Raw genomic sequence first — 144,179 nt, 5'->3', positions numbered from 1 at the left:
TTGGGAGTTTGCGGAACATGGCCTCGCTGATGAAGCTCTTACCGTTATTCAAACACACTTGGGCGAGAACAGAGTCCTTCCCTTCATTTAACTGAGTAGGGATGAACAACTGCTCTTCAATTTTCTGAATATCAGGCAGGCTTTGAGCTGATTTCTCATCTTTCTGGACTATAGGAGTGGGATTTTCTGATTCTGAATTTGTAAAGAATTTCAGAGCGTTTCCTTCCAGTGTGGAATGCCACCTTAGAGTGGAAGGAAGGTTGATTTTCAGAAATAGAGAGGACTCACCATCACCAATGTGTTGTCCTACTGCAATTTCTGTCACGTATGGGATTTGATTATTCTGAAAGTGAAATTCTATTTGGTCAGGTTTTTGTTCAACCATGTGGCATGTGCCGTTTAAACTAACATGGTTGACACCCTGTTTCAATTTTATTGGTCGGTTAGTCTGGGTCCAGAGGACCTTGTTTACACAATCTATTAGGGTGACAACCTACGCAGGATGTCATTCCCTAGTAAACAAGGGGTGCCCTCTGGAGTCACAACTATGACCGGGTGCTTCACCTTGTGTTGCCCAATTTTATTGTCCAAATCCGCAGTCCCCTCGACAGAAATGTCCTTTCCGTCGAAGTTCTGAAGTTGTCCAGGAAGAGGGGTGAGAGGAATTTGGTATTTCTCCCCCCTTCTTGAATTCAGTTGGTCAAAGGACCTTTTTGACAGAAGGGTAGCTTGGGATCCAGTGTCCACCAGTGCCAAAATTGTACATTGTCCCTGTATTTGGACTGTGGCATAAAATCTTCCCTCCTTTTCCTCAAAAGGTCAAAGATAATTTACATTTTTGGACAACTGGTGGGTTAGTTTCTCAGTTTTGGACACTGAAAGGAAGGTGATTTGGGCAGGATTCCACTTGGAGTCTTGGGAATCTGGAAGAAAAAGGTGACAGCTAGATATGGGGGATGTTTTGGGTTCCCCTGGTTCTGATTCTGGGCTGCCTCCCCCCCTCTTTTTGGAGGCAGCCACCAGGATGGGTTTGAACCAGGGGATTTTCTTACTGATGATTCTGGGGTTTGATGATGGGCAGTGCTAACTCAGTCCCCATATCTACCCAGTCTAGATTTGGATCCTTTGGGACCCATTTTTCTTTGGGAGGAGTTCCCCAATCTCTGAAGTAGAATATCCTTTTCCCAGGATCCTCTGAGGACCCCTCTCCTTCAAACTGGAAGACTTGTACCTCCTCCACAAAATGGGTCTTTTTGGGCTCTTTATATCTCATACCCTCCCTCTGCTCATTGGGTTGCAGACTTTCGTGGGCAGGAGATTTTGGTTCTGGATCCTGGGTTTCCAGGGGCTTTTTACAAGTGGGGAAGGAATCTTCTTCCAAGGCTTTACACCCCACTGCCCCTTGTGCCTCCTCCTTGGGAACCTGTGGGTTGTCGGGGTTCTTCCCCGTCATTGCTCTGGAGCACCAGGTCCTGGATTTGAGGCATTCTGTGCCGCTATGCTCATCTGAGGGATCTGTTGAGCCCTCAGAATGCGACCCAGATCCTGCACCATGTTTTGGACCTGGTGTTCTAGTTGGGACACCCGCTCTGGCGGGTACAGGGTCCTCATGTCTCCCCTGCGCTGATCCCAGGAAGGGTAGCTATCCCTTCTCCCAAAATACCCCAGGTTAGGAAAGTTGAGGTACCCCTCCACCCTTGGCCTCCCCTCTCCCGGATTGGGCTGTCTGGGCTCAGGAAAGTGAGGAAAGAAGGATGGATTGTTTTGGGGGTTCAATTTTATCGGGTACCTTGGGAAGAAATTCTGTCTGGTATTTGGGGAAATAATGCCCTCCTGGGGGAAGTGCAGAGGGAAGTTCCTTGGGTTAGCTGCTGTCTGGTTGGATCCCACCCTTGGGCTGGAGGAGTCCACACATAACCCAGGATGGGTCTATTCCCCTTGTATCATGGGATGATGTAGTCAGTGGAGTTAGGGGTCCCATTAGTGGGGTTGCCTCCCTGGCTTCCTGTTTGTGATTGGCCCAAGGGCCTTCTGGGCTTGGGTTTGTTTTCATTCTGTGCAGGCAGGTTTTTAGACCCCCCAATATCTAAATCTAAAATAGGGGCAACCTTCACCTCTGCCACTTTGGCAGCAGCAGGGGTGTTGATTGTTTTGGGGCTTTTGGGATTATTTTTATTTTCCACTGGCTTTTGCACCTCATAAATTCATGTAGCTTGTTCGATGACCCAGTCTAGTGATCTTTTCTTGTGAAAGTCCCTCACTAGCTGGGTCATGATGTACTTAGGGAGAGCGTGGAAAAAAGTATTTACAAACTCTTTGCTGTAAGTGCGCACCCTTCTAGTGGTCTGGGCAAAGGCACGCTTCAACTCTTGAACAAATTCTTGTGGGGCCTGATCTTCCCCACATTGCAAGTTATAGGCTCCCTTGCGAGCCTCCTGAGGATTCCTGTGCACAGAAAAATGTTTCAAGATGGCCGCCCTATAGGTGGACCATCTGGAATGATTCTGATCCTCCAGTCCCGTAAAGAAGCTGGAGACTCGGGAGAGTAGGTCCACTTTACATACTGAATACAGCTTTGGCCGTCCTTCAAATGGAAAGCCTCCATCATTTATTCAAAGAGCTCAAGGTGCTACCAAACCGAATATTTTGCATTCTTATGATAGGGCGTGATGACTCTCCTAGTGGCCTTTATTTGTTTTAGGGGATCCTTGAGCAAGGCCCTTTTGACCTTGTTGGCTTTCTTGGTTCGGGTGACCCTGGTCCACTCATCCTCTGACTCAGAGGCACTGCTGCCAGAGGGCCCTGTCTGGTGTTCTAGGCTCTGCCGGATTCTGCGAGCTTGAGAATGGCTGGCAGAATGTGGGGCCCTAGTTTCTTGAGTCCTGGGCGCTCAGAGGAGTCTTCTGATTCCTCCTTGCTCCTAGGATTGGCTGAGTACCCCCTCCCCCCCACACTGTCCTAGCTGGGCAGAGGTTTTCAGGATGCCCTTAGTGGGCCTACTCTCATGGAGTTCCCCACTAAATTTTACCATCTGGTCTCTGGGTAAATTGTATTTTTGAGGATCCATTTCTCTGACCCTCCCCTCATTGGAGTCTCCCTGATCAGAGAATATGAACCTAACACTTGCGAACCCATACCCAGATGCCTGCCCATCCATTCCTGGAGGTGCTGATCTATGAGCCCCATATTCCTCATTGGATTGAAGTCTGCCATCCCCTTGGCCCTGGGCCCATGTGCCCCAGTGGACATCGGGGTGGCAGAGTCAATGGAGTTGGAGAGATGAAATCCTCTGGTACTAGGGTTCCTGAGGTTATGCTCAGGTGTCTCCCTTTCCCAGCGGACCTCATCTCTCTCAGCCCCTGCTCCCAAGGAAACTTCCAGCGAGATGCTTGCCTTCTTCAGATGCAATATATCAGCGCAAAGATGACTTTAACAATATTATTTCAGAAGGACTATAGGATAGAGAGAGAGTTCAGGCAAGACAAAAAGGATTTCTAGCAATACAGTTCTGGATATAACATAGATTTGATTTGGATAGGATGACTATGGACAGTACATAGGCTAGTGACAATTCAATACTATGGATACTCACTACCAATGTTTTGAATGGAACCGTCAGGGATCTGGTTCTGGTCAGGGATTCAGACAGACTGCTGGGCACAACAGACTGGTCTGGTTCAGTGATCAGCAAGGCGCTCTGGTCTACACTGCACAGCACGACTGGACTGGATCTGCAATGCTCCTCTGGTCTGCATAGCACAGCATGGCACCAGATGGGGTTTAATCTGTCCTTCTGGTTCTGAAGATAATTCTTTGGCAGGCAAGCAGTTACAGCACAGCCTGGCTGCTTCTTTGGTTTACCCTTTAAGTTGAGGGATGGATTCTGGAAGTTAGGCCCAGCTGAAAGTGGTTCAGCTATGCTCTGAGCCTTTCTGCTTGCAAAGTTTCTGTAGTCTGGAACAAGGAGTATGAATGGATCTTCTTCAGAGTGCTTCGCCAAATTCGAGATGGTGTGTGGATCAGTGTCTTTTCTGAGTCCTCAGCTGTCTCTATGTGTTTGATAAAGGGGTAGGTAAGCTGAATTATCCTAGGCACACCCCCTAGGTAATCTATTGGCTAGAGTCTGCTCTCTCCCTTGATTGGAGGAGAAAACAGAGTGTCATCATGATGATGTAGTTTATGAGGCAAATATCCTCCCCTTCGCCTTTTGCACAGAAAATCTATTTTTGATATAATACATCTTTACATGTGTGCAATCTTTATACCAATAACATACATAGATCCCATTTTTTGTGGAGCAAATATTATTCCAAGCCCCGTAGCTGCGAGGTCTTGAGTCTGGATTTGACAAAGTTTCGCACTTTTTGTCTGGACCACAATATCTAATTTGTCCAAAGTTTTGTACATATGTGCGCGTAGTATATGGACATAATCGTATGAAGATTCATGGTTCTGATATAAATACAATTGCTACAAAACTCGAATTTTCACTGTGCCTTCTCAGAACATCGCACAGAGTTCTGGCTCCTTTTAAAATGTGCACAAAAAGATCACATTAACAATGCTAATTCCATATTTTTTACAAACTCGCACAGTCATTTATCAGTCTTTTAAAAAAAATATTCTTTCTGTGCTTTGTGAATCAAAAAAAGTATCTGTCCCCGCCTCCATCTCCATCTTGCAGCTCAAGAGCAATCTCCGCCCTCTGCCTCCTGGTATAGGCCACTTTGACACTTTACAATCTGCATATCCTTTCAGCCCAGAAAGGTACATTGTGCTCTTCCATCAACAGCCTAAAATCTCCTCCCCTGATTTAATCAACACAAAGGTGTAAGTTCCTGGCATTGGTGGGAAGCAGGAGAGATGCCTTTTGTTGAGCGATGCTGGGGGGAACTGGTTTTGGGGACTTTGAGTTCAGCTTAAATTCACTGTCAATTTCTTACATTTTTCTTGGTTTAAAATAAAACTTACAATTTTTAAACAAGCAGCTAGAACACTAATTTCAGCCTCTAAACCATGAAGATTAAATAGTTGCAACCTATATTACTTTTGATAACAGGTCACTTAATTCTCAGACATTTGATTTCAATTGCACAAGTTTAAGCTTAGGATACAACTATTGAAAGCTGTCATACAGGTGGCCCACTGGTACTGCGCCCATATTTTGACAGATTTTCAAAGGCAAGCACACTTTTTACTGTGGATATTTTGATAATAGATTCCGCTTTTCCTGACATTGTGTGTTCATATTGATTCCTTAATTGAAGTGGCGGGTAATACCCAGCAAAGATATTGCATGTTGTGTGGTGTTTTGGACCGGTATTTTGTATTTTCAGCAACCAAGAAAAGGGGATTTAAGAGCAATTTCTGGGTTTCTTTCAAGAAAGCACTGCCGTTAATGCAGTTTCCATTTTCCCTTGGTAGGCAGCCTAGTGACAGGTTTCAGCAGTGAGGTCTCCTTTTCACTACTAACAACAGGCAAAGTAGATTTGGCAGCCAACTTTTCTGGTTTCAAAGTGCAATTTTCATAGGTTTTGGCGTGCATAGGGCTTTTTCAGCCATTTTGATGATTGTTGCACCATCAACACACAGGGATGTGGCAGGGCAGAGCCTGGTGGGCTAAAACATCCCACAGCCTGCCCTAACGGATGTCATACATAACACAAGCATGTGTAGGAAGTTGTTGTCAGTGGTTGTTTGCTGTTGTTGATTAAATGCAGGCATATGATATGAAACACACGATTGTAACTATGCAAATGCCAATAAAAATATTTTTTTAAAAAAATGTTTCCTAAACACTCGATGTGGTATTGGGATGATACCTGGTGTCTCACATAGGTCTCTTCTCCTGCTGTTCGCATATGATTGAGGTGAGAGGGTGGGACCTAGGGATGTTGTTTCTACCTGCTCATCTACATTCGCCCCTCTGGCCTTGTCCTCGATCGTCTTCTCCTCTTCCATCTTCTTCATACTGTGGTTTCTTAGGGATCCATACCTTTGCCACCCCCCTCAGGTGACCTACATTCTTTATATGTTCATCCACACTCCAGGTCTATGGCAGCACTCCCCAGATGGTGGACATAAAATCCAATGTCCTACATATTTCTTGTGATCCTTAGATTAGTTGAACTTTGATACTGGGGGTGCCAGGGGACTTTTGCTTATATTCTCAGGGGCACTGTCCTTATGCTGTATGTGTTTACAGGCTTCAGCATCTATATCAATGATTATCTTCATCTCATTAGCTCTCTTGGCTTTCTTCTGGCTGCCCCCCTCTCTTTCTTTCAGCACTTATCATACATACTCAGTCTGCCGCCTTAAACCCAGCACTTGCCACTTGCTGGCTGCACTACCATTGTGTGTTGCCTTATTATTTATCAATTTATCATTATTTATCTGTGTCTCCTTGCTCTGCACTCTCTTCTTTTCTCCCCCACACCTTGCACGTTTCCCCTTCCCCCTCTCCCATGCACTTGCACGTTCTCAATGTCACTGGGCCTAGTAAGATCGTAATTTTGTTCTCCCATGTTTCCCCTCCCTTGTCACGCTCTGAACCTCCTGTGTATGAGTGCGATATAAATGAAATATCATATCATATCATATAATTGTCCCAAAATGATCCTTATCAGACAGAAACCTTGCAATACCAGCATTAGTTTTGTTCCAGGAATTATGAAGGCACTTGCCAGCCAAGTTGGAATCCATGAAAACATGGATGAAAAACAGTCATCTCCCGCTGTCTCATCAAATTCATCCTGGATCTTTGTATGCAGGGTTGTCGGCATAGCTATTGCTTCTGTCACGGTTCCATTTTCTTTGTCATGGGAAGGTATGAAGGTACAGCAAGAAAGCCCGACCTTGGCACACATGCCTCCTTCCCTTGGTGTAATTAAGTCTATGACATACCTGTTCTGGAGGGTGATACGCCTAATGGCCCTCAATTCTTCTCTAATTGCATAAAATCATTTTATTGTGGCGTTAATCATTTGCAGCAGCTCCCATCTGATAATCTGCAGCCACTTATCATTGAAGTCCTGGCATAAATATAGATGTCATTATCATTGCTGTCTTGCTGAATAATGTATGCTCATCTGATATATCGTTATTGGCTTCTATTGATTTTAATGAGTAATAGTTCTCCCTCTTCAATCGGAGGATACCAAGCAAACTCTTCTTCCTCAGTTGTTCATTGCTTTTTGGAAATTCCTCAATATGAATGTCACTTTGAAGAATCACTAAAGCAGGAATCTGTATGGCCACAACAGAGCATTTTTCTAGGCAGCTGCATGTAAGCTCTGGATCTACAGGCCCAATATCGATCCATCAGCACAGCAGTTCCTGCATTCATTCCTGGTACTTCGAGCACCTGATCACATTCTTTATTTTCTCCAACTAGAACCCGCATTCATTCCTGAAGCATATTGTAACATTTTTAGCGGTATTATAGATATTGGTCCTGCTTCATTGTCAACCCATGTCAGTAGCTTACATTACTTGGCCCATGACTCTAAACACATGTAATTTACTATTTGCATTACACTTACTGTTTCATTCTTCAATAAGTGTGCAGGGCAAGATAACATTTGTTCTTTCCATCCTGTACTGGTGACAACTCGTCCATACACCAAAAGTTGAGGCATCTACCAGCATCCTGGTACTCCTGATCTTTCCACTATGTCTGAACATTCCATCCTCCTAATTCCACAACCTTTATTTGTTCTCCAATCTGGGATGAATACATACGATGTTTGCTTGTCCAACCCATCCCTTTTTCCATCCTTTGTGTTTTTTCATGAGTATCTTCATATAGAAATGTTCTCCTTGATCGACATCGTAGGGTTGCCCATTTTCCTTCGAATTGCCCTCTGGTTGTGCACGCTGCTAGATGACTAAATAACTTTGCATCATGTGCAGGCATTTCTTTTGCAATTAATGTTCTGTCATAGGGGATAAGAGAACATGCATAGTAGCTTTCATCTGACATTCTCTCTCCCACATCCTTCATGTGCTGATACCATACGTTATTTTTTAAATGAGACAAATTGTCAAGATATGTATTTATATCTTCATGATCCTCTCCAGCATCTCTTTTAAGTCAAACAATGTGTTTAGTAAAGTCAGGACAGATGTTGCTCGTGCTTTTGTTAGGGATCACACACATGTTTCATTATCCCCCACTGTATTTGCATTTTTAATCAATTATGTGTCTAAATGCCATAATAATGAGAAAGAACAGACAAATCATAATACAAAATGACATCACAAATACTATTCCAGAAAAACTCATCGATTTTCATGATGGCAGTGCATTTCTTATATATCTTGAAACCTTCACTTTTTTAATACAGTATGTAATTTTGTTATTTTTTTTTATAAATCACACTTTTAGGTCAAAATCAGTAAAATAATTGTCACTATGATTCTGAAAATTATATGATTATTTTGGGGATTGCTGAGAAATGTTACAATGTTCACATGTCGTCTTATCAAAGGTGGCTAAAACTGTAATAAGTAGCTTAAAACAGCATGCATTAATGTGTGAAATGATATTATGATGGATTGCATAGGAGATGCTGTGTGCTCCTTGTCTTTCAGCTCTGCAACATTAACACATTGTTCCTTGATCCAACCTAAACATTTTCCAGGATAGCTGCACGTCTATTAATTCCTTATCAGATTTAAGAAATGTCAGGCTTTATTTCAAATGGTGTTTTATTATTCCATAGACTCTTTTTCTTTGCTCTCTATTGCTGATCTTGTCTGCATGCATTGAACTTCTTCTCTTGCTTCACTGTCAGTAGATGCAGGGAGGGAGTGAAATTTCTCCCTTAATTGGTTTGATGCAATGCAGATGCTGCCATGTTCGCCTTCCTTGTAGCTTAACCGCTGTGGGAGTAACTGTGTCAGCCTGTTCGCAAAGTGTGCTCTGCTGTACATTTCTAGCACATGATGCAATTTACAATAAACTGTGCCCAATGGTCTAATACATTTTGTGAAAACCAATCTTCTGCAATTGTAGCAGCAAGACTCTCTTAAGTTGTATGTGCAGGGTAGTGAAGCTTCTCCAGCGCTACCCTCAATTATGCTAGAGGCATAACTGGCTTTCCAGTGCTATGCTGTCTCCAAATTGCCTCAGTAGGGGTTAAAGAACACCTCTGTTTTCTCCATAGGTCTTGCTCTTCCTGTGGGGCTCGTTCTTGCAATTCAATTAACTGAACAATAGACAACATATTAAAGGTCTCTTTGACCATCATGCACCGTCCTGTCATTTGTTTCACACTTCTTAGTTCAAAATCAGAAATTTTGGGAAATATGCTGCCTTTCTGGCTTCTAAATTGATAATGAGACAATCAATGGGAGCCTTAACGCCTCAATAAGCTTATCTAATAGGGCTGCACATTGTACTGTAGTTCCTTCTGCATGGAGGAAGCCTCTCCTTTTTCACCGTGACAAACCTGCGTGTACAGTTGTCATCACATAGGTGGAGTCAGAGTACATTGTCACTTCCTCATCCTGGTATCTTTGGAGTGTGGCAATAAGCACCACTAATTCTGCAGTCTGTTCTGAGCAATGCAAAGGCAATCTTGTGCATGTTACTACTTCACAATCACCTTCTGGGTTCAGCTTTACTACTGCTGATCCAGTATGCCTTTTGCCATGTGTTTGATACATTTTTGATGAACCATCATTAAAGAGAATACCCCCAGTCTGAGAGTATTTTCTCTAACACAGGGAATGTCATTATAAAATTCAGTATATGTTGCTCAGTTGTGTACATAATCATCCTCACCTATTGGTTCTGCTATTAATATTCCTGGGTTCACTATTCTGCATCTAACAATTTTGATTGCAGTGTTCGAGATAATTTGATGCTCCTTGTGTGGTCAATGTACTTTCGGAATTTTTCTAAAATAGAAAATAATGCATGTTCAACAAATAGTGTTACTGAACATCCCACTGTACTACTTGAAGCTTTTTCAAGGAAAATGCAGCAGCAGCTAGAGCTTGTATGCAATACCCTTTCATAACTGGATCTAAAATCTCACTCTAGTAAGTCAATGGTTTATGCCCATGACCTAAAGTCAGTTTCTGTGTAAGGACTGCTGTCAACCGATCTCCATTTGAATGGGAAAATAAATACAATTCTTCATGGTAATCTGGAATTCCTAACTCAGAAGTACTGATTGCCTATTTTTTAATTCCTCAAATCCTTCAGTCATTTCATCTGTCCATATTATTTTACTTTTAAAGTCCTTTTAAGAGTGGTTGAATATATGTGCTGTAATCGAAAACTCAGGGCCTGCAATAGTTACATAGGCCTAAAAATTCTTGCATTTCCCTCAATGTTTTAGGTTGTGAAGTCTTCACAATTGTCTCTGCTCTTTCAGGGGCCACGTTTCTCCCTTCTTGAGAAATTAAATGTCCTGTATACAGGACCTCTTCATGACAATGTTATAGCATTTCCTTGTCTATTTTGTATATTTCCTCTGCTAGTATGGTCATGAGTCACAGTGAGTCTTCTCTGCATCTTTCTTCGGTCTCACTGCACATTAAACTGTCATCCACATACTGAATTATTGTACTTTCGAGCTGAAAATTACCCAAATCAATCTAAAGGACCCTGTTAAAGATTGAAGGGGACTCACGGTTAGCTTGGGGCAAACAAGTATGTTTCAGGCACATATTTCTATACGAAAATGCAGTCAAATCTTGTGAGTCCTCATGGAGGGGAATTGCGAAGAATGCATTTTTTAAATCTACAATTGTAAATATTTAGGGTCCTCATTATGAGTATGGAGGTAGCCATGCCGTTTTTAGCGGCATGGCTTCTGCCACATCGATTACCGGGTCCGGCTTCCTTGAATGGGGAAATACTGGGCCATTCCGTCCTTGGATAGCATGGTATTTCCCCATTCAAGGAACCCGGACATGGTACATCCCCATTCCCATTGAGCCCCCATAGGGCTCAATGGGAATGGGGAGGATGCTAACAATGGGCCCGTCATTAACGGGCCGTTGTTAGCATCCTGGTCTGCTTGCTGGAACTGCTAAGGACGCCTGGTTTAGCAGACGTACTGAACGGGTCCCACGAGTAGACCTCGTAATGGGGCGGTAGAGGGTTAACGGGGCTGGCAGCTCTACCGGTACCGTTAACCCTCTATCACCTAACGTGTAATGAGGCCCTTGGTCTTTGATGGGATATTACATAATATTGTAGCGGGATTGGGAACTAAAGGAAACTCTGCTTCAACAATATTTTTCAGAGGGCAGAGATCCAGAATAAATCTCCATGATCCCACAGTTGATATCTTCACTGTGTACACAGTCGTGTTGCATGGGAACTCAGAGAGCACCAATATTCCTTGTTTCATTAAAGCGGAAATATACCTAAATCTGCTTCTCTTGACATGGGATATTATTTTGATCGTGGCAAAATTGCTCTTGATTTAAGCTTGATTTTACCTGCTCCTGCTCCTTTCAATAGGCCCACATCATGTGGACTGGTAGTCCATAAAATATTTCACACTTTCTCTTCCTGGAAAAATGACGGTTTCATTTTTACCATTGCCATTCCCTGCAGTATTTCTCTATTCTCCACTTTAATCCAATAAGCGAGACTTATGAAAAATACAAATTCATCATCTGAATAATCATCCCTAAAAAGCTGTTCATCTGTCAAGTCTGCCTACCTGTATCCTTCACCGAGGGCTTTTACTGCTGTCCATCCTCTCCCCCATCATCTGTTCCACTGACAACCACCCTTTTCTCTCTAACCACTGCTTCTTTTAGCTCTAAGGGGATCACCTGTCCTTCTTCATCATCCATAGGTATCTCTGGTCTAAACAAAAACTCTTCAGGTATTCTCTACCTACCAACTTGGGTAACCATAATAATAAAAGAGTCAATCCATACAAAAATGCTTCTGTATCTAAAGCAACTTCTTGTGATGCCTTCTGGTCTGTAAAAGCTAATATGAATTCCTTCCATTCATGTAATTTATCCCTGGAGTAGAGCACACTATTCCTTCATCAGTAAAGATATTGGAGGTGATTCCGAGTATGGATGTAGCCATGCCACTTTTAGCGGCATGGCTATCCCCATACCAGGTACCGGGTCTGGTTTCCCTGGTTTTAACAGGCATCCTTAGTGGGTCCCGCGAGCAGACCTCATAATGAGGTGGTAGGGAGTTAACGGGCCGGCAGCTCTACCAGGCCCGTTAACCACCTACTGCCAGGGTTGTGATGACCCCCATTGTCATGGATGGCCACCAGGGGGCACAGAGATGTGCTGATCTCTCTGTGCTCCTCCATCAACGTAGGGTCTAGAGGGTCCTGAGCCCACCCATTTAGTCCCCGTATGGACGAACAGAAGACCCCACCTGGTGCCTCATCATATAGCGCACAATCAGGGGAAGTCTTGGGCTGGCACTTCAAGGAGCACCAAAGCGTTTCCCCTCAGACTGCAGTTTGGGAGACACCAGCCTCGCACAGCCGTCACTCAGTCCCAGTGTGAATTGGAGCAAGACCACGGTGCAGCAGCCCATGAAGGATGATGAGTCACCACCCATCACCCCTCCTAATGTGGCCCTTTGGAAGGCTGCAGGTCCAGGTCCCGGGGAGCCCACCCTCCAGAGGACACCACAGACGGGAATCGTGAGGCAGTGCACCAGGAGGGAGAAACCCCCGAGAATGCAGCCCCTGTGACACTTCTCATGCAACCCCAGAAGACTCTGAGGGGATCCCGCGACCCCCACTCCAACCCGACCTAGAGTGGAGGAAGCCCTTAGACCTCCCCCGACCCAGAGCACAGGGAGAACAATTGAAATTAAAACAGCAGAGAGGGTTGTCCGCAGAGACACCCCAGGAGAACCCACACAGCTGTGGACTTGCTTTCTAACCCCGGCAAACCACCAGATTGGAGATATGATTGAGCGGGTTGGACTCACAAGGGGCACCCCTCCATTAGGTGGAAGAGAGGTTATGATCCCTCTGTGGAGAGAAGTAGGGCCCTACACTGTGGTCTATAGGGGGAAAGAATTGGGCCTGGGAGTCAAGAAAGGAAATATAAGCAGTGACCAACCACCGATACTGAGAGTAAGAAGGGGGCTGCCCAACTCCATTGCTGCCCACGCACCGGACCCTGGGATGGACCCCAGGACCCCAGCCAGATACCTTCAACATTGGCGCCCCACCAGCGACTGAACAAGCACACCCCGAGGCCACAACAGGTAGAGCAAACACTCCAAAGGTACTGCTGCGCTACCCAGAATAGTAACACCAACAGAATACAAACCTACACCGCTACGTCAGACATCCACAATTCTTTGACAATCTCAGTGCCCAGGAGGCCCAACACACTGTACACCCCACCGGGCATTGCCTCCCACCACACACCTGGCTGGCCTGGACGAGCTGGAGGGTGGCACTACAGGAACTTCGCTATCAGGAAGGCCCGGCACAACCAGTAAATATGACAGTCAGGGAGATGTGGTTTCTGGCAGATGGCACCATATCTACGAAAAAAGACATTGCAGTGTTGATGCAAGAAATTAGAGAAATGCAGGCCGACATAGGGCACCGACTGGAAAAGATGGACCAATGAGTGGACTAGATAGACAAGAGAGTGGACAAGATGAAATACAAAATCCAGGGTCTGGAGTCTAATCAATCCTTAGTGGATATTCTGGAAGCACAAACAGACACCACTGTAGTCCCTAGAGAGGAGGGATGAGGAGAACAGGAAGCAGAGGAACAATCTTAGGATTTTTTGGTCTTCCAGGGGTGGAGGCAGAGAGAGACATTTGCCGGGCCGTCAAAGAAATAGTCCACTTACTGTTTTGTGATGGAGCAACGAACGAGCCCACCATAGACAGAGAACACAGAGCCGGTGGTAGAGCCAGAGGTCTGCGATCCAACATGGTTTGCTTCCATTATTACGAAGAAAAAGTGATGATCTTAGCGGAAGCCAGGTAGCCCTCCTCCATTGCATACAACAATGGAGCAATCTCAATCTTCCAAGACCTCTCCTCATTCATCCTTGCCAGAAGGCGGATTTGTGCCCAGCTGACACAATGGCTAAGAGAAAATGGGATACGCTACTGGTGGGGCTACCCCTTTTCACTGACTTTTGAATACATGGGTTAGCAGGCCAAGCTGATCTCTGAAGAAGATATTAAATGAGGAATCCAGGAATATATTGAAAGACCAAGTGGACAAAGACAACCCTCCGGGGAAGCTGCCGAAGGAGGAGCAGAGAGAGGGTCCTCGAGAGAAAAGGGAAGAGTCCATGGCTCAAGGAAATTCAAGAAACTGAACACCCGCCGCCCCATGGTGGCACTTGATTTAGACACAGGAAAAACAGATTTTATAACTGTACAGGGGTGCCCAGCCTCACGGTGAATCAAAGAATGGGGGAGGTGGGATCCTTCTGCCATGGGGGGACACAACTTGAATGAGGGGTGGGGGAAGGTGGGTAATCTCTCAGAGTGACTGGGGGGGCTCAACACATGGAGCATATATGTGGGTTGGCCCAGGGTGACTGGGTGCCCCTCTGGTGGTTCGGTCAGGTACCAGAAATGGGAGAGGGACATGACTGGACGCCAGGGGAGTGGGGCACGGGGAAATCATTGGGGGAGTTGTGGATGGGTGTTGGAAAAGTTGGGGGAGATGGAGGAGCGAGGTGGCCGGGGCTCCAACGGGTCATGGGGGGTGGGGGAAATGGGGTAGGTCCTTGGGGAATGGCAGGTAGAATACAGTTAGTGTGTTTAAGGGTGTTGGTGTTTAAAGGTCTGGTGGTTTTATGCTTTTGACAAGGTTTATACTCAGGCCTGCAAGTAATAATGGACATGCCAAGGGTTGAGAGTGGAACTCTACACAACAGAATCTTGTTTCCTAAGCCTTAATGGCTAACACAATACCGGCCCTAGGGGTGGCCACTTTAAATGTGAGAGGAGTCAACTCTCTGACGAAAAAATCACTTCTTGACTGTGAATTCTCCCGAGCTAAGGTTGACCTGCTCTTTCTTCTGGAAATGCTTTGGGTGATGGGGAAGGAACCAGCCCTCCACGGGAGTAGGATAGGGGAAGTCTACCAGCCTCGTTCATGTAAACAAAGGAAGAGGTAGCCATTATCATGTCAAATAGTCTGGGTTTTAAGGTGGAATCTACACTGAGGGACCTGGAAGGCCGTTACCTGTTCCTTAAAGGAGGTATAGGGGGAACCCTCTGACACTGGGAGTGATCTACTGCCTGAATGAGGGCCAGAAAGCCTTTTGGGAAAAGGTTAGAGACAAGCTGCAACTATTCATGGGAGGCCCCATGGTGGTAGGGTGAGACTTTATCATGGTACTGGACCCTGCTAGAGACAGGAATTGAATGGGCACATGGAGACCAACCCAGCTAGATGAGATTATCTCTCAGAATTCTCATAAAACCAACACAGACTTTGGGTTAGTGGACTCTCTGACCCGCCCAGCCTCAGGGGATGCTCTCTATATGTTTTTCTCACTGGAACATGAATCCTTTTCAAGGATCGACTACATCTTGGTAGATAGCTCCTTGTTTAGTTACATTGGGGGCTCTCGGGTGGATCCAGTGCCATGGTCAGATCACAACCTAGTGAGCATAGTGGTGGGAAACGGCTGGGAGTGCCCACGTCCAGGAAGGTGGAAATGTAATGACTCTCTCCTGAAAGACAGGGAAATAGCCAGCGCATTGCTCACAGACATTGCAGAATATTTTTAACTCAACGATAACGGGGAGGTGGGTCCACATACTTTCTGGGATGCATTCAAAGCCACAATTTTCAGGGTTAGGTTAGGTTCCCAAAAGAGAAGGGTGGTCAAGAGACAGGAAGACCTTTTGGAGACAAAATTGCAGAGCTCCAACTGGGACGTGCCCCCAGAGGTTCTATATCCCTGGATCAAATGAAATCACTAGAGGCCCTAAAGTGCAAAACTGAGAGGAAACTGCTCTTTATCAAACAAAAATACCACGACAAGTGTGACAAGATGGTGAGGGCTGTGAAGGCCGTTGGGGAGACCACACACTTTGACACCACTAGCACAGGGGTGGCTTTCAGACAATACAACAAACTCTTATATAAGTCAGAATTTGATGGTGGCAAATCACTCATAGAGGAATTCCTTCCACAACTACCCATTCCAGGTCTACCCAGCGAAACCACCCTAGACTTAGCTGCTCCAATAACAGAGGAAGAGGTCATCGATGCGATCAAGTCACTGAAAGAGGGCACAACACCAGGTGAAGATGTGTTCACAGTTAAATTCTTCAAGCTATATTGTTCCACCCTAGCCCCGCACCTGATGAGAACCTTCAACACAGTACTGGAGGGGGGATATTGCCCGAGTCAATGATGGAAGCCTTCATTGCGGTGATCCCAAAAGAGGGTAAAGACCCAATGCAGTGCTCGTCCTACCAACCAACCTCCCGACTCAACACAGATGTGAACATTCTGGTGAAGGTTCTAGGAAAAAGACTAGAGGGAGTGATGCCATCTCTGGTACAGAGAGGCCAGGTTGGCTTCATCAGAGGGCTCCATGGCTCTGACAATATTAGGAAGACACTCAATCTAATGCATTACGCCCGAGAGGTCGATCTCGATGCATGCCTCCTCTCTCTAGACTCAGAGAAGGCCTTTGATAGGGTGGAGTGGAAATATATGACAATCCGCCTGGGAAAAATGGGAATAGGGGAAAACATTTGGAAATGGTTTGGAGCACTATACAGGACACTGAGTGCCCAAGCCCAGGTGAATGGGGAACTATCAGCATCCTTCCAGTTAACCAGAGGCACGAGACAGGGAGGCCCCTTATCCCGCGTGCTATATGCACTCACGATGGAGCCACTGGCTATAGCCATAAGACATCACCAGGGGATACAGGGCATTCGAAGAGGAGAGGTTGGGTTCAAGTTCTTCCTATTCACTGATGATATATTGGGGCATTGGTGGACGCCCCTCCTCACTCTCCACGCTGTTCATGCTTATTGAAACATGTGGGGCCTTCTTGGGCCTACGAATTAGTACATCCAAATTCGTTATAATGCCAATACGAGCCACAGACCCAGGCCTAGACCATAGGCACCATAAACTGGGGCTAAGAGTAGAGCAATCAGGGTGTCTCATACCTCGGGGTTTGGCTGACTAGAGATTTGGTGACACTCGCGTCAGCTAACTTTGATGCCCCTTGGCAGCCATAAAAACTGACCAGAACCATTGGGACTCCCAAATACTCTCTTGGTACGGGTGAATGACAGCAGTAAAATTGAATATTCTTCCACGCCCCCTATACCTATTCCAACGTAGTATACAAAGGTTTGCTTGGCAGAATAAGACGCAGAGGATTGAAAGATTCACCCCCTCTCTCCCAAGGGAAGAGGAGAACTTCGGCCTCCTGGACATTGTCCTTTACTACAAAGCAGCTACGAGTGATCCTGGCACACATGAGGGATGACCTGGGGACATATTGGGCTTATCTAGAAGACATGGACACTCACCCCGCCAAAGTGGGCACCTTATATGGAGATACCGAACTGGCGAGGAACCATCCGTGTCTCAGGGTATTATGGTCTCTGTGGGGGGAGCGGAGAAGCACAGCAAGTTTGTCCTCCTGGCCCTCTCCAATGACCTTGGTGTGGGGTCCAGTCATTAGGATGGGGAGCAAGAGATTCCGCAACATGCAAGCATGGTCTGAGGCGGGGGCCTGGAGAGGGTAGGACTACTTTTTAAGGAAGAGGTATTCTCCATATTCAAATACCTTAGACTGAAGGGGATGCTCACCAATCACAGCTAGGGAGACAAATTAAAACACCCACTCACAACATTAGTAAAAGCACTGGACACCTCTGAGTCGAGGAGGGGAATTGTCAGGAATAAGGGCTGGGGCAGACGTGGGGTGTTACAGTTTGCTCAGTGAAGTGACCTTGGAGCTACGGGATGTAAAGACTACACTTCCCAGCAGACTTAGAGTATTATGTAGTTCCTTGGTTACGCGCATGTTGCCAGATGTCCATAATTAGGAACAGCTTATCAGCCGGCAACGGCACAGTGCAGGTGTGGCTTATTTTGTGTACGAGGCGTTTAAAGAAGGAGGCTTGCTGCTCGCTACCCGACATGGCATTTTGACAGACTGCAGATCAGGGCCACGCAGGTCGGATGCAGACACTCTGCTGGTGCTGGGTCTATTTTTCTGCAGCGCATTCTTCATCCGGGTTGTCCCGCAGGGCTCGCAGACTAAAGATAAGTACAAGGCGGGGACGGACATGAGGTTATGTGTGCTATATGCTTTTGATAATCCTCGATAAGAACCGGGGAGTGATTTATAATGCGGGCACGGGTCATGGGTTTGCTTTATGGTTATATGTGCCTTGCTGGAACTTTTGGCAATTAAGGAAGTGCAGAAAGCAAAGGGGCTTACCACGAGGAAAAACAAGTAATCCTCGTATCACAGAATCATGTATGCTGAGAATACACGTGTCAGTTTTGGGAAGCCACTCTAGTGCTGCAAACTAGTGCTGGCTACAGAGTGCTATTTTATGTTTCTTCATGTGTTGCTTATGCCTACCTAAGGGGCTATACGTTTTCTCATATCATGTTGAGATGTCTCCCATTTGTTTGTTTCATTCTGCTTAAGGCAAATTGTTCGCTATGTGTTCATGTTTATTTGGTACATGTATTAAGGTGTGCTTGACTAGGTAGGATCAGGAGACATGTATATTGTGGTGTGTATGTGTGTGTGTAGTCACGCAAGTCTTGAGTTATATGAATACATACAAATAGGTTCAGATAGGTTAGGGTTTACCCTGTGCTTCCCCATTCCTATCCAATCTAGGTGTTTCCTTACCCTCTTACCACTGCTCCTATTTTCCCACCCTATACACAACCTCTCCGTAATCCCTCTTCCCCCAATTGGCTTTCACGTGGTGACCTGTATATATCTATCAGGTGCCTTTGCCAACCACGGTGGGAGGGTCGAATTCATTCGGCTTCTGTGGTTCGGGAGAGAGTGTCGAACTCTCTTTGCCTACAAAATGTGATTGTGACAGGAATAGTGTCTAAACTTTATAAGGTCCTGAACACAGTTGACAAGGAAGGTAGGCAAACCATTCAAAAATACTGGCACAACTTAGAGGGAGAGGTCCTTTCAGAAGAGGAAGTAAGATATATAAGATTATATTTCATGGGAATCTCTTCACATCAGCCATGGAACCCAACTTCAAGGTCCTGGTTCAAGGTTGAATGTTTGCAGGGCCATCGCCATTATGCCCTATGGGCTGTGGCTTAATAGGCTCTCAAGCAGACAGGTGGTGGCATTGCCCGCTAGTTCAGTCATACTGGTGAGACCTATTGGGCAGGATGTCAGAGTTTATAGATGAGGTTCTTCCACTAGACTGTCTCCAGATGCTACTTGGGCTCCCTCCTAGAGATTCTGATATCCATAGATACCCGAGAATGTGGGAAGCAATGTTCAGGGTGGCTAGGATGGCATTGGCACAGAAATGGAAGAGCAGATCACGCCCCAGTAGAAATGAGAGGCTAAGAGACATGTATTTGATGGACAAACTGACCGCAATGGTGAATGATCAAAGAGGCACATTCATGGCGGATTTGGACCCAGTAGTAAGCATGTGCGGATGGCACGTCCACTAGTGGGTTTTGTGAAACTCTTGGCCACCTAGGGTTGGAGGGAGGGGAGTGATGGGGGGAGATCTTTGGTGATTACCAGAGAATCCAACAGTGGGGAAAGAGCACAGTGGGCGTCTACTACAAGTAAAGATGGGGGAAAGCATACGGTTCACCACCAGAAGGGCATATTGACACAAATCTAATTCCATAATGGACCCTGTTCAGGACTTAAGTCTCCAGTGGTCGAACATAAGCACTGCATAGAACCAACTGTTTTCTTTTCTGATGTTGGGGTTGGGGGGCAGGTGGAGTGTGAGGGGGTTAAATTCAAAGACCCACTAATGCTTTGTTGTGACATGTACAATTGATGCCTACAATAAATTGCAAGTTAAAAAAAAATAAGATATCGTCATGTTAAGTGTTTCAAGCCACGTCCTAATATGTTAGCTCCTGTCTCCAGAGAATATAATAATGGCATGGACATATTGTGTTCTCCTATAGAGATTGGTAATTCATCTGTATATGGAACTGAGCTCTTCACCTCAGAAAATCCCTGGCATTCATGGTAATGCCTGAAATTGGGTATTTTCCCTCACAGACACAGGTACAAGTTGCTCCAGTGTCAACAAGGAACATAAATGTCTTGCCTCCTATTGTTAGCTTGACCCATTGATCTCTTTGGGGACCGGTGTCAGTGATAGTACTGAACACTTCAGGTCACTCTTTGGGCTGTACTATTGTGGCTATAAATTCATGCCTGTACTTGTGAAAGGATTTGCTCCGGCCACAGTCACCCTCCCTATTTAAGGTGTGGTATGTGCAGACTCCTGCATTTGCATTCCATTGTGGTACCATGGCCTGGTGTGCATGCGCTTGCTGAGTTTGCATCTGTTGTATTTGCATAGGCACTTTCTGTTGTTGCCCTTGTGGCGATTGCATTAGTAATGGAGCTTGCTGTGTTTGCTGTGGTTGCAGCGCACAGGTCTGATTCTGTGTGTGAGCTTGGGCATAATACTCCTGTGGTCCGGTATTACATTGTGGAACATAGCCCATCCCCCCTCTTGGAACTTGTCAATTTTGATGCATGCCCCCTTAACTTCTACATGTTCTGGCTCTTTGTCCTATCCTTCCACAATTCCAACATTGTTACAGCTGTTTGCCATTAAATCCTCCTCCTCCCAGAGGGTTTTGAAATCCACCTTGTCCTACTGCCCTCAGTCCATTCCCTCTTCCTCCTGGCAAAAAAGGTGCCCACGCTACATTACCTTGCTGTGCTGGTAGCATCTCTTGTGCCACCACACCTTCATTACTTGTCAACACTTCTCCCTCTATGGCCAGTTTTTACAATTGTTTCTGAACTAACTTCGCTTTGTCCTGCTTACTACTCTCAGCTTTCTTCTTGTTCTTCTCCTGTAACAATCAACTACTCTCAGCTTTCTTCTTGTTCTTCTCCTGTAACAATCAGCAATGATGCACAATAGTCAATTGTATTTATGGACATGGTTTCGCCTCCATCCCTACTTGTTTATTCATCTGCCTTTGCACTGGCTCAGACAGTCCCTGGCATAGAATGTGGCAAAATAAGGCCACAGTTGTGTCCCATGGCTCTCTCATCTCAAGATGCCATCTCCCTTGAATATCTTCAATGAAGAGAAAAGGATCTTCATTTTCCTAGTCATAATTTCACCCATATCTGATCTATCGGGATATTGTACTCTGAGCGCCCGCCATACTTCGACTTTGCAATTAATAAATGGTGCTCCATCACGTGTTGTGTTTTGTGCATTCACACCCACATACCCTGCTGTATCCAAATGTCATCAGCCCTCTCTCCTAAAATAGCTGGTAGCAGGCCTTTTATATCAGCTATGGCCAACGTCATTCCTGATGTTATTCTCTCTAACTCATAAATCTATTTTCTCCCACACCTGAAGTCCAAATTAGGTCATTTACATTTCAAAGTACCTTATCCATTTGATGCCACAGAATATATTGTGGTTGTTTTCCCCCTTTCTCTAATAAAGGGAATTGTGAAAACCCTGGTCCATAAACACGCCCACGTGCGCTTTGTGATTTCCAGGTGGGGCTAGTCTTGATCATTTGTCTCCGTCCTGGCAGTGACCTTAATCTGCTTACATAAGGCAGGGTTATATCCCCACACTACACAATCGTGCTTGTGGTCGCTCAGTGTATGGTGTTGGTTCTGGTGTTTTTTCTTTAGGGTCCTCTAAGTCTGACCATTTTACCCCTTTTTCCACACTCGCATCTTTCCCCTTCACCCTCTCTTTGAGCTTTCTTGTTTTCTTCCCTTTGTTCACCTGACATCATTATGCACCAGCTCGTATGACTTTCGCCCTGTTCCACATCATCAAGATCTTGGCTATTTAAAGATGGCATTCTGTGTTCGTCTATGACATCATCTAACCTACCTCCTGTTTCCCTCGATCCTTCGACATTCTCCTTGCTCTTATATCCATCTTTATCCCTCATTTGCCTATATAAATCCCCAATACTCTTCCATATGTCTTTTACTTCATACTCATCAGCCCACGTTTGTATTCTCGGTATTCCTTGAAGCTCCTTACAGGGCTGTTGTGGCCGCCTCTCTTGCTCAGATAATTTTCATTCTTCGATCAGCACTATACTTCTATTAAATAGATCATCTATCTCATCATCCTTTAGTCCCTTACTTCTGTTCATCTCTTCTTCCCTCCCCCTCCTCATCTCTCTCATCTCTTCCTTCTCTTGCCTTCTTTGTAACCTACATACTTTCAATCTTTGTATTTCTCCTTTTTGTTCCTTCTCTTCTAAAGTCTCCTTCTCTTTCTTTGCTTTGTTCTTTCTTTTGCTACCTCTCTTTTTCCTTCTCTTCTTTGTATGCTCTCTCGTGTTCTCTTTCTTTTTTGTCCCGCTCTTCTCTTTCTTATACACAACCAATGCACTTACAATCTAGCTTAAGTAATATCTGTCCTTCCATTCATTCATTGTGTACTATTGTTACTCCCTTAGCTTTGTCTTTCACTTCCCTTTGTCTCCTTGCTTCTTCCTCCATCTCCATCTGTCTGTCCTGTCTGTCCTTTCTCTCATCATGAAGTTTACATTAGTTGCAAGTCGATATATATTTGCGTTAACTACTTTTTCTCTCTTCTGCATTATCTTAACTGTTATAAGAGGGGGGCTCATATGTCGGATTTACATACCCCACCCCTGCTTTAATTTCCTTTAAAGGATAAAATCCCTGGCCCTCAGTATCTGCACACTTGTTTTCAGAAGGGGAAAAGGAGTTTTTCAGAAGTACAAAGAGGAGCCAAATGTGATATATCCTCCTCTTTATGCTGATTAAGCATCCACTCCTTCTCATTGGATCTTCTGTTTTGCTCTGATGCATCTTCTACAAAAAAAGATGGTCAAAAAAGATGGCCAATCTTTTTTGTAACTTCTTCCCCTTATATATAGCATGCAAAGATGTTTTCATATGTCACAATGTGGTTTTTGACAAGAACCCTCTTGAGTCCACAGCACTCTATGTGATACTGCCTTATCTTGGGTGTATATCTTGGCAATGCACTGCATAAATATAAAAGCGGAGTGTCTCCCATGATGACAAGTTGATCTCTACTGTCAATACTTATCAGGTATTTTATTCTTTCATTTATTTAATTTGAGCAGGCGCCATCAATTGCTGCTTATTACCAAAAGAACAATTGTTTAACCACTTAGAAATCTATGCAATGATGTTCTTTTTGTTCCTTTGTTTGCACTTTATATCAATTTTAACCATCTTGTGGTTTTATTATTGATGTTTTCCGAATCTCTTATTTATTTATTTATTTATTATTCTCCTTTGGTTTTTTCCTCCTTATTGACATCAATCTCTTGATTAAAAATAAAGGCTTTATACTGACATATTTATAACCCCATACACATGTGCATTTGTAAATGTTCTGCGTAAGCCTTCCTTTACTATCTCTATAAAATGTATCTCCTCTCACTTTTTACCATTTTGGAGTTTGATACGCACTCTTCTTTCTGGCCTTGTCTCAGGAATCCTTAATCCTTGGAGTTTTTTAGTGTGTACCCTTCCGCCAGTGTGTACCCTTGGAACCAGGAAAACAAGATATCTATTTCTCTTCTTTTTAAATCCCCAAAAATCCTGCTACTTCTATACATATATTTACAATACTGTCCATGCCCCTATTTTGCCACCTTTGATGTTCTATTTACATCTGTGGCTCAGCTCCAGTGCCTCGGCATTGACTCTTCCCCAATCGACCAGTCCACGGTGCACCTGTGGAGACCGGACAGGAATTTCGTCAAAGGGGCACCTGCTGACAATTCATCTCACACGTGTGTTTTTGCGTGCCAGAGAAACGATTATGGCAGAGAAATGGCAGCGGGTTGGTCTTTGCAACATTGTATAGCATGTTGCTTCATAGACCCTCTTATTGGTTAGCATGCTTTGACGACCTTGGACTTCTGGCTAATTAGCAGTACATAGGAAAAACTAACCCCAGGTGCCGAGAGTAATGTAAAACTACACCTCACTTACCAAATTAGTCCATCATCTCTCATCAGTCTGGCCCTAAGCCAAGGCTTCTCCTTTGTAGTTGACCTTGTAGCCTGTTCTCTGTTATGGAACATTTTAGGGAGTGTAGGCACACCATTATCTTCATCTACAGCTTAATGAATAGCCCTTGGTGTCAACTTCTGAATCAAGTGTGAAGAGACCACAAATTCCTCCATCTCAACCTTCTATTTATTGCTATTTAATTTAATTGTACTGGGTGTCATTACTCCTCTCAGCCTCTAAAGACTTTCTCACTCCACTTTGTGTAGGCTTTTCACATCTTTTAATTTTCCAATACTTGGCTCTTGCAGATGTTTTCCTCTTTGCTTAATCTAAGAGAAATATTTTTTTATGTACATGGATTATCCTTTTGACTCCCCTTGTGCCTTGCAATTATTCCTTGTAGTATCATCCTTGATCCCAGACCAATAGACTATTCTTTATTTCTCACACAAAGCTGTTTTTCCAGCATCTCCTGACTCTGCAGCCCTTGTCTGTCTCTGAGGTACACAGACTCCGAGTCCGGAGTCCATCTTTCCAGCATGGACGCTCTAGCCACGTCATCTTTTCCACTGCAGCAAGCTTCTATGTGTTTTGTCTGCCTTGTGTTTCTGCATGTATAAACGTATTAGTTATTGTTGTTATTTTGCATTTATATAGCGCCTTATATACCATTGGTATGGTCTGAAGGCGCTGGTAGGTTGAACGCCCTTGGGAACCGAAGTTCAGGTCAGTATAGACAGTAGAGGGAGTCCAAAAGTGCGTGTGCGCACTAGGTATGTGTGCAGCTGGTACGGAAATCGAGTGGTAGCTGCTTTTTAGTTGTACGTGTGGTGGTTGAGAGGTCAGGAGTATGTGTTTGCTCTGGTCGGTTTTACCCAGAACGAGTGTGGCTGCGTTAGGCCTGAGGAGAACGCCTGGCTGGGGGGTGTGAATCCAGCAATGATTACTTAGAGTGATGTGGAGTAAGAGGGAGATGTGGATATGAGAACAGTTATACCGAATGGTGTCATAGTATCTCTGTGTTCTAGATGAGTGGTGGTGTAAGAGGGAGAGTAAGCGTGGGGTGTGGTATGATGTATGTTTTCAAGTGTTTCCTTCATTCCAAAGCATATTAAGCATCGTCTGTTGTACAAATTCGTCCGTTCCTCATATTCGTCCGCTCCACACATTCGTTCAGTCATTATCATCGTCTAGTTCACACCCTCGTACACTTCTAAACGCTGCTGGGAACAGTTCTGAATTCAACTTTCACAGAGAGGCTATTGGGTGCAACTTTCAAGTGTAACTGGGTACATTTCTAAAATGCTATTGGGTACACTTCTAAATTAAGGTGGGAACCGTTTTACAATCAGCTATCAGATAGGCTATTGGGTGCAGCTTCTAAATGCAATTGGGTATATTTCTAAAATGCTGTTGGATACACTTCTAATTGCAAGAGGGTACAATTCTAATTCAACTTTCTCTGAGGAGGTGCGGGGTACAGTTCTAGTTGCGAGTGGGAACAGTTCTTTATTCAACTTTCACAGAGAGGCTATTGGGTGCAAACTTTCAGGTCAGCAGGTTACTTTATGTTCTTTGTGAATATGATTCCTTTGTATTTGTTTCTCTTGTTACTTCAGTTACATCTTTATTCTTAAGTATTTGTATATCATTTCAGCACGTCTCAGTCTCTTTCCGTATGATGTCACTCTGCCCTTGTCAGATTTTACTTATAGCTCTATGATGTTCAATGGTGTGTGCTGGCATCCCTCCACCCTTTCAGTGCAAGGGTACATTCGGTACAGTTGTCTGAGTGCATATCGTCTCTCACACACTCAATGTGGTATTGGGGTGATACCTGGTGTCCCGCAAAGGGCTGTGCTCATGCTGTTACAGTATGATGGAGGTGAGGGCGCAAGAGCTAGGGATGGCATATCTATCTGCTCCTCTACAAAATAACAGGTCAAAATGGACAAATGGTCAAAATGGACAAATTCGGGGTCCACTGACAAGTGATGCAAGACTCAAAAATAACATATATTAATTAAGCCTCAGACGAGTATAGTGGTGTACCCTGACTCCCTTAAAAGTTCCAGAGAAAAAAAACAAGGTCAACTACAAAGGTGAAGCTTGGATGGTCTAACGGATGAGAGATGGTATGCTAATTGACCAATGTGTGCAGTGGTCTGACGTTGTTCTCCGTACCTAGGTTTCACTTTGCTTACGTGCTGCTAGCAAGCTGAATGTCCAAAGCTGAAAACGTATGCCAACCAATCGTGAGTGGTTATGTTGCAGCAGCCCATACAATGTTGCACATGCCAAACCGCTGCTGTTACTCTGCTATAATCTGTGTTATATATATTAAGAGGTGGTTCAAGGGGTGCCTAATAAAGAAGGGGCATCCAGTGATATTACTAATACTTTTGTGATATACAGATACATATAATCCCTTAACCAATCACTCCTTTCAATAGGTTGTATAGTTTGCCACGTAGGATGACGTCATAGATGACGCATGTTGAGGTATAAAGTCTTTGTGTAATCATAACTTAAGTGTGACTGCGTGGACTACATTTCATTGTTCACCAGATTGCCCTACTTTATTCAAGCTAATAATAAAGTAGTACTTGGTCAATATTCTTTGGGCATGTCTGGTTGATTTGGGTCTGAGATCATTATTGGTAATTACATCGAGTACATGAGACACTCCAAGGTGCTAGTGCACACTACCGCTCTGCCATGAACTCTCTCAAGTCCTCTTTTGATAGACCAAAATGGATTTCTACCTCAACCTAATTGACTCTCACTCAAACCAAACATATGACAATCAACTCCACTAATGATCCAGCTGAATACTTCACTGCAAACATTTCCAAAATTAGAGTCTCTCTCTTTACCTTCCTCACACTCTGTCCTCCTACATCCTCTGCCCACTCTACCATCATCCTCTGCCTCTATTTCCTACTTTAGTCACACTAATACTGAAGAAGTCATATCTCTACTGTTGAAGGCTAACCCATTTTGTGTCCCATTAGACCCACTTCCTCATCACAAAGTCAAACCCAATGCCCGTTTAGTGGCCTCTCACCTCGCTGAACTCTTTAACCTGTCCTTCGATTCGACTTGCTTTCCCGTTATTTTCCATGGTAATTCCTCTCCTATAAAGCAAAGTGCTGAACGTAACATACTAGCTATCTTTTGCCCTGTGCCTCTTCTTCCGTACTACTCTTAAGTATTTGGAAAGCTTGTGTTCAACCATCTTACACATTTCTTAAACATCCACAACCTTTGTGCCCAATACAAGTAGGTTTCTTCACCTGTCACTCAACGACAACTGCCTTCATGAATGTTCCCAACTTCACCACCTATGCTAAGCATTCCAATCTATCCTTTATCCTAATTCTGCCTGCCCTGTGCCCTGCCTTTGACACTGTTGATCACTTTAAGCTCCTTAAGACTCTCTTTTCTTGGGAATCGTTATCAAGCCCTTGCCTGGATTGAATCATACCTGACACCCTGAGAAATCCTAACAGTTTCTGCGGCCCGGGGCACAGACAGACTTGGGGCCCTCTCGCTAAAACCCATGCCCTCCTCCCACCCCTGAAACTCATGTGATCCTCCAAAACCCATGGCTTTCCCAATCCGCAAAATTAAGGCATTACATACTTCAAGTCAAATTCAGCAGAAACTTGTCTAGGCTTTACATTGATTATCTAGTTGTTAATAAGATATACACATTACACATCTCTGTGGCTTGTTTCCCCAAGTGGATGCTATACTGAAGAAATGTTCAGTTTTGTTTTTTGAACAATATACATTTTGAAAGAAAATAAAGGACAATTATTTAAAGCAAGTATATATTTAAACCTAACAGTTCAACCTGACCATTTGTGTCCACAGTACATGCCCTTGGGAAAACATGACATGACTAGGCAGCAGAGAAAACAAAAAGGCATGTGACAAACATCAAAATGCACTTAGCATTTCGTTCATGCACACACAGCAGACAAACAAATTCAAGTAATCATAAAAAGAATGACATGAGAAGCACCCAGTGAATATATGTTTTTTTTACTGCCCAAGGCAGATGTACTTGACACACTGCCATGATTAAACTATATATTTCCTTCTAGATTTGAAGATTGCTAAATCATTAATTATGGCAGCAAATTCATTCTCTTGAAACATTACAGGCTCAATACTTAACAGAGCCAAATCATTGAATCTGGCTTCAATCATAAAGATAAAACAGGGACAGTTAAGAGATATACCTCCTTCACCTTTTGTGGTAACATGGGCTGAAGGAAGGCTATGCTCTGAAGTGGGCTGTGAAGGTGAACCAGTAGTGACCCAAACAACACAGGATCACAGTCCAAAAAAAGGGAATGTCCCATCAAGGTTCTATAAATATATATATATACTTTAATTAAACACACCGCCTGCAATAGAACAAATAGAAACTACTGTACAAATGCCCATCCCGAAGGAAGAACAGAGAAGATGTCAAAAGAAACTAGCATTCTGATTGTGGTTCCAGGGGTGGTAGTCAAATTAATAGCCACAAAAGGGATAAAATGATGTTTGAAAACAAGTGCAATCATGACCTAACTAGTCTCTAGGGCCTATGTGACTGAGGGAGCAGTTCAGGGTCGACAGTACCTGGATTCAGATCTTGGTGGATGCAGATTAGGGGCAAATGTGGTCACTCTGTGTGGCATATGGGGTGCTCTCAATGATGTAGGTCAGGGCGGTCCCAGGATTGCTTCACAGTTGTGCCAGGCCGAGTAAGGCTTAAGCCACTGGGAGGGATTGATGAGTAATTCTCCAATGGTTTGAGTTGGCGGCCAACAGTCAGCAAAGTGGTGACTTTGGGGGCGTCGATGTGCAGGTCAATGAGGCAGTTGTTTGAGGGCTAGCTGAGCCAAGGTTGTAACCTCAGGTCAGAGTACGCGTGTGACTCACCAGTGATTCAGATTGGTTCCCGGGTCTAGCAGGTGATGGGCTTAGCTAGGGCATGAGGCAGTGTCAAGCAGGTTTGAAGTGCAAGCAATAGTTTGACTTAGTGGAGGAGCGCAAAATCCAGCGCCAGCGCCTTTTCTCTCATTCACGATATGATGAACACAGAGTGACTGGTTCGGTAGAACAGAGAGCTTTGACTGCTTTGGCAATCTGGCTGCTGCGAAGCCCTCTCAGGGGCATTCGAGGACAGAATGGTTTTGTTCAGGGGATTCTCTCCAAGCTTCAGGATATTCTGGCACAGAGTGGTAGGTCCTGGTCATAGCAAAAATCACTCCCGATGGGCCCTGGGAATGGGTATGGGACAGATGTTCCTTCCTCCATGGACGACTCATTCTTCACCTCAGACTGAGGGTTTTGGAAAGCACAGCTTTCCCAAAAAAAGTTCAGTGAGTTCTTTTCAGGTAAATCTCTGTGTCTTGAGAGGATCTGAGAGATCTCAGAGAATCTAACAAAGTAGTGGGAGATCCCTTTTTATAAAGGCTAAAGTCCCCAGGCAATTGTAAGCCTGACTTAGGGGACCAAACCCTGTTCTTGAATGGAGTGAACTTTGCTCTTCTTATGTCACACAAAAAGTGCTTTGCTCCAGAGGAGGTGGAGGGCACGAAAAAGAGAAAGATAGACAGAGAAACAAGACGGTGGAAGTCTCCTTCCATTGACCAATGCCTCCTGCCTACTATAACCCTGCCCCCTTCGTCTCCCACTAAGAACATGGGCCCTTAGAGCTGCAGCACCATGGTGTGAGGCTACGCCTTTTGAATGGGTGTTCTCCTTTGTTGCCCAGGACAGCTGCCTCTGGCAGAGTGTGTTACCTGCCCTTCCACAGCAAAGCTGACTCACAAGAGATGACATGCGCGATATCAATTGGGATGTGGCAGCCAATATCATAATAACTACCTTGCACCATGCCTAAACTCAGGCATAGTTTTATTTAGAGCTTATCTTGCAACCAGCATGGGTTACACATGATCATAGTAGTTTTGGTACATGGTGGCATAACTTGGTACTGGGGGGCATATCTTAAATACTGCCCCTGCATGGCATAAACGTGGCTGTCGCTGCAGCTGTCGAGTTGGCATCTTGTTACATTTGAATCTCTCTACACCATGAGCAGAGCAGGTGTTGTGGATCAGGCAACTGATGCAGCATGGCACAAGTACACTATGCTTTAGGCATGGAGTTGACGTAAAGGGGAATCTGGTTGGCATATTAACCTTTTAGAGATGGATTTACCCACATCATTTTATGTATTAATACAAATCTAAAATGCCAGGGTGATGCACCCTTTGCAAGATGGCAATTCTTCACACTGTGTGCATTCTAAAATGTGACATATAAGTACATCATGCTCAGGAATTGATTTAAAAAAAGGACTTTTATCAGAGGAGACACTTAATATGAAAAATATGTCTCCAAGAAAGCACAACACAGTCAAGTAAACAAGAGATGAAGGGGCAATTATAAGTGGGCTTTGAGAAACACTAAAATCACTTCCCATTGCACATTTTGCCTAAACCAGTAGATGGGTGACACTGAGAAATGTAGCAGCTATCATTGATCTTGCAATGCTGTTCTTTCTATTAAAAATATTGGTTGGAGCAAAGACACACACCACCACTAACTAGACCACTACCATTTTGATGCTATTTTAGTTTACATAACTATTTCTTTTAATTGCAGTTATTTTGTTTAGTAGCACAGTAAGTGCTCCTATCAACAACATGTATATAAACAAATAATAACCCTCGCACACAAACACAGATCTCAGCAACAAGTGCTTAACTCAATGAGCTATTTTCATCACCATGGTAGAACTTAACCTTGTCAATATTAATTTCAAGTGATTATTGCATATTATTGATATATTCCCCAAAGAAAGATGGAATTGCCTTTAACGTTGTGCTCTAGTGAATGCAAAAACTCACCATTTAGTGGTTCATTGATCTGAGCTGAACTCACTTGCAATACCTCAATAGCTCACTCTGTATTATCAAAAGTATAACATCTTCTTTGCCGGGTAGCCAGATGGGTGCATCCATCAGAGTGCAACATCTCCGTGTATGCAAATAAATCACACATGTCCTGCGTGTTATCACTCTCGTTCTTTTATCAGCCATCACCTTAGCTAAGCGCTGATTGAGATTTAGGAGTTGCTAATGGCTCTAGGGTGTGGATGCCAGCCCTGCACTAAAGATGAACTGTAATAGGCATGCTGCAAAGTGCACACTTGCAGAGAAGTAAGCATGTCTCTGAATCTTGACTCTAACACTCCATGTGTTCTCATTTTGCTTGATCTCTCTTTTGCCTTTGACACCGTCAACCATACCATCCTGCTCAACCGTCTCTGTGATAACCTGGGTATCACTGGTCAGGCTCTGGCGTGGCTGTCCTCTTTCCTCTCCAATCGACCCTCCCAGGTCCAACTGGGGTCTTTCCTCTCTGACATCTTTTTCTCTATTGGTGGTGTCCCCCAGGGATCTAACCACTCTCCTTGGCAGTTTAACCAGTATCTGGCACTCCTCTCCCACCGCATCGCTGCTCTCTGCCCCTACTTTCAGTGCTATGCGGATGATACCGAGCTCATTTTCAGGCTACCCTCGGCCTCCTCTTCTCCTTCCCTCATCTCTGACTGTCTTTCTGCTATCCAGGAATGGTGTGCCGCCAACAACTTCTGCCTTAATGCCAGTAAGACTGAGATTCTACTCATCGACAAACCCACTCCCTCCTTCCCTGCAGCTCTCTGGCCGGCCTCTCTTGGCCCTCTTCCTGCTCCTACCTGCAAGGCAAAAAACCTCAGGGTCATCTTCGACTCCACACTCTCCTTCTCTCCTCACATATCCGACGTCTCAAAGAAGTCACACTACCAGCTCCACCTCCTCCGAGGTATCCTTCCTTTCCTCTCCTTCCCCCAGAAGCTCACTGTCTCTAGAGCCCTGGTTCTCTCTAAGCTGGACTACTGTAACAGCCTCTATCTAAATCTGCCCGCCTCTACTCTCCGCCCTTTGCAACTCATCCAGAACAGGACTGCGAGACTTGTCCTTGGCCTCAAGCCCAGGGTCCGTATCTCTCCAGGACTGAAATCACTACACTGGCTCCCAGTGACTGCGAGGATCAAGTTCAAAACCCTCTGCATTGTCCACAAGGCCTTTTGGGGCCTTGGGCTTCAATACCTTCAACTCTCTCTTCCTAAATATCTTCCTTCTCGACCTCTTCCCTCATCCGCCTCCAACTCCCTCAGGGTCAGCTGCTTCTCCAAACAACGTGTTGGGGGCAGATCTTGCTCTGCTGCAGGGGCCTCCCTCTGGAACAGCCTCCTGCCTCCCTGAAACTCGAGGAGAACCATCTCCGGTTCCGGAAGCACCTCAAAACCTTCCTCTTTGCCTCCGCCTTCTCTCCCCCTCTCCCCTGCTAAACTTACTGAAACTGCACTAAATCTGCAACTGGGCCACTTACCGCTCTTGGTCCTTGGCCCAGCCACTCTCCCCTGCACTGCCTCCCTGGCAACCCCCTGCACCGCGGGACTGTGTCTGTATCCCTACAGCCCCCCTTCCCAGCACTTTCTGCACTTATCTCGCGCTGCGGGACTGTGTCTGCATCCCTACAGCCCCCCTTCCCAGCACTTTTCTGCACTTATCTCACATTTGCCACCAGCTGGCCCGTGTTATTTATCCTTATGCTCTTAACCCTGTACTGCACTCTCCCCTTTCCACCTTCCCTTTGCACTTTTCCCCTCCCCTCTACCCTTGCACTTGCGCGATCTGAACGACACCTGGACTAGTAGGATCGTTGTCTGTCTCCCCTTGTTCCCCCCCAGCTCGTCGCACCTTGAAACACTTGTGTATAGGCGCGTTACAAATGCCATATCATATCATATCATGTCAGTGTTTTTTGTTTTTCAAAATGCTTATTCTAATTTGTACAGTTCCTCCTACAACACTTTGACAAACCTTGACCTCGGAAGACGAAGTTACACCCGAGAAAAAATACCACTATAAAAAATATATTTTTTCTTTTTTTGTTTGTACTCTTTACTCAGACTCTAACTGGGAGTAACAAGGGGACACTCCCTAACCTAAGCAGCAGAAATTGTGTTTATCCTATTGATTTGTTCTTGGCTTTCTGTTAGGACAGGTACGACTATGTCCCACCTTTGCTGCTATCAACACTTTATATTCTCCTTTACCTTTGCTCATCATTCTACTTTGTCCTCTGTATGCTTCCCCTTGTACCCCACACCACCACCCGGATTCAAACCTACATCTCTTGTGATCAAAGAACAGAAATGTACAAGGTGTGTGCTGTTGTTTTTATTTTCGCTTATATGTTTTCAATGACACATAACTGTTTGTTTTTTTCTGTTTTGATTCATACCACTGTTGTTGGTTGCAAACGTTACAAGTCTGGGGTGGAAACCACCAGCTGAATATCCATTTTCAACTTTTGTTTGTGCAACCGAATACAGAATTGTTTTATTTCAATTGAGAATTTGTTTGTTTCCTTCTTTTTGGTGTCCCATTTGTTCTGTCAATAGGACTAGATGTGATATACATTAAGGCATGTATTGCAAAATACATTGGGTTGGCAAGGGGAGGTTACGGAATAACACTAACCCCCTTTTATGCTTCAAAAACCCATGGCACAGCAATACTCTCTATCCTATGATTTTGAGATTGCAACCTGTGTCTGCTTATTCTACCTTGTACAGTTCCTCCTACAACACTTTGACAGGCACATCATTTCCAGAGAAAATATTCTCAATGAAAGTCTCCACACACCTAAACATACTTATTGTGCATTGGGTCAACATCATTTCCATCACTATTACTTTCTTGTTACATCTGGGGATGCGGCCTGTTTGTCACCTGCTTTTATTTTCTCTTGGAGACACAGGGTCCAGGGAAATTACCCCAGCCAATAATGACTGCAAATCAAATGTGCCATGGCTTAGAAGTGGCCCAGTATCAGGCTGGGATAGTATTTTCCCAGCCTATGTGTGGTACAAGGTTCTATAAAAACAATTAAAAGACAAAGACATGGGGCCTCATTACGAGTCCGGCGGTAGCCGTGCTGGAAAAACCGGCAGGCTGCCCCCAGACCCGAAATACCATTCCGCCTCCGTGATTGCCGGAATCACCGGGGCATTACGATCCTGGTGACCCGGTAATTCCGGAGGCGGAATGCCATAAATCACTATTCCCATGGAGTCCAATAGCACTCCATGGGGATGGAGACAATGGAAACACTGGTTCTGTCTATTTATATTCTGAAACCATACACTTATTTACAGACCCTGTGAATGGAGTCACCCCCTCAATGTGTGCCTAGTGGAATCAAGGGCTCAACGGGAGCTGTCAGGCCAGAAATACTTTCTACTAAAGTGAAGATCTGCCAATGCCCTCCTCAGTCTCCCTCCCTCAAAGTGATGACCATATTTGTTCCTCAGATAAGCATTTAAAAAAAAAAAATCTATGAGTCTTTTATTTTGGTCACTTTAAACTAATCTGCCGCTTAAGTAATCAGTGGTTTCAATGCTCAAATAAATGGTACTCATGTTATCTGCCTCTGAAAGGATGAAAGGCTGAGTCAGCCGTGATGGGATTCAGAAATTGTGTCTGCAGGTTACAGAGCTCAGGGCCACATTTCCTTTTCCTTTAACTTTGTCTGTATTGTCTGTGCTCTGAGCTGGTCATTACAAATCCACATTATATAAAAGGTGAACTGTTACAGCCTGTCTCCTGCATCCTGCTGGGTAAAAGCTGATATTTGAGATTGATGGTGGCAGGGCCCCGTCATACATTTGCTATCACGTGCATTACCATCTGGACTTAGGGAGGTGGAGGCCAAGTTAGAAAATCTTAGAATTGATGGGATGATATTAGCACACAGCAGCACAGCAGCTGGCAACTATAAGTTCACTAATGAGAAAAGAGGTGAGTGAGTCACACCCAACCTCACAGCCGGTCACTAATCTCCTCACCGGAGGTTAACCTTGGTGTAAATAGATTCGTAGTTATATGAAAAAGCCTAAACTTTGCTTGCAAGGATGTATCAATCAGCAATGTGTGTTTTGTTCTGTTGCATTATGCATATACATGCAATGCTTATACTAGAATAACTACAGTTCTCAAGTATCCACATTCATGGCAGAGAGTTTTAATTAATTCAAATGCATTTCGGAGATGCAAGTTTCCTTCATCAGGGTTTTACTCTCTTATCTTAACCAGGTATCATCATGATAAGAAACAAAGAACAGTGTATTCATCAAAGCATAACACATGGGGAAAATGCATAATTTTGACAACAAATGATTCCAGAATAGTGCACATGGTTGCATATTTATGTACATACCAAACGTGGCATTGAGCATGGTGATGAATAGAAAAATGTGCATAAAGCAAGTCGAAATAAAAATACAGAGGAGAAGGTAGAAAAAAGGATAAAAGGAAAAAAGGAAAAAAGAAGAAAGAAGGAAAAAAGTGAAAAAAGAAGGAAAAAACAGTCAGTCAGAATATATGATAGTATCTCACTGAAAAAGTTTCTTTAACACATAAAAACAATTGTGTACCTTTAAACAACGTGGCCCCACAATGGGCTTGAAGTAATTAACTAAATGCAGTTCATGCGAAAATTTCACGAAAAGAAAACAAAGCGTGCTAAATATGCTATAGCAGTTTGCAATATTTGATTGATTGATTGATTGTTTATTTGTATAGCGCCCATACACAATGTGTTTCAAAACGCTTCAAGGAGTGAGGGAACATGGGAAAATACAGTTACATTCTTACAGGTCCTTGAAACAAATCAGAATGTGAGTAAACTATCATATCATAACAGATAGTACAAGTGCATGGAACAATGAGGGAGAGGAGGGGAAGGAAAAAAGGAGACAATACTAGCAGTAGCATTACTATACCTGACAACAATTGTTGCAGTGCAAGAGTGACAAGAGGGGGGTGGAGGCGAGGTGTGGGGGAGGGGCGTGGAGGGAAGAGGAGAGGAACAAAACAAGTGACTATCTTAAGGGTCAACACTTGATCAAGGTAGTGCTGGGAGGGAGAGGGAGGAGAAGACAAGGAAGAAAAAGGAGGGGAACAGACAAGCTCTTATCAAAGGTCAATGGGCAATGATAAGAGTAAGTGCCAAGATAATTGAAAGGTGAAGTGGGAAAGGGGAGAGCAAGATGGCTGACAGAAGAGAAAGTGGCATGGTCTAGAAGAGGCACAAAGACGGATGCAGGAGTGAGAGGGTGCACACAGAGGGACAAGGGGGCCAGTGGGGGCACACAGGGATTCTAGGGGGGCACACAGAAATTCACGGGGGCACACAGACATTCACAGGGTGCATTGGGGGCACACAGCCACTAAGGGGGTGCATTGGGGCACACAGACACTCACAGGGTGCATTGGGTAACACAGACACTCGCAGGGTGCATTGTGGGCACACATACACTCAGGGGGTGCATTGGGGGCACACAGACACACACAAGGTGCATTGGGGACACAAACACTCAAGGGGTGCATTGGCGGGCACACATACACTCTGGGGTGCATTGGGGGGCACACAGACACTCAGGGGGTGCATTGGGGGCACACATACACTCACAGGGTTCATTGGGGGCACACAGACACTCAGGGGGTGCATTGGGGTCACACAGACACTCACAGGTGCATTTGCTGGTGCAATGTTGATGGTACATTGATGTTATTAGTTGTAAAGTTCACTTACTACCTGAATGGCACATGCAATGAGCGGCGCGCTTCTCGAAATTATGTTCATTCAACCGCTTACTACACAATCTGTGAAAGGAAGCGTATGTTATAGAGACTAAAGTTTGCTACCGTCTATACAATGTGTAAGTATATCAGAGATGGTTCTCTTAGCGTGTAAACATATAGTCAACGCCGCGTCGAGGAACAAGAATGAACCGCGCAATAGCTGTAATTATGTAGTTGCTACGGTGACCCTAGGTGTCTGCTGTCTGCTCACCGTCGTGAACACCAGCTGCATACGCCTTACGTCTCGATTCTGCTGTGAACAGTAATTGGTACATGTGGGCCATCAGTCTAAAGATTCAAAATGATAAAAAGCAATTGTGCTAAAAATACACCTCCAAAGGAATACTGCACAAAATAATTAATAATAAAAGATATCATGGATGGCAAAAAAGATAAGTCCGCCCTCGGTTATAGTCACACCTCTGGGTACCAGGACGCCATACGCAGTAATCTACTGAAAATACAAGTTGCGTGTTTTGCATACGTTAATACATGACCGCAGTGTGTGTTTAATTATGAACCCAACAGGACCAAAAGGATATGTAATTGGAAATACTCAACAGCTACTGAACCTCAAAACTGCTAATGAAAACCTCAATTTAGTACGAGAATTGGCGGAGACATAAAAACCCTGCCCCTATTGGAGCTCATTGTGTGTGAGTGCATAAAAATAGAGATAAATGTGTGCTCCTGGTCACTCTCGCTTCCGATTGCTATAGTAAACCATATTGACCCCACTCCTGTAGGTGCTCAATGGGTGTGTTTGCATATGCAATTATTGTTGCATCATAAAATGCCTCATTATGTATAAAAAAATAAAAACATTTCAAAAGATAAATAGATCAATTAAACCAGAAGATTTCCATACCCCAATACAATTCATGAAATTCTGTGCCCAATATGTGAAACATGATGCAACAAAGGAAAAAATTGAAATAATTGAAAAAATCTCTTTGTTAATTCCTGCGGGGCTTAAACAATCAAGTTCATCAATCCAAAAAGTTTCTCTTTTGTCTAAGAGTAGGCCCATATTTTCATGGGGTTAGATGTCCGTACTACCTCTAAGATCTGGAATCTGATTTGTGAAAGATTATGTTTCTTTTCCACCCAATGTCTTGGGTACTGCCGAGTTTAAATTAGTGTTCCGAATGCATGAGCTGTGTTCATTCCACCTGGTTTTAGCTTTTCTTTTAGACTTGCCCACGTAGTGTAGACAACAAGGGAATTTGATCAAATATATGACATTGGAGCTGTCACATGTGGTGTAATCTCTGATGTTTGATCTGCTGACCTGTCCGGGAGTGATTAGCAGTGTTGCTTTTCATGACAAAGTTAGAATTAGTACAATGAAGGCACCAAAATTTTCCCGTTCTTTATGTCAATGCATGTTTCTCAGGTGGTCTTGTAGATACCAGTTCATCACAAACATTCCTGCTGCGTTGGTACGCAAAGGTAGGTGGTTCAGAAAATAGATGTTGTACCCTAGTGTCACATGTGAGTGTAGACCAATTTTTCTGGATAATCTTCTTAATTTGTCGACTCTGTAAAGAATATTTAGAAACGTAAACCAATTTTGGAGCTGCCTTTGTTTTCTTACTGGTAGCCAACTGCGTCTCTCGTGTTAAAGGATCTACGTTCATTGTGGCCTCACTGATATCCCTTTGCGTGTAGCCTTGCGCCAAACATTTTTTGCACATATTCGTTTGTTGTGCTTGATAAACTGCCGGGTCACTTACTATTCTTTTTATCTACAATAATTGACTGAATGGGAGGTTTTTGATCACATTTGGATGATGGAAACTAAGTCGATGTAATCAATTATTTCTATCTGTCTGTTTGCGGTATAATGTAGTTCTGAATTTGTTTTCATTCTTTTTTATGAGCACATCCAAAAAATGTATTTCTGTGTTAAGTAATTCATGGGTGAATTGCATACATTGATCAATAGAGTTCAAATGTTCCAAATGTTTCTGTCCTTATACCAAAAATGTCATCAATGAACCTTGTCCACATATGTATTTTTTGGTTCCATTCTGGTTGTGTAAGTATGTTATCAGTTTTGTACTTGCGCATAAAACAATTAGCATAGGGTGAGCCATGGTAGCCCCCATAGCTGTTCCTGATATTTGCAGGTAGAATTTGTTTTTGAATTGAAAATACTAATTGTCTTCAATTAATTTTAGCAGTATTAGGATGAAAGGTTTGTGTGCTCCGATCTCTGGCGATTTGAAAGTATCCATTCTACTGAATTTAACCTTTGGTCATGGATGAATTGATGTATATAGATTTTTCACATCGATAGTAAACAGAATGCAGTTAGTATCACAATCAACTTTTTGTAGTAATTGAAGAAAATGGGTAGTGTCCTTGATGTATGTGCTTGTTTGTTGAATTAGTGGTTGCAAAAAGAAGTCTATGTACTGTCCCAGGGGTTGTAGGGTACTATTCATCACTGCCACTATTGGTTTTACAGGTGGGTTTGTGTTAGGCAGAAACCTGTGCAGTTCCCTCTGGGACCACTGCAAAAGATTTAGGACTACAGGCGTTTGGCGGTGAACCCACTTGGTAGCAGCCTGTACCACACAGATTCACTTGGTAGCTGTGGCTGAGCAGTCAGGCTTCCCTCAAGAAGAGTTGAGCAGTATGTGGAGTATACAAAATAGGGCAATTCTTCACAGCAAGACAAGTAAACACGCAACGAGGCTTAGTGTAAAGATATTAAGGTATTTATTTATAACAGAACATCTAAGAAAAACACTATCGCACTATCACGGCAAACAAATCAAACACAATTACTCTACGAAGCAGAAAACGATCAATCCCCCTAGCAATATGTCGAAAACGCTAGGTTCTACCGGCACCACTTATTTTCAGACAGAGGTGTATACCTCAACCTAGATGACACTCGAATATTATTTAGGACGGGAGAGAAAAAGATAGGCAGGTTACGAAATCAACACAGTTCGATCCTTCGCGGATAAAATGCAAGGCAAGAAGGCAAGAATCACAATAGGTCATAAAGTTCAGAGGCCAGGCCCACTCGGTGAGAGGCAAGGCGCGATGTCCCAAAAGTCTCTAGCGGAGATGCATTCAAGTCTTATAGCAAATTGTTATCGGCAGGTTGAATCAGTTCAGAACAAAGAATGAGAAAAGCTTGGAGGCAACCCAACGGAAAGGAGAGGATTAAGACACCTCACTCAACCCGATCGAAAGGGAAGCCAGGTGGATCCGGTACCTTGTTGTGGAGGGCAGCTCCGGCGGGGGCAGTTGTTCCTGGTGGTGGATGCACGTCGGGTCTTTGCCAAGAGTAGAGATGATCTCGTCGTCGAAGAAAAGTGAAGTCCGGTGCACCACCAGGGAAGAGACCAGGCGCGGAGTGCTCCGTCACAAATCACCACCTTTTGGTCGCGGTTTCAGCGGTAGTGGCTATCCGGTTGCCGGGGTGCGCTGCACGGGCAATTCAACCACTGCGTCCTGAGGCAAATAAAAAGCAAAGGGGACTGGTTGTTCCCACCAGTCAGGGGAAGAGACTCTCCGGCAGGGAGATCTCCTCTGTCGTCGGGAAGTGGTGAGTCGGTTCCGCAGGGCTCCACCGGAGGTGTCGTCGTGCAGGTCGGCTCAGCGTTACCCTCGTCGGATTCTTAGGTCCTGTGGCGACTTCTGAAGATCCAGTCCCAAAAGCCCTGCTTTTATGGAGAAAACCCCCATTCATTCAGCCTAGCTGTCAATCAACACATGCTAAGTGGTGAGCGGGAAGGCTCACCACTTGGGCCAATCACTCCAGAGTGCGACCGGAGTTGGCAAGGCAACTCGGTCCAGGGTGCCTAAACCCCCTCCCACGCCCCTGTGGTAACCCAGACAGAATGGCACCACTTTGGAGGGTCTCTGTACAGAGGCCCGCCAAAAGTGGAACAAAGGGCTCAACCTTTGGTTTAGGAGTCACAGAGACGAACACAGACGCCATTTTACAAACCCAGTTCCGGCAGAAAATACCATCCGATAAACTTATTTAAGATAAGTAGACCGGGGGTACGTTAGAGATTAACGAGAAAAAGTATTAATCTCCAAAAACGGGACAAATCGCATAGGGTTATGTCCGGGGTCGAACATAACAAGTAGTTTCCACTGCCACCAGCCAAAACTCGACGAGGGGGGACGGGACAGTGCCCCCTCGAGTAACAGGTCCAGGAGTAATCGAATTACCCCTACTAGTACGTCCACAATAAGATGGTTTGTACTACTCCTGTTAGTAAATTTAGGTCTAGTAAAGCCAATGGTGACTTTACATGCCCGGGGAGACATTAGTCAGTCCCCGGGTATGGAGTCTATGGCGGAGGTCCGCCTGGATGCCCCAGTGTTACGGCACATAGGGTGCGGTGCAACACACATAGAAAAACATATGAGACCCTATGGAGTAAAAGACCCCATAGCCCATCGAGCACATTGACATTCGAAGAAATTACACACATACATGTCCAAGAGTGGGAGAAAAGTGTCTCACTCTTGGCAGGATGGAAGAAAACAAACTCCCGAAATCCAGCAAAGCTGCTGGGGGACTCACTAGGTTAGGAAATTCTGCCTAAACAGAGAATTCTCCCTAACAGTTTGTTGTGTCCTTTTGAATCTTAGGGATTGTGTAAAAGTTAAATATTCGTGGGTGTTGATTCAACAAAAACTTGAATGTATTGTGATTGATCCATTCATTGTCCATACAAGTTCACATCACATTCATTATAATTGCACTTAAGGAGCCTATCATGAAGGGAGGAATTACTCTCACTTAAAATCGGCATCCTGAACGGTAATATCAAGGGTGACATCCCTGCAAAGAATTCATGGAAAAGAGGGCAGGAAAGAATGAGTCTTGACTACATTTTCACAACAAGCAATACATTCACGCTGGTGATAACCCTAGAAGTTTTACACACTAGTTTAAGTGACCACAACATCTTGAAGCTAACTATTTCTGCTTTACACTTGGGCCTTAGCAGGATTTACCCTGTGAACCTGGGTGTTTTGGCAGGAAGAAATAGACTGATCATCTACACAGAGAGGATAGAACAACTGACAAACAGGCTGACGGCGTATATAAAACATGAAATGGGTGACCCAGAAGAACGGGTAATAGATTATTCCAAGATGCTGATGAATTTTGTCGAATTTAGAAAATACTGCCCTAGAAGATCCTTTTGACACAAGCACACCTTTGATGAAGAAATGGCAAGAAAAAAAAGTGACTAACCAAGGAAGTATGGAACCTCAACAGGAGTATTTTGTTGGACAAGCAGCTCCGGATAAAGAGTTTAAAACAACAGCACCACAATTGGGTGCAATCACCGGAAGTACTGGATGTTACAGCAAGTCTCAGAAACGATGCTTAAAAATATAGCATCTAAAAACACCAGTGAAATTTGGCAGACACTTGACGCAATAAATGCACCTCAGCAGGCACTATCAACAAATGCGGTCCCTGCTAGTAATTGGGTGGATCACTTTATGACACTATTCGGAAGCACCGACGACGCTGAGCCAGAAAATGCAAATCTGAGTGGGGACGCATGGTCCTTCCCCACAGAGAAGGAAGAGATCCTCCTGATGATCTAGAAAACAAGTAACTCGAGGAGTTTGGGCCGAGATGGTATGACCAACGCCATGTTGAAAAAAGTTCCAGGACTATGGTCAAACTTCCTGTGGGAAATGTTCAACCACATAAAAAAAGACCAGAAGAGTACCGCTGTTGTGGAAATCTGCCGCGGTAATACCAATATTCAAGAAGGGGGAAAGGGAAGATCCCAAAAACTGCCGCCCTATCGCCCTCCTGTATGTAGTAGTGAAGATCTTTGCAGCACTGATCTTAAAGGTGCTCCAAAACTGGAGCTTGGACACCAACAACTGTGATAAGAGAGAGTCTAGCTTTGCAAAAGGAGTGGGTGCAGCCCTAAACGTCTTTATTATTAACACTTTAAAAGTGAGAACGGTTGAGAAAAAAAGACATAAAAATCTGTTTGGCTTTCATAGATTTGGCACAAGCTTTTGACACAATATACTGTGCAAAATTTTGGCCAAAATAAAAAAGCTGGGGTTGCCCTCAGGACCTCATGGAAGCAGTTAAAAGACTTATACACAGGAACATCATGAAATGTTAGACATGACACACAGGATCACCTTTCAAAATCAATCGTCACACAAAAGGGACTGAAACAAGGATGGTCTCTCGCACCAGCTCTGTTCAACTTGTTGATTTCTGATGTACATGACGCCTTAAAGAACGTTAGAAGCTTTCCTCTAAAATTAGAGCACCTGGGGAGACTGCTTTATACAGAACGACTTTGTCCTAATAGACCAACCCTTAATTGTTCTCAAAAGACAGGTAGACATGCAACATGTTTATGTTGGATAAAACAGTACCAAAATCAACGCAAAGAAGTCAAGAATTATGATACTTGACTCCACGCGCAAAAGTATGATCAGTAAACAGGCCTGGTTACTGAATAGTGAAAAGCTAGTTGAGATCAACTCATTGACCTACTTAGGAATGTGCCTGAATGCTAGCATAAAAGACGCTCCGAGAGAGGCAATGCTGCAAAGCAAAGTAAAGAACTTAGCTGCACAAGCACAGACCATATTGAAAAACTATTGTGGTTTTACAATTAATTCAACCAGTGATATCATTCTACTGCATGAAGGTACCCATTCTCGCCTATAGAGGAGATGGCCTTTAAGTATTATTACCGGTGGAAGTTTGGCCAGTCTTGGAGGGGCTATTCTGGAAACAGGTGTTAGATCTACTGAGAAGTACACCAATCCTGGCTATAAGGATGGAATTGGGACTAATTTGTTTCTACGCAACGGAAGCCTGGAAGTCTTTAGCCTTATACCACACATGCATACTTCCAAACCCACCAGGAGGCTTTAAAATCTTGCAGGAAGCTATCAACGAAAAAACTGAAACAATACTTCAAGACTGGAAGTTGCTTTGCTTGTCAATTCTATCTTACCTGGGAACAACCGAGGTAACCCTGCTTAATAATCCAGTATGGGTAAAACGGAACCTGAGGACAGAAGACTGAATTATGACGTGGGAGGAAAGACTGAAATACAAACTGTATGGAAAGGCGTGCCCTGAAGCCCTTAATACAACACCTAAGTACTTAGCAACATTTCCAAACAAATATTACCAAGCCCAGTTTATGCGATTTCTGCTGAATTTATACCCCATAAGGGAAATTCTGGAAGTAAGATCAAGAAAGACTGGGTCCGGCGTGACATGACGCCTGTGCAAGCACAAGAACTCCAAGGAATCACTGGGTCATCTAGTATTGTTTTGTATGACTTTGACAGTAATGACGACCAATATATTGGGGAAATTCATCAAAGAACAATCATCAGCCTTGGCAGAGTAGTGGTGGATCATGCTAATTCAGGGTGACTGGGTTTCCCTGACGCTGGCATTCATACATTTTTTAAAGGAGTTTTTTTTTACTAAAACAGACATTATAAAGGAACATACCAAAGACTAACTCCTCACAGAAATGTTGTCTTTTCTCTTTTGTATTAGAAGATTTGAAAATACGGAGGGAAAATGGTAATTGTGTACATTGGCGAAAGGCTGCTTTTTAGCCAAAAGCTGAATAAATAAAAAATAATAAAATAACAATATTTAAAAAATTGCACTTCTAGTCATTGGCACATGCAGAGATTGGTCCAGAATAACACTGTGCTCATATGGTGCTAAAGGTAGTATTTAAATTGAGTTGCCTGGACATTAGGACTCTCCACCGTGTGAGTCGGTCTGGCCCTGTAAGACCCGGGGCAGTTTGATAATAGGAAATTAAAATTGTTTTATACATAGTTCCATACTTACTGGGGTCTTCCCATAATGGTGGGAGACCTACTGTAACTAGCATGTGTTTTACAAACTTAAACCACCAGAGAGACTTGAGCCCGGGGGATTCTACCAAATCATCACAGAGGCCTTCTGAATAGGTTCGTAAATGGGTTGTGTTCAACAGCCTTATAGAGTATAAAACTAGTTTCAGCATGATATTGTATTAAATCTCTCTCATGCCTCACTCAAGGTTTGTTCGAGCTGGGGGTGTTACGATGTGTGAGGCCAAAAATATAATTTAGTATTTTATTTTCTCTAGATTGGAGGCCATAGATGGTGGAATAGGCCAAGATCTCTGCTCCATAAGTAGCCAATTGTATAGAATGGGATTTGAGGATCTCTAGTGAATACAATATAGTCGTACCTCCCACTTTTTGGGCAAAATATCAAAATACCTAATAATTCAATCTGCATGTGTGTTGACCTCAAGAACCTTAGGGCATGATTCATGTAATTTTTCGCATGGTTCAAAGTGACTTTGCACTGCCCAAAAGTTACTTTGCACTGCCAACACAAACCCTGATTCATGGAACAGTGCAACGTGTATTTTTGCAGTGCAAAGTCAGTACAAAGTCATTTTTGCAGTTCCAAAAAGTGTCAACAAGTCATGGGGTTGTTCTTAGATTCAATAGACAATTCAGGGGCAGTTCCATAGAAGCACCACAGAGGGCAAACAAGGTAATGGTAGGTGCAAGCAACTTCTATAGGAAACAGCTTTTGGATATGCTGAATGTAGACACCTTAGTGGTTGCAGAAAATGTGTTTTGAAGAAATTGATAGGTCTTCCATTGAGTGCAACCAACATTTTGATACAGGGTGAATGGGGGAGTTGAAGAATTATGAGTTAGCCACCCCTGAGACCTTGGCTATTGTGGCCAAGCATGTGGACTTTGTTTTTAAGACATATCTAGTAGAAAATGGAAGGGTGTCAAAAGTTACCTTGGTTGCACCATTTGAAGACATGGGCCTCATTACGACCCTGCCGGTCCGGAAAGAACGGTGGTGGTAAAACCGCTGCCACCGTTCTTTTCTGGACCGGCTGATTCAGAGTACTGCGGGCAGGAGGTGTCACTCCTGCCAGGTCTGACCTGGCGGGATTAACATCACCCGTCTGCAGGCGGACATGGAAACACTAGCTCTGTCATAGAAGGTTCTATTGGACTCCATGGGAATGAGGATTTACAGAATTCTGCCTCCGGAATTACTGGGTCACCAGGGCTGCAATGCCCCAGTGATTCCAGCAATCATGGAGGCGGAATGGTATTACGGGTCTGGCTGCAGCCTGCCGGTTTTTCCCGCATGGCTACCACCAGGCTCGGAATGAGGCCCATGGATTTACCAGCATGAGAGCTTTGGAGCTGGTGAACCAGGAAACTGGGAAGGGTGGTGAAACCACCTTGTTGGGAATACATGCAAAGGATCATGCTTAACCAGGGTTATCTGGGTATAGGCTGTCTGAATATTTAGCAAGGGAGAAAAATGAAAGAGAGAATCATTCCCGAAGAGGCACCAGAACAGTATGTCCCTTCTCCCTTTCCATGGTGGCCATTTTTTGCTAACTTTTTTTTTCAATTTACTTCAATGGCTGCCATGGAAAGGGAGAAGGGACTATAGTATGTAGTCCCTTCTCACCTTCCATGGTGACCATTTTCTTTGTTTACTATGGCCGCCACGGAAACATTTTCTATCATCGGCAGCCATTTTTTTAAAAACTTTTTTTTTCCATCTGAGAAACGCAATGCATCTCGCAGCTGGGAAAAAATAAAAAAAAACATTTGTACCCTGGTCTAACGTGCCAGGGTACTAATGGCAATATGCCCCTTGACTGCGGGCCATTACCGCATAAGGTAATGCCCCCAGAGACTTTGTTAAATCCTTTGCTATACTTAGGCCTGTAACTATGGGCCCTGGGGGCATTACCTTATGTGATAATGGCGGCAGTCTCTGAGCATATTGCCTAAATATGAAGCTACACAAGGTAGGAAATACATATAGAAACTTGCTATAGAGGAATATATAATGTGGCTAGGACGGCCAAAATGATTGCCGGCTTGTGCAACGATTAAATTCAGCTGCCTCAGATGAAGACCAGGTTTGAAGTGTCAGGAGATGCTGGAAGAACAGCTTTGTGTGCAAAACCAAGAGGAGTCTATGTTGGCTGAGGATCAAGGATGCTATTTGAGGAATGGCTGCAAAGCACAAAGGGAGGCTAACAGACAAACCATGGTTGAGACATATTTCTATTAGATTAAAGAAGAAGGAAACGTCTGCTGGAGACAAGTTTTGGACAATTTAAAGTGTATAAAGTCTATGCAAGATGGAGTGAACAAGTCTTTAGAGGCCAGAATGAGCAATAACAATCAGTATAATTAAATCAGATAGCATTAAATAAGAGGTTGAAATGGACAAATGTGTGGTATCTCCACATGTGACTCAGGAGTCAAAAACAAGGGCTATTTATAAAGCCTTGGATGAAGATAGTGATGTGCTTACACTCCCTTGAATATCCCAGAACAGTGAGCAGGCTACAAGGTCATCTACAGACGGGAAATGTTGGCTCATGGTCAGATTGATGAGAGATGATGGACTCATTGGGAAAGTGGGGTGTAATCTGATGTGATTCAAGCACCGGGGTTTCAGTTTTCTTATGTGCCGCTAGCTGAGCCGAAAGTCCAAGGTTGGGTGAGAATGCCAACCAATCAAGGGGTCTATGGGGCAATCTGCTATATAGAGTGCATAGACCAATCCACTTCTGTTTTGTTTGCTATAATCAGTATTATATGTATTTAGTGTTAATTTGAGTTGTGTTTTACAGATAAGAGACAACCAATGAAGTACTAACCCATATGCATTTTATAAGTAGATATGTTCCCCTGACCAATCCCTCCCACCAATAGGTTTTATGGTTTGCCACATAGGCTGACGTCATAGATGAGGCATGTTGGGGTAAATGTCCTCTGTGTAATCAAATGTGTGTGTGCATGTGCAAGCATCAGCCTGATGTTTGCCAGGCGACCCAGCTTTATTAAATTGAGAATAAAGTAGTATTTTGCTATATTTGTTGAGTCTGTCCAGTTATTTGGTCTGAGATGTTTACTGTTAATTACATCTAACATAAGAGATGCTTCAAGGTGCTAGAGCGCACATTTATATAATACAGCAAAACGTGATAATATAAACAAGAAATTAAAAAAGATTTGAAAACAATGAACATGATAAAAACAAATAATATAACATGGAGAGAATAGCTTTCAGCCCTGAATAACAATCTATCCTGAACACCTTCACATAACATCAAAATTCACCCTGTTCATGAAATGCTTAAAGGTACTGTCCCCTTGGCAACATGATTTCCACTAACACTTTGTCCTCACCAGCCAGGTTCGGTGAATGTATTAGGCGACATTACTAACCTTCAACCAATCTTGAGTATTAGCCAAACAAGTAATTGCATCCGAAACAGTCATTATTCCTGTTGCTCTCAGTATTGGCTTTAGATGCATGGAACTCAGTGCTTTCAAGGTTTTAGAGAGTTCTAAAAAGTGTCAAACAGTTTCAATATCAGAAGCACAAAACGGGCATATCTCTGTCCTTCTCTTTTCCAGGATTGCTTGAAAGACGACACTCTTAGTATAAGCATGTCCCAATTTCAATTGCTGTTTTTTCGCTATCATAGTAATTCTGCTACATACTGATATGTCTTTCTTAACCCTACAAATAGCAGTTTTATTAATCAATTTAGGGTTTGTCCATTGCTCTTGTTTATTTAGGACGAACAAGGAATTCCTTGCATGTTTGACCCACATTAGACCACTGCCACCATCCAAATTCAACAGATGGACAAAAGCATCCTGATATTGGGACAATAATGGCATGGAGCATACACTCAGCCCTTACAATAATAGTTTCATTTTTAGTTCAATGTTAATTGGACACAAATCAATCTCCATACGCATAGTGGCATTTGGTGTGCCCTTGTTAGTGACATAGTGAGTTTTTTTCAGGAAGTTGTTTTCCACTTCATCCAGGACAGGAGCCTTTACATGGCCCCATATTTCAGCACCATAAGATGCGGACATACACGCCTGCTTCTTATACACACTTATTGCTGGCGCTTTTACTCTTCTGCTATGCCTGTTAAAGAATGACCTGACTCCAACACTGTATTAGGTATGTAGGTGGCAACATAATGGTACCTATGAATCATGTGCTCTTGTGATCCCAAGCCAATACTAATGCAAATCCACTGACTTTAGGCACCAGATGGTTAGAGCCCTTTCTTGTGTGCAGCTACTGCCCACACACTGCAAACTGCGTATTTGTAGGCAAAGATAAGAGAGTACAGAACTGGGGGTTCTGGGAGTCTCTCTACGAGCCTCAGTTGCAGGGGAGTCTCAAACAAATTTTGTAAATCACTATCCCTTTCACAGAAAAGGAATATCCACAACATATCAGTCTGTGTCCTGCCCAAGGGCAGTCCAGCACCGAAATGCCTAGGCAATTCTATTCTGAACAATTGTACCAACAGCAACCCGCGACACGTGTTTCTGTCTGGCTGGGTCTCATCAGTGAGGTGGAGCTGTCCCTCTCCAAGCACAGTGAGCAAGGGGTCCATGTCTGGATTACCCTAGTAACTTAGGGTAAGACCCAAAGTAATTTTTTAATATGCACAACAGGGGATTCAGGGAGTCTCAACCAGATTTTCTAGCTCACTATCCCTTTCACAGAAGAGAAATATCCACAACATATCAATCTTTGCCTGCCATTGGGCAGTCCAGCACCGAAATGCTAGTCAATTCTCTTCTGAACAAGAGTACCAACAGCAACCCCAGACACGTGTTTCAGCCTGGGTGGGCCTCATCAATGAGGTGGAGCTGTTCCTCTCTAAGAACAGTGAGCCAGGGGTCCATGTTTGGATTACTCTAGCAATTTAGGGCGAGACCCAAAGTAACTTTTTAATATGCAAAGCAGGGGGTTCTGGGAGTCTCTACCAGCATCAGTTGCGGGGGAGTCTCTACCAGATTATTTAGTGCACTATCCCTTTCACAGAAGAGATATGTCCACAATATATAATTCATTTTCCTGCACAAGGGAAGTACAGCACCAAAATGTTAGCCAATTCCTTTCTGAACAAGAGTACCAACCGCAACCCCAGAAGTGTGTTTTGGCCTGGCTGGGCCTCCTCAGCGAGGTGGAGCTGTGCCTCTCGAAGAACATTGAGCAAGGTGTCCACGTCTGGAGACCCAAAGTTACTTTTTAATATGTAGAACAGGGGTTTCTGGGAGCCTCTGTGTGTCCTGTCCTGTCGGTGCTGGAGCATAGTGGAAGTCAGCCCCGTTTCTTGGCCCAGGCAGAGCGGGCGATGGCCCCTGGGGCAGAGTTAAACAGCACAGAAGGGGGGCGCAGTAAGGGGCCCACTTAGAAAGCTGATTGTGATCTGTCTGCCCAAAAGTTTAAGCAGCCTGCTGAGCCGGTAAGTGCTCCTCTGTAATTTGTGGCTGGCTGCTCTCTGACGACTTTTTAATGGCTGAGATGCACTGGAATATGCAAACTAAGGGATGCATATTCGAAACACGGTGTGCTCTGGAGTCACAGATCCTGTGCCCTTCATTCTTTGTGTTAACAGCCTTTCAAGTGGGGCAATTTATAAGTGTTGGCTCATTTAACAAGCCATTGTTTTTACGCAGTATGTGCTTAACATTTCAGTGTTAAGAACTGAACATGGGGTATTTCTATTCACCAGGCCAGCACAAGTATCAGCTAGATGACCAATCCTATGCATTCTTCAAAGAGAATTAAAATGCCACACAGGAAAAGTTTTAAACTATTGTCTTTATTTTCATGTCTCTTTATTTGAAACATCAACACGTTTTTTTTGTATATTAATTTTTAGTTACATATGGCACATACCTGGGAAGGTTAACTGTCATTTTCTTGCTTAAGTGTTGGCTTTGCTTTGGAACATGGACTAAAAGCATTAGCACAAGCCAGCCACTGTCTACCAGCACACCAGATGGCAACTCAATGTCCCTTGGCACCTTGATTAGGAGAGTAGAGTTCATTGTGTGTCACCATGCAGACAGTAGTCCATGGCAAATCAATGCAGTGATGTGTGTGCATCAATGTTTTGTGCGCTGCACAAGCCACCACCCTGTTGGTTAATGGCATCTATGTGGTGCTCCCCGTATGTACAGCACATATGCCTGTTTTTGTCTAATGTATCCAAAGTCCATACAATAACAAACTGTAATGTTTTGTGTATATGGCTCTGACAAGCATGTCATATTGTGCCCACACTTAAAATATGAATCAATCAAATAAGTTGCCTCAAATTGTACATCCACTAGGCCAAAGGCCGTTTCTACACTGCCATGCCATAATTTTCCCTAGCTGCAGGCCAGCACTAATACGATATGCTAATGCCAGCTCTGTTAGATAAACCATGGGCTGGCTTGTTTTTGCAAAAATAACCCCTGACGCCTGCTTAATAGTGAGGAGGTAGTGGCTGAGGAACTGTGGACCCTTTATCATGCATTAGATGCCGGTTTTGTTTAAAACGCTTCATCAGCTTATTACTGGTCAGGCTAAAGTTTGTAAAAACTACAATCCTTTCTGTGTAGCCTTTCTGTGCATTGTTTATTGGCTCTCTAGTGTGCAGTACCCTGTCCTGACTATAGATATAATTACCAAAAGATGTTCTGTATTGGGATTTGGGCATGCGCACGCGGAGACCCAGTGCTTCTTCATCTAAAATTCTTCAGAAACAAGAAGCAAAAGAGCCCTTGTACCCCTTTCGAGTGTCTGATATAGCCATGTTATACTCACATCCAAAAACTTAAGCTGTCCAAATGAGTATGTATGGTTTATGGTTATAAACATTTTAATGTTGGGGTGAGTGTTGTGAACAGTGATGTGAGCACCAAGCCATGCATCTGTTATGAATTTATAGATTCACACATACAATCCTTTTATCACAGAATTGTTTATCCAATATATAGATCCCTGATCACTGTTATAGTCCTCGAAGGCGCAGTGATTTAATGCAAAGCGTACAGGAACCATCACTGGTGCTATTTGTCCCTTTTCCACTCTCATAGAGGTATTTTCTAAGAGTAGAATAAGAGTCTACCAGACTGTCCATCTTGGAATGATAACCTTCCATCAGAAACTAATTCATATGGTTTGTCGAGTATTGCCCATTGCGAAATACAAGTGAAGTGGTACAAACAGAAGACCTGCAACAGAGGGCCAGTGATCATGGGGGCCCTCAGACCCGAGCAGGTTGGTCACACTGCAATGTGCCAGTATGGACAGTTTGAAACTGCATTCAGGGAAGGCCTTCCCTAAGAGCAGGTGACAGAAAAAACATGTACTTGGACAACAACAGCTGTGTTTTCACATTCAATTTCTTCTGTAAAGTACTTGCATTACAATATAATGAAACCAGCATGGCCGTAATTTTAGAGAGGGACAGGGGTGTTTGTCCCTCCCCAACTTTCTTGGCACACCATGTTGTCCCCATTCATTTGGTTGGGGCACATTTTCTTCAGATGTCATTTGGCCCCTCACCCCCCCAAACATTTTCAGCAAAGTTACCCCACTGGAAAACAGCTTCATTTATATAGCAATTATGTATTCATATTGAGGAGGGGTTTTGTCTCACAGCACATAGGTGTAGATTGGGAGTGACCACTCGGAGGGATTTGGGGGCACATTCTGGTGTTTCTCCCTGGGCACCAAGTTGTCTAGAAACTGCCCTGGTGGCAGCGTTCACACCGTACTAGGACCATTCCCGTACAAAATCACAGTTCTCACAGCATGCAGAATGTTTTTTGCATAGTGGTGAGTACCCCTACCGACATTGCATTTCCAACGGCAAGATGTTTCTTTGTTCCCCAAAGATTGAACATGATGGATCGAGCGCTTTGTCACTAACGGGTGTCATGGCACAATTGCGTCTCTACTCATCCGTGCTCCACGAAACCCAAGATGGCAGCAACAATGCTTAATTCTTCTATTCAATATACGGGCCAATAGCAACATGGGAGTGAAACAAGCTTTTCTTCCATCCTTAGCAATCACTAAAAAACTGAAAACATTAAAGAACCTATTTCAGCAATAATACCAGCACAGAAAGCATTTGCCCTTAAACAGTGGCCTCAGGACCCTTTAAAAGGTCAAACCAAAGCATGTTTGTTAAAACCTCAAGGACCATTGCTGGCCAATGAAGTTAGCTAGCAAAAATATTATCGCTATTTGCACATTCGGATTCTGCTTAAGGTTTGAACATCGTTTGTTTTAAAGTTGAAAAACAGTGTGGTGTCCATTTCATAAATTAAACAAACATTATCAAAAATGGTTGCCATGAAAGTAGGGAACTACTTCAATCCTGTCTCTTATTTTCTTAGGTGGCCAGTGGGGTAGATGGCGAGGCGGAGAGAAGAGCTACATCTCTCTGACCAATTAACTAAGAACTTTTCAGCGCACCTCAGCCATCCTGTCCCATGTATTCTTTTGTTGAGGAAAGGGACTGTTATTTTGGGCAGAACCACACGTAAGGGAATGTGTATACTTGATTAAATCTGGCTGCGCTACAGGCAACGTCCGTGAAAAGTTGTTCGCCTGTGCATGGGGCGCTGAGCCAAAGTTCCCAGCACAGAAAAGTTAGATGAAAAATGTTCAGATCCAAAGGCGAGCGAATGAGCTTCCTCGCGGCATGATGGATTTACCATTTCTATTAGCGGAACTTCCATAGGATGACAAAGTGTTTTACTAACACTGTCAAAACACAATAAAATCAAATAAAACACTTTTCCCTCTACTGCGTGCCTTTCTGCGTTCATAATTCCGTCTTAGTCTGTAGCTGCTTTCAAAAGCTTGGAATTCGGTCTGTGAGACCGCACGCCCAGCGGCTGCAGTCACAACATGGCTGCTAGTGCAGACTGAGAGGTTTGCAATGACGCTTCCCTTGCAGAGCCCAAATCTGGCCATGTATTCATTTTATTTTTATTTATTTTTGCATTTGAAGAGCGCACACACACCCTCAGGCATCTAGGCGCTTAAATCCAGTTACATGGAGCCCGTAGGCAAACAGGTTCTTAAAACAATAAGAATGACAGAGGCACATACAGTGTAAGTCAATGACTCTCAATGACTTTCTTTTGTTACAAATAATGGAGCAAATGATTGTGCGGCAGAGGACTTATACGTGTAGCAAAAGATTTGAGCAAATAGCCAAGTTTTTAGAGCTTTGCGAAATGCCCAGATGGATTCTTCTGCTCTTGGTGACTGTGGGAGGGTGTTCCATTGTTTTGCAGCAAGGACAGGGAAGCTAGAACCTCCCGCTCTGGTGTGCTTGATTTGGGTTGTACCAGTCTGCAGGTATCGGGCATTCTGATGAGCTTATCTGTTTGGTGCATGGCAATTTTTTTCAGCTAGATACAGTGGGGCCTTTTTTTTATATAGACCTGTGCGTAATAATGAGTGTCTTGAACAGGGTCCTTTGCCGGATAGGATGCCAGTGTACTGCTTTCCTGGCTTCTGATATGTGGTCAGTTCTTGGTAAGTTTAGAGCAGCTCTTAGAGCATTGTTTTGGATAGTCTGGAGTTTTTGTATGTTATGGGAGGATGTGCCGGCGAAAAGGACGTTGCAGTAATCGAACCTCACGCCTATGACAGCCCGGGCCATGGTTAAGCAGCTATCTTCAGATAGGTAGGGTCTGGCCACGATGATGAGTTTGGTAGAACATGCTGCTGAAAAGGCTATGGTGTTAACTTGGCAAGAGAGTGAGAATGTGTTATCTAAGTAGACACCCTAGGTTTTCAAAGCAGATGATACAGCAATCTTTGTGCCGTCTATACTGAAGGCAGTGTAATCCATGTCAAGTTTCTTTAGGACTGAATAAGGTCCGACTTGAAGTAGTTCCATCTTCTCGTCATTAAGGCAGCGGCCATGGGTCGACATCCACGCTTGGATGGTGGTATATGTGGAGTTTAGCAGGGCCGAGTCGTGGGTGTAGTTGTCTGATAGTGAGAGGATAATTTGTGTGTCATCGGTGTAGTTGGTCTGAATAATACCCTGTGCATTGAGGAGGTCGTAGAGAGGCTTACTGAAAATATTGTATAACGTGGGAGAGAACCATGAGCCTTGGAGTACTCCACAATTAATGGGAGCGGGAGCTGCACATGCTTGGTGAGATAATACTCTCATTATTCAGACTTCTAGGAAGGAGGTAATCCAAGCTGCTGCTTCAGGAGAGAAGGCAGCTACAGAGGTGAGATGGTGACATAGGATGCTGTGGTCTACTAAATCAATGGCTGCATATAGGTCTAGAAGGATCTGCAGGGCAGACTGGCCCTTGTCCCGGATATCGTCCATTTGTTTTTTTAGATCGAGTTTAGCGGACTCAGTTTTGTGATCAGGGCAAACCCCTGATTGGCAGGCACCTAGGATTTGGTTTGTTTCTAGATGGTGTTGCATCTGGATATAGACAGGTCTATCCCAAATTTTTAGTAGGAAGAGTACTGTGGTAATTGGTCTGTAATTATTTGGTATGGCATGATCAAGGGAATTTTTTTTTAGTAATGTAGGATCCATGCTTCTTTAAGCAGGGAAGGGACTTTGCCAGTCATAAATGATGCATTGATAAATGCTGTGATGATAGGGCTAGTGCATCTGTGCAATCTTTGATGAGTGGGGCTGGGCTCCCATCACCTTTACATCTTTAGGGCTTTAGGCTTTTTATGGTCTCTAAAGTACCCATGATGGATATTTTGTTAAATCTGAACATCTGAACTGGGGGGGGGGGTGTCAGATATGTCAGATTTGATGTCCAAGTTAGTGTGGATGTCTTGAGGATTGTGTTTGGGATTGGATATTTTGGCAGCTATTTGTTTTAGCAAATACATTTTTTCCAACATAGCATTTTGTATACTAGTGCACCATGCAAGGTCTTTTTTCGGTACAGACTTGAGGGATAGGAGATTCTAACTCTCAGGATTGTGACTAGCTCTCGTGAATTAGCATTAGTTATTCTGGAGTTGTAGGTGGAGGCTTTGGTTGCAGCGATGGCTCGTTTGAATTGTTTGGCCAAGCAGGTGAATTCCTTTTTAAGGGTGTCACTAGGGGAGTTTTTCCAGCAAGATTCTGCTGTTCTTTTCTTGGACCTAAGATCGGCTAACTCTTAGGAGTACCATGAGTTAACGTGCAATGAGGGGTTAGCCTTTTTGTGAGTTAGGGGGGGGGGGGGCAATGGCGTTGACAGAATCAGTAAGCATGCTGGTATAGAGATCAACTAGAATTTGAGGGTCTAGAGTGCTAGTGGATTTCAATTTTAGTTGGCCGAGGAGAGTTAGGATGTTTTCTCTGGTGAGTTTTCTCAAATTGCCGGCTAAGGATGGAGGTAGTCGCTTAGCGGGGGGTTAAGGAGGTTTTATCACCAGAATGGCCAAGGTGATTATATGAGTTAGGGGGCGTACTGTTCTTAATGGCGATGTTGCAGTTGAGGTCAACTAGCTAATCAAGCGTTCTACATTTGAAATGTGCAGTATTTTTTATCCGTTGACCGAAGCCTAATGCAAGGAGTGAGTTGGTGAGAGAGGACGCTGGGAGGTCTGTATCGTCGTCATTAAGTTAGTGGTCATGACTTGGAGTCTGGAGGAGGCCTTCCTCAAAGGTATTAGTAGCTCTGGGGGGCAGTAGATTATGTGGATGGGAGTAGTTTTAGTGGGGGTGGTCGTATGTTTTAGAGAGAGGATATCATGAGCTTCGTTCAAATAGGTGTTAAGTTGCCTGATGTGCAAGTGTTTTGTGGCTATGATGGCAGATCCTCCGCCTCTAAGTCTGTCACTACTAAAGATGGTGTAGTCAGAGGGAATGGCCATAGCTAGTGCGGCGCCTGAGGCTGTGTGTAGCCATTTTGTAATAGCTAATGCATCTAGGTTGTTGACCGTTAGGGGGTCATGGATATCAAGGGCATAGACAGGGATTGAGCAAGCTTTGATTAGGGCCAAGTTAAGAGTACTTTTGGGCGTGTTGTTGCTCTCTAGGTTGGTTGTGGGAGGCGAGAGTGTTAGGTTCCTTATCAGGAGAGATGTTAGTTGTATTCAGTGGGAGTGCTTTTAGTGGGGAAGCATGTAGGCAGGAGTCAGGCCTCAGTGCAAGGCTATGGTATTGAACCCAGTTTGGTGTCACGTTATAGGTTGAGTCAAAGGAGGATGCAGGGCTAAGGCATGAATTGACAATAGATATCAAGTTATGGCATACATCAACAGTGGGTGCCAGGCTATGGCATACATCAACAGTGGGTACCAAGCTATGGTGCTATTTGACATTAGGCGCAACATTATTGCAGGGATTACCATTTGGTACCTAGCAGTGATGAGCGATCATGGTTGCAGTGTTTGTCGGGCAAGCGAGCATGGATGCTGGAGTTGTATAGTCGGTAAGGGGATCATCGTTCCGGGCACAGGTAATTCAGGTGGCACAGTGATGGCTGCATGAGTTAGCGATGCAGTGTTGGATGAGTCGAATGCATTTAAGTGTTGTTTGTTGCACGCATGGCTCCCATGCATTGTTGGTAGTGCGTTCCTGTCGGTAGGTTCCTGGTAGATGCAGTTCGGGAGTTTGGAGATGGAGTGCTCTGCGAAGAACATCAGTTGAGGTGGGTTTGTAGAGGGAACGCAGATGCATAGGAGATAGTGAGTTTGTGGGCGTGCTTTTTGCACGTAGAACGTTCGGAGGTGTAGATTGGAATTATGTTCTCGCAGTGATGTGGTGGTGTAGGGAGAGCTTGGGTGTTAACTGTACACAAGTAGTGTAATTATGGCCTGATGCACTGCATTGCAGCTGGGTTTGCAGGGATGGAGGAGCATGGCTTACATTGGGAGCAGGTGGCGTCAGAGAGAAGGATGGCATGAAGGGAGATACTGGGGTTTGGAGTAACATTTCAAGCTGGCTGTTCAGCTCAGGATCTTGTAGAGGCAGGTGAGGTGAAAGGAAGGGTGTGGGGTCTGGCTGCGGGATATTACTTACTTTGGATATGTTTATATAGTGGTCCGGGGTTCTGGTAACTTGGTAAGGATATCTATTTTCTGGGATGACTGAATACAATACGTTGATGTGTGTCTTACCGTTAGGCGGATTGAGTAGTCGGGGAAGGTAGGTGTTAGCATGTAGATCCAATGTTTAGTTGTTTGCATTGCCTGGTAAATACTGGAACTGCGTGTATTGCAGGGAGCAGTGAAGAGCTCCACAACCTTAAGGTATGACCTTTGGGGATGGCCAGCTTCGCCTCCCGGCTCAGATGAACCAATGGGTGTATTTCCGAGCTTGGTGCTAAGGGAACAACGATGCCGGTAAAGGAATACTGGCATCGATTACCGCTACAGGCTATTCTGACCAGCCCAACCGCTATTAGCGGCATCGTAAAGTACGATGCCGTTAATAGCAGACTGGGAACGGGCACGCGACCCACCATGCCGGCAATAGCAGCATGCCGTAAACTGGAGTAGATCACAAGTGAAGCAGACATGCAAGTAACGGCTTCATGAAGGCGGAAAAAAGTGGTTACCGGCATGCCATAAATACTGGCATCGCCGACCTACCGTAAAATGCCCTGAGCACTGTTCACAACTGCCACAGGTGCACACAGTCAGCACAAGTGGAGGCAATGGAGTCTGGCCCAGTACAAAAGGGGCACACCCACACACCACACCCTCTCCTACACCAAGATGATTCCAAAAGTAGAAGCATTACTGGAGCTGGAGGACATGCTTGCATTGCCACAACAACAACAACAACCGCCACCACAGAGGAGACGCAGGAGAAGAAGGAGGTTGAGACAGGCCCAGCATGCCCAACCAGTGCAGCCACCTTTACCACGCCAGCAGCCCCCATTCCCCTGCATCAGAGCCAGTCCTTTCAACCTAACCCCTGAGCAGATCCACACCCTGTACTGTCTGGACCGGGACACCATCACCACCGTAGTGGACCTGATACACGACAACATAGTGAGCCTCATTGAAATACGCACCACCATCCCCCCTCTACTGTAGGTGGTGTCTGTGCTCCACTTCCTTGCCACAGGCACCTACCAGCACACAGTGGGGCACATGCATGGCATATCACAACCCTTATTTTCCCGGATACTGAACCAAGTGCTGGATGCCCTCCTCAAGCACACAAGGGACTACATATCCCTACCATGGACTCCCCAGGAGATATTTGATACAAAAGTTGCCTTCCATGCACTGGCAGGCATGCCAAATTATGTAGGTGCCCTCGACTGCACCCACGTAGAGTTGGTGGACCCGCATGCCATGGAGGTGGTGTACCACAACCACAAGCAATACCACTCCATCAATGTGCAGATGGTACGCAACACCAGCAAGACCATCACAAATTGTTGTGCCCGATATCCCGGATCAACTCATGACTCTATGGTCCTGCGGAACTCCACGCTACCATGTTTCATGGAGCGACATGCTGGACAACGTGCCTGGCTGCTTGGTAAGTTGCATGACTGGCACATGGCATTGAAATGGGGCAGAGATGCACAAACCACCATGTTGCCAATGTTGATGTGACTGCACGATGTGCACATCACCGAACACTGTGCCCCAAAGCATCACAAACGGTACATGACACCCAAATCCCATAGGAATGAAGGAAGGTCGATACCTGTCACTACACGACTAACACAAAACCACACCACATCCCACAAGACGTGCACCACTCATCAGCGGCCCTCACCCTCTGTATCGCCATCCAGAATCATGCAGTGCATATGCACTATGTTGCTGTCTCAAGCATATCACAACACAGGACAAGCATCCCTGTGAGTGCATCAAACTGAACCTACTAGGGAATCCACTGTCTGGCACAGGGCCGGCAAACCCACAGGTGTGCTGCATGTCACCATGGGGATGATCAGCGCTAATTGCCCAATATTGCACAGACTACTGCCAACGCTCCCTCTAAGTAAATCTCACAGAACACAACACCTCACTAATTTGACACTAACACAGTTGTATGCGTACACAATGCATGTGCAACAAGACATCAGTGCACACCATGTATCATCTTGAAGATGCAACCCACACCATTAGTCCATGGCACAGGACGCATTGAGGGACTGAAAAAGGTGTCAATACATCCAGTGACATGTGCATGTGGCCAACAAAAACCGGCAGGCATGTGTAACTAGTACAGCTGTCCATCATGATTCGCCTGACATTTACCTTTAATTGCCTCTCATGCAGGTGATAGCGGCTATCCCTTGAAGCCGTGGTTCCTCACCCCTGTCCGAAACCCACAGAACAGGCACGAGGAGGACTGCAATTGTTCTCATACCCATACCAATGTGGTCAACGAGCAGACCTTTGGCCTTTTGAAGACACGATTTCACTGCCTCAGCCGGTTGGGTGGGGCACTCCTCTACAGGCATGAGAAGGTGGCCAAGATCATCATGGCATGTGTCATGCTGCACAATATGTGCATCTGCTGGGAAGTTGCACCTGCCCCCTGACATTGAACTGCTACCATCTGGTGATGATGAAAGGGAAGAAGAAGATGTGGCTGGACATCATCGTGGTGCCGATGCACAGGAGGGACGTCCTGTGCGCCAGTCAGTGATTGCGCAACATTACTGACACACATGGCAGCAGAGGGTGACATGATGGTTGGACAGAGGGCACTGGGTATGGGGGTACAATTACACTATGACCTGTAAATGAATAAATGACACATGCACAATGATGAATGTCTATTCAGGTCTTGTTTTTCACACAACCGGTGTATTAAATGTAACAATGTAAACATAAGTGCAAAATCCCTCCACCACCCTCCCCCCCCACAACTCCCCACACACCCTCCCCCCTCCGCCACCCCCCACAACTCCCCCACACATGTCCCATTGAGTCCCTAAAGCCTACATGAGGCCGCCCTGATGATTAATTGGCACTCCCTGATCCAGGGGGCGGCATGTCTTGCCAGCACAGGGTATGTGCCGACCTGCGGAGCGGGCTTGTGTGTGTAGAACTGGAAGAAGATGGTGTGGCTGCCTGCTGTGATTGTGTAGCGGGATGCCCTGCCTCCATGGCATCCGCCATGCAAGCCTAAGACCTGCCGGAGGGCCGAGACCTCCTCGCAGAGGCAGCTGGTGTTGTCAGCGAATGATTTGGCCATGGAGGCAGTGTTGTCCGTGATGGACCTGCCTAGAGAGGCTAAGTCCTGACGCCACTCCTGTCTGGCCAGTCTGTTGTCCTTGACAAATCCCAGCACAAGGGCAGTAAGCAGGTCAGACCGCTGCGGCCCTGCGGGTGCACCTGTGGAAGTAGTCGGCCTCTGGCTGTCCTGCCCAGCCTGCTCAGCCTCCCTAGTCATGAAAATTAGACTGAAGTGTCCCTCCATTTGCTCCTGACCAGATTGCTCCAGGGTGTTGGCGTGCTCTGTATTGAGGGACAATACTTGGGGGGATGCCGTTGGAGTTGGGGTACGGACCACTTCCGAAACATCATCCTCCATGGGCACCCATATATCGCCCTGTCGGTCCTCCACAGCCAGGGGTGCTGTGGCTGCCACTTCCCCAGCCAAACTTGACTCCTCGGATCGTGGTGCCTCGCCTATACCATGAGGATGGCCAATGGTTGGTGGTGGTGGTGGTGCTTCGCCCTCTATGGGCCTTGGTGGCACTGGTGTAATGGGTACCTGGGGTGGCTTGCCTGTTGGTGCACGGCACCCCCTGTGTTGTCCCCTCGAGGTCGAAGGGTGGTTGCTGTCATCACGGGACCTCTTCCGAGGTGTGGACTGTGCAGGGGTTGCATCCTGCCCATCGCTGTCATGGTCAGTGCCTGTGGGGTTCGAAGAGAGGGACATTATGAGTGATGTATTTGTAGGCATCATACATACATTAGGACAATTGTGCATCTACACAATTGGGGTTAATAGGCATTTGTGTTTGGATGAGCATGTTCTTCATACATGGGTGGTTTATGCAGGCATACGTTGGCGTCACTCATGTTGCCCAAGAGCAGTGCTATCTGACATGCATAGTATTTTGGGCCTGCACGCTGTGTGACTCATGGCATTTTGATCTTTGTGTGGTATGTGTCATGTACGATTTTGCCTTGCAGCAGGCATCTGCATGTGTCTGTAATGTGTCTGCCTAATTTGCTGGAAATGTGTGTGTGTGTTGGAGCATGGCTTGACTCTTTGAACTGACATATTGGTTGACTTTCATCAGATTTGGCATTACAATGTTTACTTTGGACACTCACCTCCATCGCCCGATGTTGTGGCGCCACACTCCATCTCGCCAACACCTTTGATGCCCTCCATTCCTATCATGCTGGCGCAGATGTCCTCCCATGGGATGGGCTTGATTGGGGAACTGGGACCTCCTCCTCTTCCCATTGCTTGGCTGCGGGTCACTGAGAGGATGTTTCGTACCCTAAATCGCAGGTCGTCCCAGTGCTTGCGACAGTCTTTGATCATGCGTGGGGTGTTCCCCACAGCACTGACCTTCTGAGCAACAAGTGCCCAGATCTCCTTCTTCTTCAGCACTGCCTCTCTCTTCATGTTGTTTGAGAACACTATGGCAGAATGCTACTGCAGTGTGTCTACAAGCATCTGCAGCTCATCCTCATTGAACCTTTCTTTCCGCTGGCGGGCAGCTCCCTTCTTCAAGGCCTTGGGCATAGTGGTGTTATAGGTGGTACTTTTCCAAAAAACAACAGAGTCCGAGGGGTCCTGTGTGGTAAGGATGGCAACGGATTGTGTTTTTAAAGATGGCCGCTGTGCTCTTTCCCGTTCCTGTGCGATGACGCTACTTCCGAATCCGCTTATTAGCGGTGACTGTTAATAGCGGTGACCGTTAATATCGGTGACCGCTAATAACGGTCACCGCTAATGCCGCATTGGACCTTGTCGGTAGTGTTATCTGCCTTATGCCTGATGCCGCTAAGGGTATTTTAGGTGCCTCTAATGGCATGGCGCTAATGACCTTACCCGCATGGCGTAAAGCTTGTGCCCACGAAGTCGTAATAGTCCTCTATTAGCAGACTGATGACTGCCCGAACACGCTATTTACGCCATGCTGGTAAGGAGCGTTACTTTCCTCCAATCTCGGAATGAGGGCCAATGTCTTTAGGGTGCCATGGAACCAATCACAAAGCTTGTTTTTCAAGGGTGCAGGGTCAGGAAGGCCCATGGCAGCCATCTTTTGTGTAAAATTCGTTGCTGTTGCAGGCAGAATGGATGATGGTGTGGCTGGGGCTTATATGCCATTTGGCAGCCCTGTGCAGCTTGGTGTGCTTCGCTGACGTAGCACTACCATCTTCATGTTGAGTTTGAGTGTGTGCTCGAACGCGGGTTATCATGAAATGTACTGGTGGAAAAATAACCAATCAAAATTTAGTATGAGCTTTTTTGGCTAAAAATGCAACGAGTGAGGAATGAATACACCATCTAAATCATGGGCGTAGGACATGGGGGGATGAGGGATACAAATCCCCCCCACAATTTTAAGTTGGGTTGTATAATAGCTTTTATGCCCCCCAGAATGTGTGTCTCTAGTGCCTTCAACTCGATGCCACGTGTGTGTGTTTCATTCCTGCGGCAGGGTTGGATTGGCCCCTCGGTCTGTGGCTGGGCCAAAATTATCCCTAGGGAGTGGGGCCGTTTTCTCGCACACCTGGGGCTGTTTGAAAAAAAAAAAAATTGAAAAAAATAAAAATGATTTTGCAGATGAACTTAACTGGTCTGCTGTTAAATCTCAGTTACCAGTTTAATGCTATCCACTAGAGAATAATTGCTCATTTTACTATAGCCGACATGATAGCTCAGCAGGTTGAGCGCTCGCTGCTGAGATGTGTGTGTGATCTGCAGGTTTGAATCCCAGCAAAGCCATCTCAGCCTTTCATCCTTCTTAGGTCGATAAATGAGTACCAACACAGGTTGGGTGATATTGTATGCATATTTTTTCTATAAAAAAGAGCTTAAGCGTAAGGGCTATGCAATAACATATTATCATTTGGCCTTGGACGTTTGCGTGCATTCGCAGTAATTTGACAATATGGATGTATACACACAGATATTAATGATACATATGGTGATCCATTCTTGTATGAAATGTATATCACAACCATGTAAATCATAACCATATTTTTTGCAGTGTACTTATGAACAATGCTATTTGATGCCACTTCCTGCTTTGTCAAGGGGTGTCAAGGGGTGAAAGGTCATGTTTCATCGCTTCCTGGGATGTCACTTTGGGGTGGGGTCAAATGACATCACTTCTGGTGATGTCATCAGAGGTCAAGGGTGGAACATTATTTTAAGGCGAGTGGTGGGCCACTTTTTCTTGGGTGTCCGGGCCTATTTCTTGTTCCAGTCCGACCCTGTCCTGCGGTGCCATAAAACACCTCACTGGCTCCGGGACCAGAACTCCCCCGCCCCTCACCCGCAGTGACAGAGCACGCTGGGTGTTCTCTCTGCTGCCTAGTACACAGAGTGCCAGAGCACGCACACCTTTTCATCCGGTGTCTTTGTCTCTGTAGTCCTGGGTTAAGGGCTGAGGCGAGGAAGGATGGGCACATTGCTGACTGCCCCCGTTCACAATCGCTCTATCTTCCTTGCTCGCATGCAGTGGCAGACCACACCATATTTTTACCACTGCGTTCAGTGCCCCAACAAAACACACCTTTCTTTCCACAATGCATGTAGTGTCAGCACACCCACCATATAGCGTTCCTCCCCCAATGCATGCATTGTTAGATCACCCGCACTCCCCAACACAATGCATGCAATGCCTAAAGAAAACACCCCCAGAACACATGCACCCTGGCTCACTTTAACACTTGAATGCAGTGAAAAGCACAGCCCATCTATTTCACTGCACCCCCAACTACACGCACTGTGTGAAGACACACCTTTTCTCTCCTCTTTCAAGCACACGTAAGACTACTTTCACCCTAATACGGCAATGCCCCATTGCCGGACCTGTCTCCTCCCTTCACCCCATGGTCACAATGCATGCACTACCACACACAGTGCCTCATCCACTGCTCCCCGCTCTATGCAGTGCCACAGCGGCACCCATGCGCCCTCCACCGCCCTTCCACTGCAGTGGTGCCTTTGTTGCCCTCCCGGGCACTCCGTTGCTTCTGCATGGAGAGCTGCACGTGACTCTGCCACGGATGCCCCCAATACCTCGGCCGGTCAATGCCAGGGTGCGCTTTTGTTGCTACGCTGCTGTGTCAGCATTGCTGTCCCTTCTTGGCCGCATCACTCGCCATGCCGACGCTCTGTGTTGCCTCGGTGAGATATTTTTGGAAGCATTTTGCTAACAAATTATTCACCTTGAAAGACGAGCCTAGTCCCAAGAGAATTTTTTTCCCCTTGCGGTGATATTGTAGCTCTTTTGTTTAATCTTGCCACTATACAATACTCAGATAGTCCAATATTTGGAGAACCAGCATACGCTGCCTCGTACAAACATGGGGCGATACACAGCCAGGAGAGAGAAGGGGGGAGGGGATAATGGAACTGCAGCACAGCACTGGTAGGTGAAGGGGGGTTGTATAATATTTAAATTTGTGCATTTCTTATGCTGTTGTTGAAAGGTGAAGCTGGGGGAGTAGAGGCAGTTGCGTGTCAGGTCACGTGGGTCGGGTGCGTCCATGTATCTTTCTGCGGGCAGTAAAAGAAAAACTAATTTATAATATTCCAGAAGTATTATAGATACTGGTACTTCCGAGACTGTGCTAGGGCTGAGGCAGTTACATGTTGGGTGTGCCTACATAACCTTCTGTTCTTCTGACAGCCATCACATGTCTGCCACGGAATTGTGTAATGTATGAAGGCATGGGTTTTATAAAGCGTAAACCTATGTGGAAAGCAGCCCCTGTACATAGGCAGGTGGCCATTATTAAACACAGGTTCCTCTTGAAGACCAGAAGAGAAGAGGAGGAGTCAATCCGATGTCACATGTGCCCAACGGAGCCCTTTATATCGCTTAGAACAGTAAAATGAGAGACATTGAAATGGGGAAGATTAACATGTGCAGGCTCCCTACAGGGTAGTACTTAAGGCTATTCTCAAATGTTGCCGATTAGAATGGCTTCATTGCACCCCTGACAAACTGGTCAAAATATAATAAAGATTTCTCCAAAATGTGTTTATGCAAAGCGCAAAATGTAAGCACCACACCTCTTACATCAATCTCGTTTGAGGGGTACCACCGGCACCCTCCTTGGGATCAGCTTCACCCTCACAAAAAGCTAAAGATTTTTCATAATCTAGAAAGGGGTGGGCGGACTAGTAATCGTTCATTATCGCCAGAATATGTGTGTTCTAATTTGCTTTTAACGGGATCGCCACTACCGACATTTGAATTCGGCCATCTTGAAGCGACAGGTGGTTTAGCTGGCCCTGGAACACCAGGCAAGTATCTGCAATGTGTAAAATACGATGTCAGCTTGCAAAAGATAAAAGTAGACTGTCTGAAACTTGTGCTGAGCTGCCCTGCTCCTGTGCATAATGAACATGCCCAGGCCGGGGAACAAACTACAGGTGCCCTGTCTGCGCAGGGCACTGCTGAGTATGCCTCCGCTTTCGTTTTTTTAGAATGAAGGAGAAGCCAGGCAGCGACCCTTGCTCCAGTGACTCTGGGACAGCGTGTGTTATCGAGAGAGACAGAGTGAGACAGACTCTGAGTCCTACTGCGACTCGACCTCCACCTGAGACCTCAACTAGCGTAAGGTAAGTCAAGTGGCGTGGCCACCCTATCTTAGGTGCAGGGCGGCATGGGGAGGATTTATTAAAGTCAATGTGCCACTGCTAACGTCAGATATACAGTTTCTAAACACGTGCAGCACTTTGCAAAACTGATGGGAATCCTGGCCTCTTAATGTTTCATGATGAAACTTTAAGAGGTCAGGATTCCCTGATCAGTTTGCAATGCACTGAGCGTGTTTAGAAACTGTATATCTGACGTTGGCACACTTTCTTGAATTGAAAAACCTGAGGCCCTGCCGCCCTCAGGTTTTTCAATTCATGAAAGGGTGTCCCTGCCAAAGAGGAACATCACATTGGAACAGCTCTTTGTTTGTTCCTTACTGTTGGGCAGCCAAGGCTCACATTTAAGCTCCAAGCATTGGCCAACATGGGCTTGCAAGGCCGCACAAGCAAAATACAGAGGCCATTCACTGATACAGTGGAGGATCAAGGGTGCACAATGGGAGCTGGTATTTGTTAAGATGGATTTCTGAACTCTGACCTGGAACAGGGTAACCTTCTGGATAAGCCAGGCCAATCAAGGTAGCTTGGCAGCGGTCAAGACTAGGTCTCAGGAGGGGTGAGGGTGACTGAAAGGCCTCAATGAGCAGACAAAGTAAAGGACACTCACAAATCACTCCCAGTCAGGTGTAGATGTATTAAAAATACATATACATATATTTTAAGGCCTTTGAATTTCAAACACACAATCAAATCACAGTAGTACTATTTAGACCAACACAATAGGGTGTAAAGGGTTAAAGCACAACATGAGTCCACAACCTAAAGGGGAAGGAAACAGGTAGTGCAAATAGTCTTTAGCCCCTTCTACATCCAATACACTCCTAACTAAGAGGCAGTCCGATCCCTAACAAGAGAAGAGCCTAATGCTCAAAAGTACAGGCAATGCAGGCGCACGCAGTAGTTCCAATGGGCAAAATAGGGTCTCTTCAGGGGTCTCTAGCAGCTTGGAAGGTGGGTGAGGCGATGAAGAATACGTTCCCACTATTCGAGGAGGGTCTCCACTTGAGGGCAGAGTCGATTCCAAGAGTTGGGAAAAGTTTGCTAGTTTGCACTAGCAGTGGAAAGGAGAGGGGCCCCAATGGGCCACTTGTGCGTAAAAATGGATGGAGGTGCTAGGGGCCAAGGGTTAGGGTTGCGATTACTCACCGACCCCCTGCGCACTTTGGACCAAACTTCGGCAGTCAAGTCCACTTCGGTTGCAGGTTCAAGTGCAGCAATTTGGCAGCTCTGCGGCTTTCAGCGACAAAGATACAGCGATGATTGCCAAACAGGACAGCAGCGATTTCTCTGCTCCTGGTGGATGGATCAGGCCAGTTTCACTGCAGCAGGCTTCAGGGGCAAGAGGGGCACAAATGCAGTGCACCTGCAAAGATCGTCACCATGGCTGGGCGACACGGTAACCGCGTATGCTCTGGGTTCTGGCACACTCATCTCACTTTCGACCTGGGAATGCCAAGTGTACGAGATTCAGTGTGAGGGTGCAGTGAACACAGAGCTAGCGGTATACCGGGTTTTGAGGGCCTCCTCGAAATGGTGGTGGAGACAGAGCAAAGCTCCTGCATAAATGGTCCGCCCACTGGTTGGCCCAGGGACACTTTCGAGAAGGCTTACTTGCAGGTTTTGGTGAAGTTGGCGAGAATAGTTGGTCCCACTATTCCAATAGGTCAAAGTGTCTTCGCAGACCTTCTAGGACGACCAGATGCAGAGGGGTCCCACGGGACGACAGCGGGCTCAGGGTGCCAAACCTTCCAGCGGGTCACCAGCGGTTCCTCGACTCGGCTTCTTAGCTTCAGAATACTTGGATCCTATGCTTCATTCAGTGGGAACTCCAGAGATCGACATGGTATGGCTGTTTGGGGGCTTCTCTTATCCAGAATCTCCTTTGCGCCAAAATGAAGAGGACCCAATGGGAGTACTGCTCACATTCAAGCATACCATACGTGGACCAATCACGGACCACGGTGGTCCCAGGCATTCACAGCACTATAGGCACCCCCGCCCACATCCTGGAGGCACACACACACAAGGCATGCAGAAACCTGCGAAAGCTTGGCATTTCATGGGAAAATGCATGCCCAAATAAGGACTGACCCGGGCCGGCTTGACTGGGGGAAGGCGAAGGGGCAAGATGGCCTAAGGACAGGACAAAGAACCTCATGGCATGGCCATTTTGGAGCCAGGCCACCTATTTGTGCCAAACATGGTTATCGCGGTTTACCTGGCAGGAAAGAGTTAAAATTATATGAAAAGATAAGCTGCCACCAGCCCTGTCCTTGACACATCTGCACATCTCCTAAAAGATCCTTCGAGAGTATCTAGGGCCTTTGGAAATGACTAAAAGACCCAAGTGCACTGTACTGGAAGGTACATTGCGAACTTGTTACATGTTGCCGAAAATTTACAACAAGTCAGACTACGGTGTTAAACAGCAGGAAAAATTGGGGGGTACACAACTGGAGGGAAAATGACACATAAATGGAAATCTTTCCTAACAGTATTGACATGTACATGCAGTTTCTATACAAATGCCAGGTGTTAGGGAGAATTCTCTGTTTAGGCTGAATTTCCTAACCTAGTGAGTCCCCCAGCAGCTTTGCTGGATTTTTGGGGTTTATTTTTTTCTCCAGCCAAGAGTGAGACTCTTTAACCCTCACTGTTGGACATGATTTGAGTGTGTGTCTTTGAATCTAGAAGTGTTTAATGGGCTATGGGGTCTTTTACTCCATAGGGTTTCATGTGTTTTTGTGATGTGTGTTACACAGCACCCTCAGTGCAGTGACACAGGGGTGTCTTAGTGACCCACCAGTATAGACTCCATACCCTGGGACTGACTACTGTCTCCCAGTGCATGTAAAGTCACCATTGACTTTACTAGTCTTAAATTCTGAACAGAACCAGTACAAACCATCATATTGTGGACGTACTGGCTGGGGCAATTTGATTGCCCCAGGGTCTGTTAGTCGAGGGGGCACGTCTCCGTCCCCCTGATCGAGTTGTGGCTGGTGGCAGTGGATACTACCTTTTATATTCAACCGCAAATATTTTCCTATGGGATTTCCCATTTTTTTAGGCTACTATCTTTATTTAATTATTTACGGTAGCCTCGAACATACCGCTGGTTTATTTAATTAATATTAATTCTCCAGTTGGTATTTTTTGCCAAAACTTGATTTCAAAATGGCGTTTGTGTTCTCGTCTGTGACTCCAACCCAAGTCGAACCCTTTGTTCCACTTTTTGGCGGGCTTCTCCACAGAAGCCCTCCAAAGTGGTGCCACTCTGTCTGGGGTACTTACGAGGGGTGGAGGGGAATTTAGGCACCCTGGACTGAGTTGCCTAGGCAACTCAAGTCACACTCCATCCTGATTGGCCCAAGTGGTGAGCCGGCCGGCTCACCACTTAGCATGTTTGAGTGACAGCTAGGCTGAGTGAATGGGGGTTTGCTGCATAAAAGCAGGGCTTTGGGGACTGGAACTTCAGAAGTCGCCACAGGACCTAAGAATCCGACGAGGGAGAAGCTGAGCCGACCTGCCACGACACCACCACCGGTGGAGCCCTGCTGGACTGCCTCACCACTTTTCCCAACGACAGAGGAGATCTCCCGCCGGAGAGTCTTCTTCCTTTGACTGGTGGGGATAACCAGTTTCACCGTATTTTCGCTTTCCCGACGTACCTCGTGGGCGCCTTGCCCATGCCAAGCACCCCGGCAACCGGGATACCACGTTTTACCACGACCCCGAAACAAAGGTACCACCTTTAACCGGAAAACTCTGCCGCTGGTTTCTTCCCTAGTAGTGCAACGACCTTCATCTTTCCTCAGAGTCGAGATCTTCTCTTCCCCTGGACGACGACGCAACTTGTACCCACTACCAGGAACAACTGCCACCGCTGGAGGATTCTTCCCACTTAAGGTACCGTGTCCCGCCTGGATTCCCTTGCTACCGACTGTAGATTTAGCCCCCGGCTTTCGAACCTGGGTTAGCCTGGGACACCCTGGCTAAACTTTTTTAAGCCTCTCTAAACTCTTTTTTGAACCCTCTGCAAGACTTTCTAAGCCTAGTGTAACTTTGTGATCTTGGGCGCATTTGTACTCTGCTCCCTCTAAGAGTGGGCCCAGCCTTTGGACTTTGGCTCACCAGTGACTTTTTGCTCTCTGCCTTGCTAACAGTGTTCCTGAATCATAGAGTGGTGTACCTCTTCATATTCTGTCTTTTTCCCTCCCTTTCTCACAAACTTATTAGAGTGCAATCTAGTTAAGCGCTCACCTCTGTATGAAAATAAGTGGTGTTTTACTGTGATTTATATGATAGGGAACAAGGGGTGTATATATTACAATACTAACTGTGTTTAGAATATTTTACAATAAGAGTGCTGGAGTGTTTCAACTGTGTGTTTTTAAATAAATAATTATATACTTTGATACCAAAGCTCTGGTCAGTGTTTGCTTGTATTATTGTTCCTGAGTGCCTATTGAGTATACTTTGCATACTGCCTAACTCTTCTTGAGGGAAGTCTGACTGCTCAGTCACAGCTACCAGGTAAATCTGGGTGGTGCAGATTGCTACCAAGTGGGTTTACTGCCAACACCTGTAGTCTTAAATCTTTTGCAGTGGTCCCTAAGGGAACTGCACAGGTTTCTGCCTAACACCAGGCACAACACCGTTTAGTATAATATGCATTGCATTTTTTAAGGAGAAGGGCGTGACGATTATTTTTGCTGCTTACACCAGTGCCCCTAAACTGTCAGGTTACTTTGAGATTGTTTCTAGTTTATTTCCTTAGAGTTGGATCACGCTGACTGCACCTGACATGTTTCTCTGCAAAAAAACATTACAAATTCTATGACTGTATCTATAACTGCTTCCCAAAATGAGACCCAGTCCCCCAGCTGGAGGTGACATCTATTGCTGTCACTCTTTGTCCCTCTTTGCACTCACTCAACATTCTTAGCATACATGGAGCAACAAGAAACTCTGTTAGAACATTTACGATTGAGGCATTTCGTTATAGTGTACACTGCCAACTGAGTCACTTCTAGGTGATCCCAAGTAAACCTATAGAGAAAATAATGCACAGTGTGGGGATCACAGGATTCGCCGAGGATCACACAATCTGGCAAAGACTGGATTCTCTCCAAGATGTCCCTGTACCCCAGGCCTGGCTGGCAAAGTGCAGACACTGCCTGAGATATCGGCCTGGTTTTGAATATGAAATCCTCATGAAAAGTAAAAAGGAGGATGAGCCAATCTCAAGATGGGCCGCTATGTGGGATGTCTGCTCTTTTACATAGTAGTGTCTAAGGTAGGCAAGGGAAAACACATCATGTATACTCTAATATCAGTAGGACTTAAGGCACACCCCTCCACCTCTTCCCACCAACTCACACCTGCTTGAGGTTTGGCTGGTACCATGCCTAAAGCTTGGTCTCTGACATGAGGCTACTTGCATTTCGCTAGTTCAAACCCAGCAGCAGCCGGGACCACTTAAACTTTCATAAATTCAGTACTATTCAAATGAGGATAATAATACCTGCTATTACATTGCCTAGAAGCTGAAAGCATCTTGCATGAAGCTCTAGGACCAAAGTGTTATTATATTCCATAAAACAAACTATTACCAGCCCAGACCTGAACTCTGTCCCTGCCCAAAATAAACCATTTGTTGGTGCCCATCCTCTGCATCTCTCAAAAGAAATCAAGCGCTAATCTTCTGTAGGTCTAGGCTAAGCTTCACCCTGTTTTATTTAGCCTGGCTGTTTCTGTCAGCGTACTTGGGTGGTTGCATTGCGATCAGATTTTCGCGGTAGAGCCTAGGCAGTACGTGGATTTAGTGACTTCTGTGTCTGTCCCCCCTTCCAAATATCCATGCTCCTGACTATTTCTTAATAGTTAATGCTTGCAGGTATCAATCGGCCCTTTTAAGGTCATGGATCTGGCATGCCTGTTCCAGCTTATTCTGAACAGCTCTATGGAGTGGTTGGTCATGCAAGGCGGGCAAGAGAAAACCTGTGAAATATAAGCCAGGATATCGAGGGTGCTCTGAAGACTGAGGAGAAAGTGCTGAGTAAGTGTACAGATGAGAGTTGTCTGGGGTGCTGGCCATGGAGAATGGGAAGCAAGGGACTGGGGTGCAGTAGAGTGTGGGACTGCAAAGTGAAAAAGGGTAGAAAGGGTGCAGAGGACAGAAAAAGAGAGGAGCAAGGGAGGGGAGAGATGGGAACAAGAACAGAGTGCAGATGAAAGATAGGGATGGTTTTCAGCAAGGGTGACCAGTGTGTGCTGGGGAGAGAAGGGTCCAGGAAAGACCAGAACACAGGGAGAGTGGTTTAGGGCAGAAGTGGCATAGGAGGTGCTTCAGGTTTTGCAAATGAGAGCGAAGTACAGACAAGTGAGAAAGTCCAGAGGGCAGTGTGCCAGAGGAGTGACTTGGTGTGGGGTCCAGGGAAGGGACTTGGGGGAAAGGGTGTACAGCAGACAAGAATGTGGAGTAGAGAAGGGGAGATTTGTATAAGGAAGAATGGTGGCTTGCCCCATTTTCCCAGTTAAAGGGTGCAGTCACGAATGCGTCTTCTTCTAACACTTGATCCATGCTCAGGAGTCCTGCACGAGGACGATTACAAGTCGTTTGTTGAAATAATTGCAGATATATACACACCACCATATCTGTCTGTGCATTGATTGGGCCTGATCATACACACAGTGGCCCCCCTCTCCCAGGTAAATGCCGGCATGGGGAGGATTTATTAGAGGGAACGTGGGAGCTCGGGCTAGGCACTCTCCCACTGCCCCAGTGGCATCTGCACTCCTGTCTGGTTCCTCTCCAGGAAGAGACAGTCACAGCAGGCTGTTCCTGCATCAATTCCCTTTTCACTCAATCCTACCTGCAGCCCAGGTCTGAAGTCAGGACTAACCTTAAATGAGGTATATATTCTACTCTGACCTGTCCTCTAGTGGGAGCTGGTGCCAGGGTGTGTGGCATTGTGCCTTGCGACACAGCATCAAGTTATTTGGGCTATCTTAGCAACTTTCATGAGTTTTTGGTGGATGGATGCCACGCAGGCGCAGGCTCATTTTATGCCATAACCTATTCCTTTCGAAAAACACTAGAATGATCTATAAAGGGCACGTAAAGTGCCAGTTCTGGTTTAGATAAAGCCACTGATTTAGGGATGTTTACTACAAAACCCTGTGTAGTTAATAACTTAATTGGAGCTGGGAACATACTACTGGTGTAATACAAATGTCTTATCCAGGGATGCCTTCAGCCACTCTATTAGCACTATGCATTTCCATCACTGAAGTCCTGCTATAAACCAGCAATGGCAAGCGTTTGCTTGTGTATACGTATTGGGCATTTGCCAGGCACTGCTATTAAATGTCAGGTACTTGCACCATTTTGCAGCTGCCACCATCAGTGGGTACCTAATACCACTATGGCGGTGCTTGGCAAGTGCCTTTTCCATGCCTACATTAAAGCCCAAACGGTTAGCGTTGACAACACTTGTTTTAAACTAGGGATGCAACTTCATTTCTGGTACCCACCACCAGCTTAATAATGAGTTGTAGACAAGTTTTAATAGAGGCCACCATAAGTCATCTGGGTGACCCAGAAAAAAATAAAGCAGAGCCTCGAGATTCACAACAGCACTTGTTCCGCTATCCATGTAAATCCAGTGAATACCCTGGTGCCGAGGTATATTGCAGCCCATACACTCTGTAAAGGGGCACACTCATGTTCCATCATTGAGGGGTCAAGTGGAATAGGATTGGATGGGCTGGCCAAACTCCATAAAGCATCTGCACTTAAAGCGCAGGTGAGAGTATTATAAAAGATCTCTCTAAAGGTCCATCGCTGGGAGGATTTTATACTCTGAACTGCTTTTCTTATTCTTAATTTTCTTCTGTTTTTTAACTTCTTTCTCTTGTTTTATACAGTGATGATATATATATAATTTAATATGTACTGCTATTTTAATGTTGTGAAAAGTCGAGTTCTTTGACTAAAACACAAAAAAAACAAAGTCCCCATGCTGTCCCCTGCTCCCCCCCCCCAGATTTTATGGGTCGCCTACGCCCCAGATCTAAATGCATTACCAACGCTGACTAAATTAGTGGAAGAACGTTGAAATATTTAATTTCTGCTAAATACTTCAGATTTCTAATTGGCGAAATGTTGGAAAACAAAGTCAATTAGCCATCACATTCTGTTACAATCATACACTTGCCAAAGCTAAACTAAGAAACGGCCACATTTTAGTATGAAGGCTGACGAAAATACTTGTATTTGTGAGTAATTTACAGTGTTGTAACTGAAGCCCCGTGCCGAGGGCTCATGCCGATTCATTTTTTTGTGGTCCAAGTGTTGACAGCACGTTACGCATGGGGGCGGCTGTGATCATGCGTGAATGCCTAACCAAAGGACGGAGTGGATTCCCGCTCGCCAGTCAATGTCACCCGACTCCTGCCTGCTGTCTGGCATTTGATATCAACATAACTTAACATAACTTGCAAGGCAGAGGGCCTGCCCTGCAGAACCCTTCATGTGTGTGGCCCAGCATTCCCACTCCCCACAACAAGTAGCACCAAAAGTACCATATGGTTTCAGATGCTACCTCAGCTAGATACAGGTAAACACACATGTAACCCTTGTCTCCAATGCCTTCACTTGAGAACATGATGCAACACTTCATCCAGATGTTAAACGGCCTAATTTATTTGAATTTTGTTTTCATCACAATCAACATTTTTTGCCCAAGCCCTGAAATCTTGCAGTTTTAACTGGGACCATTGACTCCAGGACAGATGACCACACCGTCCCCCACAACCTGGTAAAAGATAAGGATTGAGACATTGTGATGTAATCCAAACTGTTTGGGTCCCCGTTAACCCTGACACGCTGACCTCAATATCCCAAATAATGATGTACCTATGCTGCCCTGTGCTAGCTTTGACCTCTGTGGTAGTAGATATGTTGTACGCATGCTGCCTAAGTTGTCCTGTGCTAGCTCTGACCTCTATGATAGCAGACATATTGTACCTATGCTGCCTAAACTGCCCTGTGCTAGCGCTGAAATCTGTGGTAGCAGATATGTTGTACTCTTTTGCCCAAATTGCCCTGTGCTAACGCGGACTTCCCTACCTCCCCTTAAACCTCTGCACTACCCCAAGCTCTGCGCCACAGTACAATGCCACCACCTTCACACCACCTACCTACCCTTAAATGGATTTGCACCCCGGTACACTACAACAATCTCACATATAGATGTACTACGCTGCCAGGCCCCCCAAACCTCCCACCAACACTCACTCATACTAACTACCATCACCAGCCCACCTCAACTTCACCTCACCCTAACACCGCTCACTGCTATATATTTGACTTCCTGTCTGGGCACCACACGCCTTCACAGAGTCACATCTAGACTTACCATAACCCTCACCCCTTCACTCCCCACCAGACAACCTCCCCTCCCCCAGCATAACCCCCTCACTCTAATCCACATAGGCCCATCGAGACTACTCCACCTTTGATCCCAAACACTAACGCCCATATCATCCCCACCCTCCAAACCCCAGCGCTCCCCCCATTAAGCCTCCCACATACTACTCATACATCGAAGACCACCAAACCCAAACCACGCCACCCCACCATTCAACCCAAACACTTTGCCTATGCCCTGATTAATACGCATTCCATCTGTGCTCACGCACTCGATGTACACACCCTCATACAGGACCTCAACCTTGACCTTCTCGCTGTCACAGAAACCTGGCTGCATGATGCAGCAGGCCCAACACTGTCCATTGCCCTACCTCCCGACTATGGCATCCTTAGAACCGACAGAGTTGGATCAGCAGGTGGTGGAGTTGCCATTATAACCAAAACCACCCTCGTCATCAGAGCTTCCCCTCTCCCTGCGCTTCCACTCTATGAACTTCTCCTATCCTGAATAGAACCCCACCCCAGACAACCATTAACCTCCTACTCCTCTACCGACAACCTTACAACATCAGCTCCCCTGATATTTTGACATACCCGCACTCATCACCCCTCTACTTAAACCCAAAACCAAACTAGTACTCTTGGGCAACTTCAACCTATGTTTTAACAACCCCACAGACAAAAAATCTACCATGCTCGTTACAGCCTTTGCTCAGATGAACCTCAGCCAAGCAGTCTCCACCCCAACCCATTCCAAAGGCAGAACCATTGACTGGATCCAATCTACCAACATACCGACCCTATTTACCACCACTATCCCTGTTCCATGGACAGACCTATCCGTGATTCAGTTTACCATCACCCTCATGCTAAATAACATTAAAAAAACTGATGAACTATCTCTCATCACTTCCAGACACACCCATAAACTCACCAAAGAAACACTGGACCCACCATTCTCGCCTCCCTTAAACTAGAGCCAGATAGTACCGACTCTGAAATAATCCTCAATGCTTACAATTCAGCTCTCCTCACTGTCCTAGACATGCATGTCCCCCTCAAAAACTCATCTCATTAAAATAAAATGTCACCACAACTGGTTCACAGAAGAACTCATCACATGCTGTAAACTGAAACGAGCCAAAGAAAACCTCTGGAGGAAAGACCCCTCGTCCCACAACAAGGAAACCTTTACCATCTTGGCCTCCTCATATAAAAGCTATTATATCCACCTAAACTGGCATCTATAACAACCGCATCAATGAAGCCAGTTCCAATAACAGAGAACTCTTCAAGATTTTTAAGGAGCTCGAAACCCAGGACAGCCCCTTCTACCAGCTTTCCCAGAGACAAAGCTTGGTGATCCATGGTCTAATCAGCCCTTATGAATAAAACTCACAATCTCTGAAACAAAAGTATTGCCAAAAATCCACAATCCCATACCAAGAACCCCCCTTCAAAAACCTCACTAACCCCTCACACTCCTCTTTTTAATTTCTCCCTGTCTACCCCTGACATACTGAACACCATTGAATGCCTCAAAGCCTCGAACTGCATGGGTGACATCTGCCCTGCTAACCTCATCAAATTATACGCAGAACCCCTCGCTCCCACTATCGCTAAATTTATCAATGCTTCCTTCAACACTGGCTCAATCCCAAAATCCATTAAAGAACCCTGGGTTACAACACTCCTTAAAACGCCCACTCTATACCCCACATTCCCTACTGCTCCATTACTACTGTTCCTTATCTCCTGAAAATCCTCGACTGCACTGCTTACCTCCAACTCCAAACTCACATTGAAACAAACAACCTACTTGGCACCAGACAATCTGGCTCTAGGCCCAGACACAGCACCAAATCCGCCCTCCTTGATCTTAAAATACAACTGGATCACATCTGAGATACTGGAGACCTTTCCAGCCTCCTCTTGCTTGACCTTTCGGCTGGTTTCAAACTCGTTGATCATGACATCCTCTGCCACCACCTCACAGACCTGTTCACCTCTCTGTCAATGCAGCTGACTGGCTAAAGTCCTTCCTCAGCAAACACTCTGCAGAGTCTTCGCTGGGTCAGAATGTGCAAATCCCACCCCTGTCTCCTTTGGCGTCCCCCCAGGGATCCTGCTTGTCACCACACTCTATAACATGTACACCAAGCCACTCTTAGACCAACTGGATAAGCTAAACATCCCCCACACCAACTTTGTGGATGACACGTAGATCCTCCTCAAACACACGGGCAACTACAAACTAGACAATATCAACCACATCTTCAGCTTCATCCAGGTGTGGATGTCAAACCACCACCCATGCCTCAATGATGATAAGACAGAACTACTCATTGTTGGCTCTCCCCATCGCCTCAAACGCCTTGACCACACCTTAACACCACCCCTGTTTACTGCAATGTCAAAAATAGGGGTATACCTTGACGCCGCAATCAACATGCACAAACACATCAAGGCTGTCACCTTATCCGCAACCTACTCAACAGGACTCATTAATCTATCCAGGAAATTCCTCAACCGCGACAATTGCCTCACACTTGTCAGAGCCATAATAGGGAGCAAACTCGACTATTGTAATGCCATTATTGCAGGTACCTCCTTTCAAAAACCTAGTAAAAACTACAGCTAATCCAAAACAATGCCCTGAGAGAGGTATGAGGGATGAACCGTTCCGACCACATCACCAAGTTGAGATGCAAAGCCTACTGACTGCCATTCCATGCTCACATAGAGTTCAAAATCCTATCCATCAACCAACGCTGCCTAATTAACACTGCCCCTACCTACCACACCCATCGCATCACAAAAAAAAACACCTCAAACAGCCTACGCTCCTCCTCCTCTAGCTCCCTAAACAACCCAAGGTTTTCCAGGAAAAATGCAGGAGGATCCAGCTTTACAGTCTTCAATCCCACCCTCTGGAACTCCCTCCCCCACATCAAAGAAGACCCATCATATATGTCCTTCCGCAGAAAGATCAAAACATTTCTATTAAACAAGTACGAATGAACCAGTATGATTGACTCCATGTTTGTCTATGCACCCATGACACTCTGCCTGTAACTTATTTTCTATCAATGTACCTTCTACTCTGTAAACTCAAGTGCTGTGATACCTCTGGGTCCTGGGTGCTATCAACAAATTCAATAAATACATAAATAAACACTGCCTCCACACTTGCCAAAACAGACCCACAAATGTGCCGATTACAATACTTCTATTAGCTGAAGAAATGGCTAAACATTAGCATAGTATTTGTCGTACACATCAGTTTGCAATATCTTACAACACATCACAATAATTCACTATACTTCAATGGAAGAATACATCGGTAAACATGTCATAGTACTAATTGTAAATATCAATTTACAATCATATTACACATCAAATATTCATGATAATACAACAAATATTACATAATGACAAACATATTCATAAATATACATTACAACAACATAGCAACTGATGGGTGGGTGGTTAGAATTTGGTGCTTTGAGTCAGAGCAAGGCAACAAGAGAGGCTGTCTCCAAGTCCTTACCTTAGAGATCTTGTAAGGGTGGGCCCAAAAGGCTGAGCACCTTCTGCACATGGCAATATTTCCTGGGCTAAGGACAGTCCCGATGACCCACATGACAAATCAAAGGTGGTGCCGCAGGCTTGCTTGGTGACTTTTAATGGTCGCCACCAAGTAGACCACAGTGTCGCCTCAATATGATATTCCCCAACCTTCTCCAATATGCAGACTTCTGGAATGTGCACACAACCACATGGACCAGAAACACTTGTACACAACGCGTTGGCAACAAATTAATCACACAGACTTGGTACTTTGTTTGGGATTGATAAACCTCAACCGGTAGAAATTATTTGTACTCACACTGATGGTCAGATATACAATGACCAGGAAACAATAGGACCCAACTTCAATAATCAGCCAAAGAAAAGCAAATTGCACTGTGATTCATGTGATAATCCAATGAAGAATTGTCTTTTGAATCTTGACAGTGTACTGCTTTTGGTAACACTAATGGTGAAATTGTTTTGTTATATAAATCTTACGTTATGCTGATTGTCCGAATTTATTCACAAACATTATCGTGTTATGTTTTTCTGAAATCTAAAAATACTAGTAAAAGGCTATTTTTCCTTTTCTAAAGAATTGGTGTTCTACATTTTTTTTCAATAACATTGAAACTATTTAATGAATGATGCAACTGGAATTATGTAAACTAGTCAATTGAAGTTAACTACTTGCTAAACTAATAGATTGGGAGTGTATTCTCCCATTGAAGTGCACTGTGGGCAGACAGGTAGCAATACATGTCTCATTTCCTCTACACTTGTGCACATTGTCAGCAGACAGTCACATTAAGAATCATTAAGAATCATACATGCACGACTGCATTGTAGTATGTGCTGTTCTTTATGTCCCTGGATAATGAATGCCACCAGGGAACTCTTCACAGGTCAGGAGCTATAACAGCTCATCTGTCTGGATCGGAAATGCAATAGAACACACATGGCTGAAATATCCTCTTAGATGACAAAAATATACAGAGGGAGCACTACGAAGCGTTCCCAATAAGGTGTGTAGTGTCTCAAGATTGGTGTAAGAATTGCATGCTTCAGACCAGAAGTGGCACGTTAATTGAGTTGATTTGTAGTTATAATGGGTTTGTGCCAATGCTTTTCTTTACAAGGAAGAATATGTTTTTAAGGCATGCATTTTGAGAAAGGGAGGCATGTTGGTGCGCTGCAAACCCTCCTGCTCCCCCCAACTCCCTGTTGATGGAGATGCATGCGTTCTGGGTGTGCCATGTGAATCTTTCAGCAAAGGATTTTACCACTAGCGCTGAAGGAGTTACTTTAGGGTTTTTACTTGGCATTATTTGAAACTCTGAACAGACAGTGCACCCAAAGTGTGGTTTAGGTTATATATTGCAATATTTCAAGGAATCAACACCATGATTTAGGGACAGAGGCTAACGTCAGAGGAAGCTAAATGGATTCAATAATATTGAGAGGTTATGGATGTATTGGGCTGTAATATGTGTGCATGTATTGCGTTCTTTAATAACTGGAATACTCTTTGTAGATGCTACCCTGTCCTAGTATGACTCCCGCTGTCTGAGGAGAATGGAGGCCTAAGCTGAAGAACATACAGATCATTTTAGTCTTGTGTGGAGAACTGTGTGAATAAGTGATGTTTCATCAAGTCACTGAGCACAAATATCCTCTTTGGGGTGGCAATGGTGTTCTCTTTGAAGCATAATCTCCTGCAGCGCTTGACAGACACAAAAGCCAGTCTTGCATGTCCTCAGCACCATCTTAAAACTCCTCCCAGCCCACACAGCAACACAACAACACAGACACAAATGCATGCCTGTACACACAGACATACACACATATACATGTACAACACAAGCACAAAGATAGACACACACACACTTATTTTAGGCACAGAGATAAATGGGCCAACCCTTAATTGGCTGGGCCATAAAGGACATGTGAGGGTGGAAAGATCCTGGATTGTAACTGTTCGTGTGGACAGTGACTGGGATCAGTGTCAAGGAGATGGAGTGTCATTTGCTTACTTACCATACAAGCCACTTTGCTCATGGTTCACCTTATTCCTGAGAATTAGAGCGTGGGCACAGGCATCTAGACACCAAACTGAATTCTGAAACCTTGCTGGGTTGCAGAGTTTGTCTGGGACCTATGACATAGATGATATTGCTGCCTGCTGATAATCCCTAGCCCCAGGGGAATTCACGTCCACTGACTTAATGCTCGACTTGTCTTGTTGAGTGCTTCAGAATTGCTAGAAGTCTACTGTACTCAGATATCATGACTGCAGAGAGCTTTAGGTGACACTTGGATCTCTGGTTTGAGGGGATGTTGCAAACTTTCATGCTCAGAAGTCTTACTCAGATCCCTCTTTTTTTGCAATATGGGACGCATGCTTAATTTCCTACACTGTAGTTCTGGGCTATTGTAGTGTTTAAACCCAGACCCAGACAAAAAGGAAACTGCATTTGGCTATGTTGTGCCTAAAAATGTAGAGCATTGAAAACACAGATGACTGCCGAAATGAAAAGGCAGCATTTTGTTTTCAACTGGTACATGAAAATGCTGTTCCCAGAGAAACAAATTAAATGGGTAGTGTGCTGAAATGATAAGACCGAAAAACATGAGTAACTTTGCAAAAGCAGAAGCAACTATCATGGAAGTGTGTCCAGTCCACAGCCTAAAAGAATGAACAAACTGACACCAAATTTCACTTGCCAGAGTAATTTGAATATATATCCTGATGGAAAAATGAACATTGATGGTGTGGCACAGGAGAAATCTGCAGATGAGAATATGTCAAATATTTATGTGGGCCTCATATCTAAAGAAAAAAGGTTGACATTCAAAGTATAGATTTCTGTTAATGAAAGCTGACTTTTACAATGAGATTCAAAGCCACCTTCCCAAAATGAATGCCATGGATCTGCTCTGCACTCTCTCTGAAATATAATCTCTTTGAAGTTTCAGGGCCAAGAGGGGGTTGTATTCATGCATATCAGAGGATTCATTTAATGGATTGAACTCTTAATAATACTAGAAAATAAAATCCAAACGTGGTCAGCCAGGACAATGATCAGAGGCCTGTTCCCGAGGAAGTTCCCATGAGCATGGAGGATGGGGAAATAGGGTCTACTTTTCAAGATACGCAAACAGGTCATCCATTAGCCTTTAACTGTGCAAGAATGTTGATGGACTTTATTGCAGGCTTGGGTCAACACATAAAACAGATGTCCAGAGTTCATGTGGAATGGAGAAATAAAGCCTAATGTGCCTTTAAAGTCAAAATATGCATATATGTTATAGATTGCCATTAGTTCCTATCAGGCACCACAGATCACACAACAATGGAACAGATATCACTGCAAAGATCAGGAAATGCCTTTATGTTGACACATAACAATTTGACTTTGAGCACATGAATTATTTGCTGAATGTTTTTTTTATCTCCCCAGAAAATGTCACGAAGTAGAGATTCAGGGAAGTGATAGCTTAATAAATTAGATATCTGAATAGAAAATGTTGTGTTTAACTGTTATACCTTTTGAATACAGCAGGAAAACTCTGTGTTTGAAACTGAAACATTGTGCCGAGACGAGAGATGTTTCAATAAATCCAGCATGATGAGCGGAATTCAAATATATCTATCTTGTTATACTTAACTGTAGAGTAAAACATATTTGCCATGTTAGAGTTTTTAATGGCAAAATTGACATGCGTAAAAATATAAATTCAAGGGTGTGGTCTTATCCCTTCCAAAGAGAAGGCTTCGTAACTGAACAGGACAATCAAAAAAGAGAGGGTCCTCTAGGAATGAGGGGATGGAAGATAGTTATCCAATCAAAACGTATCAACAATGAGCTGAAATGTCATCATTTAGACATGCTCATGATTGTGGTTTAAGATTTATAAGAGGACGCAAAATAAAAATCAGGAGAACTGCCTGAAATTACCTGGGTTGGAACTGCTGATAAGATTGCTGGATGAAACCAAGAGAGGGGACAGAGGTTGGGGCCTATGACCAAGGAGAAGCAAAATAGAGGGATTTAGCCTTTAATGATTACCTTAGCCTTGGTGTAATTTCCCTGAGCACAGACCCCAAGATAGTTATGCAAGTAAACTTGTCCAACAAAACCAATCATTCTCTATTCCTCTATAAATCTGACAACCCTCATCTCTCTCTCTCTCTCGCTCTCTCTGTTTCTCTGTTTCTCTCTCCCTCTCTCTGTCAGGAATATGGGATGGTGGAGGTGAAAGAGGTGTGTAAAGCTGAAAAGAGCTTAGTATTGGTACCTGGGCTGGAAAAACTACATTTCCCAGCAGCCCTTTGTCATATCGTAGTCCTTGCCGTGTGCGTTGACCAGCTGTCTGTAATTAACAACAGCTTATCAAGGGCCAACGGCACACGGCAGGTGTGGATTATTGTTTCCACGAGGCAAAGCCATGCCGGAGGTTCGTGCGGTCCAGCGCACACTTACAACAGGATTCAGGAATCTTGGCAGCACACGGAGAACTATGCGGTCCTAGTAAGTACGCGCGGATAAGCACATGAAGCAAGAAGACTCGTGCTGCACTATTAAAGCTCCGCTCTTCTCCCGGCGCGGACAGTGCGAGCGGGGTCGCTCTCATTTCCACCAAGGCGTCATCCTTTCTCGTCTGGGACGGCTTGCGAGTCTCCCAGACACACAGATAAGTGCTCAACGCTTGTGTTGCTTTTCATGAATTAATGTAGGTCAATGTTTGCAGGACTTCTTTGAGCATATCATATGGGTCGAAATCTTGATTAGACCAGGTCTGGGAATTACTGAATGTTTGACACTAAGGAGGCAATCAGCGGTCATGCTGTACCACATACAGTTTATCATTAGTGGCCTGCTACCTCATTATATATATGTGTTGGGTTTCATTCTATGTGGGTGTTGAAAATCACACCTTTGGTCCTACATGTTTTATGAGTGTTTATGTTGCTTTTGCTTGCCCAAAAGGGCCATGTGTCATATTCTTCATGTTGGGCAGTCATAGCCCCTGAGTTTGTTTCATCCACGCTTGCTTATATGTATTCCATGTCCTAGTAATAACTACATGTTCCTGTATCAAGAGGCTATTAGAGAGAACGGTTACACTATCTAAGGTCCTTATTCAGCCTGTATTAAGGGGGCATATTGGTGATCTATGTGTGTGTTATGTTTCATGGTTTACCATATTAGACAGTGTAGGGTTTTTTCCCTGTTTATTCCCCCATCCTATCCACTGTAGGTTTTTTGCTAAACCTCTATCCGGTTTTCCTTAACCTCCCCATCCCCGTCCACAACATCTCCCTAACCCTCTTCCCCCCATTGGCTGCCATGTGGTATCCTGTGTTTTGAATATCATGTATCTGTGTCAACCACGGGTGGAGGGTCGACTTCATTTGGCTTCTGGGGTTCTGGGGAGAGTGTTGACACTTTCCTCCCCTATGGTGTTTTTGAAATAATAAGCCACCCCCAAATTGGGATACTTACAACCTCCCGAGCTAAATAGAGGTGACCGCTCCGGCCTTGGCAGATGTGCTCAAGGCGCTTCAGGATATTCAGGTAGAGTTAGTACAAGCAAAACAGGATTCGGATACGTTAAGGGCCCAGGTACAGGGTCTGGTAGCTCAGCGGACACCGTTGGAAGGAGCTAATGTGGCTAGGGGGTCCCAGAGTCAAAATCCCATGGTTATTGTCCAACCCTCCAGTAGTGTCCCGTTAGCAGCACCAGAGCGTTTTTCTGGTGATTCTAGAAAGTATATGACATTCCTGACCCAATGCCGTCTTCATTTTTTGTGTAAACCTACTGCGTTCGAATCTATTCAGGTTAGGACGGCATTTGTAATTTCATATCTGACAGGAGATGCGGATGCATGGGCAATGCCATTGGTACAGAAGGATGATCCCTTATTATACAATTAGGATGGTTTTCTAGGAGATTTTGGCAGGCTATTTGATTGCAGAGAGGTGTCATTATCTCAAGACAAGGAACTGTTGGGATTAAGACAGGGAGGTCAGTATTTACTCACATATGTTACCCAGTTTAACAGGTTGGTCATTCAGACTCAGTGGCCGGTGGCAAAACAGACGGTGTTATTCTATCAGGGATTACGTGAGGAATTGAAGGATGTCATTGATCAAGTGGAACCACAACCCACCACTTGCAAGGCTATGATTGAGTTAGCTCTTAGATTGGATCATCGCATGAATGAAAGGAAAGGTGATAAAAAGAACCCGGAAATGGGCCCTTTTGTGCGATTAGACAGAAGTAGAGGAGGAAGGACAAGTGAAGTGGAACCAATGCAGATTGGTAGTGTAAGAGGACCCTTGTCAGCAGCAAAGAAAGAACAACGAAAGGTGAATAAACTGTGTCTTTATTATGGGCAAGCAGGACATTTCATACGTACATGTCCCAATACTCCACAGAAAAGTGGGAACAGTGTGAAAATTACCAAGGAAGCGGGAATTTTGGGAATACCCTGGTTGGTGCTTCATAACCCCAGAATAGATTGGGTAAGACGGACAGTGTGGTTTGAGAAGGAGCAATGTCAAGAGCATATCTTTTCGGACACAGAACCAGTGACATGGTTAGTTGAAAAGAGATCCGAAGATCAAATTGTGGGAGAAGTGTCGGAGGAAATTCCTGCGCCATACGGAGAGCTTAGTGAGGTGTTTGACAAGACACTGGCTGAGCAATACCTCCGCATAGACCGTATGATTGTGTAATAGAGTTGGAGGAAGGAGCAAAATTACCTTGCAGCAGAATTTATGCCCTTACAGAAAAGGAAAATCAGTATTTGAGGAAATATTTAGATGAAATATTGTCCAAGGGATTCATTAGGCATTCCACCTCTCCGGTCTCCTCACTTTTATTTTTTGTTCCCAAAAAAGAAGGAACTTTACGTACTTCTATTGACTACTAAGCTTTAAATAAGGTAACTATCAAGAATAGATTTCCTTTGCCATTGATTTCAGTTTTGTTGGACCAAGTGAGGTCCGCTAAGATTTACACTAAGTTGGATTTGAGAAGAGCTTATCATTTGATACGGGTTAAGGAGGGGGATGAGTGGAAGACAGCTTTTAGAACTAAGTTTGGTTTGTTTGAATACCTTGTAATGCCTTTTGGTTCATGTAATGCCCCTGTTGCCTTTCAGTTCTTTATGCAAGAAGTTTTACAGGAATTCACTGATGTTTTTGTTATTGTTTACATAGACGATATCTTGATTTATTCTGAATCCCCAGAGCAGCATGTGCGACATGTAAAAACAGTATTACAACGCTTACAGGATTGTCAATTATGTGTCAAAGTGGAAAAATGTGCCTTTAATGTAACACAAGTGGAATTTTTGGGATTTATTTTGACAAATACAGCTATTGTGATGGACCCTAAGAAAGTGCAGGCAGCGAGAGACTGGCCTTCGCCACAATGCATCAAAGATATCCAATCCTTTCTAGGCTTTGCCAACTTTTATAGGCGATTTATCAGCAATTTCTCTAACATAGTCACTCCCATCACGCATTTCTTAAAAAAGGCAGTGAAATTTACTTGGAGTGAGGAAGCGGAAAACGCCTTTCAGAAGTTGAAAGTAGCCTTCACTACTGCTCCAGTGTTACAACATCCGAACACAGAGAGAGTATTTCAAGTTGAGACAGATGCTAGCGATGTGGCAATAGGAGCTATCCTGTCACAGAAAGACGAAAAGGAAACTTGCCACCCGGTTGCATTTTTTTCCAGAAAGCTGTCAGGGTGTGAACAAAATTATTCTATAACTGATAAGGAGTTTTGGCGATTCGAGCAGCATTCCTTGAGTGGCGACACTACTTGTTGGGTTCTAGACATCAGGTGGTGGTGGGAACCGACCACAAAAATTTGCAATATTTCAAGACAGCACGCACACTTAGTCCAAGACAATTGCGATGGTCTCAATTCTTTAATGAATTTGATTTTGTGGTTACTTTTAGACCAGGTAACAAAAATGGGAAGGCAGATGCACTTTCTAGATAACAAAATTTGGAACATCCAGTAGGGGAGGTCAAAACTGTTATATCACCAGATAAAATTGTTGCGGCCATTACCACACAAGTCACAGACTTAGTCAAGAAAGCGTTAACATCAAGACAGATGGTACAGTGGCGGAACAGTCATCCGGCATGCATTGTACGAGAGGGGTTGCCGTATCATCAGAAGCGATTGTATTTACCAACAAAAGAGTTACAAGACAAGGCGCTATTCTGGTGTCATCAGTCTCCTTTAGCAGGACACACATGGTTGAGAAAGATGCAGACCATGTTGGAAAAATATTTTTGGTTGCATTCTCTGAAACAAGATATGGAGAAATATGTGGAATTATGTGAGAATTGTGCAAGGAATAAAGCAGAGCATGTTAAACAAAAAGGGTTGCTACAGCCTTTACCTACACCTGAGCAACCATGGGCACACATTTCTATGGATTTTATGACTGATCTGCCACTGGATAAGCAATATGACACCATATGGGTAGTGGTAGATTTTCTGTCAAAACAAGTTCACTTCATTCCTTGTGAAGGAATACCTGGGGCAGGCAAATTGGCTGAGTTATTTCTACAACATGTGGTACGGCTGCATGGATTGCCAAAAAATATTGTCTCCGATAGAGGTTCGCAATTTACCTCCAGATTTTGGCGGGCTTTTTGTCGAATCTTGAGAATTACCAGTTATCACCCCCAGACTGATGGTCAAACAGAGAGAGTGAATCAAACCCTTGAACAATATTTACAGGGCTATTTGAGTGATGGTTGGAGCTCTTGGGTGCACGCTTTATGGTTAGCGGAATTTACTTACAACAATACCTATCATACTTCCTTGGGCATGTCACCTAACGAATGCCTATATGGTCATGAACAAAATATGATACCAGAAGAATTGCCGGAAATAGGAAATATGCCAGTGTTACAGGAGCGCAAACAGTTGATTCTTGAGGCCAGATGGAAGGCACGAGAAAATCTGGAGAGAGCCAAGAGACAATACAAAAGACAGGCTGATAAGCATCGACAGGAAGGTCCTCAATATAAAGTGGGAGACAGAGTTTGGTTATCTACTCGCAACCTGTCTTCAATAGGGTCACTAAAATGTCTGCCTCGATTCATTGGGCCGTGTGAGATTTGCAAATGTGTATCTGCAACTGCCATGAAATTGAGTTTGCCTGCATCTTTACATATCCACCCAGTGTTCCATGTCTCTTTACTTAAACCTGCAGCTTCAGCCATGACTACGAAACGACCCCCAGCAATCATGAAAGATGTTCAAGAAGAATACGAAGTGCAGAGTATTTTGGATGTAAAAAAAAGGAATCAACAATTTTGGTACATCATTCAGTGGATAGGGTATGGACCCGAAGATTGTTCTTGAGAACCCGCAGCTGGGGTACATGCTCCAAAATTGGTCAGACAATTTCATCGGCAACATCCTGATAGACCGAGCCCTTGGAAGGGCCCTGAGAGAGGAGGTAATGTCAGGAATATGGGATGGTGGAGGCAAAAGAGGTGTGTAAAGCTGAAAAGAGCTTAGTATTGGTACCTGTGCTGGAAAAACTACATTTCCCAGCAGCCCTTTGTCATATCGTAGTCCTTGCCATGTGCGTTGACCAGCTGTCTGTAATTAACAAAAGCTTATCAAGGGCCAACAGCGCACGGCAGGTGTGGCTTATTGTTTCCACGAGCCGAAGCCATGCTGGAGGTTTGTGCGGTCCAGCGCACGCTTACAACAGGATTCAGGAATCTTGGCAGCACACAGAGAACTATGCGGTCCTAGAAAGTACGCGCGGATAAGCACATGAAACAAGAAGACTCATGCTACACTATTAAAGCTCTGCTCTTCTCCCGGTGCGGACAGTGCGAGCGGGGTCGCTCTCATTTCCATCAAGGCGTCATGGTTTCTCGTCTGGGACGGCTTGCGAGTCTCCCAGATGCACAGATAAGTGCTCAATGTTTTTGTTGCTTTTCGTGAATTAACGTAGGGCAATGTTTGCAGGACTTCTTTGAGCATATCATATGGGTCGAACTCTTGATTAGACCAGGTCTGGGAATTACTGAATGTTTGACACTAAGGAGGCAATCAGCGGTCATGCTGTACCACATACAGTTTATCATTACGGGCCTGCTACCTCATTATATATATGTGTTGGGTTTCATTCTATGTGTGTATTGAAAATCACACCTTTGGTCCTACATGTTTTATGAGTGTTTATGTTGCTTTTGCTTGCCCAAAAGGGCCATGTGTCATGTTCTTCATATTGGGCAGTCATAGCCCCTGAGTTTGTTTCATCCACGCTTGCTTATATGTATTCCATGTCCTAGTAATAACTACATGTGCCTGTATCAAGAGGCTATTAGAGAGAACGGTTACACTATCTAAGGTCCTTATTCAGCCTGTATTAAGAAGGCATATTGGTGATCTATGTGTGTGTTATGTTTCATGGTTTACCATATTAGACAGTTTAGGGTTTTTTCCCTTTTTATTCCCCCATCCTATCCACTGTAGGTTTTTTGCTAACCCTCTATCCGGTTTTCCTTAACCTCCCCATCCCCGTCCACAACCTCTCCCTAACCCTCTTCCCCCCATTGGCTGCCACGTGGAATCCTGTGTTTTGAATATCAGGTATCTGTGCCAACCACGTGTGGAGGGTCGACTTAATTTGGCTTCTGGGGATCGGGGGAGAGTGTTGACACTTTCCTCCCCTATGGTGTTTTTGACACTCTCCCTCCATGCCTCTCTATCTGCGTCTCTCTCTCTCTCCCTCTCTCACAGGTATTCCTCTGTGTCTCTTCCAAAATCCTTAAATTGAACTCTCTACTGTGTAAACGTTGTATTTTTCTTTCAAACCAAATCTGTTCCCTTCTGCAGGAAATCTTTTCCTTCCTCAGACTTCAATGAATCTTAATTAACATATTCCAGTTGCTTATCTTTCTTCCTACTCAAATCTGATCTCCTAAAACTTTCTCTCTAAGTTCTCTCAATGATATTTCTCAGTAGCACACCTCCTGACTCCACTTCAATATCTTTCTCGTTACCTAAAACCATTCCTTCTGACACACAACTTTCTTTACTACTGTACCAGTTGCAAAGGCTTCTCCTTCAGTCCTCTACCCCACCATGCTTCCCTGCTTGGAGTCTCCCATGAACCGATTGCTTCCTCCCTGCAGTTCTGTCACGACAGACAACTACTGTTTCTTCTGGGTTTCTTTTAAATGGTGGTAGCCCTCCCCATTTAGGTAGTCGAAGCATATTGTTTGCACCTGGGATATGGAGTTTGCTTCTTTTTATGATTCATCATTGTGACCACGGTCATGTGATGTAGCAGGGAACTGGCCAAAAGCCAAGTAGAGTATGGTACACATTTTGCAATCGCATTTGACTTGCATCTGGACATGTATTGTTGCTTGTCCACATGTGCTTCTGATGGGATGTTTGTTCACTGGTAAGTGCTTTAAATATAGGTCAGACTGGATTTTACTAACTTTAAATGCACTTTTACGTTGGTTTACAGTTTCCTACATGTTCAAGGTTTTGCAGGCTTGCACCAGTAATGTGTCCACTTTTCATATGGCGCTGTGGGTCTGACAAAGTCTGTGACCCTGAACTCCATATCCCTGATTATGCCCAGATAACAAATCCTATGAATGCACATATATTTTAGTTGTGGGTGTTCTGCATCTTGGAGACCCATGGAGGGTTTCTGCCTGGCACTACGTGAAGTTCTGAAAACCTAGTGACTGGGAAATCACCAAAGCGTGCATAATTCACATTCATATTGACTTGTACCGAAAGTTCTGCCAAGTCTTCCTCTTTTATGCAGGGTGACACATAGATCTACCTAAAACTCTTCAGCCACAAGTGTAAGTTCATTTGGGGAAGTTCCCTTAAACAAGGTGGTAATAAGAACCATATCTTCTTGTTCTCATTCATCTCACACCCCTTACTCTGCAAAGACACAGTATAATTTACCACTTCTATAAAACCCTTAGTGGGCTTGCTGAACAGTGGTCCAGGAATGTCCTAATAAATATGTACATCAAAGAAGTGTTCTTGATGCTGAGACAAATCTAATTAAGCCTCTCCCTAGATAGATTCACAATTTGATGCAGAAGATCTGGACACTTAATCAACACTAATGAGTCTAGTCTTCCATAATATTGTGAATGTATTTTGTTCCATTTATACTGCTCCAAATTGGAATTGCTGAATCAGTTGAAGATGTAGGTTGCGGGAGGCCTCAGGTGCTGCCAAACCTAAGCACAGTAGCCTTGAACCTGCAGCAAAAGTGATTGCAGGAAGAAAAAGAAGGAAACTTTTAGGGGACATTCACTGTTAAGCCAGAAGCCCACATTTCAGACCTTGAAACATGAGATTTACAGGAGAGAAATGGGGGTCAGAGACAGAAAGAGGCGCTGGGAAAACTTAGTGCCTCGGATTCCAGAACAGTACATGAACAAGACATTGAAGGGGGAGAGTAAAGAAGAGGAAGATGTAGGACCATGATTCCGTGGTGACATAAGACATTTTCTGAACCAGTAATTTTCCGAAGTTGCCTTGCAGTCTATGGTTTTGGAAAAAGTGCTTCCTGAAGAAGATTCAGTGTTGTTGTCGTTGTCTCAGTCTACTATGATAGAAACAGAGGTGGTAAACCGTACAATCTCACTTTCCCAGGGTGCTGTAGTGCGCAGAACATTGCCTGCCTAGATATAACTCATTAAATGAGGATGTTAATGGCACATCAACTCAGATCTGTATGGGTTGTAACCTGATTAAGAGCAGTGACCCTTACTTCTATTTTAAGAGTTGTGTGATCAGAGGAAGGCATCAAACCTGGCAAACAGATGATGTCCTTTTCAAACCATTCTTCGGAAGGCTGCCATGGTGAGGGACTCCCTTCCTCCATGACATGGGCCACCAGGGCTAATTAAACTTGTCTGGAGGAGGTTAGGAGTACGTTGAGATAACCTTGCTGGCTTACATGAATGGGTGTTGGATCCCAGAAGTACATTAGGAGGTCTGGCTATAAGGTAGGGCCAGACATATTCAAGCCAGAAAGGAAGCCACGAGGAAATTGGTATGTTCTTGTGTTCCTCGGTGGACACCTACCATTGGTGTTTGGCCGATTCATGTAGAATGTATGGGCTAATTGAGCCACTGTTTGGATGGGAGCGAGCAGGGGAGATTTGAGCAAGCCTTGATGCCCCGTGTTCCTATCGGTTGTCAGATGTTGGGCTCGTGTAGGGTCTTGCTGGATTTGCAGATTATATATACCAAGGCCGAATTCCATTTAGACCATCTGAGTAGGTTAACAAGCAGCTGAGAAATGTGTTGATGGCCTACAAAACAAGGAGTCAGTGACTGCATTGGTTTCATGTGAGGAGCTTTAAAATACTTGGTATTGAATGAAGTTGATGGCAGTAATAGTGTCCCCATATAACTGCAATGCAATTGCACCCTAAGGACACCACATTCACACAAGATGACCATCAGCTTTGTCACCCTATTCAAACTCACTGTCATATCCAAACATGTCTTCTGGCAGAACGATGATTGTCATTTCAAGCTTTATCACTGAAACAACCAGCGTATACATATAAAGACCCTGCCCACCTTCTGGAAGTTTAATAAAGCCTTCATATCCACTCCCTATAATAGCTAGCTCTTCACTTGAATGAAGTTGATAAGATGACTTATTGGTGATCTTCTTCACTCCAAGTCCCATCTTTGTTGTCACAGTCCTACCTAACCGTAGTTGGTGTGGCCAGGGTATTGACCAGCCCATTTGTCCTTAAAGTTAGATATGGGTCGATGTCCCTATAAGGTTTTGGGAAATGTTTTTCCCCAACTGCAGCGCCTAACGGGAGAAGGACTAACTACCCAACCTGGCATGTTTAAAGCTGGGGATTAGCACGAGTGTGTTCCCCCCAGAGAAGGGGAACAGAGGTTATATAGAAAGTGAAACAATGAAAAAATGTAAGATGGACCAAAATCATAATAATGAAAGTGAATCCTTTTATGTTGATTACTAGGTGGTAATAGGGGCCGTGTCAAGAGTGTATGCTTCACTTACTGCTGCTGTGTTTGTGACTCCATCAACATGAAAAAGCCTGTGTCCTACCTTCTCGTTTTGCACTACCCTACCCTTATCTCCTTTTTTCATGCCCCTTCCCTCCTGTTTGCTCCCTTTGTCATTGATGCCTTCCATAGCTACTCTCACTATAAAGATGTCACCATAGATTCTCCTCTAACTCACAGCCCCTCACTCAATACCACTGCCCTACCCTCATCTCTGAGCCCCTGTCCATTTTACCTCCTTCCAGGGACACCCACTTATGAATTTCCCGGGAGGGGCTGGTAGCCACATTTTAGGGAAGTGCCATTGAAAGGGTATGAGCATTGTAACCTTGCACAGAGCAAATAGCTTTTCCTGGTGGTTGGAACCGCTGCATATCCAGCCCCACTGCAACCACTGTTTCTTTGCACTGCCATTTGCTTTGCGGCCAAGCTTTTCCACACCACAGAGGAACATGAATAACCCGTGCATCCGTCCATTTTGGACCCATTATTCAGCAATACTCACACCCCCTTTTTTTTCCCCCCAGAAAAGTGTTACATTCGCCTTGCTTGGTTTTTTGGCATAAAAAGGCCGCAGATTTATTCTCCACAGGTCATAAAACACACTGCACACATTAGTGGAGATACTTTGTAAGATGCGGCGACTGCTCCGTGTCCGAAAAACCTGCTTCCCCCTTGCTTTCCACAAGTCCTCATAGGCCCAACTCTCCCAGCCCTTTTGCCTGAGCCTCGCCTGCCCCTGCAGGTAACCTTGGGCGGGGAGAGTGCCGTTTCTTTGGGGGAAGCTGAGCCCTTGTTGTTCCCCCCCAGACGCCCCTGCCGTGTTAGGCTCCCAAGGGGCGCTGGGTCTGGAAAGGGCGAAGACCCTTCCCGCTTTCTCCTGGCTCTTCCGGAGTCTGTCTCTTGTGTTTGGTTGCCCAAACACCGCCACACCGCCTGTCGTCCTGCGACGTCGACGATCAGGCCTCCTGCTTGTTCTTGTTTGTAGGGTGGGTGGGTGGAAAACAAGTTCCTCGGTGGCAAGCGGGTCCCACTGCCAGGGGTGAATGAGTTCTGCAGAGGGGACCCGCCTGCTTTAAAGGGGGTAACTCCTCCCTTTTCCATTGTCCCGCTTTGCAGGCTTTCTCTTCCTTTTGCCGCACTCCACCCTTCGCGGGCTTTCCTTGCCTTTTGCCGCGCTCTGCCTCCCCCCCTCTGAGGAGAGGGGGAGGGCGCTTTTGGAGGAGGACACCGCACGGGTTATCGGGGGTGCCTCCTCCATTTTGGGTTTCCTCGTCGACACCTGGCATAACCCGTGCATCCATCCATTTTGGACCCATTATTCAGCAATACTCACACCCCCTTTTTTTTCCCCCCAGAAAAGTGTTACATGAGCCTTGCTTGGTTTTTTGGCATAAAAAGGCCGCAGATTTATTCTCCACAGGTCATAAAACACACTGCACACATTAGTGGAGATACTTTGTAAGATGCGGCGACTGCTCCGTGTCCGAAAAACCTGCTTCCCCCTTGCTTTCCACAAGTCCTCATAGGCCCAACTCTCCCAGCCCTTTTGCCTGAGCCTCGCCTGCCCCTGCAGGTAACCTTGGGCAGGGAGAGTGCCGTTTCTTTGGGGGAAGCTGAGCCCTTGTTGTTCCCCCCCAGACGCCCCTGCCGTGTTAGGCTCCCAAGGGGCGCTGGGTCTGGAAAGGGCGAAGACCCTTCCCGCTTTCTCCTGGCTCTTCCGGAGTCTGTCTCTTGTGTTTGTTTGCCCAAACACCGCCACACCGCCTGTCGTCCTGCGACGTCGACGATCAGGCCTCCTGCTTGTTCTTGTTTGTAGGGTGGGTGGGTGGAAAACAAGTTCCTCGGTGGCAAGCGGGTCCCACTGCCAGGGGTGAATGAGTTCTGCAGAGGGGACCCGCCTGCTTTAAAGGGGGTAACTCCTCCCTTTTCCATTGTCCCGCTTTGCAGGCTTTCTCTTCCTTTTGCCGCGCTCCACCCTTCGCGGGCTTTCCTTGCCTTTTGCCGCGCTCTGCCTCCCCCCCTCTGAGGAGAGGGGGAGGGCGCTTTTGGAGGAGGACACTGCACGGGTTATCGGGGGTGCCTCCTCCATTTTGGGTTTCCTCGTCGACACCTGGCATAACCCGTGCATCCGTCCATTTTGGACCCATTATTCAGCAATACTCACACCCCCTTTTTTTTCCCCCCAGAAAAGTGTTACATGAGCCTTGCTTGGTTTTTTGGCATAAAAAGGCCGCAGATTTATTCTCCACAGGTCATAAAACACACTGCACACATTAGTGGAGATACTTTGTAAGATGCGGCGACTGCTCCATGTCTGAAAAACCTGCTTCCCCCTTGCTTTCCACAAGTCCTCATAGGCCCAACTCTCCCAGCCCTTTTGCCTGAGCCTCGCCTGCCCCTGCAGGTAACCTTGGGCGGGGAGAGTGCCGTTTCTTTGGGGGAAGCTGAGCCCTTGTTGTTCCCCCCCAGACGCCCCTGCCGTGTTAGGCTCCCAAGGGGCGCTGGGTCTGGAAAGGGCGAAGACCCTTCCCGCTTTCTCCTGGCTCTTCCGGAGTCTGTCTCTTGTGTTTGGTTGCCCAAACACCGCCACGCCACCAGTGGGTTACCGCCCGCTGTGGCTCCCCCCTGCCTCCTTGCTTACAAGTCTGATAAATGCAAGCAAATGTTCCAGAAAAACAAATCCAACCCCTGTGGGGACAAATGCACCCCGTCCCTCAGGAAATACTCAGGAGATTTTAAATTGATTAAGCCGTGCCTGATCTGGCCAAAGCCCCTGCCCTTACAGAATCTGGCCATAGCGCCGTTCAGCTTTCTTCTGGACCTCTCAACGGCTGCATGATTGTCCGCCCCCCGCCATACCTGCCTCGGGATTAACTCGGACCAGATGATATCCGTGTCCCCCAGTTGACCTGCCAGCTCCTGTAAGGAGGCCATCATCGCCCGCATCAGAGCCCCTCTCCCTAAGCTCGTCAAATCGTTCCCCCCCAGGTGTATGATCAACAGATCCGGGCTCTGCTGCTTCGCCAGCAGCCTGTGCACCTGCCCCTGCAGCTGACCCCACCTCATGCCTGGTTTCCCGTGCCACTCCATTCGAAACCTGCCGTCCGTCATTTCCTCGTGTTCAGCCGACCAGCATGCCCCTGCCCTTGACACAAATGAGTGCCCTATCACCCAGATCGTCCGTTTCCCTCTCGGGGCTGCCGCTGGGAGGGAGAGAAGGTGGCACGTTAAGTTAAATTTTCTCAGGCCTGATATATCTCTTAAAACACCCTGACTTCCATCTGCCAATCTGTTTGATCCCCCCTTCGCTCATACCCATTACCGCGGCAGAAGTGGCTGCTCCAATCCTGAATGAGTGTGTTCCGAAGACACCCTTGGTCTCCCCAATCCCTTCCAGAGCCATTTCCATTACCCGTCTGAATTGAAAGCGGCTTAATGCCAACCCCTCGTGATGGATGAGCAGCGGTGCCTCTTCTCTTGAGGGAGGCCTCACTTTTAGGAACTCTGCCATCGCCCTGACTGGGCAAATAGGGTCGCCCGCGATGGCTTGGAGGGTTACTGTGCACCCTCTGCCTCCTTGGTCTGTTTTAGACCGTCTCACCCACACTGACAGCTGCATCCCTGTGACCTGGACATCCTTTACCCTCACAAACCCGACCCCTTTTGCCTCTTTGTTTTCGGGTACTAATTCACTAATTCTGAAGGCCCCAAAAAACGCCAGTGTGAATGCTGCTTTAAAAAGGGCCACCTCGAACCCTCCCCGGCACACCTCCTGCAAATGTGCCACGATCCTTTGGAGTTTGGCCACGTCTATGGGCCTCCTATCATCAACCTTATATGCTCCTTGTTTCGCCCACCCCTTCATGGCCGTGACAATGTAGTGATCCTTGGTGGGATCCCTTTCCCCCTTGAGTTTGCAGTGGTGGGCGATGGCTGCCAGGTGGTAAGCCACCCATGACCTGGACTTCCCTTCGCGCCAGCCCCACCCCAAGAAGGCCCTTACTGGTTGCTCCCCTTCGATGCCAGCCAACACTTCCTGCTTGAATTGCAAATAGCGTTCCCAGCATGCCTTGTATCTGCTCGTGGTACCCGGGGCGAGCGCCGTTTGGATCAGTGCGCTCAGATTGCCCCAATCATGCCCCACCACTGTGCCTTGAATGTGGCCATCGTCTTGTCTGCTCCCGGGCAATTCCTTCGAAATTTTTCCAACTGCAAACGAGAGAGAGCATCAGCCGCTGTGTTCTGTACCCCTGGAATGTGCCTAGCTTGCACTTCAATGTTGAGTTGCAGCATGCATTTGTAGAGCCCCCTTAACAACCGTAGTACCCTGGAGTTGCTAGCGGTACCCTGATTAATGACCTGGACTACTGCCAAGTTGTCAGACCATAGCACGACTCTGCTGTCTTTCAGTTGTTCCCCCCCATAATCTGAATGCCACTACAATGGGAAAGAGTTCTAACAGCGTGATGTCTTTGGTGACCCCTGCCCGGTGCCATTCCTCTGGCCAGGCCATGCCGCCCCATTCGGTGCCCAGGATTGCCCCGAATCCCAGAGCCCCGGATGAATCTGTGAATAGCCTGAACCTGTCGTCCTTTTCCCTCTCCCGTCTCCATACTCGAACCCCATTGAAATGATCCAGAAACTTGTCCCACATGTCAAGGTCTTCCTGAACCTCCAACCCCAACCGTACGTGTTGATTAGCATGTTGTAACCCCACTGTTTTCAGTTCAATCTTCCTTGCAAACACTCTGCCTACTGGGATAACCTTTCCTGCAAAGTTGAGGTTGCCGGCCAAAACCTGGAGTTCCTTCAGAGAAGCCTTCTTCTTCCCTTTTAGCCCATGGATGATTACCTTCAGTTTGAGCACCTTCTCCGGAGGGAGCCTGCACTCCCCCTTTAAAGTATCAATTTCGATTCCCAGGAATGATAGACAAGTCACTGGTCCCACTGTCTTGTCCCCTGCTAACGGGACCCCCATCACCTTTGTCAATCTCTGGAATGTGCCCATGAGAGCCCTACACTCATCTGACCCCTTCTTCCCCACAAACAGGAAATCATCCAGGTAATGTACCACTGCCCCTTTCTTGCACTCGTGCTTGACCGTGAATTCTAGAAAGCTGCTAAATGCCTCAAAATACGCACAGGAAATGGCACAACCCATCGGTAGACATCTATCAACATAGTACTTGTCTTGAACCTTGAACCCAAACAAACGTTGGCTGTCTTTGTGGATTGGTAGTAACCGGAATGCAGACTCAATATCTGCCTTCCCCAAGACGGCTCCTTTCCCTGCCTTCCTTATTACATCTACTGCATCTTCAAAGGAGGAATACTGTACTTTGCACAGCTCCCCATCGATCCCGTCATTGACTGAGTCTCCCTCGGGGAAAGAGAGGTGGTGAATCAGCCGGTACTGTCCTTCCTCCTTTTTAGGCACCAGCCCTAACGGGGATACTACCAGGTCCTTCAGTGGGGGTTTAAGGAAAGGGCCTGCCACTCTCCCCAACCTGATTTCTTTGGCGACTTTGGCTGCCACCACCTCCGGCATTGCTAATGCTGACCTGAGGTTTACCGCCTCCACTCCTTTCTTCACTCCTGCACATGGTATCTTAAAGCCCCACCTGAATCCTTCCCATAAAAGTCTGGCATCTTTGCTGTTATGATACATATTCAACCAAGGAGTCATCGCTTGCAGTTTGACCGGAGTCGTGTTCCTTGGCCCTCCCCCCTCGGGGGTGTTTGAATCTGCATGTCTTCCCAAAAGGGCAGCCTTCCTCAGAATTGACCCTCCAGCATTCCGCTTGCTCCCCCTGGTAGCTGGTTCTACTGTTCCAGGAGGAGTGCCCGCGAAAGGACGCCCTCCCCCGTTTGGTGTATCCACCCCTACCCTTCCAAACTTGGGGTTTCTCCCCTGGGGATTTCTCACCCCCCGCCCCAGGCTGGATCATCTTGTCTAAAAAACCGCCCACATCCATTTCGTCCCAAGACAAAGCTGGCCACACTTGCATTTTTAGACGAAACGCTCGGTCATATTGCAACCATCCATCCCCCCCATGCTTCAAATACAGGTCATGGATATACTGTTCATATGCCAACATTGATGACGCATCTTGTGGATACTTTTCAATCATAATTGATGTGTACACCTTAAAAGATTTCAGCCAATTGTGAATGGACGCCTCTGTTTTTGGTTGCTCCTTATCCCTCTTCTCTTTCTCCTTTTCTGATAGTTCTTTCAACCCGTTACCCAGAGGTTCCATCCCTACAAAATCCAGAATATCAATAAATTCTTTTCTCCACACCCTCTCTTTTACCGTCAATGGAATATGCCATGACAAGGAGTTCACTGCCACCCTTACCGGACCAAACCCTGGCATTGTCCTCCCATACTGTGTCATCATGGGCCCCCACATCCCTTCCAGACCTCCATTACTGCTAGGCCCCGGGGTTGTGCCTGCCCCTGCCACCCCTTGGCTCCACCAGGCTGGTGCTTGACTGGCTCCTGCCACAGGCCCTCCCCCCTGCGGTGTTCCTGCCACCGTAGGGCCTGGCCCCCACCCAGCTGGTGCTTGTGCCACCCCTGTCCTTGGCCCTTCCCCTTGCGCTGCAGCTAGGCTGTGCCCCCCCACGGGGCTAGGACTGCTCCCCGCCGTAGATTGTGCACCCTGAGGCCCCTGCCCCTGGCCATTCTGGCCTAAGGCATTCCCATTGTGCATAGCCGTCGGCTCGTACCCCTGTTGTGCCACCCCACTTGTAAATGGGGAGTTCACCCAGGCCCCGGACCACTGGTTCGCCCCCCATGGTTCCCGGCTGGCCCCCCCTGGCCACCCATTAACACTCTGATTCCCTGCCTGGAATCCCCTTGCCCCCAGGCCCCCTGGTCCCCAAGCCCCCATTGGCTGCTGCCCCATTGCCGTGCCGGCGCTCAATTGATTAAATGCATTCACATTCCCGCTTAGTACCTGCCCCGCACCCCCGCTACCCCAAGCCTGCATACATTGTATTAGCATACCTTTAACCGCCTCCAGGGATGCTGGCCCTTCCTCCCTTGCAGCCACCGATACGGTCACAAGCGTGCTGGGTGGACCTGTTTCCCTTGGTGGCGCCACAGGTGCAGGTGCCGGACTGGCTGCAACCTCCTGTGCCCTTCCCTTGTTCTTTGCCCCCACGGTCTTGGGCTTCCTTGTCGCCTGCTCCTTGCTCGCCTTGGCTCGCTGTGTTTGAATCCTCCTCCTCTTTCCTGCCGGCTCTTCTTCTTCCTCGACTTGTTCTTCTTCTCCCAGCTCCTGAATTTCGTCATTGTCTGGGAAAAGCACCGGGGAGCTAGGCCCCTAGCTTGTGCCTTCCCCTTCCTGTTGGTCCGCCAAGACCTCTAACCATTTGGGCCCATGTTTTGCTGCGGCCTGTTTGGCCATGTTCAAAAATGCAGCAAGGTCCATTCTTGTTGCTGACGTTCCCCTTTCTCTGTTGGCCCGCAACCTTGATTGCTTGAGCCGCCGTGCCCAGCCCGACGAGTTGCGGCCTGCTGATCGTCCTTGGTTCCCGGCCACGTGGGGTGCGCCGTTGTTTTGTGGCCTGGCGTATGTCCCCTGCCTTGCCGTGGGCGGGCCCGCTCGCTCACTGAGCCGTGGCTCCGACCTGCCTACTACTGTACTGGCCCTCCGTGAGCAGCCGTGCGCTCCTTTGCGAGCGGCCGCGGCCTCCTTCGCTGCTTCCCCGCCGCTCGCTCCCTCTTGCTCTTCCTACTTCCGGGCCCGCTCGTTCGTCGAGCTGTGGCTTCCTTGTGGAGAGCACCGACCTTTGTTCCCTTTTGCCGGCCCGCCTCCTGGTTCTTCCCTGTACCGGCGTGTACTCCTTTCGCGAGTAGCTGCGGCCTCCTTCGCTGCTCCTCCGCCGATCGCTTGCCTGGCTCCTCCCTCAGCTGCAGTTTTCCCGTCGCTGGGTTCTCCCTCTGCGTTGCCGCCGCTGGCCGCTGGCTTCCTCTTCCCGGTGCTTCCGCTGCTGGGCTCCCGCCGCTCTTCCCGGCTTTCTCCCCGTAACGACTAGCCCGGCGAGGGCTGCTTCCGCTGCTGGGCTGCCGTCGCTGGCTTCGTCCTCCCGCCGACGTCCTTTGCAATCACACGAACGAAGCCCTGTAAACGAAAACAAGTTCCTCGGTGGCAAGCGGGTCCCACTGCCAGGGGTGAATGAGTTCTGCAGAGGGGACCCGCCTGCTTTAAAGGGGGTTACTCCTCCCTTTTCCATTGTCCCGCTTCGTGGGCTTTCTCTTCCTTTTGCCGCGCTCTACCCTTCGCGGGCTTTCCTTGCCTTTTGCCGCGCTCTGCCTCACCCCCTCTGAGGAGAGGGGGAGGGCGCTTTTGGAGGAGGACACCGCACGGGTTATCGGGGGTGCCTCCTCCATTTTGGGTTTCCTCGTCGACACCTGGCATACTCGTGGAACTTTACCTGCCTCCTCGTTTTCTTACTTTTGGGGGACAAAACAGTCTGTATCTCCCACTAGGCCAGTGGGTATCACTCCATAGTAGCAAAAAACATGCTGATTGCACATTTACTACGCATTAAGCAGTACCGAAAAATTTGAATCCAATTGTACTGAACAAGCCGCGAGGGGTTGCAGGGATGTCCTCCTCTACTCTTTTATGGTATTATGGGTTATGGGGTTGCCGGGGTGTCCCCCCCAGTCACATGGAAGGGAATGCTGCAGAAACACGTACATGTGCGATCGATGTGATTACGGCGTACAAAATGTCTGCATTCGTAATATCCGTCCGTGGTATTTTTGCCCGCACGAAGATCCGGCCAGTGCATGGTCCTGGCATCTAACAGACACCGCCTGCATTCCTGTTCGTGCACTGCGCATGCACAAAGGGATCTCTGACACGCCTCCCAAATCACAAAGGAAGATGTGTCAGACATTGATATGAAAGACACTCGAGCGATAAAAAGTTACACCTGAACCCAACACGGTTTATGATGACTGTGACATTGAAGACGAAAGATGAGGTCATGGAAGACTGACAGGCTGAAGGAACGCCCAGGGGCATGTTTGAGTCGACACATGACTAGACTCATAGTATGTCTGCTACAAATTACAGAAAATAACTATACATCAATTGAACAAATAGAGTAAGACTTGTAAAACCCATACACTACCTAATGGGAAAGGCAGCTTGTGCATGCCAAGCTGAACTGCTCCAACAAAACAGCCATTGGAAGCACATGTGATCAATCCACCATTTCACAGACTGGCCAGTCCTTCTGACAAGTCGCAGAACAGAAGCTGAAGCATAAGCAGGCGAGTCCCATACACAATGCTCATGCAGCACGAGAGATAGAAATATCAAGCAATTTTTCCAGGTGGCCGACCATCAAACCCTTCAATTGAAGGCATCCCCAGCCTCCACCTGGATGGAGGGTTGCGGGACTGCACTGTACTACTTCCCGGTGAGCTCGAGCCGTTTAGCCAAGTGTCTGCATACAATAATGTCAGCTGCAGGCATGATTCTTAGATAATTAGGGCGGGTGGGACTGCGGCAAGCTTGCACTCAATTTCGGTCACAGCATGCAGGTCCCCTACAGGGGACCCTCGGGCTGCTGGGCCTGGTCGCACAATGCAATATGAATTTTGCACGTTGCATCCGGATCCTACACAGTACAGGTTTATGAAATGGCCGCTCTCGCGTGCACGCGCGAAAAATATTCTTGTAGTGTTTATAACTTGTCTAGTTTATATGTGAGGTAATTGCTTAATCAACACTTTAATAATCAGTTATGCCAATACGGTTAGATTGATGATTGGACGGGTAAGGAGAGGAAGCGTGCGAGGTGGGAGCAGGGAGGGGAGGCATAGCTCGGATGCCGGATATAATGAAAGTGAAATGCTTGGGCTAGTTTCTCAGCCTTGAACGGAGCAGCTGCGCCGGTAGGCGAGTGGCACTAACAGTTGCTGTTGCGTTTTTCGAGCCATGAGAGAAGCTTCTGACGGGGTTAGCTGGCTTCCTCTTCGCACGGGATCAATCGATGCGCGTGTTGTTGAAGCCGTCACAGACCAGTAAGCCGAGTCCCTCTATTGTGGGCCACGTCTGCTCTCATTACCGAGGCTAGGCAGTATATCTGATATCGGAGAGATAGAAGCATTCTGCAGATTTGCCTTCTGACAAGAAACATCTGATAATCCTCAATGGGCGGATTTGAAGGCTGATGCCATATTGCAATGAATGTAAAGTGCGCTCACAACAAATTGGATCAGGGAAGGGAGCAGCAGGGGCTGCGCTGACTCATGCCCTCTCGATCCCATCCTAGAGTGGATTGGATCCTCTATTTTGAAGCGGATATTTTGTACACTTCTTGTCGGGCTTCGTAAAAGCTATAGTGATTGTTTGTAAATGCTATTGTGAATGTTTTGAAAGGCTATAGTGAATGTTTGGAAATGCTATAGTGAATGTTTAGGACAGCTCCTCAAGTGTTGGTGTCCAGCTTTACGCGAGGTGCTACTTGGGTGTGGGCATAAAGAACGGGGGTAGCTCTTAGCAGAATATGGATATTGTTAGGATTGGATGTCATACTTTAACCTAGGGGATAAACATTAGAATGCTGTGGAGAGTATTTACGATTATTTATTAGTTTACAGTAGGTGTTTTATAAAGCATGTTACCTCACTCTAACAGAAATGGCATAGTGCTATGTTTGTAATACCACGATTGGCAGTCTCGTCCAGTGACATTGCGTTTGAAAACACATAGTAGCCAACTGTTCTTTTGAGTGGCATGGACCACTGCATTTTGTGTAATGGAGTTGGACCCATGTACTGAAGTTCAACGAAATCCCCCTTTGAAGTGTTTCTTTTAATGATAATGATGTGTTATTTATATAGCGCCTTAATCCAAAGCGCTTTACATATCACATATTTCCATACAATATCACCCAACCGAAAAAGCTGCTTCGTGGAGGTTAGAAGGTTGAGTTAAGAACTCAGATCTGTGCCCATGTAATCACAGAGGTAAGGGTCCAGTACTGTGATGGATTTCTCCATTAAGCATGCTCCCTCCGAGTGTGGGAGTTCACATTGACCTGGAGGGACTGGGTCTGAGAGTCTCAGATTGCTTGTAGTGAGGTCAAGGGACCAACCCTGAAGGAGTCTCAGGCTTGATCTTGCACATGCCTTGAAGTTGATCCACTACGGCATCAGGTGTTAGTGAAGAGCTTCAGGGTGATGTTATATGATCTGCTTTTATCAGTTTAGGGAGATTCTGGATGCTTGATTCTAGACACTCTAAAGCTTCAGTAGTAGGCAACCCTTTGATCACTGACCCCCCCCCCCCCTCCTCTGCAATAGTATGCTACTGCTTAGCCGTTGACAGTACCTGTGCAGGAGCAGGCAGCCCAAAGGAAGTTGACATTTGGCACAAAGCTATGGGTTTAATTGCTTTGCAGCCCTTGGAGTTTGATTTTACCACCAACAAATCTCTGCATGGCCATTTGGCTTTTTTATGCCCATCCAACTACCAAACAGCACAATCTGTGCCTTGCATCTACTCCACAGTTCAACCCATTCTCACTGGACAGTGGTGACACTAGATATAGAGTAGGGATCATAGTTCAGAAGCAACATGTTTGCTTTGGAAGCAAGACAATCGAGGCACCACACGTTTTAAACCCAATCCCATGCGGAGAGGCCTTCTCCGGCATGAAGCATGATATACAAGCTCAATTCATTTTTTACTGAGGACAGGATGTTTTGTGCCTATTAATGCAGATTTGTTCCCCATAAATAGCTGTACATGCTCAGGAAATGGAGACTCAACTGAACAACCTGTGCCATTCCCACTAAGAGAAAAAAGTACACAACTATCCATTATTTGAACTAGATGGAATTCTTCCTCTAGGCAGCTGACACTGAGTGGAGCTGATTTGGGCTTGCCATTGCAAGCTGAATCTCCCTTTGCATGAGACAATTCTCCAAAAATACAAAACACAATCAGGACATTGTGACGTGAGGTCTCCGACTATTATTTTTTGAAGATAGCGGTCCCTTTAGGCTGATATTTCCATTCAGGATTTTGTTGGGGTCTTACCTGAAGTTAGAGAGCAGGTGTCACAATGTATTAGGTGGTCACTCTCAACTGAGGGAGTTCCTTTCCCCCGAAAACAAGGTGGCACACAGCCAAAGCACTTATACAGATTCAACTTTAGTGAGGCCTCCAAACTATTTCTCACCATCCAAGCAAATACCCTCTGTACCACCAATGAACTAGGAACTAGGCCGGTGTATAGTAAAAATATATATTTATTTAAGGTTTGACAAATAATAATAGCAACCAAAACATCAACCACCAACACTGTGGCACAACACAAGGTCACAATATCAAATTACTTGCACCAATTGACTGACTTGTATTTCTAATGAACTTACAGATACTACACACACAGGGAAAATTTAGATACGGTACATTAAAAACACAGAGTATTTCTTGCACATTAATAATCATGAAATCTGAACAACCCCCAGTGATTGCTTGGGTTATCACAATGCTCTTCTCTCCCAGCAAACCCAACCCCCAGGCATCAGTTATATATGACCCCGTAATTTGGAGGCATGGCACAGGGAGTGGGAATACAGTAGCAAACATGTTTTAACTTTTTATTAAAAGGCAGGGTTTGACAAATAGACACAATGAAAAAAAATCTCTTGGGTTTTTTATTTGAAAGGCACATTCCAGAAAGGAACTCAATGGGAACATTGTTTTGGGCTTTTTATTTGAAAGGCAAAGTCAGGAAAGGAACTCAATGAGAACACAATTTTGTCTTTTTATTTGAAAGGCAAAGTCAGGAAAGAAACTCAATAGGAACATCGTTTTGGGCTTTTTATTTGCATGAAATACATGGCTTTGGGAAAATCGTTTTGGGATGCAAGTAAATAAATGGGACATTTTGTTTTGCACAGTCAACATTCAAGTGCATGGCAGCTTTTTAGGGTTACTTATTTTGGGATTATGCACCCCCCCTTTTATACACACACAGGGGTTTCAAAAAGGTAGTCGCCCAACTACATTGTCTATAATGCCTCTAGCACACTGTGAATTAACTTAGTTAGTTTCGAACTCTAACAACACTCATCCTGTGATTTTCTGTATGGGATTTAATTGATTTAATTTCAATTCAATGCGGTAAGGATCTACACAGCTTCGCCCCTCCCCACAATTTAATGGAAAGGATTAAGGAAGGCAGTTCCTAACTCAATTCAATTTAAATGGATAGGGTGATTTTCTACAGTGGAATGGATTTGAGTTGGATTTAATACAATTTTCCAAGGGTCTCCCTAGTTTCACTCCCCTAGCTGCTACGTAAGATGGAGAGTAAGGCTGGCAGATTTCCCCCCTCACTTTTGTTGGCATTTAGATTAATCTACTTACATGGGAGGCCTTGGTTATGGGGCATCCAGGGGAAACAACAGGGGCCCCTGAGGACTGCACATTTCTGGTTACAGGCTTCAGTCAAGGGTAGTCCACAGCACCCAGACTTCCTCTGGCTCCTCAAAGGGCAGACCCAGCTAGCTTCTAGATTTCCCAGTCTCTGTCTCCCACACAATGTTAAAGGCCCATAAATAGAGTGGGAAAGTCAAGGGAAAAATCAAAAGTCTGAAGAAAGGTCCCAAGAGTCAAAATGTCAAAGAAAGCAGATCCCTCTCAGATTGAAAACTGATCTCTTATAGGGCTGGTGATACTCCATTATTAACAAAATTCCCACGCTACGCATTGGCCAGCTCTCTCCCTCCCCTCAAGATGCCCACTGCCTGCTAATAGGACAAGAAGATAGGGGGTGTGAATGATGGAGGCTGAGGGAGGAGAAAGATTCATCATCCCAAAATTACAAGTGGGTTTAACTTTTTCAGTGACCTTAAAATCTTACAACTTGGCAGCTACCCTAATTTTTCAGATAACTGCAGGAACGTATATATTTTTGAGTTCTATATTTTATGACGTGATGTATCGGAAAATACGAATCATATCTCAGCACGCCCTTCGTGGGAGGAGCTACGATTTTTCATGAGGTACTCCTGTGCCGAAATACTCACAAATCTGCCCCTTTCTGATTCAAACTGTAGTGCCATAACCTATCATCACAACAACTTTCGATTCCCTCATAATTATGAGAAGTCCGGAATCATAATTTTTGTAATACTGAAGTTGTATCCACCACACACAATTTGTTTTTACATGACCCTGCCAGGCTTCTGGTCCCCTTTAATATGAACCATGGATGTGCTCAGTGGAACACACCATGCACTTTATATTCAAGAACATGTATTCAATGTTAGTCAATGGCAAGGCACCCCAAGTGTCACTGAGGTTCACAGCAGCCCCCTCAATTCTTAGATTTTATTTCTCTTCTATGACCTGATCAGGACATCCAACTGGCCTATGCGATCATGCCCTCTCTTCCTGGGCTTCAAAGTTATTTTTCAAACTAATGCAAAGTTAATGGGGAGACCTGACCTTAAATGTCATTTCTGCTCGCTGTGTTATCTGCAAACCCCACAATTCTGATATAATTCTCTGTATATTTTAGCATTTAAACTGAAAACCAGACCTTCTTCTCCTAGAGGTCCTCAGCCAAACTTCAACCTTTCAGAGGAACAGACCCTTCAGTTCAATGGGGAAAACAAGCTACATACATCATTTTAAAAGAATTGCATTTTGCACTGACACAATGTGTTTGACATGTAACTTTTGTATTACACCTAAGCCTCCTTTTCACAAATACAATCTTTCTTTTCTACTATATTAGAACAGAGGTAGATTCATTGTTAGTTGTACGCACACAGATAGGCCACAGTTAACATAGGAAACCAGTGTTCACTTCTACAAAAACAAAATAGGCCTTTCTCTTAACAGGCTGTCATTTTATATGAAGAAAATTAAGTCTCTTTATTCCTGATAAACGCAATCTGTCACTTGACTTTATTTCTGAAATGTCTGGCATCATTCCTCCTTTTTATCTTCCACATGTGCAGTATTTCAAATGTATCGTTTCATTCCAAGTGCACTGCTGCAGAATTTCCTTCTGTCAAAGGTGCCTTTTTGCCAGTTTACACAAAGCCAGCAGCTACCGCACCACATGTTTCTTTTTTGTTTGCCTCCATTGGACACAGTTACACAAAAAGATTTCTAAGGCATGCTCTCCTTAAACTCAGTTTCTTTGTAGTTTACTAAAGTTGAAATACACCCATTCTGTTCATTCCCTAAGCCTTATATCGTAAAACAATGTTTTGAACTGGCCTGCATTTTCAAATGGGTTTTACACAAGCCAGCTTTGCTCTCACAATAGGACCTACCATGGTCTCTCCATCTCTGTCACCCTGGGCTGTCTTTTCACCCCACACAGGCCTTTATCCTTACTCATTTTGTTTTGATCAGGCGTCTGCCCCCCTCGGTCTATGTGTCTGAGCTTTCTTTTGAACTGGAGAACTCACATAATTGTATTTAGTTTTTTCAAGCTCCCTTTCCTGTTTGATTTTCTTTTCCATAAGGAGTTGATGCAACCCAGCTTCACATTTAAAAAAAATGCTCAGATACAATCATATTTTAAATACCATCAATGTTTCAACATTGTTATCACTTATCCAACCACTCAGTTACTTTCAATACAAATGTGCAAAGTCTTCAAAGGTCTGACTCACCCTTTTTGTGAGTGATCAGAATGTCCTCTAGTATTCCTCAAGTTTCTTGCAAACGTTCCTGAGAAGGTTTACTTTCATTTCAGAATAAATGGTCCTATTCTTGAAAATAAGCTGGATGATGATACCCATCCCCCTTGTTGGTAAGCGACTCATCAGGCATCAGGGCTGACCCCCACAATAATTCCTCCAGCACTTGGTGCTGAAAGGATTGTTCCAGTCCTTCAAATGAATCACAAATACCATCCCCCACCTCATAAGATTGTAATGAATCCTGGGTGATCTCATCTTGTCACTGCTAATTGCATTTTGGTACTACCCTGATTACTACGGGTCATTCTACAAGCAGAACTCTACTTTTCAAGTTCTAACTTGTGGGGCTCAAGCAGGTCTGCGCCTAGAGCAACCGGGTTTAGCTCCTTTGATCTTCAAAGGCTAGCCTACTTTCCTCCAAAATTAACCTCATCATTGCTAACTAGGGAGCAGTGAGCATACCCCAGGACCTATATTTGCTTGGAACCTATGAGAAGCAGCACTACCCACCGTTTGGGCAGTGTGATCAGAGTGTTGGTCATTTTCACTATCCCCATCTGTTTCCCCCTTCCTCTCTAGGATTGGTAGCTCCTCTTTGTGTCAGTTCCTGCCACTGGGAACACCTCAGCTTTCCTTTCTTCCTTCATCAAAAGCACAAATACTTTTCTACCTTTCAAGTTAAATTTGTATTTTGTTTATTTATATTGCGCAACCTGCCCAGGGGCATCAGGGCACATGTTTGGAAAGGTAGTTACAAGAACAGTGTTACATAACAGAATACAAGATACGGTTATTTAAATATATACATACAATTCACAATGAATGTGGAACACAATGAGGGACCATCCACGAGGTGTCTGAGCGGCAGGCAGCTACAATATATACATTTGTCTAGTCAGTTAGCAGAATACGAACAACCAGAATTACAGTGAGGAGGCCGATGCAACATCCTGTTCATAAAGCCGCCGTTTGGTACTGTCTTTGAAGGAGTGGAGGATGGAGTATTCCTGAGCTCATTGGGTAAGGAGTTCCAGAGCTTCGCTGCAAGAACTGGGAAGCTCTTACCTTTAGCTGTCTGAAGCTTGAAGCTGGGAATGGTTAGTGTGTGCGCTTGTGCAGATCTCAAGGGTCTGGATGCTATGTGTTGAGTGACAGGTCGGCAGGTGCAGCATTGTTCTGTGCTTTGTAGGTTAAGACAAGTGCTTTGAGGGCGATGCGCTGTGTAATGGGGAGTCAGTGTAGGTTGCGCCATATAGCTGAAATGTGGGTGCGTCTGGGTATGTTGAGCGCGGCTCTGATGGCGTTATTTTGGGTGACCTGGTAAAGGGCATTGCAATAGTCGATTTTTGACAAGATAAGGGTTCTGGCAAGGATCAGGCAGTTATCCGATGTCAGGAAGGGGCAACAGGCAGTGATGAGTTTACATGTGTACGAGGATGCTGAGACATCTGAGTTAGTTTGTCGGTTGAGAGAGAGGGTTGAGTCTAGGTAAATTCCAAGCGTTTTTGTGACATTAGTGACCTTGATAACATTACCATCAATGTTGAGGGAGACATATTTGGGGTCAAGTTTGATGAGTTTGGACTGAGAACCTAGGATGAGTAACTCAGTTTTCTCATCGTTGAGGCACAACCCATGGTGAGCCATCCAAGCCTGGATGACAGTGTAAACTGAATAGAGTGCTTTAACATCATTTACATAATCGCCAGTGATAGGGATGAGTATCTGCATCCGCATAATTCGTGTAGGTGACACCCAGATGGTCAAGAATATCAAAGAGCGGTTTCGTAAATACGTTATAAAGCGTAGGTGATCCACAAGAGCCTTGTGAGACTCCGCAGGGCTCGTGGGCTGGGTCGGCTGCAGCTAAGGGGGAGAAGACCCTCATGGATCTGATTGCCAGGAAGGAGCTGATCCATGTGGTAGCTGCATCCGAGAAGTGGGCGGCACTCTTAAGGTGCTGGCAAAGGATTTGGTGATCGACCAGATCGAAGGCCGCAGAAAGGTTGAGTAGGAATAAGAGAGCTTCTTTGCCCTTGTCTTTCAAGTCCTCGATTTGTGTTTTTAAATCGATCAAGGCTGTCTCAGTGCCATGCCTCGGACGGAAGCCTGATTGCTTAAGTCCTAGTAAGTTGTTAGAGTCCAAGTAATCTTGGATCTGGAGGTATGCTGCACGGTCTAGGATTTTGAGAAGGTAGGGTACCGTAGTGATGGGTCTGTAGTTTGTAGGAATGCTAGGGTCAAGATTCGGTTTTTAATTAAAGGGATGACCCTCGCATCCTTGAGGTTGTCAGGTACTGTGCCAGATTTAAAGGAGGCGTTGATGAGGGTGGTGATGAAAGGGGCCAGGTCATGCGCTGCTTCCTTTACAATCAGCGCAGGGCATGCGTCGCCTTGGCAGTTGGATGGTTTTAACTTCGAGATGATGTTTTCCACTTCCTTATTGGAGAGTGGTGAGAAGCTGAAGGGTTTGAAGGAGTTTTTAGGGGCTGGTGTATTGTAGGACTGGGGGTTACCTGCTGAATCCAGGAGGTGGCTTTTTTTAGCGTTGATTTTGGCTTGGAGTACATCAATTTTGTTTAGTAGTGCTTTTTGTATATTGGAGCACCATTCAGCGTCAGGGGTACATGTATCCAAAGGAGCGACAGGAGACTCTAGTTCTTTGAGGATCTTAAAGAGTTCCTTGGTGTTAGATTGAGCTTGTATGATCCTTTTGTTATACACATGTTTTTTAGCCACTAGGATAGCTTCTTTGTAAGAGGGAGGCTACTGTGAGGTTAATTCTATTCGTAGGTGTGGGTGAACTTTCCCACTGTGACTCAGCTTTTCTTTTATCTTTGCACAATTCGCATAAGTGGGGGGTGAACCACGAGTTAAGGTGGTTGCAGGGTTTTTGTTTGCGCAGTTTGAGTGGGGCAATGGTGTTGAGAGCTTTTAACATAGCCCGGTTGTAGATATCCACCAGAGCGGTGGATGTCAGCGCAGGTGGAGGAAGCCGTGTTCAAAAGAGGGAGGATGAGTGGGAGTAGTTTCTCATTTGTAATATCCTTCTTGTTGCGAGTATAAGTGGGCAGAGCAGTGGTAGGTTTGTCTGGCGGAGGGCTAGAGTTGATGGAGAATATTATTTTGTGATGGTCCGACCACGCACAAGGTGACACAGAGATTGCGTTTACTGCACAGTTCAAGTCTGCAACCCAATCCAGGGTGCGACCCTTAATATGGGTCGGTACGCTGACATGTTGGGTGAGGCCAAAGTCAGTCAGAACAGTGGCTACGTCACTGGCTTAAGAATCATTCGTATCCTGGTAACCCAAATTGAGGTCTCCAAGTATAATGATTTGGGATTTGGGTTTAGCGCTAGAGGCTAGGATTGTAGAGATGTCCTCTATAAATGTAGAGGTGGGACCTGGTGGCCTGTAGATGAGGTGTACTGAAGTGGTATGATTGGGTGAGATAGGAAGTTTAATAGAGAGTAGTTCAGCTTCGGGCAATTGATGGGTGTTAGCCACTCTAAGATTAAGGGAACTCTTGAATATGAAAGCTAGTCCACCTCCCTTAGTTTGATGAGTATCTCTGTCACACCTGATGATGGAATAGCTGTCAGAAATAGGAAGGGTCAAGGCCTGGCCCGAGGCCGCATGCAGCCAAATTTCAGTGATCGCCAGGAAGTCGAGGTTTTTGGTCAAGATGAAATCTGCAATGCCTAATGCATGCACAGGAACAGAGCGTGTGTTAATGAGCACACCTTTGCGTTTGGTAGTTGTGTTGGAATTATTGGTTGTGGGGGTCACGTCAGTTATCGAGGCATCTAAGGAAGAGGAGTTTTTCTTGATAGGGTTGGCAACAATGCTATCCGTAGTAAGGGGATTCACGTGGTAGGACCAATGGTGACATCTGGCTGCTAATCTTTGGTTTCTGCCAAATGAAAGCACTCATTAAAGGCATGCATATTTAAGCACACTTGCTTTCCATTCCACCATAGCATATTTGTCCTATTCCATAAATAATACATGGTGAACAGTGCTTTCAACATTCTATGCTCACTTTTTCTTTTTTAGTCAGCCAAGCTGTCATCAAAGACCAATACTAAATCTCACCTCTGCTTCCACAAGCTTTACAAATCATATTCTGGTAATAAGAAGTACAGGAGAGAGCACATGATTCTTTCTTCTGTGCCTGAATCTTTACCACTACTTGTCTCAAATGTATTTAGTGATAAAAGTAAAACAGATTTTATTTATTTATTTGGATTTGTAAAGTGCACTTAGCAGCCCAAGGGCATCGAGGCACTGTTGCATGAAATTGTCTTAGTTACAATTGGATATTAGGCTCTTGGTTACAGTGAGCATGTATCCTCACCTTTGTAATACAGTAACAAGGAACATACAAGGTGATTACATTTGGTTTTGGCATTACATTACAATGAGACCTGTAGGGTATTTTGTGGAGATTTGGGGCCTGACGGTATTTTATTACCGCCGAAAAATAACTTAGCAATAATCACTCCTTGTATTCAGATTGGGCCATGTGCAACAATAATACAGTGGACATGCATTATTTCAGCACCCAGACATGCATATTTGATATGCGTGGTTGGTATGCGTGGTTGGTGGTATTTTGGTGAGCATAATTCCCTTGTTTTATTTGTGGCCCCAATGTCCAGAATCCCTTATTTTTGCTTAGATTTTTCGTGTAATCACTAGAGAGACCTCAGACCTACATTTCAGGAATACCACATTTTCAGTGTTAGTGTTAGTGTGCCACCATGGGCGATCTCACTGACTTATTTACGACAGAGAGCTATATGTGGTAATTTTGTGGTAATTTCCACTACCTTATATACGGTAGGGAACTATGTCCAGAGAGTCCCTCTTCCCGTTGGCTCATGTACCTCCAACGAGCTATGTTACAAACAATCACTCTCAACTGTCCATACTGAATATGATCATGCACACATCTGTCTTAAAATGACAATTGCACTGTTTAAAAATCTCCCCTCATCATCAGCACTGTATTGGTAAATATAAAATACACCACCCGTCTGCTTTCAAATATTTTTCTGAATTATAAAAGTTGCATTTAAACACGATCTCACTCTTTACAGAAATAAATAAAATAGCACAGTAACAGCATTGTCTGTGATACACTGAAAAGAGAGTGGCGGAGAAAAGAACTCGATTTGCAACATTAACATGTGATTAAGGCACCGGAATCTCCTTTCCTACTCTGACTGAATGTTGTCGTACACACGCAGCTCCCACACTTATGTAATTACCTTATCTGTTCAGCCCGAGTTTTCTTCAGCTGTTCTCTTTCTGAATGTGGCTCCCTTGAAGATTAACCCCAGTGAAAAGGAGCGCCTTTCATTCTCAAACCGGGGTCATTGCCTGGAACTCTCAGCTTTTTCAGCAGAAATGCTCCAACCAGGAAAAAATAGGTCCTTCTCCCAGCTCTTCAAATCTCCACTGTATTCCCTCTCTCCTCAAACTCCCCCCAGCAACACCCTAATCACTGCCTCTAGCATGATACTTGCTATGACGCTGCTCCAATCAGAATCAATCATGCCATCTCCTCCCTCTCTACACAATGGCTCATTTTTATAGTAATACTTTGTAACCAACTGATTTCCTGTTCTTTCGAGCCCTTTTGCTTCCTGTAGTTATGTGGACAGAGCAGCAGAGAAAACGAAAAAAAAAATGAATGTGCGTTTAAAAGTTCACTTTCAGAGTAGGCCTATTTCTGCAGTGGAGACACATTTTTATTAGTGGATTATGTTAACTTCAGTTTCATTAGTCAGGTTAGTTATGAGTAATGTTAGTTATTAATTTTCAAATGTGTCTCTTGCACCATAGGCATTTCAGGTGAAAAATAGTGTGCATTTTTGAATGTGCACGTGTGCTTTTAACTGTAAAAATAGATTTGCATCTTATATGTTAAAATCGTTTTTGACTGAATAGCCTGTCTTTCCTTGTTAATCTGGTAACACATATAGCAATGCACCGCACCCTTGTGGTGGTGCTGCATAAAAAGAATTGCTACCTGTGCAGTAGTGCTGTACTCTGTGCTGTAACACGCCAAATATCCTTACATACCCTCCTTTTGTTTTTAGAACTTGGCTACAATCCAAGCCAATTCCTAAAAACAATTTGTTCTTTTTCTTCTTTTCACAATATAGCAATCCAACAAAATGAATATTCATGTGCAGCAATGAAAAAGTTGCAATCAACACAGTATTCATCTGGGTTCATTAGTTTACAAAATGTTCTACATTTGCCTTTTCAGTGGAAGTGGCATTACTCTAAGTTTAGATTTTACAAGTCAATTAAAAACAATGAAATAAAACAACTAACCAAAACAAATAATTAATATAACAAATTAAAAAAAATAATTAAAATAATAAATACGTGGAACTCCATATGTCAGGACTCTTGTCTGCCTCTGATATGTCCCGACCAGCGATGTTATTTGGTTCACTCGAGTACACTTTCATCTTGGCAATCTTAGATCCATAGGAGTCATCTTTTTTTTAGCATTCTGGTTATCTTGTCTTCACCTCCACCTGGAGGCAGGCATCTTTTGGTCTTCATCCAGGGGACTCCAGGACTCCATCGTCTCCCGTGGCCTCTGATCCCGGAACCTCCGACCAAATAATGTTAATTTTCTAAATTAAATAGAAAATAAACAAATTAAGTACATTTCATTGCTTCATTGCTTTCACATGCATCCGCTAAGGAGATCTGCTCTTCTACCATTTTGGAAAATTCTGGAAAATCTTCTGGTAAGGGAATCTCGGCGCTTTCCTCTAACTGTGTGGCTGTGTCTTTTTGTAAAGCTGCCACTTTTAAATATTTTGGCATATCAGCTTCCATTTCAATGGGCTGATTTTCTGTTTCATTTTCATTTAAATTAAATATTATGCAATCCTCTTGATGGCAGCACACTGTCTCATTTGAATCATAAGGATACACAGAATGAATTTTAAATATTCCTTTGGGCTGAGAGTCCAGGTGTTCTGGTAACTCACCCTTGGCATCTACATACTTTTCAGGAATATTTCCAATCACCATGTTATTTAAATCTGCCGTATAATGTGATTTTTGTATGGCCATTCCTAATGGGGAGTTTTCCTCTAAATGAATATCCTGACAACCTTTATTATTTACCATAATTTTTACAGATCCTTCACCAATATCTACCAATGGAATGTATTCATAATCCAGGCCTTGCTGTTTTATGGATTCATTCAGGCATACAAATGCATCAGAGCCTTTCATCTGCTGTCCATTTTTGCATTTCAGTGTTATTGCAAACTGTTTTGTAAATGCAGGAATAATAGTATCTTTCCTCATTTGTAATTCGATTGCATAAGGAACCAGTTGTGCACAATGATAAGCCCTTCTTTTGTCTTCAAATTCAGGTGCCGGACCACCTAGGCGTGACCATATTTTTTGATTAAGGAAATCTAACACCATACACATTCTGTGCATGATGTCATTTCCCATGTAAAATTCATTTTGTGCTCCACTCACTATCCATACATTATGGTAAATTGTTTTCTGCTCAATGCTAATTTTAAGCATGCATCTGCCTGCAATTCGGTTTTCAAAGTCTGGACTGTCCAAGCCAGAAACATATTGGTTTTTAATCCTAAATCTCGGGATTTCTTCCCTTTCCATTATTTTTTGCAACAATTTCTCATTAATGAAACTCCTTTCATGTTCAAGCGCTAAAGTGGCTTTTATTGTTTTAAAATAGTCATTTATACCAACATGAACCCATGGTTGCTCATCTCCCATGTGTATTTCTGCCAGAGTGGTAATGTGTTTTTCTGAATCTGTTTTAGGAGCAATATTCTGTTTGTATGTTTTCTCTTTTAAATAAAAACGTAATGTGTGCTCATCTATGGCAGTCTGCCAATTTTTCCTTGGGTCCAAGTATATTTGTACAGGTAGTTTTTCATTGTCGTTCTGCATTTTGTCTTGACACATTAATATAACAGTGACACTAGGTATGCAGCTATTCTGGAGATATACCTCCACAGCATCATTTGTTTTGGCAAAACATTTATATTGCTGTTTTGTGATTTTAGTTTCTTAGGCCTCAATGGTTTTTTGGTTAAGGACCACAGCACTCCATTCACCCCATCTATTAGAGGAGACAATCTTTTCAGACAATCTGTCCCCATCAGAAATGGAATTTCACAAATAGATGTGATCAATACCTCTTGTTTCATTCTGTGCTTTCCTATTTTTATGTCAACCTCAGTTACACCTATGATGGGCACCTCCTCCCCATTAAAGTTATGCACTGGGCCTTGATTTTCCTTCACTGTGATCTGACTCTGTGGGGGTCTCCCTTCATTGATACTCTTTACCAGCTCCTTGGACATAATTGTGGCCTGTGCGCCAGTGTCAATCATAGCAAGGTGTGGCATTTTTCTTCTACAGTGATGGGTGCATAATATTTGTCCTCAACTTCCTCTAATACACATAAGAAATGTGAATTCTTACTGATTTCAGGGCTCACCTTTCTCAGGTCTTTTTCACTTTTGGCTAAACACATTGGTAAATGGAAAGACATTTTTCCCTCCTTTTTACCTATTTCTGCGTGAGAGATTTTATTCATTTCTCCATGATCAGAGGTTTTTTTGAGTGTGGCCACTGTTCGCCCATCCATCTGGGTAACATCAGAGACCACATTACAATCCTCCAACTGAACATGTGTAACAACATCATTCAGCAATTTGTCATTTTTTAAGTCTGTGCATTTGTGATCATTTAGTGTGATACCAGCCCTTTCAGCCTCTTCAAAAATATGTGGCTCAAAGAATTCTTGAGGTGATTGACTTGTACCCTCCTTGTGAGTATTTCCTTTTTCTGTCTGTGTTTGGTCATTGTTTTGCTTGCCCAGGGAAGGAGCTATAGCATCCCCACTTACTCCCTGTTCACTGGTATTCCCTATGCATGAGTCATTTCTCTTAAATCGGTCCCTTTGTTCTTTTGAAATTCCTAATGTTTCTTTTTCATTTGTGCAAATCTTTACTGTTTTATTTAGCTCCAGGTTAAACCGTACCTCTTTCTTAGAAGTATTTGCACTTTCTGTCACAAGTTCATTTACTGGCACTTTCATTTTTAATCCATTAGGCATCTCAGAGTCGTTATGCAAAATTATATCAGAGCAATCTGTCATTTTGGCACTGCAGTTATCATGAGTACTAAGTCACTTTTCGGAATCCCCCCGGTCAATCCTATGGCCATCAGCCCCCTCTTTGGAAGGTTGTTTTTGCGCTGTACAGAGCTTTCCTATTTGCTCAGCTAACATTTTCACTTGGACCTCAAGGCATTGGAACCTTTCCATCTCTCTAGGATCCTCTTTCTGTGGCCTAGGTCGATATTGGTTGTTTTCCCCCTGATTGGATCTATTCTGATACCTCTCAGGTGATTGATGTCGGTTGGGATGGTTTCTGAACTCTTGATTCATTTGTGGAGGGGAGCAGGTTGCACCCATCCTTTGATTATAGTCCCCTGGTGGGGAATCATTGTACTGGCGTGGACTGTAGTTCACGTTTTGCCTCATGTCCTGTCTCTCAGATTGTGGGTACTGGCCCCTAGGTTGATTTCCATTATCAGTAAATCGATCCACATATCGGGGCCTATCCTGATTACCATATATCATGGTGCTGGGATCAAATCTGCTCTGTGTCCCCAATGACTGGTAGAGACCATCATTTCTTTGATCTTGATTTTGTCTCTGGTTATTGTTCATACCTGCCATATCAGGCCGGTATCCTACCCAGGGTCTGTCCCCTAAATACCTAGGGCTGATGTAGCTCTCTCTATTACTAGGATCATGTGATTGGAACATTGGTCCAGGAAATGGCGATCTTTGTTGATTACCCCTTTGTTCAGGTGTCACATTATTTTTACCTTGGCTTTGAGCAGACTCAAGGGACATTTTGGCGGACCAGATTTCCATTACTGTGGCTGAGGGTTCTTTAGATTTAGGTCTAGTATCTTTCATTTTATCACTTTCTCTACCCTGACAATAGAGTACCTCATATAGTTTTGTGCTTTGATGTACAATCCATTCAAGGGACTTGTCACGGTCAAATTCACGGACCAATTGGGATATGATGTCTTTCTGTAGCCCATAGAAGTATGCAGTTTTAAACTCATTGGAATTTGAGTCAAAAGATACATCAAAGCGAGAAAATGCTCTTTTTAAGTCTTGTAAAAATTGGCGAGGAGATGTATTAGGTCCAGCAGTAATTGTGTACGCGACTTTCTTTGCCTCCTGCAATGACTAAAAAGGAGAAAAATGACGCCTAATTTCTTTTTCAAACTCCGACCATGTCATATTCTGCTGTTCATTTAATCCCCTTATGATGCTGGCTGTCGGGGCATCTAAAGTTAAATGAAAATATTGTCTGTACTGTTCCTTAGGTATCTGGAGTGCTTTAAAAATGTCATGCACCGCTTCTAAGTGATCCTCAATGCAGCATTCACCTCCCTTTTTAAATGGTTTGATCAGGGCTTTAATGGATTTCATTATTTTTATGGGGCTACTTGTTGCAATGCATGGAATTGCACTATTTTGTGATTCAATCCTGTTTTCAGGTGTATGAGATTGGTGGCTGCCCCCAATGGGAGTATCAAATCCCCCAAGGGCGCTGCAACCAAGTTCAGTCACCGGCCCAGTCACTGGAGCACTAGCTCTTTGGGCAGAGCTAGAATTCACCTCCACTCCATTGAATGTGGTACCCTGCTGCCTCTCCTGGGACCTGGGAATGCACATTTGCTGTTCTAAGTCCTTACACTTTTTAAGGAGTCTGTTGGCTTCATCTTGCAAATAGTTGTTTTCACCATTCATTTTATTAATCACCTCCTGCATGTCGCACATTTGCATTTGGCATTCATTGAACTCTTTATTTCTCTTGTCTCTTTCTTGAATCATTTTAATCATTTCTTGTTCTGCACTCTGGAGATCACCTTCTTTTTCACAATGTTCTTTTTGTAAAATCTGCATCTCTGAAACAACCTCATCTTTATCCCGTCTAATGTGATCCACTAAGGCTTTTAAGTGTGCCAATTCTTGCTCACTGTCTTCAAATTGTTTCTTGCTTTTGGATAACTGAGTATCAAAGTCTCTGCATTTTAATTGCATGTCTTTTTGGCATACATCCAATTCTGCTCTCAACATTTCCTGATTTTTACTTGCCCCATCTAATTCAGTCTTTAACCTGTTAATTAGCTGAGTATCATTCTCTTGCATTCGCAGGGACTTGTTTAAAATAAACCATATTTTGCCGCATAGCCGTATTAAACAGTCTTTCTCTGCACTTTTATCGGCTGCATTCAATAATCTTGTAAGGCAGACCTGAATTATGCTGCCTTCTGCAAAAATATTGTCTAGTTTTTCTTTCTGCACCTCACCCTGAATGCGGTTACTCCATTCTAACGTGCTATTCGGCGACCAATTCCCATGTGCAAACGACTTTGCCTCTAAATATTGCACTAGATCTGAGAATGTGGTTTCCCTTTGTGACATTCTGAAATTGGTTTTTAGTGGCACACTGCTATTATAAAATGGGTTCCCTTTAATGTGCAAATGGCAGTGTGAGACACGCTTGCCACGCCCAGTAGGTACTCTATGATCACTTTCCCGGCCTGCAACGCACCATAAATATGTAGGGTATTTTGTGGAGATTTGGGGCCTGACGGTATTTTATTACCGCCGAAAAATAACTTAGCAATAATCACTCCTTGTATTCAGATTGGGCCATGTGCAACAATAATACAGTGGACATGCATTATTTCAGCACCCAGACATGCATATTTGATATGCGTGGTTGGTATGCGTGGTTGGTGGTATTTTGGTGAGCATAATTCCCTTGTTTTATTTGTGGCCCCAATGTCCAGAATCCCTTATTTTTGCTTAGATTTTTTGTGTAATCACTAGAGAGACCTCAGACCTACATTTCAGGAATACCACATTTTCAGTGTTAGTGTTAGTGTGCCACCATGGGCGATCTCACTGACTTATTTACGACAGAGAGCTATATGTGGTAATTTTGTGGTAATTTCCACTACCTTATATACGGTAGGGAACTATGTCCAGAGAGTCCCTCTTCCCGTTGGCTCATGTACCTCCAACGAGCTATGCTACAAACAATCACTCTCAACTGTCCATACTGAATATGATCATGCACACATCTGTCTTAAAATGACAATTGCACTGTTTAAAAATCTCCCCTCATCATCAGCACTGTATTGGTAAATATAAAATACACCACCCGTCTGCTTTCAAATATTTTTCTGTATTATAAAAGTTGCATTTAAACACGATCTCACTCTTTACAGAAATAAATAAAATAGCACAGTAACAGCATTGTCTGTGATACACTGAAAAGAGAGTGGCGGAGAAAAGAACTCGATTTGCAACATTAACATGTGATTAAGGCACCGGAATCTCCTTTCCTACTCTGACTGAATATTCTCGTACACACTCAGCTCCCACACCTTACCTTATCTGTTCAGCCCGAGTTTTCTTCAGCTGTTCTCTTTCTGAATGTGGCTCCCTTGAAGATTAACCCCAGTGAAAAGGAGCGCCTTTCATTCTCAAACCGGGGTCATTGCCTGGAATTCTCAGCTTTTTCAGCAGGAATGCTCCAACCAGGAAAAAATAGGTCCTTCTCCCAGCTCTTCAAATCTCCACTGTATTCCCTCTCTCCTCAAACTCCCCCCAGCAACACCCTAATCACTGCCTCTAGCATGATACTTGCTATGACGCTGCTCCAATCAGAATCAATCATGCCATCTCCTCCCTCTCTACACAATGGCTCATTTTTATAGTAATACTTTGTAACCAACTGATTTCCTGTTCTTTCGAGCCCTTTTGCTTCCTGTAGTTATGTGGACAGAGCAGCAGAGAAAACGAAAAAAAAAATGAATGTGCGTTTAAAAGTTCACTTTCAGAGTAGGCCTATTTCTGCAGTGGAGACACATTTTTATTAGTGGATTATGTTAACTTCAGTTTCATTAGTCAGGTTAGTTATGAGTAATGTTAGTTATTAATTTTCAAATGTGTCTCTTGCACCATAGGCATTTCAGGTGAAAAATAGTGTGCATTTTTGAATGTGCACGTGTGCTTTTAACTGTAAAAATAGATTTGCATCTTATATGTTAAAATCGTTTTTGACTGAATAGCCTGTCTTTCCTTGTTAATCTTGTAACACATATAGCAATGCACCACACCCTTGTGGTGGTGCTGCATAAAAAAAAATGCTACCTGTGCAGTAGTGCTGTACTCTGTGCTGTAACACGCCAAATATCCTTACAGACCTATATACAGTAAGACTAGATAATACAGTCTTCCTATGGCAGTGGTGCACAGAAACCTATTAGATAAACAGCAGGGTTTTTATTGCTTTCCTGAAGTCTAGACGTAGCCCAAGTGGGTAATGTGTTCCAATGTCTTGCTTCCAGGAATGGGAAACGAGATCCTCCTGCACGCATTCTTCAGGCCTTGGGAACGGATATCCTGTTAGTATAGGAAGTTATTGTGGGTATACTTGTGACAGGTTTGGCAACTCTTTGGGCCAGGTACAAAGGGGTGAGTTTGTGGATGTATTTGCGTGTAAGTGCAAGACCTTTAAAGGCTATCCTCTCTTTAATGGGGAGCCAATGAACCTGCTTCCTAGTTTCGGAGATGTGTTCCCTCTTGGAGATACCAGTAGACACCCTGAGGGCATTATTCTGCACAGTCTGTAGTTTAGTGATGTTTTTTTAGCTGACATCGCCAGAAAGAGGATATTGCAAAAATCCAGCCAAGATCCAATTATTGCTCTTGCAATAGTGAGTCAGTTCTGTTCTGACAGCCAGGGTCTAGCTGCATTCATTAGTTTGGAGTGGTAGACTGAGGTTGTTGCAATGGGATTGACCTGCCTGTTCATAGAGAGGTTAGAGTCTAGGTAGACACCCAGGGTCTTTACCGCTTGTGATACAGCGATTGAACTCTTGTCAATCATAAAGGAGCCATATTGTTTGTCCAATTTCCTGATGGTGGCAGGAGCTCCAATTAACAGAAGTTCAGTTTTTTCACCGTTAAGGCACAACCAGTTTTCTGCCATCCTGATTTGGATGGTGGAGTATATGGACTTAAGGGTAGCTGGATCTACCTCATAGTCACCGGTGAGGGGGATGAGGACCTGTGTATCATCAGCACAGTTGATGCATGTAATGCCCAGGGCATCCAAAAGGTGGAACAATGGCCTGGTGAACAGGTTATGGAGTGTCGGTGAAATGGAGGAGCCCTCTGGGACTCCGCAATTGATGATGGTTGGGTGGGCACAGGCTGAGTCTGAAAAGACTTTCATAATCCTTTCTTGTAGAAACAAGGTGATCCAAGCAATGGCCTTGGGGGAAAAGTTGGCAGCAGAGGAGAGATGGTAGCAGAGGGTTTTATGATCCACCAAATCAAATGCTGGGGACAAATCAAGGAGCAGTAGGAGGGTGGGTTTGCCCGTATCTTTGAAATTGTCTGTTTGATTTTTTTAGGTCTAGGAGTGCAGTTTCAGTTCTGTAGTGATAGTATTTCTCCTTCACTTCTATAATGGTAGCATGGATCAAGGGCAGGCAATAGTCTTCCAAGATGTGAGTCATAGTGGAAGCATAATAGTGCAGTAAGTGCCTAGTTAAAAAGAATATCCAAGCAATGCTCCAAAAATTAATAATGTACTGAAGCACACATTACAAGCAAAACAAGCATTGGCGATGCCAATAGTTTGAACCTTTGAGCATAATGCTTGTTTTTAACAGGACTTCAGTGATGGATACGCACAAAGTACATATATATATTGATGACTGAAGGCAGACTTGGTTAGAGATCATTATTACAGCAGTAGTGAGTTTACAGCTCTAATTAATTAATTAACTCTCCAAAGACTGCTTTGAAAAAATACTGGCAGGCACTTAGAGTGCAAAGTTTGATGATAAGTCTTGAATAACACAAGGTCAAAGTGTTCCCATGAGAAGGTGTTTTGGGCAGAGAGGGGCAGGAACTTGGTGGGAATGGCCATGGGCAGTCAATGGTTGAGCAAATAAACAAACAACACCTACAAGCTGTGTGTCCCTCCTCAGTCGCCTTTTATCCCTATCTGTACTCTAATGAAATAGTTTTGACTTATATGTGGCACAAGCACCACCTAATAGCCTAAACTAAACAACTCACAACTGTTTTGTGCATAGTATGCTGCTGTATTTCTTCCACTGAGCTGAATGATATCACTTTGTGCACTGTTTTTTAAGAGCAGACCACTCATTTCCAAAACATTCTGACTGCCATCTAAAACGTGAACTCAACCCACAATGCTAAGGTATTATAAGGCAAGTTTATCCAAAGAACACAGTGACATGCTAGAAAATGGTTGGATGCATTAGAACTTGAGGTGAGATAGACAATACAACAAAGATCGCCAGGTGTTTTGCATAGATTGGTTAAAGCAGCCAATCAAGTGAATACCACTTCTGCAAGATAGATAGGATATTAGGTTAATGTTTCCAGGCAGGAGATACTGTGGAAGGGACGGTAACGACCTATGAAAACAGTTTTCAGTCATGCTCAACTGTAAACAGTTCTGCTCTATATAGAGCCACAAAGAACCTTTTTAGCCTGTAATTATTTTTTATGAAGTTTGAAGAGACACAATACACAATGTTTAAAGATAGACCAGGTCTGAGACACACTACACAATGTTTAAAGATAGAACCAGGGCTGAAAATGTCCAATCACCATTGGCTAGTGATAATTGACTCTTGGTGAGTAGGAAATAGTGTGTGGTTTGCCTGTTTAGAATGGTGGTGATGAATGACTTTAGAGCTGGCTAGTAATTTGAAACTTGGATTTGTACCCCTGGTTAGAAAATTAAAAGTAACAGACAAACCTTCAATAGCAATAGAATACTCTCAGCTTAAAGTACAACTTCAAACATTGCGTTCATCTCACAAAGCATTCATATTTAAATATAATAATCATCTGCACCCTTGAGTGAGAGATAATGAGTGAGCGCTATCTTAACCATGGGGCCTCTGCACGGCTGTACTTATGGGCTGCCTGTGGTATCTCTGTGACCATCACCTTATGCCCCAGCATTCCAGATCACTACTAAAGAAACTGCCACACATCTGCAAGACTGTTGTCCACAGGGAGACATGCTCCAGAAACACTCTACTTGTCAAGAAAAGATTTTAAAGCACTGTGTATCACCCACTGTGCAATTCAGATTATTCCAACGCTGTTAGAACAGCATGTTCAAATAAAGTGTAGCTCACCTTAGATTGTCAAGTAAAAAAATGGTTGTCTTATATAGCTCCAACAATTTACTTTTACCCTGTAGAGATTGCAGTTCAAGAATGAGAGGATATGATGTATTGATTAAATAGCTTCAACTTCTGTCATTCGTGTTTATTTACTTTGGATTAACTGTCATTTTTAGACTAGTCAGTAATATGGAAAGTATTACCATATTTTAATTTTGTTAAATGGATTTTTTTCAAAAATAAACATTTTATGGTTGACTCTACGGGGCCGATTCATGGAACAAACGTGCGCTGAAAATCCCAGCGCAAGCAGGCGCAAGGAGGCGCAAGCATGAGAAAGCAAGCGCATGCGTGTGATTCAAGGAAGGCGCTGTGCTACTTTCCCACTGGTTGTGCGCCAAATCCGTGCATGGCGCACGCTGGCGCACACGTCTCCAAATAGCGTGCGCTAAGAGGGGGCGTAACACGCGGAGTGGGGAATAACGTGTGAAAAAGAAGGCGTAACTGGGGAAGTACTGCTGGGAAGTACATGGAACGCCCACACGCACGCGAACCACACGTATTCATGGAATCGAAAAGGGCAAACCCGCGCACGGGCAAAGACACGAACAGGCCTAAACACGTCCGCCACATGAAGGCAGGTGGTAGCATCCCTACGCATTACAAAAGTGTGCACAAATAAAAAGCACGTATATACTGAGTGGGGTACGTGTATTACTGGGATTTGCGGGAAGTTTTACATGCGAAAGGGTCCTGTGCGAGTGGGGTACGGGTATTCCTGGGGTTCGCGGGAAGTTTTACACGCAAAAGGGCCCTGTGTGAGTAGGGTATGTGTATTCCTGGGGTTTGCGGGAAGTTTTACACGCGAAAGGGCCCTGTGTGAGTGGGGTACGTGTATTCCTGGGGTTCGCGGGAAGTTTTACACGCTAAAGGACCCTGTGCGAGTGGGGTACATGTATTACTGGGGTTCGCGGGAAGTTTTACACACGAAAGGGCCCTGCGCGAGTGGGGTACGTGTATTCCTGGGGTTCACGGGCAGTTTCACACGTGATTGGCCCTGTGCGAGTGGAGTACGTGTATTCCTGAGGTTCGCGGGAAGTTTGACATGAGAAAGGGCCCTGGGCGAGTGGGGTACGTGTATTCCTGGGGTTCGCGGGCAGTTTCACACGCAATTGGCCCTGTGCGAGTGGGGTACGTGTATTAATGGGGTTCGCGGGAAGTTTTACACACGAAAGGGCCCTGTGCGAGTGGGGTACGTGTATTCCTGGGGTTCGCCGGAAGTTTTACATGCGAAAGGGCCCTGTGCGAGTGGGGTACGAGTATTCCTGGGGTTCGCGGGAAGTTTTACACGCGAAAGTGCCCTGTGCAAGTGGGTTACGTGTATTCCTGGGTTTCGCGGGAAGTTTTACACGCGAAAGGGCCCTGTGCGAGTGGGGTACGTGTATTCCTGGGGTTCGCAGGAAGTTTTACACGCGAAAGGACCCTGTGCGAGTGGGGCACGTGTATTCCTGGGGTTCGCAGGAAGTTTTACACGCGAAAGGGCCCTGTGCGAGTGGGGTACCACTCACCTTCTGCCTTGTGTGTAGAAGAACGCGTAGCCAACACCCACCCGCTGTGAAGAAATAGCGTGTGAAACCCAACGGCTGGAATACACACGCCCGCACCCCACGAAAAGCACGTACAGAGCAATGGAAAGCCACCTGGGATCTTCAACCCATGGCAGGTCAACGCCCCTGTGCGATACGTCACAGACGCGCTTACGCGCTAAGGGCCTTTCCTCCAATTACACGCTGACGTGCAATTTTTTCACGTACCAAATCACTCCGTATCAAGCTGGCCACGCGAAAACACATGGAAGACCACGCTCCTGCCCAGAAGGCCGAATTACTGCCCCCCAGAGCCCTGAGCACGCTCCCACCTGCAATCTGCTGCTGCCTGACTGCCTGCTGCCCACATGCCCTGCTATTTGGTGCCTGCACATCAGCCAGGGTTCCAGTTGCTGTGTCCACCCCTGCTGGAACAGAAGACTCCCGCTGGGATACCATCGCTCCACAGCCCAGCTCCAGGACCCAGTTGCCCACCCACGCCTGCCTCGGGGGTCGCCATGTCGGGGCAAACACCATCTGAGACCACTGGCAACCCCCAGTCAGAGAGGCAGAGGGCCACCAGCTTCAGTGTGAAGGAAGTTGGTGTCCTGGTGGAGCATGTCTGGGGCATTATGATGCCCTCTTCGGAACATCACGCGCCAACAAGGAAGGACGGGAGAGTATCTGGGACGATGTAGTGGTTGCAATCAACGCGGAGGGGGTGGCAACCCGCGACATCAAGCACGTCAAGAAGCGCTGGGAGGACTTCAGGTCCAGGACCCGCCACAAGGCCCGGCGCCTCGCGGAGGGGGGCCGGGTCAGCATAAGTGACATCCAGATGAGGGTCCTGGAACATATATGCCCAGCGCTCCACGCCCAGATCCTTCAGAGGAAGACCCGTCTGGAGTTGAGCAGTAAGTGGCCAAGCATTGGTGTGCAAGGCAGGGCATGTTGCAGTGTGCTGGTAGTCTGATACTTGCGTGTATGTGTGACATGGACCATGTATGGATGTGTGTGTACAGGGACATCATTGTCATGCATGTGAGACCAGTAATGTGCAAACCACATGGTTGGCGCATGAGTTCCAATGCTACATGGGGAGCTTTGGAGCTGTATGGCAAATGCACACATGAAAGCATGCCAGTGTCTGTTCTTGCACATGGTGGGGGTGTGAGGGATGGGTGCTGCTGTCATGTACATGTATGGTGCACATGTGTGTTTGTGTCTGAGAAGTGTGTCTGTGACTTCGATGCACCATGGATTCATGACACATGTCCGTGATGATGTTTAGATTCACTCATGCAGTGTGGTCACCGTTGTATGCACTGTGTCTATCCACTGTGTCTGTGGTGTACAAGGCATGATGCATGACCCTCCGGTGATGTGTGTGCATGGGATCAGTGTGAGCCAGGATGCATGTGAGCTTGAAGGCAACATTTTGATTAATAGAGGCCCTTGTACATGGATGCTGATGTTGATTGCAGGCGCCATGCCTGTTTATGCATGTGTTTTGCGTGCATTCACCCATGTGTTGTGAAGGGACAGGATGGAAGTGACGTTAGACACTGCCACTCATGTGTTATTGCTTCCTGTTTAGGGGAATATTGTACTGTACCCTGATGCTTGTGTTCTATGTCTCCCTCTACACAGCGTCAAGTGAAGAAGAGGGCGGAGACGGCGCTGTGGAGCCAAGCGGCGGTGATGCCTCCACTGGACAGCGACGCAAGGCCCAGCCACCCTCCCAGGACTTGCCATCATCCGGGAGCGAGGGGGCTGTTGCCGCGTCTGCCACTACGGCTGTGGCGGAAGGGCCGGGTGAGCTCCTACAGGGGCTTGCAATGGCGGAAGACGGTACGGAGACATCCAGGTTGGTAGTCTCCACAGAGGAGGAGGAGCCCGCTACTGAGCCGCACATGGGGCCTGGTGGGGGTAGTACCACTGGTGCAAGTGGTGCAGTCCAGTGCCAGGGTCAGGAGGCAGCACAGGTTACCGCGGAGGGGCCTGTGCATGTCCCTGTCCTTGACCCTGTGACTGCACCACCATGCACCAGCAGGGAGGCCCCGTCCTCGGCCCGTCCGCAGGTAGGGGAGAGTGCCATGTCATCTGCCTCTCCACTACCTGCAGACGAGGGGTCCCATGAACGTATGGGCTCCGTCCTGATTGGTGTCGCGTTGTGCACGCGTGACATTCGTGATGACGTGCGTTCTTCCTGGGCAGAGAACACACGCCATCACAAAGAGCAGCGTCGCGACGTGGCACTGTTCGGAGGGGCCCTGGTTGGTGGGTTCCTACATGTGACGCGCACTCTGGCAGACCTCTCCTCCTCTGTGGAGACTATGCGCCAGTCGTTCTCCCTGCCGTCTTCCGGCCCAGATTCCACTATGGCCCCCTGTGGACCTGGCCTGACCAACACAGCCAGCTTGGTGGAGATCCCATCCCTGCCAGAGTCGGGAGTCGGCGGTCCAGCAGGGGTGGACACCACAACTGGAGACTAGCTGATGGAGGATGTGCAGGCATCATCGGACAGGGCAAAGGGACAGCAGCAGCAGCAGCAGGAGCAGGCTCTAGGTGGGAGCAATGATGGCTCGGGGCCAACGACATGAGGGGGGCAGGCATCGGCCAGAGGGCAGGAGGACCCTGGAATGGATGTGTCTTCCGTGTGGCTGCGGTTGGGCCAGCGTATAGGTGCGGAGCGGCGGCGGGCGGAAGAGGCGCGGCTCAACATGGTCAGGGCGGAGTTCTCCATGCGTCAGGCATTGAGTCGGGCAGAGTGCCTCGAGGCAACTCGCAGGGAGTTGGAACAGGCCATGAGTGCCTCCCTGCGAGACCTCGGGGCCAGGGCAGAGGCCCGCCTCCGGGACATCGACATGGAGTTCAATGATGCCCTGGCCCGGGACACCACAGAGTGAGCTGCAGGACTTGCCCGCAGCCATTGTATATAGTTAGATAGTGTTAGGTTTCCTTTCCTTTTTTTTGGTTGCGCTTGGACAATGCACCACGTTTTTGTATATAGTTTTTTATTAGGTAGTATTTTTGGTAGGTTTCATTTCATCAGTTGGGCTCTTGAACCCTGGATTGTTCATTTGTACATAGTACACCATTGGATTATTCTCATTTTTTTTATTTTCACCATGGAGGGCACAGGGCCCTTCACGTGTGAAACTTCCCACGAACCCCAGTAATACACGTACCCCACTCGCACAAGGCCAATCGCGTGTGAAACTTCCCACGAACCCCAGTAATACACGTACCCCACTCGCACAGGGCCAATCGCGTGTAAAACTTCCAGCGAACCCCAGTAATACATGTACCCCACTCACACAGGGCCATTCGCATGTGAAACTTCCTGAGAACCCCAGTAATACACGTACCCCACTCGCACAGGGCCCTTCGCGTGAAAAGCTTCCCGCGAACCCCAGTAATACACGTACCCCACTCGCACAGGGCCCTTCGCGTGTAAAACTTCCCGCAAACCCCAGTAATACACGTACCCCACTCGCACAGGGCCTATCGCGTGTGAACCTTCCCGCGAACCGCAGTAATACATGTTCCCCGCTTGCCGTGCTGGTACAGGGTTAGTGCAGCCCTTTGCGCTGGATTGGGGATTTTGATGGCTTTTCCCTGCGCGAGGGGCATAACTGGCGCTACTGCAGGGTTGCTGCGCCACTGTGCGCCACAGCTGGTTTTGGTAGCTAAAATCCATGAATACACTGTGCGCAGAAATGGATTTTAGCGCACGCGGTTGGCGCAGAGATTCACACGCACACACTGTGCACCAGCCGCGTGCGCCACTTGTGCGCTAAATTATATGAATTACCCCCTAAATCTGCAAATTCAGGGAAAAGGAAAGTCACCAAACTCTAGCAGAAGATGAGTGCACTAGACTTCTTTCCTCCGAGACTACGCTCTTGTGGAGTGGAAGTCTTCCAAGTCAGCCACAACAGAGGGGAGAGTGACTATGAGCCTCCGCTTTGGGAACTGCGACCATCTGAATCTGATTGAGGGGAGAGAATCTGTCAATCGCTGGAATGTGATCCTGTCATTATCAATGGGAAGACAGAACCATGCTCATATCTGATTTTTGGGGGCTTGGTTTGTTCCCTTCTACACTCCAAGTAACTCCCTGGATGCTCCTTCATCACTTCACTCAAGCATGGGTATTGGAGATCCAGCGGTAGCACTAAGCCACTCCCATGATGCATGTGCTTTGTTCTTCCCTTCCAATAACTCCAGACCACTCCTTCTATTGACGCTACCTGAGAGCCATGCCATTTCCGGCGCGAAGTTGATGATCATGCATAGGCGATGACAGCAATAAGAGCAATTGCAGCAAAATGCAATCATTTGCCAATTAACAGAAAGGCAGAGCTATGAAGTGAGTATCTATAGCTGCCATCTTGGAATGTTTGAACCCATACATTTAATTACGAGAGAATTACTCTTTCTTTTATAGCAGGAATTGTCTAGCCATCAAAAGGCAAATTGCAGTATTTGTAAAATAAAATAAATAATGTTATAGAAAACCTACAAATGCTAGCATAATTCAAATGTTACGAGCTCTGTCGCGATACTAGTCAATTGTGCTGTGTTATTTCACTAAGCATCTCGGTTCATACAATAACCATTTACATGGCTTTATTAAGTACATGTTCAATATATTCACATGATAGACTCATATCTAGTTAATGAATGGCAATGTTTGATTTTGCACGAACAGGCAAGCTAGAAAAGAATGTGCCCGCCCCCACAGAAGGGCACCCTGAAAGAGTTCCCATGCAGAGGACCTTTGGGTGGGGAAAGGCAGGGATGGGTGGGAAAAGCCATAGACATTAGCACGACTATGGGCAAGGAATGGGTGGGCTCATAACCAAACAACACTTAATACACTGTGTATCCCCCCTCAAATGTCATTCTCCTGTGCCCATTTGTCTGTGCCCCTCGTCATATGCTATTCATCCCTAAGTATACGTGAACCTGGATTTGAAGGCAATAGTTTGAGCTTTAAAGGTGTCAAAAGCATCACCTAGTAGCCCAAACTAAAAACAAGTAACCCAGCCCTGAAAAGAAAAGAAGTAGATAATGCAAGCTAAATGTACAATTTTAACAACACTGGGGACTTGAATTATCAACTTATGAATGCCCTGCGCCTGTAGTAATGTTGTCTGTCGTGTGAAGGTATGGAGACTACCCCTTGCTTCGATTTGCAAATTCAAATGAGAGAATGGCTGAGCCTTCTTCACATAGTTGGCAGCACCCTTAATAAGTTGTCAACTCGAGATGTAGTTGTAATAAACATGTGTTTTTATGCCCTTTGTGAGACACGTGTTTCGGCAATTTCTTTGCCTTTTTCAATCAGGGCTAATAGATGTATCTTGTCTGTTAAGTTTGCAATTCAGGTGGTTGCCCTATTAATGGGTTAAATTCCACCTGGAAACTATCTGTAGTATCTCCAAGTGCCAACGCTGTAGGCTCAACACTATTAGATTATAATGCAGGAGGGGAACATGCAGGAAAATGGTTATAAAGACACACAATTATTACTTTAAACTGTCTTTAGTAATAAAGGATAAGAGGTCCTTCCTAGTATCTTGGTCTCAAGGTAAATGCCAGAGACCGAGGGTACTGAAAATACATTGGAAAAGGCACCTAATCCACTGAATCCTTACCTTAGTCTTTCTTCAAGGTTTAACAGCATCGAGCCAGGCTTCTTGGAGATTTTCTATGGATTTGAGCCTCGGTTCGAGGATGGTGAACTGATCTGGATTTGAGTACTGTACCTTGGACCAATGAACCGGTATTATCCTATGGTTCACAGAATCCTGAAATTAAAGTCTTTCTTGCAACTGAACAGGCCCAAAGCCTCGATTAGCACTTAAATATAAGCAGTAGATGATTTGGTCTAGGTGTCTGAATGCAGGGAGTCAGCGTGAAGAGACCTGATTGGTAGAAGACATCTTCAAACTATGCAATTTGGGCAGTCTCAACGAGGAATAGAGGTGGTGGGTGTGCAGAAGGGTGTCAGGTAACACACCACCATCTCAAAGTCTGGAAAGTGTCTTGAATGCATTAGATGAAATGTTGAATACCAACTGTGCAGTAGGTAAAAGAGCATTGGGAGGGGATATAAAAATAAGTGTAATGAACTGGAACACTCTCCTACGCTTGCCACGTAATGGGAAGTACAACATATTACCTACAGGTACACTGTATTCACTGTGGGAACGTAGGTGTCTAAGTCAAAGTGTCCTAAATTCAGACAAGATTCAAGGGCATAATTTTAAGGTTCTCCTTGCCTCCTCTTATAAATGTCTTCACTCCAGGTGATAGGAGCATCGAGCTGTGAACAGCTTGAACAAGGATCAATAAAGTGGCGGGTTCACAATCCATTTATATCAATGTACTAGCAGGGGATTGATGCATTCCAAGATATCTGCTAGATACAATACATATATTTTTCTCGAGAAATGTCTACCCTATTTTTTTTCTTTTTTCTTTTTCTTTAGTATTTATTTGTGTTTGGCGCAAATGCACCTTTACAAACAAAAAAGCAATTACAAATCAACATAGATTATTATCCTTTACAAAAATCAGAACAATTAGAACAACATACATCACTGATAAAAATAAAACAATCGACATTACCGTTAAACTTAAAACACACTCGCTAAAAACGTAATAATAGTACACATTTTGATAATTGTTCAAGCACTTGTTTCACTTCATTACCTGAGTTGAAATCAGTACAGGAGATAATATTACTTCTCTATCTAATTTTAAAAAGGTCTTGGTATCATAGTATGGAATGAGTATGTACATTGTTTGAATAAGTGGTTACATTCCATCTATGTCTTATTCAAGTAACTCTTTAAATTGTGGTATATAGTATTTGCATACTTTCTTCAACTCAATAGCATCTTTCCATCTGTGTATTGTTCAGAAGCTCATTACATCCTCATGCAATGTCCACCCTATTTTAATGCAGTTCCCAGACACCTCAGCTTCGAGTGGTGCCCCTGCAAGGAAGATCAGATCATGCAGGGAGAATCAAAGTTCATGGACAAAATTGTTAACTGGTCATGGATCCCAGACTACCTTAGAACTGACAATATCCAGCCATGGAGCCCAGACTACCTTAGAACTGACAATATCCACCCAAATACGAAGTAATGAGTCTATGGGGTCATTCCCAGTTGGGTGGTAAGGGATACCGGGCACCGGAAAGGAGACCGGTGCCGGTAATCCCTTACCACCCAATTCTAAGGTCCCTTTGGCGGGAACCGTAAAGGACGTGTGTTGTGACCACACATCCTTTACAGGTCCCACTAAGGGACCAGGGTGCGTTATTAGCGCCTTCCCCATTCCCATTGAGCCCTATGGGAATGGGGAATGATTGATTAAATGGGGACTTACTGGGTCCTCCAGGGTCGGAATGACCCAGTAAGTCCCCATTCAACCAGACCGGTGCTGGTCCCGGTATTGGATGCAGCCATGGCGCAAATAGCGCCATCACTAACTCCAATCTCGGAATGAGGGCCTATGCCTGTAATTATCTCTCCATGACAGATTACCCTTTATTGCACAGGCTACATTAGCCTGATTATTGCTTTGGATCATCCTTTATTAATTAGCCTCCCTCTGCTGTTGCAATGTGAAAGTCTTCATTGAGTCCGGAAAAATAGTTGCCTTCGTGAGACTGAAACCATGTGCTAACAATTTGGAAGAGAGGGGTGCTTTCCGCAGACATTTCTTTCATCTGATCAGCCATTCCGGGATAAACAACATTGTGAAACTTTAAAGCAGTAGTGTAAGTGATTTCAACCCATCACTCCAACTAAGTCAATGCCTAGTATGGGATGCCCAATGGAAACCCTTATTTATATATTTTTATGTCAAAAGTTTTTTAATTCTGGATGATGTACCCTTATATAACGCCCCTCTCTTTGAATCCTCCCGGTCTCACTGAACCAAGAAATAGGTTTGTTTTGCAAATTAAAAGATTTATTTGAAGAATTGAACAATGTATAGATTATACTTTTATGAATATGAATAATATCTGAATATCACACTTATGAATATGAACAATGATCAGCAATGGGTAATATTACGATATCACCAACCTCTTTAATCAATTAGCAGTAGGAATGGGAAGAATAGTGTAGCAGAGAATAACGTTGTGTGGTTTCAAGAAAATGCAATGATAGGAAAGAATGCAACTCAGAAATAAACTTGATATAAATTTAACCAAAGACAATATAATCACTCTTTCCCCCTGTTGTTACTCACAACCCCAATATGCAATATGAAGATATGGAATGAGGGCACACAGGTTTCAGAATTCACAATCAACAATGCAGTTCAATCCCAATTCCCCCCAGCAAGCTAATAGAGAACAGGAATGATTTTAAAAACAGGTCAATTGCTTTTAAATGTGATTAAGTAATGTATGGAAAAATGCTAAAATTGACTTTAATTCACTAAATAGGATTCAGAACTAGTGAGCGTGGCTTTGGATTAATTCAGGTCAACACTAGCAATGATTGTAGAATGATTAGCAGATTGAAAACGAAATCCAGAAGTTGAAAGCAAGAAATAGCTGTTTTACATGGAATGAAATTGAGGCAAATTGCAAATTCGCGGCAACTTTTCCACGTGCGGAAAAAACGTGATTACGGAAAGATTATAAGGAATTGGATTTGTTGGAAAGCTGAGTATGTTAGCTTCAAAATGACATTAACATTCAGTTTCTAGGACGTATGGTTCATAAGTTACAGAGGTTTTTCTGAAGGTAGATTTTTCAGAAACAGAATCAAGATTCAAAATGAAAGATGCACTTTAAAGATTAGGAACCAAGATGGACTTATACTAAGGAGCTATGAAAGTACAAGATACCCAACGGGACAACCACCAGAACAGGGCGCCTTCCGCTCTGATTGCTGTGCGCCAGGACACTAGACTTTCTTCTGAAAATGTCAACGCACAGATGATTATCGCTACAATTATCACAGACTATATAATGAGAAGAATTCAGGATGGACACAAGATTATATAATGCAGTTCTGGACAGGTTGAAATGGATGGACTAGGATTACGTTAAACTAAGAGATGACTATGGACAGTTCTAGACTAATACTCACTCCTATGGCTCTGGAATGGAATGGGCCCCTCAACGATCTGGTCAAGGGTTTGGACTTCACTCGCCAACGGACAGGATCAGGGCACCTGGACTCTGCTCTCAGCAAGGCACTCTGGTCTGCGCGGTCTCTTGGACTGGATCTGATGGGTTGGTTCCGGGTACAGCTCTGCTCTATGGGTCTGGATCTTGGTTCTAGCACAAGGTTCTTGGCCAGAAACCAAACAGCTCAGCCAAGCTGTTGGATTTTGTGGTGCCCCTTGGAAGTTTAGGGGTTAACATCAGGTTTGCAAGATTTTTAAAGGCCTGCTGTATAGGGTTCAGCATTTTGGATTGGGCCTGTCTGCTTCAAAGTTCTAGAGTCTGGATTCTGAGTCTGGTTCTAGAGTCTGGAGTCTGGATCTTCCTGCAGGGTGCTTCGCCAGGGGATCAGTTGATGAGTGAGAAAGTGTGTGTGTGTGGGTCCTCAACAGTCCCTATTTATCAATTTTCCACAATGGGTGGGGAGGCTGATTGTCTATGCCCAACCCTCTAAGGATCTGATAGGTCAGAAAATTCCCTGTCCCCTGATTTGAGAAAGGAACTGTGTGTCATCATGTGTCATAGTGATGCTGCCATTTACAATCTAGGGAAGAACCCCCCCTTTGCTTTTACTTAGAAAATGTATTTTTCCCAAACAACATATTTCACATATGAACAACTTTTTAATATTACATATACACATGATAGATTAATTAAGGCAGGTCTCTATTCAAGTCCCATGTTCCTACGAGTTTCGGTTCACAAATGACAGTTTTTTCACGCTTTTGGTTGGTTACACATTTTCGGATCTGTACAATTTTTTACATATACATGCACATATCATCTGGTCATACTTCTGTAATTTTTCATGTTCCTAGCACAACCACACTAGTTACAATATTAAAAACATTTGTGGTTCAGTCTCAGAACATTGCACAGATTCCAGATTAGTTTTAAACTGTGAGCAAATTTTTCATTTTAATAATCTCTAAGTTTCATATTTTTGTCAGTTCAGTACAATATTTTAGAAGTATTTTCCTTAAACATATATTTAATCCAATTTCAAATCCACATTTCAGTCTGGCCTGCCTCCAAGGTCTTGGCTGAGTCAGAGAGTTATGGCCTCCTTCCTGCCAGGGCAGTTTCTATTGACACCCAAATTAGCATCTCCATTCAGCTCAAGGGAGCCCTTTGTCTGCACTCAGAGCAACAGGCCAGGGTGCCCCTCCCAGTTCCTTTTCACACTAGCCTGCCAGTTTCTTAGCAGAGCACAGGAGAACAGGTTCCTTTGTTTAAGGAGGAGGTGTGGAATGTGTTTCAAGCCCATTGTGGGAAACTTTAACTTTTAACACAATGTCTGAAATTGTCTTGTCTTAAAATATAACTGACATTTTTAACAAACACATCAAACAATGGGACTCATTATGACCCTGGCGGTAAGTAATGGACATTACCGGCATGGCGCAACTAACGTGTCCGTGCTGGCCAGAAACCGTTAAAAGCGGTACATTACGACCTCTCGGACACGAGCATTGCCCCATGCCGGTAATGTAATCAGCGCCATGCCGGTAACGTCCCAAAAACAGCACCTACCGGCATCGTATGCCGTACAAGGTGCACTACCGCCACCCCTCCCACCGATATTAGCGATCACGGCAAATAACAGTGACCACTATTAGCGGTGAACGTAAATAAGCGGATCCGGAAGTTGCATCATCGCAACAGAACGGGAAAGAGCATGGCGGCCATCTTTAAAAACACAATCCATTGCCAACCTCCGCAACCAGTGGACATCTGACCCCCAGAACCGCCACAAGCCTTCACCTACATCCACCCATCATCAGAATGCCGAAAGTTGTAAAAAAAAGATGCGATCGGCTGCCGCAGGAGCGCTTCATTAGGGAGGAGCTCAACATGTTGGCCGAAACCCTACAGGAAAACGCTGATGTCGTATTTTCAACAGAGATGACCAGACCGGCGATAGCACGGATGAAGGCCATGTGGGCCATAGTAGCACAGCGGGTCAGTGCAGTTGGCACAACACACCGCAACTCAAGACAGTGCCGGAAAAGGTAGGACGATCTCCGGCTCCGCGTAAGGAGTATACTGTCTGCTAACAGAAACCTGGGCATGGCAACTGGTGGAGGAGCAGAGTCACCGATAAAATTGCAGCCGTGGGAGGAGATATGTGCCACAACCATTGGCATCGAGAGCATCAAAGGGGTCGGAGTAATGGAAAGAGGAGCCCCGACATCAGGTGATGCAGGTAGGTGCCTTAAATCAAGCCATGCCAATGTTACAATCTATGTACCTTTTTATTCCAAAGGTTTGGTGTTCACAGTCCCTACTGCAGATATCAGATAAACAACAAGACAACACTAACCTGATCCAGTAGGAATTCGTAGAGAAGAATGGAAAGCTCACCTAACCTCCTCTCCCCGCGCCGGAGAAACCCAGGTCGAGGAGGGGAAGTCAGGGAAACCCTCGTGGAGGAGAAAACCCTGTTGTGCCAGGAACTCAAAAGAAGCGATGGGCGAGTCTTGATTCCCAGGAGTGACTTCGGGAGTTGGACTTGCGATCGCGAACTATCCTGAAGAGAGAAACCAGGTGGTGTTTAGAAAAGGGAGAGATTGCTGCAGTAGGACTCTGGTGAGCGATATACCTTTAAGTCTGAATGTCTGTTGAGGGGGTGTAAGACGGCTTGCACGAAGGTTGTATTCTGTTCAGCGCATGGTAGAAAGTAACTCCCTGTCCTTGCTGAAGAGACTGAAGAATGGAGAAAGGTTAGTGATGGAATGAATGAAAGTATGTTGTATGCTGGGGGGGTACGGAACTATACGTACTGCAGAGTGTAGAACCAATGCCTTCGGTGTAAGTGTGTGGAGAGCTGGTAGGGAAGAGGACCAAGGACAGAGGAGTCTGATACTGAGAAAAGGGAGAGACGGTTGAAAGATTACAGACAAGCGGAGTATTTGAAGGGTAAAGAGAGCTATCCTAGAATTACGAACTCACGGAGCGTGGCCTCTGAAAACAGTAGCAACGCGCTGGACCGAAGACGCCGCCGAAGGAAATCCACTCTGCGAGGTTGGGGGCAGAGTCATCCGACACTCTCGGATTCGGAAGGCTGGAGCGCTGCTTTTCCTTGCTACCGCCATGTTGGAGGAGGTAGAGGCGATGCATGAAATTCGTCTCCACCTGTGCCAGAAAGTCCACGTGAGCCGCCCCCTAGAGGGAGCGGACGTGACAGCCAAACTCACTGAAGTCCAGAATCATATGAAGCGCAATGTTGCCTAAAAGGGTTAACGCGACACATCCGCAGAAGACTGCCTTCAGGCATTTTTGAAATCCACCCTGTACACATGCAGTATGCACACCCTTATTGTAGGCACCCACATTCCTCCATGCTTCTTCCACCCAAAAGGGAGACAACCTGTATGTCACTGCCTCCAATGTGCACCATCTAGTTAGCAAAATGATGGCAGTCATCACAATGCCTACTCAATGTCCGCAGACCCATCAATAACACTTTCCCTCCTTTGCTCCACCACAGGCTCTCATTGGGACCTTGGCGATGAAGACACTCGCACCACACCTGCCAAGAAGGCCAGGCCCGAAGTACCACCACACCAACCCTCCAATTCTGCTGGACAAAACAAACCCCCACAGCAGCCAAAATCTACAGGCACAACACAGGCCAGGGCATTGATAATCACCAAGGCAAGCACCACGGTACCACCAGCAACAGACATCCACCAACTGGTGCCCACTGAAGGGACTGTGTCTGCAGGAAGCAGCACGATTGGGGAGACTGCTGCTATTGCAGCTAGCTCGGACAGTGATGTGGAGGATGCTAATGTTGTCGTATTTCCCCCCACTGCCCACCCTCATTCCCCCTACCTGTCCCCATGCAGCCAGCATGATGATGGCACACAGGGGCAATCCCCTGATGACTCTTGGCCAGCCACTCCATGCCCAGTGGAAGATGTGCAGGAGGGGAGCAGCACAATCGACACGCCATTGGCATCATCCATTGTCCAAAAAAACCAAGAGTCGCTGGACCAAATCATCACATGCCAACACCAAATATCCTCACTCCTGACTCAGCATGTGGCCGAATGTGGAGGTGCATGGCCGTAAATGCAACAATGTGCAGATACTGTGAAGGTAGCCATACAATCCTCCGCCAAGGATATCTGTGTAGAACTCACCGCAGTGCGGCACGTGTTCTCAGAGCTCGTTCAAACAATGAGGGACATGCGTCCTCGTGAGCAGCCAAGTACCTCCTCCGCTGCCAGTTCTACCCCAAGCAGCCCCGTCCGCAGATCGGGCAGCAACCTGCAGAGTTCAGGCAAGGTGCCCCGGGGGCCGGGAGAGGGGGCTGCCAATAGAGGCCGCCCAGTGGAACAATCCCACATTATACACTTCACCACAGGCATCCACACACTTTTGCGGGGAGTTGAGGGGGAATGGGGGAGTGGGTGTGTTGGGGAGTTGAGGGGGCAGGGGGGAGTGGGTGTGTTGGGGAGTTGAGGGGGGAGGGGGTAGTGGGTGTGTTGGGGAGTTGAGGGGGGAGGGTGAGTGGGTGTGTTGGGGAGTTTAGGGGGACGGGGGAGTGGGTGTGATGGGGAGTTGAGGGAGGAGGGCGGAGTGGGTGTGTTCATTCAAATCACATTTTCAATACACTTTTTGCTTGTGCACAAATCACATGCGTGGACATTGCTCATTGCGTATGTGTGCTTTATTGGTGAACAGCCCACACTGTGCATGTCCCAGACACACACAGTGCCCCAAGTGCCATCTCCATGTGACACACACCATCCGTGTGTGCTAGAAGCATTGGTTAATGAGAGTTTGATGCATGGCACGTCCCTCCTGTGCATCCCTTCCTCCCTGAGGTGCTGCCCCATCTGCACCCTCCTCATCGTCATTGTCAGGTGGTTGCAGTTCAGCGTCAGGGGCACCTTTCGTGTGATGCACATATTGTGTAGCTTTACACATGCCATGACAATCTTCGCCACCTTCTCATGGCGATACAGGAGTGCCCCACCAGACCTGCTGAGGCAGCGAAACCGTGCCTTCAAGAGGCCAAATGTCTGCTCAATCACCACACGGGTTCATGTATGTGCACGATTAAAGTCCTCCTCGTGCTGGTTCTGTGGGTTCCGGACTGGGGTAAGGAGCCACCTCTTCAAGGGATAGCCTGCATCACCTGTATGTGGGCAACAATGTATGTGTCAGTCATGACATCAAACTTCAAATCATGACATGCCACCATGGCATGCATTCATCTCTTACTTTGTACCACATTTACATGCACGAATGGAGTCACACTATGTGACCGGTATATGTGTATTCCTCTCATGGACTGTTTTGCATGCCATCAACCAGTGTATCCAGGGGGGTCCAGTGCCTTGTGAGTGCCCATCCACTGTGTTAGTCCATAGCGGTTGTTTTGGTGATCTGGCAGATGTCCAGTGATATCAATGCTCTCATCATGGCAACATTGCTGTCAGCCTCATGATGACCTCGCTGAGCACTACAAATGTTATGCAATTTATTTTGGCCTCTGTGTCTGTGTAGTGGTGTATTGATGTTTATGTCCGTCATGTGCCTCCTTTGTGCGCAGTTATGGGGGACTGGCCTTTCAGTTGATGGTGTTTGGTGCCGTGTATTGGCTGAAGTCATTGCATGTAGGTGCATTTCGTTGCGGTGGATGCGGTCCGATTCGGTACAGTGCACTTGCAGATGGTTGTGTCATGGTTGGGACACACCTTCATTCTCATGGTAGGGCTGGTTACATCGGGCATTATGTGTTCCGGTGTCAGCTAAAGTTTGGGCTGCTTCAGGGTATGAGCTGGCTCCATTGCCTCTGGTACTCGCAGCCAGGTAAAGTATGCATCTCCCCCCCCCCTTTCAGCCAGGTAAAGTATGCATCCGCCCCCCCCTTTCAGCCAGGTAAAATATGCATTGGTACGTCAATCACCTACCCACTTCACATTTCCATGGCCATGACATGAGACTCACCGAGTAGCCAGGATCTTGGCCCTGCATGTCGCTCCATGTAGCGTGGTATTGTGGAGTTACACAGGACCATTGAATCATGGGTTGATCCGGGGAATCAGGCACAACAATGTGTGATGATCCTGTTGGAGTCACATACCATTTGCACATTGATTGAGTGGAATAGCTTACTGTTGCAGTACGCTACCTCAATGGCATGTGGGACCACCAATTCCACATGGGTGCAGTCGATGGCACCAATGCAACCAGGTATGCCGGTGAGTGCATGGAAACCCACTTTGGTGTTTGCGATCTCCTGGGCAGACCGTGGTAGGGAAATGTGGTCGTTTGTGTGCTTGAGGAGGGCATCGAGCACTTGGATCAGCGTACGTGAGAATGATGGTTGTGAAATGCCATGCAAGTGCCCCAATGTGTGCTGGTAGGTGCCTGTGGCCAGGAAGTGGAGCACGGACATTACCTTCAGTAGGGGGGGGGATGGCGGAGGGTGTTTCAATCATGCTGACAATGTCATTGTATATCATGTCCACGATGGTGGTGATGGTGTCCCGATCCAAACGGTAAAAGGTGTGGATCTGCCCAGCGGTGAAGTTGAATGGACAGGTTCGGATGCTTGGGATTGGGGGCTGCCTGCGTGGTGGCATTGGCTGTGCTGGTGGGGCTTGCTGGCCCTGCCTTGCCCTCCTTCTCCTCCTGTGTCTCCTCTGTGCTGCCTGTTGTTGTTGTTGTAGTTGTAGCACTTGCATTGCAATCAGGTCCTCCAGCCCCAACATTGCTAGTCGTATTGGAATCATTGTGAAGTGTGACTGGGTGTGGGAAGGGGTGGGGTGTGCTCTTTTTGTACTTGGTGAGTCTGTATTGCCTCCACCTGTGCTGATTGTGTGCACCTGTGGCAGCTGGGAACACTGCACATGGCCATTTACGGTTGGTTCGCGATGGCGGAATTAGCACCATGGCGATAATGTACTTTACGAGCTTCGCAAGGGCGTTAAGAGCATGTCCGCTTGATTCGTGATTTTCCCACCTTTGCGTGATGCCGGTATTTACGCCATGGGAGTTCGCATGCGCGCGAGCTTGGTGATTTTAGCGGCACGGTTAACTACAATGCCGCTGATTGCACTTTCTCGGGTCATGATCGGACCTAGCGGTAAGCGATGCCGGTAATCATTTACCAGCATCATTTTTCACTTACCGCCAGGGTCGTAATGAGGCCCAATGTCTTACTTCAAGCCTTTTTAGAATATAGTTTTGAATTGTATCCACCTCTTAGGCTTCTGATAGCAAGTCTTTCTTTGGCATAGTTTGAGTTCAATGGACAACTTTACACATGACAAGTTTTAAATCGCCAGCTTCTGACAGAGGTGAGTAACGGTATTACACCCGTTTTTGACAGATTTCTTCCAGCTCAACCATCCTCAAAAGTGGACTTTGTTCAGATAATATATACTTCTGTGGACATTGTATTTATGTGGATTCTTGATGTAGAATGATGTTTACCACTCCACAAGGAAGTTGGATCTTTTTGGGTGGTTTGTGAGCCATGATTTTTGCAAATTTGACAGCAAGGGAAAAACAGATTTTTAAAAACAGCTCTGTGTTTCTTTTGCA

This window comes from Ambystoma mexicanum, chromosome 10 (assembly GCF_040938575.1).
Source record: "Ambystoma mexicanum isolate Mex_15411 chromosome 10, UKY_AmexF1_1, whole genome shotgun sequence".
NCBI classification, from domain to species: Eukaryota; Metazoa; Chordata; class Amphibia; order Caudata; family Ambystomatidae; genus Ambystoma; species Ambystoma mexicanum.
Note: the sequence above shows the minus strand (reverse complement) of the source record.